Consider the following 144,179-nt stretch of genomic DNA (forward strand, 5'->3'; position numbering starts at 1 on the left):
CATCTGAAGACAAATTTATCAGATCCGCACTTACTGAAACACAGCCATCCTTTGAAATTCACACTTATCTGAATTTTGCAATGCAGTTCTCCAACTCAGCAGTGTTTGTAAAAATGCACATATTAGGGGAAAGTGTGTATAAAAATAAATATATTAGTGAAAATAACATACCAAAATGCATTATATTAGGAGAAATTGAACATTAGTCAAAACTGCCTCCAAAAATATGTTTAGTAGGAGAAATTCTCATTAAAGTGCTGGAGAATTTTCAAGATTTTTTTAAAAAAGTGAATTTCTGCAGAAATGTGGAGAACTGAATTTAAGATTGGAAAAATGAGAAACCGAGAGAACCAAAATTGACAGATCTTTCCATTCCTAATTACAGCAGAGGTGGGAAACCTGTGGCTCTACAGATGTTGTTGGTCTCCAACCCCCACCAGCACCAGCCACCATGATTAATGGTCAGAGATTATGGGAGTTGTAGTCCAACATAATCTGGAAGGCCACAGGCAGTGGTGGCTGATGCCTATTGCAATTGGTACATCAGAAAGCAGGAAGCCTGACAGTTGGTAAAGCCAAAGCAAATGACAGAGCCAACTAATTTTAATTTTGTCCCCATCCTCCCACTTGAATTCTACAAAAGCAACACAGAATGAGGGGGAGGAAGCCTGGACTGATTGTATGAAGGCAGGCAGATGATGGCTGGCCGAGGGTGTACTGTGGTTGGTGAGGCAGTGCCCCATTTGCCCAAATGGACCAGCTTCCACTGGCCACAGGAGTTTGTTTTTTTAAGAGTGATTCAGGCTAGGAAAAATGTTCTGCTCACATAAAGCTTGCCTCCACATAACCTAATTCACTGGGGAAATTATGTGTTCATGGCGACTCAAACTGTTATCACTTAGCCATGTGCCACATTGCCTCTCCCAATTCTGTAAAAGGTTTTAATATCAGCAGTGGCTGTTTCTTAAAAGACCTTAAGGCTGCAATCCTATACATACTTCCTTCAGAGTACAACTTGTGGAACTCAGTGGGCCTTACCTCTGAGTAAACATACATAGGATTGTGCTGAAAAGGAACCAAAAGCTGTGGATGAGTTTATTGCTTGTCTCATGCCCCAGAATAAGTTATTCCTCCATACCTGAGTACTCTTTTCCCAACAACTTTTCAAGGCATGAGCTGTTTAGTTTGAACTGCTCAACAGTTAACAAACGACAGTCACACATATATAAGAGTCCCAACAAACCTGAGTTTCTTTTGTAAACCAGTAACTGTTATGTTTCTGTGACACAGCCAACCACAAACCATTTTTTTAGTCTTTAATTGTTCCCCAGAATAAATTTCCATGATACATTAAGTATCTACTTTTCCACAATGTTGTCCATGCTTGTTTGATTTTACTTTTGTTGTCATTCATAGTTTTTCCAATCTTGGGAAATTTAATTTTGTAATGTATGATATTTATGTATATCATCCAGCGGTTCTCACACTCTCATTCTGCATACATACCACACATTAAAGGCACATTTAAAGCACATGGCTTCCCCCAAAGAATCCTGGAAACTGTAGTTTACCACTCACAGAGCTACAGTTTCCAGCACTTTTAGCAAACTACAGTTCCCAGGATTCTAAAGAGGAACTCATGTGCTTTAGATGTGCTTTAAATGTATGGTGTGTACGCAGCTTCAGACTGTAATCCTCAACACACTTACTCCTTAGTAAGCCTCTTTGAGCAGACTGGGACTTTCTTCCAAGTAAACAGGTGTACAGGATTGGACTGTCAACCTATTAACAATGCATTTATCATTGTTTATAATCAGCAATGCATTTGTGCACAGTAGTGCTTATACAGAGGGCTGAGGAGTTCAGTTTAATTAAAGGAGCCCCTTATCTACAATACCTGTATTGCAATAAGGAAACTTTTTCTTCTTTTCCCCATTTCACATGGTTGTATCTTTATTAAGAAGAGTACAAAAAGTCAGCTTAGTCAGAGACCAAAGTCCATGTCATTGTCAGATTCTTCCGACTCTTTCTTCTCATCTTTTTTGCCCTCAACAGAAGTGGCACCACTAGCAGGTGCCCCTCCTTTGCCAGCTGGGGGTGAACCAGCCAGAGCACCACCATCAACTCCTATATTGAGACTAACCATGCCAATGTTGTCTAAAACTTTTGCAAGCAGACCAGAAAGTTTCAATGTCCTTTTTCAAGGAAACTGAAAGACACTTCTGTAGCTCCTGGGAAATATTCCCTATTATTACTTTGGTAAGTTGCATTGCTCTTTTGTATGGATGACAAGAGTATTTGTTTGGTCCCAAAGGTCAGAAGCAAGAGTAAGAACTGCAGTCTGGCCCTCTTCCAAACAACCAGCACACACTCTGTATAAATTAGGCCATTTTAAATGTCTTATGCTTGCAAACGGAAGTAAAAAATCCTTTGGATATAACTAAGATACTAAAGTAGGAACACAGACAAAGATGACAATGCACCTTTGTCATTGATTGGGAGGGGTTCTTACAGGAGCTGGAAAGAGGAAAGGACATCACTAGGTGTTCTGCCTTTTGAATTCACCCTGCACCTAGGACCCCTCATATCTTTCAGGAAATTGAGAAAGTAGATTGAACCAGCATTTAATGAAACCAAGGCCCAAGATGGATTGAATCCAAAGGTTCATCTGCATGGGAGCATTTCTTCATAGGAAATACACTGCATTTACCTTTGTAATAGATTTGCACCTTCCACAGTTCTTCCTCAAAGGTAGCTGCCAATTGCTTTTTCCCATTCACACAATTAGGCATTCCTCTGGGAAGGATTAGTCTTGCTGTTTCCTTGTGGCCCCGCCCTCTAATTATACATTACCACTCCCTCTGGTTGCTAAGGTGATCGAGCATGCACAGTCTATCTACCAGCTGCAGTAGGGTCCTTTAAAAAAAAACCAGAAGTGTAAGTATCTGTGTTTTCCCTGCCTATGGTTGGTAGGATACAGATGAAATACAAATCTTTGTTTGAGCAGTGTTATGCTTTTGTGCACAAATTAAGGGGGAAAGAAAATAAAGGCACCATTTGCAGTAATTTAAAAAAGGCCAGCAGAGTAGATGAAAGCAACTGAAGTTGCTTGTCAGCCTACAGGAAACAAAATGAAAGAAGGGAGGAGGAGATAGTGTTGAGGGTTGTTGCAGAAACATTCCCCATGGTAGGAAGGGGTTAACAATGTAAGGCCACACAGCTGTGGCTAATCAGTTGGCCGGGCATAAAGCCCACAAGCACTGAACAGTTTGTGTGGGGGGTAATAGGAGATAAGCAATGTTTGTTGGAGTGTTGGATAAAGGTTTTGTGTTTAGCAAATAACTCTGGGTTCGTGTTTCTTTTGCTGAAGGGCTTGTAGTTCTGCACTGTGTCCTGGGCAACAAAGGACAGCTGGCTACTTGGTCCAGGGCACAAGAACACAACAAGGGTTATGGGCCTAGCTTACTACAAGCTCTGAAGTATAGCGAGTTCCAGAGGAAGTAAGAAGCCAAGGAAACCAGGTCTGCGTTACCTACAGCTACACTGAGGCGAGATGGCAATGTCTGGAAGCTCGTCACTACCCTTGGAGAGACTGAACAACACCAACTATGCTTACTGACAAGTAAAGGCAGAAATGCTGCTTGTAAAGGAGGGAGTATGGCACACTGTGTCTCAGGACTGTCCCTCTAGACCCCCATCACCAGAGTGGGTGAGAGCAGAGGAAAAGGCAAGGGCTTTGCTCATATTATCTCTGGAAGACTCTCAATTAATTAATGTGAGAGGACTAACTAATGCAAAAGATGTTTGGACTGCCCTTAGACGAGCAAACACAAGAGATACAGCAGGCAGCAGAGTATTACTTGTGAGGAGGTTGTATCAAGCTCGTTATAAAGAGGGCAAGGCAATGCAAACACATATACAGACAATGCTGAGGTTATTTGCAGAGTTAGAGGACTTAAATGTGCACCACACGCCTCAACAAAAGGTGTACATAATTCTTTCAACTCTAAATGAGTCATGGGATACAATAATAAGTGCAATTGAAACCTTACCAGACCGAGAGCTGGATGTAAATTACTTGACTACAAAGCTGCTGCAGGAAGCTGAGCGGAGACAAGAGAGAAGCAAGCAAGGCAGCAGAGAAAAGAAGGAACAAACTGAAGCAGGTAGCAGGGCGTATGGGCGGAGACGATGTCACAAGTGTGGTTCCCCTTCCCACCTACGCAGACAGTGCCCAGTAGGAAAGACGGAGGAAAAGAACAGCAGACAGAGTTCTGGTCCATTTACAGTGCATATCGTGAGTGGAGGAAGAATGCAGAAGGAAGAACAAGACAGCACGTTGTGGGTCCTTGACTCAGGTTCAACAGCTTTTCTCTCCAAAAATGCTGAACTGTTCCAGAAGCTTACCCCTGCACAACAGCAGAACGTCTTCCTTGCAGATGGAAGCAGCAGGGAAGTTAAAGGGGTAGGGGCAGTGTATTTCAATTGTCTGAATACTTTAGTTACAAACGTACTGTATGTGCCAAGTTTGGAACACAATATCATGTCAGTAATGAGGTTAAATGACATGGGGTATAATGTATGTTTCAATAGCAGAAAGTGTGAAATCAGAAAAGAAAATATATGTGTAAAGGGTAAGGTGCACAAAGCATTATTCATGATTGAAAGCAAGGAAGTGAAAAAGGTTAATGTGATTGAAAACAAATATCCATATGAGCAATGTATTCACAATTACCATAGAAGGTTTGGGCATGTAAGTTTTGGAGCATTGGTGAAAACTCAAAAACACAGTGCAGACTTGCAATTTAAAAGCTGTCCTGAATATATAAGCTGTGAAATATGTAATGAATGGAAAGCCACAGCTGCTCCAATAAACAAAGAAAGGAAAACCAACACCCAAAGGCCATTTCAATTGCTACATATGGATTTGGCAGGACCATTTAAACAAACTAAGGGCCAAGCCAAATTTTACCTCGTCCTAGTGGACGACTTTACTAGGTACTCATTTGTTTATTTGTTAAAGAACAAAGCTGAGGCTGCTGAAAAGCTTAAACACCATATAACATGGTTGGAGGCAAAATATAAGACGAAAATAGCAGGAATTAGAACAGACAGTGAGGGGACGTATCTGTCTGAACAACTGCAGAGGTTTTTCTTTGCTAAAAGAATTAAGCATGACATAACAGCACCTCAGCAGAACAGAGTAGCCGTAAGAAAGAATGAGTATTTGCAGAATGCAGTGAAAGCAATGCTGGCTGACTCCACATTTACAAGAGAATATTGGGGTGAATGTATTATCTATGCAAATTATATTTTGAACCGTATGCATGACAATATTGTACAGCGCACCCCTTATGAAATGTTAAATGGACAAAAGCCCTGGCTAAAACAAATAATAAGGTTTGGGGCATCCTGCTGGGTAAATATACATAGGATTCAAAGGAATGGGAATCAGAGTCCCAGGGTTGTCAAGGGCTTTTATCTGGGATATGAGAACTCTTCCCATCACATTTGGCTAGCCACGGAACAACGTCTTGAGATAACAAAGAATGTTACATTACAGGAATGTGAATGGGAGTGTCAACCCCTCCATAAAGGAAATAAACCTTTATACCAGGAACTACCAGAAAGTGACATAGCCAGTCCCCAGGTATATTAAAAAAGGGATAGAGAAGTATTGTTAGACTGTGCAGAGGAAATTGAAGAAACAAACACTCCAGGCTATAAACAGGAGGAGATGCAGGACTCTGAACAGGAGACTCAGAGCAGTGAGGAAGAGCCAGAATACTGTAAACTAGAGGAGGTGGAGCACTCTGACCATGGAACACATAGTAGTGAGGAAGAGCAAGAAAGCTGTGAACCGGTGGAACCTCATGAAGGTAGTGAGAAAGGCCAGTCAGAGCCATGTCCTGAGCCAAGACTAGTTACAGAACCCCGAAGGTCACAAAGGTCCAATCTAGGCAAACCTCCAGAAAGATTTACTGTGGCACAAGTAAAGGTACAGGAACCCATACCACTAGCACACACCCCGACAAAGGAAGATGAATGGACAGCAGATGATTTCCAGGAATGGTATGCTATGCTGGATGGGGGTAGAGAATGGAGGGAGAGAATAGACGCAATGTATTGGTGTGAGGACTCTACATAAGAGGAAATGTATATGTATGTACCATGTATTGTAAAGTATTGTAAATCATGTATTGCAACATAGCCCTGCAACCCCGGAGAATGGGTGGGGGCTGTTGAGGGTTGTTGCAGAAACATTCCCCGTGGTAGGAAGGGGTTAACAATGTAAGGCCACACAGCTGCGGCTAATCAGTTGGCCAGGCATAAAGCCCACAAGCACTGAACAGTTTGTGGGGGGGGGGTAATAGGAGATAAGCAATGTTTGTTGGAGTGTTGGATAAAGGTTTTGTGTTTAGCAAACAACTCTGGGTTCGTGTTTCTTTTGCTGAAGGGCTTGTAGTTCCGCACTGTGTCCTGGGCAACAAAGGACAGCTGGCTAGTTGGTCCAGGGCACAAGAACACAACAGATAGTGGGTGTGCAGAGGGGAACACCCACCTAAAAGCATCAGAGCAAAGCATCTGCAAGCACTAGAGAAACAGAGTGAAGACGTCCCCCCCCCCCAATTTCATCATCAGTGGATTGAGTTAGTATGGATTTATAGGGTGAAAGCTTCATGATAGCTTCTGTTTGCTGGTAATGTTATGTGAACCATGCAAATTTAAAAGAGATGTGAATAGCACCAAACATACAGTAAACTACCGTGTAGATGAGCCCCAAGAGTTTTTATATAAATAAAAATAAATAAATAAATAAATAAATAAATAAATACTTGTTTTATGGATGCGATTTATGTAACTGTAATGTAATTGGATGAAATTTGCAGGCATCTTAAATGTATGCCAAATTACAGACAAATAGGTCCAGCCATTTTTGTGCTGGGCATCTTTGTTCCAACAGGGGAATAGCTGCAGCCACCATGGCTAGTGGTCAGGGATGATGGTCCCAGGCTATGGTCTGAAGGCACATGAGCCAGCACCCTGCTGAAGCTAAGCAGGGTCAGGTCTGGTCAGTGCCTGGATGGGAAACTGCTTAGGACCCACGTGTAAGCCGCCTTGGGTTTCTATCATGAAAAGAAAGGCGGGGTATAAATGTAATAAATAAATAAATAAACTGGCAAGGGTAACAGATTTAGAAGAATCCTGAATCCAGAACTGAAGCCAGGCTGCTTTGCAGAGTTTGGGAGCTGATCAAAACTGAAGTGGGATCTCTCTAAAGTGCCCTGAACCAAAGAGTTCTAAAGCGATTCTGGCCACTTCAGAGATTTGGATCTTTTTAAAAAATGCTGCAGTGTACTCTTGAAAGTTTTCACATCAAGACTGCTATATACTAAAATGCTAGGATGGTGGAGGAGCAGCTCTTTTGTGACTGACAGATCTAGCTTCCAAAGGGAATGGTTTTACCAGGACTCTTCAATTACAGTGCTTTGGGAAAGTGATAGTGAAAGAATGTATCATTTTGTTCTTGTCTGTTCTATACTCTTTGCTAGTTCTAATGATGCTTGCTTTGAAAATGCTGGAACTCATGGCTTTCTGCCTCTGTGGCACACTTCCACACACTTAGGACCCAGTTATCTAAAACAGTGTCTTCCCCAGTATCAACCATCTTAGACCCAACAATCAGGCCTTGTTGATACTGGTTGGCATAGACCCATGACAGGGGCTTTTCAGTGGTGGCTCCTGGTTGTGGAATGCCCTCCCCTGTGAAGTGTTCATGTCTCCATCACTATTAAGTTTCAGGAGGAATCTGAAAACTTTGCTGTTTACCCAGGCATTTTATGGCTGAAGGGGACTATTCCTGGCAACCTAAAGAAATCATGTTTTTATGTTGCATTTTAGACTATTTTAACTGTGCTTTACAATATTCTTAACTATGTTTTGGATTTTTTAGTATGTTTTTCTTTTTCTTGTTAAATTGTTTTGTTTATGTTTGCCATCCTGAGCTCATTTGGGATGAAAGCCAGAATATAAATACAAATAATAACCCACTCCTGTAAAATCAGCTACACACTGAGATTCTGTGATGTTTGGCGCAAGCTGAGCAAAAACAAGCCTGAAACTTTTTAAATTTTATTATATCTCCCTAGTTCCTGCCCCCATCCTTCTGGAACTTTGTAGATTACCTTCCTAGACGCATAAATACAATCCCATTTTCATAAAATTGTTGCCCACAAAACCACAGGGAGGGAAGCAAATCCCCTTTAGCTCTTCCCCCAAAATCAATTTTCAAGGCATCTATCACAAACAATCCTGGACCTATTTGTCTGTAATTAGGGCAATTTCTTACCTACTGGTACCTCTCTCATATATGCTATTTTCATACAAAATGTCCTTAAAACCATTGAGGTGATAAAATAAATAATTTTTAAACTACACACAAACTGTAAAGGCTACCCTTGCAGAAAAACTACTGAATCTAGGCTTCTGAAATTTGACAGGATTCAACTCCTTGTAAGTTTGCCATGCCTGCAAATTCCATTTTTCCAACATATAAAAAGTTATAGATGGTTCCCTGTTGGAACAAAGATGCCCAGCACAAAAATGGCTGAACCTATTTGTATGTAATTTGGCATATATTATTCATTGAGGTTAAGATGCCTGCACATTTCATCCAATTCTGTAAAAAAAAGAAAGAAGTTGTAGCCATTTTTCAATTTCTTCATAGTTGTGAATGGGGGAGACTCCAAATCAGGATTCAAATTTGATCCTGGAGCCAAATCGGACAGCCTCCAAAACACTTCAATTCAAATATTCTTTTTTCTGAAGCAGGATCTGAACTGAATCTTGTGGTTGGTGTACATTTCTGTAACTAATATAGTGCTTAAATTATGTGAGGAAGTATAAAGGCCTCATAATGAAAACCATAACCATCAGCCCCCTGATTTCTGCAAATAGTGGCCAAACAATGCTCCTTGGTAGCTATCTAAAAACAGATGTTGGGGGGCTGTCTCAAAAGGTAACGAGGCCAGGCCCTTCTGGCCATCATGCAATTCACTGAAGTACTATCTTAATGTCCATCATAGGTGGGGGACCTGTTATGACACAAGGAAGGAGGGTGCTACCCTGCCCCTTTCCCCCAGCAGCATCTTATAAGTCATAAGCTGTAAACGCTTGGTGAGCAATAGGTGGACCTAAAGAATCAGGCCAAGTTCAAGGTTCTAGTTTTGGTGTACAAAGCCCTATTCAGCTTGGGACCAGGATACCTGAAAGACCATCTTACCCCTTATATACCCAGTCGATCACTGCACTCTGCAGGTGAGGGCCTCCTGCAGATACCATCTTATCAGGAGGTTCATTCTGCACAATATAGGAAATGGACCTTTAGTGTGGCGGCACCTTCCCCGTGGAATTTCCTCCCCTTGAATATTAGGCAAGCACCATCTCTGCTATCTTTTCGGCGCCTTTTAAAGACTTTCCTCTTTCAACAAGCCTTTTAAGTTGAGACCTATCCCAGTCTGTGTCTGTGTTAGAATTGCTTGTTAATATGTGTTTTTTAAATATGTTTAACCCTTTTTTAAAAGATGTTTTTAAAGCTTTTTTAAAATGTTAACGTTTTGTTTTAATGTATTTTAAGGTCTGTTTTTATGATGTTTTAAAGTGTTTTTAGCGCTTCTGTTTGCTGCCCTTGGCTCCTGCTGGGAGGAAGGGCGGGATATAAATCAAATAAATAAATAAATAAATCAGGCATGTCCATCCACCTGTCTGTGCACTTATAAAGATGGCAGAACCTAGAAGCTTTGTGGCAATTTTATATTTTCTCCATCATTACTTGGGCTTATAAAAACTCAATGTTCAATATTATAGCCTTTTACACTTGAATCATCATTTTAAAATCATATTATAGTTTGGAGAGGTATAATTTTAAATATTATAATACACTGAATGTCTTTTTCTACAGGATTGACAAAAAGGCAAGTGATACCTGACAAATGCTGAATTTGATAACACAGTGGAGAAAGAGAAACAATAGGAGTTTGACCATAATTATGGCTATCCTCTTAGAAACTAAGAAATAACCTTGGGAGAGTCTAATCTAGCTAATGAGTTTTTAAACAAACATCGTATTGAAGAAAATGTTGTAATCCAGCCAAAGCTAGGCACTTTCAAGTCCTCTAGGTTTCAGATATGAATACATATATTCCTTGAAGAGTGCTTAGCATTGGCTGGATCATGCCTAAGATATCAAATTATAAATAAATTTGTAAGATACACAAAACTCTTTTTTTTTAAATAATTTTTATTCAAATTTTTCAAAAGACAAACAAAACAAAGTAAAAAAACATAACAATACAACAAAAAAAATAAAAATAAAATAGTTGACTTCCGATTTGTTGCAGATCAGCTATGAGTATATAATATACATCAAACTGTTGGGCTGGTGACCAGTAGGCATTACTGTCTCTAGTAGTTTTCCATGAAGCCTGCAAGTTTGAAGACGTAACTGTGGTTAAGGGGTGAGTTATGGCTAGGTCAGTCTGGGAACGGACAGTGAAGGTCGTTGCTATGGTAGCCATCTGATAACAGCTGGGAAAGTTGTAACAGAGTCTATGTGAGTTGTTGCTCTTCTGAATTATGCCTCTGAGCTGAGAGGCTGTCTTTTGTGTTTATCTATGGAGAGAGATGTACCAGAAGGGGGGTGACTGAAGAATCTCTACATGTATTTACTCTTAAGCCTCTGGCCTTAATGTCTTTCAATAAAGACTCTTACATGATTTAAATGCTCTGAAGAAGTCTTCTTGCTCAACTTAACTCCAACGTAATGTATGCTGTTTCACACAACAACGCACACAAGCCAACAGTGGTAGCAGAGGATGGTTACGCTCCACAGCGCATTACACCGGAAAAGTTGCTGGTCTGAACTGCAGACAGAGTTCCAGAGAGGGCAGCTTGATTGATTGAACCAGACGGAGGTGAGCAACATGGCTGTAAACCTGTCTGGGGGAGGCTTGCCGATGGAATGACTTAATGAGAAGAATTTTGCCAGCTGGAAGCCGAGGATGAGGGCTTTGCTGATAAAAGAGGATTTATGGGACGTGATTGAGGGAAAAAACCCCGGCGGTACCGACAGCGGCCTGGAAGCGTCGAGACCAGAGGGCGCAGGCGTTTATAATCTTGGCTCTATCGGATTCTCAACTGATGTGTGTGAGAGATGAGCCGTCGGCTAAAAAGATGTGGGACGCGTTGCAGGAATTGTCCCAGGAATGGCAGCGGAGGCAGGAGGCGCAGAGAGCCCAGCCGGTGGAGGCTGTCAGAAGCAAGGTGGAGAAATATGCCGAACCGGAGCAGGCTGTCGAAAGCAGACAGGAAAACAAGCAGGAGCAGCAGTGGCTGAAGTCTTGTTTTGCCTGTGGGGCCCGTGGGCATCTCCATAAAGATTGTGCAATCAAGCGAAACTCCAGGGACGGAGGCTTGAAGCAGGGAAGTGTGAACTTTGTTTGCAAACAGAAGTCTAAAGACTTGGAACAAATTAACTTTATTGTCGACAGCGGAGCAAGCCATATACTAATTAAAGACAGGAGCCTGTTTTACACATCTACAAATGAGCAGGACTTTGTTTTACTTGCTGATGGATCACGGAAATCTGTGCAAGCTAAAGGTCTGATTAAATTTGACAAGCTTGGAATTATGACAAACTGTTTGTTTGTTCCGGATTTGGCTCATAATATTTTATCAGTGGGCAAACTGGTGAGTTGTCAATTTTCAGTCTGGTTTGATAAAGGAAAATGTTGGGTGCAAAGAGGAGAAAATGTTGTCTGTCAGGGTTTCATGACACAAGGGCAGTTTAAAATGACCGTGGGTGTGAAGTGTGCTGATGCCTTGAGTTTAATGGGGCGGAAAGGGAATGACGGTCAGGGCTGTAAACAGACAGCCATAAAAGGCATGCCGTCGATATTCACTGCCCAGATGGAGGAAGTTCACAGAGAACTAGAAGAGCCAGCATCATTTCAAGCAATCAGGCTGATGCCTGAGGCAGAGTAGCACAAATGGCAGCAGGCCATGCAGGAAGAATTACAAGCCATGCAAAAGAATGGCACATGGACATTAGTAAAGTTACCCATGGGTAAAAAGGCCATAGGTTGCAAATGGGTGTTTAAGAAGAAGCAAGCAAGTTCTGGGGAAGTACAGAGGTACAGGGCACATTTGGTTGCCAAGGGATTCACCCAGCAGCATGGGACAGATTATGATGCTGTTTTCGCCCTGGTTGTGAAACATGAGTCCATTCGTGTGCTGCTGAAGCTGGCAGCGATGCAGAACATGAGTGTAAATCACTACGATATAGGGACGGCATTCCTACATGGTGATTTAAGAGAGGAGATATATATGGAACTGCCTCCAGGTTCTGTGTCAAAGGAAGGGTTCGTGTGTAAACTGCATAAATCAATATATGGACTGCGGCAAAGTGCACGCTGCTGGAATGAGAAATTGGACAGAGTGTTGCATGGAATGGGATTCCAAAGATGCAAGGCAGATCCATGTGTGTATATAAAGAGACAGGGGATGAAAACCACGTTCTGTGCAGTTTACGTTGATGACATCATGTATTTTTATCATGAGCAGCAAGAGGAACAAGAATTTAATGAGCAACTGGGCAGGCAGGTGGACACAAAGAATTTGGGGCCTGTCACACACTATTTAGGCACGGATATTGTGCGTGCAGAAGACGGAAGCATAACATTGAGTCAGGAAAGTAAAATAAATCAGATCATAGAAGAATGCAACATGACAGAATGCAATGTTGTGAAGACTCCAATGGTTGTGGCTTTCCAACAGAATGTGCAGGAGACGCCTTGTACAGATCCTGAGAAGTACAGGCGCATAATAGGGAAATTGCAATATTTGGTGAAGGTGTCTCGCCCAGACATATGTAATGCAGTCAGTATTTTAAGCCGGAAGGTAGAGCATCCTTCAGAGGCTGACTGGCAAGGGATTAAAAGGATAGTGCGTTATCTGAAAGGCACGAAGACAAAGAGTCTGGTTTTATCAGGAGCAAAGACAGGAGGTCTTGAATGTTTTGTGGATGCAGATCATGCAGGGGAGCTGAGCAGTCGTAAGTCAACCTCTGGCATAGTTGTGATGTGGCACGGGTCATGCATTGACTGGAGTAGCAAGAAACAAAATGTGGTTGCAACATCAAGTGCAGAAGCCGAGTATGTGGCCCTATCACAGGCCTGTAATGAGCTACAATGGTTCGCAATGCTCATGCAAGAGATAGGCATTGATATGCAATTTCTGATTACTGTATATGAAGACAATCAGACCTGCATTAAGATAGCCACATCAGAAGCTCATACCAAGAGAACAAAACATATTAGTGTCAGATACTTTCACGTAAGGGATTGTGTGCAGCAGGGGTTTGTTAACCTAAAATCTTGTGACACTAACAACATGGTGGCTGACATAATGACCAAGCCTTTGTGTGAGGAGAAATTTGGCAAACTGGTGACAAGGCTTGGAATGAACCAAAGTTTGAGTGAATAAAGTTCTGAAATGTACTGCTATGTACTGAGATATATTTTTGAACTGTACTGAACTGAAAATGCAATGCACTGAAATGTATTGCAAGAGGTATTGTAGAAATGTATGACTGTATGACTATGTATTATGGAGATATATTTCATGTGTATTTTGCAGTCTTAATGGAAAAAAGGGAAGCTGTTGGGCTGGTGACCAGTAGGCATTACTGTCTCTAGTAGTTTTCCATGAAGCCTGCAAGTTCGAAGACATAACTGTGGTTAAGGGGTGAGTTATGGCTATGCCAGTCTGGGAACGGACAGTGAAGGTCGTTGCTATGGTAGCCATCTGATAACAGCTGGGAAAGTTGTAACAGAGTCTATGTGAGTTGTTGCTCTTCTGAATTATGCCTCTGAGCTGAGAGGCTGTCTTTTGTGTTTATCTATGGAGAGAGATGTACCAGAAGGGGGGTGACTGAAGAATCTCTACATGTATTTACTCTTAAGCCTCTGGCCTTAATGTCTTTCAATAAAGACTCTTACATGATTTAAATGCTCTGAAGAAGTCTTCTTGCTCAACTTAACTCCAACGTAATGTATGCTGTTTCACACAACAACGCACACAAGCCAAATATATCCTCAACTTAATATATACATACAGGATCACTTTTCTCCATAGGCTATCTTAGTTAATCGTCAAATCCCAATATCATCATTTTATTTTGATCTTTCAACAAAAAGTCTAAGAGAGGCTTCCATTCCTTAAGAAATGTGTCTGTCGATTTTTCTCTAAGTAGACATGTCAATTTATCCATCTCTACTAAGTCCATTAATTTCAATAGCCATTCTTCCATTGTTGGTGTTGATTCCATTTTCCACTTTTGTGCATATAATAATCTTGCTGCCGTAATCATATATAATATTATTCTTCCATATTTTTTTTCTATTTGTTTATCCATAAAACCCAATAAAAAAAATTCTGGTTTTGACTGAATATTTATCTTTAGAATTTTTTGCATCATCCTACCTATCTGTGCCCAAAATGATTTTGCCTTTTTACACAGCCACCACATATGATAAAATGATCCTTCTTGTTGTTTACATTTCCAACAAACATTAGAAACATTACTATACATTTTTGACAACTTTTGTGGAGTCATGTACCAACGGTACATCATTTTATAGAAATTTTCTTTGAGATTATAGCATAATGTAAATCTCAAGCCTTTTTTCCACATATTTTCCCATTGATCCATTTGTATGTTATAACCAAATTTTTTTGCCCACTTTACCATACACTCTTTTACTTGTTCTTCTTCCATATCCATTTTCAGTAAGAGTTTATACATTTTCGCAATTGTATTTTCATCATTTGTACACAAACCTATTTCAAAATCAGATTTACTTATTTCAAACCCATGCATTTTCTTGTCCATTTTATATCTTTCTAACAATTGTAAATAGGCAAACCATTGAGAACTATATCCTTCCTTTATCAGTTGTTCTCTCTCTTTCATTATATATTCTCCATGTACATTTTCTAATAGTTCTTGATAAGTTAACCATTTCTCTTTTCCAGCCATTTCTCTTCTGTAAAACGCTTCTTGACTTGAGACACATAATGGTATTTTCGAATAGAACCTTGGTTTATATCTATTCCATATTTTCAACAGAGGACGTCTTATAAAATGCTTGTTAAAGTCTACATTTACTTTTACTTTGTCATACCATAGATATCCATGCCATCCCCACTTCAGGTTATGGCCCTCCAAATCCAATAGTCTTTTATTCCTCAATAAAATCCATTCCTTTATCCAGACTAAACAGCAGGCAGCAAAATAAAGTCTCAGATTTGGTAATCCCAGTCCTCCTCTTTCTTTGGCGTCTTGTAGTAATTTAAATTTAACTCTTGGTTTTTTTCCTTGCCATACAAATTTAGAGATATCTTTTTGCCATTGTTTAAAAGGTAAATCAGAGGATATTACAGGTATTGTTTGAAACAAAAACATCATTCTCGGTAATACATTCATTTTTATCACAGATATTCTTCCCATTAATGACAATTGTAGTTTATCCCATCTTAGCAGATCTTTCTTAATCTCTGTCCATAATTTTTCATAATTATTATGAAACAACTTTGAATTTTTATTTGTCATAATGATACCTAAATATTTCAACTTTTTCTCTATTGTAAAATCTGTCTTGTCCATTAACTCTTTCTGTTCCCTTAAAGTTAAATTTTTCACCAACATCTTTGTTTTTTGATTGTTGATCTTAAATCCTGCTAACGGTCCAAATTCTTTTAATTTGTCCATCAATAAATTAATTACTTCCAAAGGGTTTTCTAATACAATTATCAAATCATCAGCAAATGCTCTCAGTTTATATTCTTCTTTTTTTATCTGTAATCCCGAAATCCTTTTATCTTGCCTTATATCCGCTTAGAGATCTGCTTAGAGATCTAAGCAGCACTTCTAAAACCAGAATAAATAGAAGGGGAGATAATGGACATCCCTGTCTTGTACCCTTTTGTATTTCACATGAATCCGTTAAATCTCCATTAACAATTATCTGAGCCTTCTGAGATGTATAGATCGATCTAATCCATTTTATAAAATTGTCTCCAAAATCCATTTGCTCCAAAACCTTAAACATAAATTTCCAATTCAAATTATCAAATGCTTTCTCAGCATCTAAGAAAATCAAAGCTGCTTGTTTATCATTTCGTTGTTCTAAATATTCCAACACATTCAAGACATTCCTGACGTTATCACGTAATTGTCTTTTAGGTAAAAACCCCGATTGATCTTCCTGGATAAATTGTTGCAATATTATTTTCATTCTTTCTGCCAAGATCATTGTAAAAATTTTATAGTCATTATTCAATAGAGATATCGGCCGATAATTTTTTGTTTTAGTTAAATCTTGCTCCTCTTTAGGTATTGTTATGTTAGCATTTTTCCAACTATCCGGTATCTTTCCCTCTTGCAAAATAGAATTCATTGTATACTGTAAAGGTAGCAAGAGTTCTTCCTCCAAACATTTATAGTACATTGCAGATAACCCATCTGGTCCTGGCGCCTTTCCTGATTTAATTTTGTTTATAGCTTCAGATATCTCTCTTGACGTGATAGGGCCATTAATAGCTTGTCTCTGGAAGTCTGTAATTTTAGGCAAATTCTGTTTAGATATATACTCTTCTATTTTTTCAGATGGGATTTCCTGACACTTGTACAATGTTGAATAATATTGATGAAAAATCTTTTTGATTTTTACATTATCTGTCAGCATCTCATCTCCTTCTTGTATCTTTAAAATAATATTTTTTTGACGTTCTTTTCTTAATTTATATGCTAACCATTTCCCCGGTTTATTTGCAAATTCAAAAGTCCTTTGTTTAGCAAAATTTAGTTTCCTTTCAATTTCTCTAACTGTCAGCATTGATACTTGATTCTGTAACATTTTAATTTGATTTACAATAGAAGCTTTAGTTGGATTCTTTTTCAATTCTTCCTCTTTTTGTTTTATTTCTTCCAAAATTAATTGCATTTTCTGTTGTTTCTTTTTTTTAATTCAGAGTTACATTTAATAAAATATCCCCTCATAAATGCCTTACTTGTATCCCAAACAACATTTTCATTTGTTCCTTTATGTAAATTATGTTCAAAAAACTTTTAATTTCTTCTTACATTCTTGTACTACTTTGTCATTCTGTAATAAAGATTCATTTAGTCTCCATCTAAATCCAAGATTTTTTTTTTTATAAGTTAATATCACAGGATTGTGGTCCGAAAAAGTTTTTGGTAATATATCCATTTTAACAATATCTTTCACTAGATTTTTAGACATCCAAATCATATCAATCCTCGAGAATGTTTTATGTCTTTCTGAAAAATAAGTAAATTCCTTTGCATTATCATTTATATATCTCCAGGTATCCACCAATTCTAAATTTTCCATCAGTTCAAAGCAAATCTTCGGTAATTTACCCTGTGTCTCTTTAATATTTTTTTTCAGAAAGTCTATCAATTTTTGGTAAGATTACCCCATTCCAATCACCCATGGCACACCAATGATCATATGAAAACTCTGACAATTCTTCCATAAGTCCTGTGTAAAACCTTGTTTTATCTTCATTGGGGGCATAAATACCCACTATCAAAATTTTTATGCCCTGTAAAGTAATTTCAACCCCCACAAATCTACCACTGTCATCCAGTAATATCAATTTAGGAAGCAATTGTGGGTTAATGTAAAGAACAACTCCATTTTTTTTTTATCCAGCCGAAATAAATTCTTCACCCAAATTTTTACAAATCAAATATTTGGAATCTTTCTTCTTAATATGAGTTTCTTGTAAACAAATTATATCCAATTTTAATTTTTTCAAATAATGAAACACTTTCTCTTCTGCGCGGTGTTGGCTCCATTTATATTCCAAGTTAGATATTTGTAATCCATCTTTAAGCGTGTATTTTAAAATGTACCTGATGCTCCCTTTAATCCATCATCTTCCTTCCCCTCCTCTGCATGTTCCTGTTGACTTTGTTTCACAGGAATTGTATCCATATCTTTGAGTTTATCTTCTTCCATGTCTTTTGAAGCTTTTCTCAAGAAATCCCTTGCTTTTTGAACAGTATTCAATCGATATTTCTGTTGTCTGAATGTAAAAATCACTCCTTCTGGAACATCCCATCTAAATTGAATTTTGCATTGCTTAAGTTTTTCTGTAAAGAAAGCATATTCTTTTCTCTTACGTAAAAGTCTAATAGGAATTTCTTTTATCACCAGTATTTCCTTACCATCAATTTTAAAGGTATTGTTCAAGTGTTGTTGTAATACCATATCTCTGGTCGTCTTTTTTATAAAGTGAACAAGCACATCTCTTGGAATTTTTTTCATTGTTGCATATCTGGAATTAATTCTATAAACTTTATCTATTTCAAATTTCATCCGATCTTCATTCAAATCCAGAAATTTTACTAAAGCATTAACAATTTTATCTCTGATGTCTTCACCTGTTTCCTCAGGGATTGCACGGAATCTCAAACAATGTTCTTTATTTCTCATTTCAATCACAGCCATGTAGTCCAAATTTTTTTCTAATTCCACATTTAATATATCTGTTCTATTCTACAAGATTTGAACCTTTTCTTTAGTATTTTTTGCATCCTCCTTTATTTGTCCAATTGTCCCTTTAATCTCATCCACTTGTGTTTTAATATAGTCTTTTATATCTATCAATCCAGTTTTCATTTCCTGTTTTATATCACTAATCCCTTCCATTATTTTTTGAAACATATCTGGAGGTATAGCCCCTTCCTGTGGATCAATTGAACCTCTTCACTCCTGAGCCTTAGCTGCTTTTCTAGTTGTCATTCTAAAGAAGCCTTTAATTTCTGATATTAACCACTGTTCCAAAACCTAGAGGCAGTCTATTTCTTTTTTTTTCCTCCACCAACAAAAGAGTTAATATTCCAGGCCTGTTATTATAGTCCGGCCAGCACAGTTCTTATCTACGTCCAGGAATGCAAAACAATTCTGGTTCACAACACCAAGCGATTAGTAACATATACGAACAGCAGATTCGTCCAAAAAGAAATAATCCAAGGAGAAAAATAGTCCAAAATATATTTCCATCAAATAATAACTACCTCTCATCCGTTTTTAATCTTTAAAACTCCAAATTCAGGCCAGCTTTTTGTCGTAAAAAAAAAATATATAAATTGTTTACATTTTCTTTCTTCCTTAATTATACTTAAATGAGAAAAAGTATGACTCACCCCGTAATTTAAGCCAAATGATAAGATTTAGACAGAAGGAGGCTCGCTGGTTAAGAACGTTTTTAGGAAGAAAAAAAACGCTTCGCTTTTTTTCAGTACAGCATGTACATGAGCCAGCATGGCTTCTGCAAGGGAAAGTCCTGTCTCAGTAACCTATTAGAATTCTTTGAGAGTGTCAACAAGCATATAGATAGAGGTGATCCAGTGGACATAGTGTACTTAGACTTTCAAAAAGCGTTTGACAAGGTACCTCACCAAAGGCTTCTGAGGAAGCTTAGCAGTCATGGAATAAGAGGAGAGGTCCACTTGTGGATAAGGAATTGGTTAAGAAGCAGAAAGCAGAGAGTAGGAATAAATGGACAGTTCTCCCAATGGAGGGCTGTAGAAAGTGGAGTCCCTCAAGGATCGGTATTGGGACCTGTACTTTTCAACTTGTTCATTAATGACCTAGAATTAGAAGTGAGCAGTGAAGTGGCCAAGTTTGCTGACGACACTAAACTGTTCAGGGTTGTTAAAACAAAAAGGGATTGCGAAGAGCTCCAAAAAGACCTCTCCAAACTGAGTGAATGGGCGGAAAAATGGCAAATGCAATTCAATATAAACAAGTGTAAAATTATGCATATTGGAGCAAAAAATCTGAATTTCACATATACGCTCATGGGGTCTGAACTGGCGGTGACCGACCAGGAGAGAGACCTTGGGGTTGTAGTGGACAGCACGATGAAAATGTCGACCCAGTGTGCGGCAGCTGTGAAAAAGGCAAATTCTATGCTAGCAATAATTAGGAAAGGTATTGAAAATAAAACAGCCGATATCATAATGCCATTGTATAAATCTATGGTGCGGCCGCATTTGGAATACTGTGTACAGTTCTGGTCGCCTCATCTCAAAAAGGATATTATAGAGTTGGAAAAGGTTCAGAAGAGGGCAACCAGAATGATCAAGGGGATGGAGCGACTCCCTTACGAGGAAAGGTTGCAGCATTTGGGGCTTTTTAGTTTAGAGAAAAGGCGGGTCAGAGAAGACATGATAGAAGTGTATAAAATTATGCATGGCATTGAGAAAGTGGATAGAGAAAAGTTCTTCTCCCTCTCTCATAATACTAGAACTCGTGGACATTCAAAGAAGCTGAATGTTGGAAGATTCAGGACAGACAAAAGGAAGTACTTCTTTACTCAGCGCATAAACTATGGAATTTGCTCCCACAAGATGCAGTAATGGCCACCAGCTTGGATGGCTTTAAAAGAAGATTAGACAAATTCATGGAGACAGGGCTATCAATGGCTACTAGCCATGATGGCTGTGCTCTGCCACCCTAGTCAGAGGCAGCATGCTTCTGAAAACCAGTTGCCGGAAGCCTCAGGAGGGGAGAGTGTTCTTGCACTCGGGTCCTGCTTGCGAGCTTCCCCCAGGCACCTGGTTGGCCACTGTGAGAACAGGATGCTGGACTAGATGGGCCACTGGCCTGATCCAGCAGGCTCTTCTTATGTTCTTATGGAAGTCCTGACTCCGTCTTCAGCCGATCGGTATGCCTTCTTATCTCAGGGAATTCCTGATCAATTCCAGCAGCCGACAGCTCAACGAAGTCCTGTGGAAAATCTGATCGGTTCACCTATACCTTGGAGAACATTTAAGCCAGTCAAAGTTTCCTCTTGGCTGGCTTTTAAACTGAAATAAGCTTCCTCTGAGGCAGAGATCCCTCAGAGACAATCACCAGCTGGGCACTCACTTCCGGGAAGTCAAGATACACAAAACTCTTAATTACAATAAAGAAACAGCAGGGGAAATCTAATGGAAATAAAGATGAATAATGTGATGTTACAGAAACTTGTGGTATGGGAGAAAAGAAATTAGTAAAATTTGGCCAGATTCAGCGCGATATCTACCATAGTGTGAGTTGGTATCAACTTGTGCAATATGGTTTCTCCTTCCTTCCCCCATTGCCCTCTGCACCCACCAACATCTCATCTGGAGAGTTGGGGGATCCTCCAGAGCAAATTTTGGGAGGATGTGGGGAGCTGAAGTGGGGAGAACAGAAAGTGGATGTCTTGCTGTGGTAGAAGACAGATAACATTGGATGTTGCCCTCACCTTGTTCTGTCAATTCAACACAATGATGAGAAAACCCACAACTGATGAAATTCTTCTATGCAACTCTTTAAGCCAGGATGGGGAAACCTTTCCATTTTCCATTGCAGTGGTGAACACACCCAAAGGCAAAACTGGGTGAAGCAATGGATGTACATTGCACCTTTGTACAATAGGCTAGTTTCTACACACACCCCTCTCTATCCTCCATCCAAGCAAGCAAGAGGCATTATCAGTTAGAGTTCAAGGACACATTACAGCCCCTCAAAAACACTCGAGGGCCGGGAGACGGTGTGGTTGCGGAGAGTCCTGAGGGCCACAGAGACAGGCTTTGAGGGCCACATGTGGTCCCCAGGCCTGAGATTCCCCATCCCCCTTTTAAATTATGTGGCCCTCTCAGAGTATGGACCTGGCAAATGAGATAATTTATGAAATCAGGAATTACGTATTTGGGTTCCTTACTTCATGGCCCAAGTCTGTCCAAAAATGCACATAGAATTCCATGTTGCTTTAGTTACCTACTACAACTCTATATCGTGTTAAGTATCCATGATGGGGACACGTAGTAAGAGTGATACACTTTTTCTTAATCAGTTATTAAAATACCATCATTCATAGTGCTTTTTCCCTTTACAAACTAATCAAATCATATAAGCAAGACCATGAGAAGAACTGAATGTGTTTCACTCTTCTTTGCTTCCGTAGATACACATGAAGAATGACAAAGCAAAGAATTGGTTAAGAGTCTAAAGGTGGTGTCAAGAATGCCTGGTTTCTAAAATGCTTCTGTGGCAAGGAATTGCTGGGGGGGGGACGACATCTTGCCTGAACTGGGCCTCTGAGAGGCTATGAGACAGACAGTTCTCACAGTTGAACTCAATTAAGCAATAAGCAAGAACACCTGCGTATCAGCCGAGATTGGTACTTCAAGGCCATAGGCGTGCGTGACTGTTAGGGCATGAAAGCTCCAGAAGATTTCATTATCAGAAAGCCCCCTGACTGGTTAATTAATTCCTGGCTGTTGCTGGGCTTTTCCCTGTAAAAATAGAACCAAGACCTTAGGTCTTCATTCCTCAACGTTCTTTGGTGCTACCTGATGTTGAGGTTCCATCTTCCATCTGCTATCCAGACTATACATCTCTGGGGAGATGTGGAACCATGATGTTACTCTGCTGGTTTATCAATCTTTGTGAGTATAGATTAGGCTAGACAGCTTTGTGATTTTTATTTGTGATTTGAATTCTCTCTGTATTTTATCTAGCCCTTGGGTGTGTTTGGTTTAAGAAACTATTTTACTGCCATACTATTTGCATTTATATTTTATTCTAATGAAGCTACCTCTTACTTATCAGTGTGTGTTCATTTCAGGGGAAATTGGCTCTGAAACCAGCACCTTGGCCAATTAGCCATGGACTACCATATATTTAGGTATTTTGCCTAAGGCTCCAAGGCAAAGACTGCATCTTTGGCTCTTGTCTTCTGGTATCCTTGGCAGGTCTATTTCTGGCATTTTGGGTTTCCCCTTGGCCCAGAGTGGGTGACCAGGTTTAAAGGGTGGTGACAGTCTACCTACCTTGCAGGGTTGTGGTTGGTTTACGCAGCCCTGGTAAGAAAGGCACAGGTTGTGGCTGGCCAGGATCAATTGCCCTGAACTTGGGAATTGAGTTCTGGTGGGAACTGGCAGCAGTTCTTGACAGGTGGTAGAACAGCTGGTGCCAGGTGAGGGAATCACTTTTATTTATTTGCATAATTTATATCCCACACCTTCAATAACAAAAATTAATGTTCCCAGGGCGGCTGAGTAGAAAACAAATGAAGTACAGTGTAATAGTAATAATAAAATAAAGCTACTGCTTTTAAAAAAATAAATAAATCTGTAAGGAGTCCATTAGTATAGTAAGAAGCAGTCTGGGCTGTAAACTTTCTGCTTAATGCACCAGAGGGTAGCTTTTAATGTAAGAGAACCCCACCCTGAAGTGGCACAGTCCACACTATCACCTTAAGATTCAACCACATTATTGTGCTGTATATGTAGACCAGGCCTCAGGCTTTTCCCTTTATTGTGTTTGTATAGTACTTTGTTCAATAGGATTCACAATGCCTAGCAGGCATCTACAGTTCACATGACTATAACACACACAATGAACAAGAAGAGAAGCAAATAACTATTGGATATCAGTATATACACAGATTGTTCCATCCTCAAAATTGTTCAGCTACTACAGAAAGTTTGAGAAAGGGAAAGATGTCAAAAAGATCACCTTATTTTTGTGTTCTGTTATTATCTACAGATTCATAATAGTTCATATTTTAAAAACATTGTTATTAAAATATGCTATGCATATTGGGGACAAATCCTTAAATGTACATTTTCTAACATGGAATAACCTCTATAAGCATAGTGTGTGTACACACAAACACATGACTGATTCAGTTTAATCTCAACCCATTTGCTCTCATGAACCATCATGATTCTCCTGCTTGTATCATTGGTAGTTCTTTCAATGCGCTGGCCAATCTCTAGAAAGGGGAAATAGTGTGAGCCCTTGTTCCTAAGCATCCTGTCCCACTTGTGAAAGCCAAATCAACTCCCTGGTTCTCTGAGATACCAATGACAATGAAATTGTATGAGGGTGGGGAATGAATAAGAAGAAGTAGAGGAAAACTCGTTACAGTATCAACAACACTGTGACACTATGCCTCAATCAATACAGACTAAAGGCCATCTTGGGGCCTATTCCAAGGTAGCGATGATGACAAAGTCTTGGCTCTTCCATCACCATTTCATTTACACTGAGTTGGCCAAACAAGCTATTCTGTGTAGTGAGACTCCTTTTCAATTTAGGTCTTCATATTATGGAGGGGGACTCACATCTATTCCAACTTGGACTCCACATGGAATTCAGAGCCATATACCTTTGACAGCTACTCATCTGTTATGGGTATTTTTCAGCTTGTTGATCCTCAGAATGTGGATAGGAATCTTAAAAGGGAGACTTTATCCATGTGTGTGTGTGATCCTTGCCCATTTTGTCTAATTAAGGCAGCAAAGGAGGCTTGGCCAAGTTGACAGAAATGGTAATTAAGGACTCTCTGAGAAAGGAGGTTATAAGAGCTAGCATAAATGACATCAGTGGTTATATGTTTACTTTTTTTTTAAGTCCTCACAAGCTCCCAGCATTCTGGGGAATTACAAGCCAAAGTCAAATATTCCATTCTAGGGCAAGATCTCAAACATGTGGTGGTGACCCAATCTGAGGTTTTTGGTTTTTTTTAATGTAATTGATTATCTAGATCTGTTTCAGTCTGGTTTCTGTCTTGATCTGGGAACTGAAATGACCATGGTGGACAATCTGTGCTCTGAGCCAGGAAGGGCTCCGAACACGAGGAGGATCTTGCTTAAGAACCCCCATTGCTCCTCCCTCATCATACCCCAGAACACCCCATTTTGGGGCTTCCACTGGCCCTCCATCTGCCAGGCTGGGTGTCCCCAGCGGCGCCATGGCTCAGCTGTGGCAGAGGGCTGCTGCCAGCACAGCCCAGTACAGTGAGGAGCCTGCCGGTACAGCCAAGGATCCACAGCATCCAACTCACCCCAGCCCAGCAGAAAGATGAGTTGGATTGCGCCTTAAGCCATGAAGCTCACTGGGTGACCTTGGCCAATCATCGTCTCTCACCCTTGCCTACTTTCACAGGCCTGTTTGGAAGATAAAATCTGGGGTGAGAAAGATGTCGACTTCCCTGAGCTCCTTGAGAAGGAGGGTAGGACATAAGTGTAAATTTAAATTAATTTTAAATAATAATTTAAAAATTAAAACAGTACTTTTTTCCATTTCACTGACACAATATGCCACTTCAATTTTGCTATTTGGAAACTGGATTAAATAGAACAAGCCAGCTAAGTATTAGAATATATTTGTTCACCTTTGGGAGTGGTTAACTATTTTGGTGTAGGCAACTATGTTAACTAACTAAACACGTATAAACCCTTACATATGCCTGGATTAATACAAATATTCCCACTGCTTTCATTAATATAACTTAGCGCATTAATTAGGTATGGTTGTATAAGGTAAACAAAAAAATTACAACTTATGGAGTCTTGGATTTCTATTGCAAACCATTTGTTAAAAATGAATACATTGCCAAAGAAAATCTGGTATGACTTAGATTTGTTAAGGCAAAAGGTTAAAAAAAAAAAAAAAGTAAACCCAGAGACCATTCCTTTATTCATGCAACAACAGGGAAGCAGCAGGGACATTTAGGTTTCACAAATATTTTATGGGTAGTGGGTTCAGGACTGATATCCTCAATCACCAGCCCTTTTTTTACATGGGTAGAGAATCTTAAAATATTTTGTGAACACCTGTGAAAGGGGGCTGTAGCTCAGTATCAGATTGCATGTTTCTCATACATTGGGCCTTGTGATTTACCCATTTTCTCAAGTTAAAACTTGCAACTTAGCAAAGTTTGGAAAGATCAAGGAAGGCACAGCTTTTATGTCCTGTTAGTATCTTGAAAAAAATTGTAAACCTATCACAATATAAAATGTATCATTTTTTAAAAAATCATTGGAAATTTGCTGTACAATATATTTTCTATTTCTTCAAAGATGGAATATTAAGAGGAATCCTTAACACACTTGCAATTTCAATTAAGCAAATTTAGGAATAAGTATATTTAGGATCATAGCATTAATTTGCTTTCCCGAATCCATTTTGATAGTTTAACTAATAGAACACGGGGTTGTCAAATGTATGTTACAGCATCTTTAGCTTACAAGCTCAAAAGGAGTCACTGCCTTATTTTAATTTTTGAAATACAGTATATGCAAGGGGGAGTATATTATGGTGTGGGAGACCAGGTTCATTTCCCTACTCATCCTCAGGATGGCTCTGAGCAAACCACCTCTCCACCCAATCTACCATATGGGCTTTTGTGAAGATGACGAAAGATATATTGAAGCGTGACATAAGACACTAGGCAATGGAAGGTATTAAATAAATAATCTGAACAAAATATCCAAAACTCAGGAAAATGATGTGGCATGTGAGTTTTCCTAGTTCTACTAAGGAATTAATTATGTGGGGACAGAAGACTCCATGAGCAGAGCAGTCTTAGATTCTCTTCCAACCACTGTTACAAAGAAGTACTAAAGGTTAGAAGATCATCAAAATTTTGGGGACAAACAGGAGTTAATCACAACACAACCACTTTGACATTATCTGAATATATTTGTGACAAATTGGTTGTGACAACTAGCTGACAAAAGCACAAGTTGCTGCCATGCATATCACAAGCTGGGTGAATTTTCTCACACAGCTCATGGTGCACCTTCTGGCATGAATAGTGTTCCTCACAGACATATCTAATTAATTGCAGGGAAGATTCTTTTGAATTAGCTCTTCCAAAATAGTTACACGAATCAGGCCTAGCTTCCATTAATCTCAGTAAGATTTATTCCACATATGTGTGTGTTTTACTGCCATACCAAGTACAAAATATTCCTGATATGTTAAGGAGCATACAAAGTAAGTAAAAAATACAGATACTTGAAGACTTTGCTAGTATTAGTTATTCAGAAATCTAACTCCAATTCTAACTCCCATTATATTCCACATGGTGAGCAATGGCCAAGTTATTTCTGTATGGGCAAAAACTGCACTGTATTGGAGAATTCAGAACAAAATGTTGCAAAGTATAAAGTGAGTCCATTTTATTAAACTGACAGTGGACCAAAGGCATAAATTTTGCCAGAATTCTTTTTCTAAGAGGAAACAGAATATTTGTTTTTTAATTATGTTACGAAACATGTGACTATGGGTATTTACAGAACACACACACACACAAAAATATGTATATGAAGAGAAACCTAACAGTTATTAGTCATGCATACACAAGGTATAGCTTTTGTATACACATAAACAGACAAGTGTATTTGAATAAAGACGTGCTTTCAACAACTTGTTTCTATATTAAATCCATGTTTATTGCTTAAGTTGTATCACAGTGGAGATTAAGTTATCCTTAATCATCCGGTCAGTGCTTGTGTACCTTCTTCAATACATTAAAACCAACTCATTCATACACTCTACGTCCTGTCACTCTCCCACCATTCATTGCCTCTTTGTGTTCCTTTAGTTGCCACATATTGATAGGATTGTAAAAAGATAAAGCTAACAGTTTACTGATAATACCACTTTCTTCAAGTATCTGGAAAGCAGTACAATTTCCTGTACTGAATACAGTATTATGAACACATTTGCAGTGCTATTTTATGGCTACAAGATAGAGGCTCCTGATGGGATGATAATGAAATAGCATGTCATTGTGTACGAAGATGATTTTAGCATTCTGTTTGTTTTTTCAGAACAACACTCAATAGAGACTTCCCCCCCTACTGCTGTTGGACATGGAATTTCAAACTGCAAATAAATAAAATGGACACTCACAACATGTGTAGTGCAAATTCCAAGTAAACAGAATGACATGGAAGTTATTAAACTCATAGTTGCCAACACTGGTTCAATAGGACAGTCCTGATCTTTGCTCAATGCCCTGTATTCCCATTCTCTGTTTAAAACCAGAAAAGTCTGGTATCAGCTACAGTGATTGAAAGTGTTGAGCAGTGGGACAGCTATGGACATGGGTACAGACAAACATTCCAACTAGTTTTCTAGGTTTAATGCATGATATCAAACCTCTACAAAGACAGCAGTAACTGACCAAAAGGATAGCCTCCATTTTATTCAGAGAATTGATGTTGGCAACTATGTAACATGGATTGTGTGGCCCAGACCAGCATAAAGAACAGATAGAACTACTGAAAGTGAACCTCAGAACCACTGTGGTTTTGAGCTGGGAGTGGCAAACTTAATTGAAATAATCTAATAGCAAAGACATTCAACTTTATAACAAACCCCAAAGGTGGTTTGATTCTGCATTGGTTCAAGGGACATGGCAAAACCTTTTCCAAAGAGCTTGGGGCAGATTTTCTTTTCTCTGCTTCATTTATTTTCTTAAAACTATCTATTCTATCCATACAGCCCTTATAATTATTGGAATAAAACACCCTTACAATGGCATACATTAATGGATATGGGAAAAAATAAAGAATGAACATAAAATATACATAAATATAAAATTACAGCTTACGGTACTCTTGTGCAATTTCCTTTTCTCTAAAGAAATGGAAGAGAAAGGAAGAGTTAAGTAGCATATCAAAAGAATAGGTTTTTTAATCATATTCTTCAGTGCCTTTTAAGAATATGATTTTTATGGCTCCATAATGATTCTGCAGTTAGTTTACTGCTATGTACCAAACACTAGGAAAGATTACTTTCATTAACATCATTGACAGGTAGCATATTGAACCTTAGATAAATCAAACAAAGTTCTCTCTGGAAAGATATGAATGAGTATATGAATAAAGGAAGAACCAGTGTCAAGTGAAACTTTCCTTATCTGGGACGCACACACACAGATTCACAAATGGAGAAGTCATAAATATACTTATTGAATTACTTCAGAGAATTAAGGCTTCTAAAAAACTTCAGTGCCAGAATAATCTTTCTGCATCAGTATTAAGAATAAAATACAGTTTGCATTTTAGCTTGTGCTTCATTTTTCTAAAGATTTTCCTTAGTTCTGCAGAATTTAATTGCATAAGATTACATACTGTAGGGGAGCGTTAGAACTGTTTATTATTTTAATTTAAGTAGGTGTTAGACTAAGTTACAGCTAAAAAATTCAATTATAGAACTGATTCGCTGCTAATGTACATTGGATAATTGGCTCATTTCACCTTTTTTTCATGTTTAATGTGGCCATTTCTTCTATACTTGCCATTTGGTATCCCATTTTGGTAATGTCCATTAATGGTTGCATGTTCATCAGTGGACCAAAGATGTTTGCTTTGCTTGCAGATAAATTTTGCTATCCTGGCCAAAATATAGCACAGTAAGGCAGTACCAATCAGTACAACAACAGCAATATCCAATAAAAAATACTGATATAAAGAGACTGTGTAAACAGCAGCACGTAGATGCTGTGCTCCATTGTGACGAAGGATGTAATTAATCCAGTAGACTGTTCGATCAACAGGATGACATGGTTGGTCTTTATGAATTTCAGACAGCTTCTGGGCCTGTTGTCTGTAGCTGTGGAATAGGAAGACAACAGAAAATTCGCATATTGGGTTTATACAAGTCCAGCAATTAACTGCTTCATCATCTTCAGATACTACATTTTGCAAATGAGGCTATGGAACAAATTTATTTTATTGTTACATTTCTGTATTGCCCTTCATCCCAAATAAGCCAGGGCAACATATAAGAAAAACAGAGCAACAAAATACATCCAGTAAATAAAGCACAACCATAAATATATATTAACTAATATAACCTTTAAAACACAATAATAACTTGCATACAGCTACTACAACTACTTTATAAAATTCTTTAAATTTAGCAAAAGAAAAGGGGAGTGGGTTATGAGACAATCTTACCTGGGATCATTAACAACTTTCACCAGTGCATTATATAATTCATCCTCAGTAATGGTTTTCCAGTTTAGTAATATCCCCATGCCTTTGGCCTGCACTCGGGTCATAGTGTCATAATGGTCTCCAAAAAGAGGAATTCCCACCACAGGTACACCATGATACATAGTTTCAAAAATGCTGTTGAGGCCACCATGACTAAGGAAGGCCTTAATCTTAGAGTGACCTAAAGCAGCAAGAGATGAGGTGCAGGGAAGAAAATATTTCAAGTTAACTGCAACGTATCATAAAATATAGTAAGGTAGTAAAAACAGGCATTTACATAAACTTGGCAATGGAATAAGAGGACTTTCCCAACTCTCTTGGGAATCTTCTACTTTTTCCTTGCAGATGACAAGCATGTGACATTGCTGTTGGCATAGCTGGGAAACAGGGAAACAAACAATTGCTTGCCAAGTCTTTTATCCTCCCATTTTCAAGATACACATGAGATCAAAGATCTCTCTTCATGTTTCACAGTGCTGGCAACAATAAATCGACAGCTTCATTTTCCTAACAAATCAGTGTATATATACTTCACATAGAGGCAATCTTCCTTAAATGTTACCTATAATGTTGCTGATGTACCACTAATCACATCAGTATTACCATGATAATGCAAAGAAAACAATATTCACAATCAAACCCACATATTCTTCAATGCATATTTTACATTTTATACAAAAATTGGAAATATCTTTATAAAACACTTCTGAGTTATCAAAATCCTGTTCTTAATAACACATAATCTAGCAATCCAATTCATAATACAGTAAGATACAATGTGACTTTTTTGTTTAAGAACATATAAAACTAAACACCACTTTAAATTCTACTCACCTAACAAGTCATTTTGTGGTAACCATTCTATGAGTTTTGTATTGTTACCCAAGTTCCTAGGTTTCTTTCCTGAGTACCTAAACACATCAGAAAAACCAGTTTCAACATTCAGGTTTATACATTAATTTGTTGTAGGCACCGGTAAAGAACTGCGGCTCTTTGCAAGCCTTGAAGATCAACTGGTTGCTGGTGCTTCCAGAGAGCTGTGTGTGGTGCTTTGAGCTATCAACTGATTATCAGGGGTTCACAGCATCACTTGGAGGTCTCCTCAAGCACTGATAATCTACTGATCCCATCTGTCAAACTTGGCCCACAGGAAGGGGGGTTTAATTCCCCACCCCTTTGTTAAGGCAAGGTCAGAAACAAGGTTAGAAAACCAGATGTATCAAATGAAGTACACTTGTGATTAGGGATGGGATCCATTGGCTGGTGCTGCTTCGAAAGCATTCTGTTGTCCTAACAGGCAGTATTGATTAGAGTTTGTTCTTTGTCTGCTATCTGCTGCTTTTACTGTTCTGATTTTTTCCTCCCCCCAAATATTGATATTAATATCAACTGTTTTCAAAATATTTTCTTTCAAAATGTCAATATTTGTGAAATAAAATATCAATATTTGTGAAACAAAATATTGATAAAGGAAAGGAAAGCAGCTTTGCTGCTGCCTTCTCCTCTGCTGTGACTGAGGTTGGTTAGTTTCTTCGGTAGTAGAGAATGGCTGTTTTCCTTTTGGAAAGGAAAGGAAAAAAGCAGCTTTCAGGGTCCACTACCACCATTTCCTCCTCAACAAGCCCTGTCCTTAACATGTGAAAGACTTGGCTTGCTTCCTTCCACTTGGAACATGGATTAATTAAGTGGAAGGGAGTGAGAGAGAGGCAAACAGACAGAGTCAGGGGAAAGCTGCTGAAGTTCAGAGCAAACAGGCTCACTCCGCAAAGATGGAGAATATGTCGACCACTGAATAATCTGGTGCTAAATCTGAATTCAGCGGAATTCTCACCCATCCCTACTGGTGATGGATTTAAAAAGAATAAGTAAGTTTCTAAAAAGTAAAACGCAATACATAAAACATCAGATGGCTTTTCAGTTCAAGAAAGCTAGTGCAATGTGAAGCACTGACAATACGTAAGACTGCTACAATCCAAATTAAACAATTCCATAATATTTAAATGTAGGGATGTGCTAAAAGTCCACCTAATTCAGATTTGGTACTGATTTTTTCATTAAGTCACTTATTGGCCATAGATCGGGTTTTTATGTAGCAATTTTCTATGGCTATTTTCAAAAATGGTTTCTTTAAAAAACTGCCTCTAAATTCTCAATATTAAGTACAATAATTTTATTGATATTTCCTTTCATTTAATGATTTCCATTAAAATATCAAAATTAGTATCAATTTTTTTGCAAGGGAAAAATGAATTAGTAAAAGCAGCGGCAAGCAGACAAAGAACAGACTTGACGGAATGCTTCAAATCAGCACTGGCCAATAGTTCCTATTCCTATTTGTAAGACAAATAATCTCTTTTTGTTCTCCCTTGAATACCTTAAGAAAGACCAATAATTTTCTTGGCCTACACTTCTTTCCCACCTGTTGCAAAGTGCAAGTTAAAGTTCTGCTGGCAGGTAGTAGACAAGGGTGGATGAAAGCACTCCTGGAATAGATGGTGCCACAGATGCATATTTTTTGCTACCTCTGTTGCACTCTTCTGGCCAAGACTTGGGTATCCAAGCATGCTTTAAACCTATTGCAAATAGCTACTGTGCCATCATACTTACCTCCAAATAACTCGTTGAGGAAGTCTAGCCAAAGCATGGGCCAATTTAAGTGCTATGTCTTCTGATAAATATTTGACTCCAGCTCCAAATGAAACAAGGACAAAGCCATTTTCATTAGCACCATCCACCCACGTTTGAAGCTCCTGAGGAAATAAAAAGCTTGCTGTCACGGCTAGCAAACACAATACCTCTAATGGAAATACTCCCTTATCATCAAACAACGGAAAAATCCACATGATAAAAGATGTTTTGTTCAACAAACTTTACAAATGTTTACAGACATTATTTTGTTTGTAAAAATACACACATACAATCCAGCCCTTCTATTTTCTACAACTATGAAAAATGCCATTTTATAAGGAGGGCAGAAATTGTGCCACAAATACCTCAGCTGTGTGGGGGTGGTACTTCAAACTCCAAGCAATTGAGGATAGACTACCTTTTCCCCTTTTCTCCCCATCTTTTCCCCAGCTGGAAGAGGAAGCTGCACATTTTCCAGGGAAAGGAGACAGGCTGGCAGTGTGCAAAGAAGGTAGGGGTGGGGATAGATATGTTTGGCTGAAGATGCAGCTGTGGCATATACACGAGTGCAGCTTTTAAGTTTTGCAGTGTTGGCCATCCTTGTGAGTTGATGTAGCACAGCAGTGAAACGCCCAAGCCAAGACCCAGAAGGCCCTGGTATAATGATTGTCATTCTAGCCATGCATTTAGTTGGAGGCCTTAGGCAAGTTAGTCTTTCATCTCTAGCCTGCATTATGGGGACAATAAAAATTTACTTAGGAGATTGTCCCTAAAGATTTCTAGTATTTTTGAGCAGAAAGTTTTTTAAATGGTACAAATATAATCCAACATGTTACAATTGCTAGAAAAATATGAAGACAGGGCATGTTCACATTTAACTGGCAAACTCAAACTTTACCTCATATACTCCAGTACAATGCCAGCCAAATTATACATGGGAGATCCAATGCCTCAGTACACACTTGAAACTACCTTGGGGGTATTTCCAGTACAGCAAGCAACTTATTTAAATACCTGGAGAATGTAACTTTATTTATTACCACTCATTAACAAACATTAATGCATACTACTAAACTTCTCTAGGCAGCCTGGCTTTAGCCATTTTAGTATTTATAAAAAATACACAATATCAGACAGATATGGTATTGTACTTACATTACTATGTGATCTTTGTTCTCTTTGGTTTTTCTAATTAGCTATTCTTTGCAGGCTTAAATGCAAAATACACAGCTGTGACTACAGTGCAAGGCCCCAGCTGGCAGTAACCAGTGGTGCCTAATACTGAGCTTTGTTGCTAATAAACAAAGCACACAAACGCAAACATAACTTGGTTTTAATATCTGAAAACTCCCTCCCCATTCAGCTGTTGGAGTCAAACATGCAGAAGCGTCAGCACCCATTTCCCCAATACTTTTGTGGGTATCATTTACAGTAAAGGTATTGATGATGTGCACTAAAATCAAGCCATAAATATGTAAATTTAGAAAATAAACTGAAAGATACCTACCTTATTATTAGGTAAAATTAAGTTTATTAATGTTTTCTTTGAAAATATTATAAAATGCTACATTTTAAAAGCATTTTATATCATGTATGGCTTCCTGAAAAGCACAAAGGAGATCCCACGAATGTGCATTTGTTAAAACAATGAATTTTATATCCAACTATTCCATAAATAAACAAAATATCAAAACTGTAAAATCACTTTGAGAATGTAGGCCAAGTCTAACTTATATCTGTTAATATCCATTTGCATAAGCAAAGGAGTATCAAAATACCTCACAGGATTCCAACATTGTGGCCACATGTTGCTGCCAAAATTTTAATTCTATGTGCTCTGAAAATCAGGATTGTAACTAGTAGTTGACTGCTTCTTCTGTTACAAATCTTAGAAACACCTGATGGTCAAGAATGATTTCTAAATTTCCACTTCCAAACAGAAAACTCATAATCAGGAAAATATATCAGAAAATGGAACATAAATAATCCTAGCGTTACCTAGTAATAGTCTCATAGCTCCTAATAATGCAGCATAATGCATATTTTAATAGTGAGCAAAATTCCTTCAGACCAAATGTGATTGGGAATAAACAAAGCTTTCCCTCACCTAGAGGTGGAAATAGCTAATTTTTCAAGCTAATCCAGTTATGGAAATCTCATTTCCCACAAGTCCCCAAACCCTTTCCCTTTTAAATTACTCTTATCAGGAGACACAAAAGTAGTGTCAGAGATAAGATGAAAAGGGAAATCAGATCATTCCCTCCATTCCCTCTGGTGAACCACTGCCATGATATGAAGTAAGGCCCCAGTGGCTTTGTGAGCATGCTAGCAACACACGAGAGGGAATTAAGGGGAAATATCCAATCTCATTCCCTTATATAAGAAATCATTACATATATCTTCCTAATCATCACTGCTGCTCCTGTTGATACACCCAGGAAGTGTAATTTAATAGAAAACAGGGGAAGGGTTTGGGAAATCGAAGTCACTGGGTGAGTGAACTGAGAATTTTCTTAATCTGACCTGGAAAATAATTTTGAAGGTCCTAAAGCTCATCTCTCCTTTGGGATAGGCTGTTACAAGCCTCTGCAACTCATATCAGAGTTCGACCTTTGCCAGCACCTCTATTAAAAGTTTCCCCACATTTTGCTTTCAATCCGAGTATTTCACCTCCTTCAGCCATATCCTAGCATCAATGTGGGATATCGCCAATTTTAAGAAAAGCCTTCATGGATTGCATCAAAAATGCAATCAAGACATCTTTGAAAAAGGAGAAAGTGCTTGTTTTAAAAATTGTGTATGGGTGGCTTTCCACATTGCTAGCTTTAGCTGACACTGGGAACAATGCATGAATATACATCTTAAGAACATAAGAAGAGCCTGCTGGATCAGGCCAGTGGCCCATCCAGTCCATATCCTGTTCTCACAGTGGCCAACCAGATGCCCATAAAAAGCTCACAAGAATGGTCTGGAGATGTGGGGGTGAATGTCACCCCATTGTCATGGTCAGACAACTTCCTGGTGAAATTTAGACTTATGGCTCCAATCCTCCCCTGCAGGGGTGGTGGACAGATTAAGATGGTCCACCCCTGGAGACTAATGGAATCCACTGGATACCTGGATGCCCTAGGGGAGTTCCCAAGAGATAGAGCAGATGATTCTGTTGATGCCATGATGTCACACTGTGGCACGAGACGCGTCAGGTCTTAACATGGTTGCCCCTGAGCTCCCTCTCCAGCATTGTGGAGCCCAGTTTGTACCTTGGTACACCAGTGAACTAACAGCAATGAAACAGGCTGGACGATGGCTACAGCACAAGTGGCAAAAGACATGCTGTGAGGCTGATTGGGCACGAGTAAATCTTCATAACCACGCCTACTATGCAGTGGTGAGGGTGGTGAAGAAGGTCCACTTCTCTGCTTCTGTTGCATCCTCAAGTAGTTGTCCTGTGGAATCTTTCCATACTGTCAGGGGTCTGTTGACATCAATTCCAGGAAAAGGAGTTTTAGACCTTCAGATGCTCATCGTGAATTGTTTGCAAGGCACATTGAGAGTAAAATTGATCACCTTCGTAGCAATCTTGATACCCCATCTATATCTACTGTAGTCCCCAATGAGGTCCCAGTGCAATGTCTGCTGCAACTTCTTGGGATTGGTTTCAGTTAATGCTGCCTGATGATGCGGACAAGGTGCTTGCAACAATGCAACCAGCAATGTGTCCTCTCAATCCTCATCTTCTTGGCTTATTAAAGTTTGGCAATGGGGTATGCCTGAGTGGATTCAGGGTGTGCTCAACGCGTCTTTGTGGGATGGAGTGGTCGCAGCTGTCATAAAAGAGGCAGTGATCTGACTGCTCCTGAAAAAGCCCACCCTAGACCCATTGGTTTGTGACAACTACTGCCTGGTTGCAAAAAAACCCTTTTTAGAGAAGGCGATCAAGAGGGTTGTGGCACAGGAATTGCAAGTATTCTTGGATGAAACAGATTATCTTGACCTATTCCATTTTGGGTTCAGGCCTGGTTATGGGACTGAATCAGCCTTGGTCACCGTAATGGATGACCTTTATCAGGAAAAGGACAGCGGGAGTGCAACCCTGTTATTCTTACTTGATCTCTCAGTGGCTTCTGATACTATTGACCATGGTAACCTTCTGAGCCAATTCAGTGAGATAAGTATCGGAGGCACTGTTTTACAGTGATTCTGATCCTAACTCCAGGGTCATTTTCAGATAGTAGCTTTGGGCAATTGTCTTTTGGCCCCCTGGCATTTGTGCTGTGGGGTGCCACAGGGTATCAACTTGTCCCCACTGCTTGTTAACATCTATATGAAACCTTTGGGAGTAATCTTCAGGAGATTTGAGATGAGGTGTCAGCAGGATGCTGATGATACCCAGCTCTATTTCTCTCTAACATCTGAATCAGGAGAGGCCGTACAAGTGCCTGGACTTGGTGGTGGACTGGATGTCTGAATCCTAGCAAGACAGGGAGGCTGTGGATTGATGGTTCCCTTGTTCAAATAATTGGTCAGTTGCCTGCTTTGGATGGGGTCATACTCTCTCTGAAAGAGCAAATTCGTAGTCTGGGGGTGCTCCTGGATCCATCCTTGTCGTTCGCGGTCCAGGTGACCTCAGTGGCTAGGAGTACCTTTTACCAATTTTGGCTGGTAAGACAGCTGCAGCCATTTCTGGACTGGTATAGCCTGACCGCTGTTGTCCATGCACTGGTAACCTTCAGGCTGGATTACTGTAATGCGCTCTATGTGGGGCTGCCCTTGAGGTTGGTCCGGAAGCTGCAGCTGGTGCGAAATGAGGCAGCGTGACTGCTCACTGGGGCAGGGTATCGCCAACATGTCACCTTGCTGCTGAAAGAATTGCATTGGCTGCCCATTAGCTACTGGGTCAAGTTCAAGGTTCTGGTTTTGGTGTACAAAATCCTATACAGCTTGGGACCTGGATTCCTGAAAGACTGTCTTATCCCTTATATACCCAGTCAATCACTGCGCTCTGCAGGTGAGGGCCTCCTGCAGATACCATCTCATCTGGAGGTCCATTCTGCACAACATAGGAAGCGGACCTTTAGTGTTGTGGCACCAACCCTTTGGAATTCTCTCCCTTTAAATATTAGAGAGGCACCATATCTTTTCGGTGCCTACTGAAGACCTTCCTCTTTCAACAAGCCTTTTAAGTAGAAACCTTATCCCAGTCTGTATCTGTATTGGAATTGCTTTTTAAGATGTTTTTAAAGCTTCTTTTTTTAAAATATGTTTTTAAAGATGTTTTGTTTTAATATATTTTCAAGTCTGTTTTTAAGTTGTTTTAGAGTGTTTATAGCATTTTGTTTGCCATCCTGGGCTCCTTCTGGGAGGAAGGGCGAGTTATTAATTTAATAAATAAATAAATAAATAAGCCGGACCTGAGTACAAAGGCACTCTCCCCTCCTATGGCTTCCAGCCTCAAGGTGCAATACAGAATTTGTAGGAAAATGGCTGCTTTGATATCCTCCAATTACAGATGTTAGCTATTCATTTTTAGACCTCATCCCATGCACTTACTATGCCTGTCAGAAGCAACTCTCAGTGCCGTATAGGGGGCTGCCTACAGCAATTCACAGTGCTTTCAGAGGAGAAGGGGAAAATGGTACGGGTGTCTAGTGAGTTGGCCTATTCCTTCTTGCTCCCTGCACTTGCTACTGGCAGGGATCACGCTCACTGTCAGGCCACCATTGCTGGAGGCAATAAGGCAAGAAGGGTAAGGCAGCACAGCCTCCTCCCTGCTAGCCTCTGAGCAGTATTGTGTCACAAAGCTTCATTCACTGTAGATGTTATGGCAGCCTTTCCCAACCAGTGTGCCTCCAGATGTTGTTGGACCACAATTCCCATCTTTCCTGACCATTGGCAATGCTGGCTGAGGCTGATGGGAGTTGTGGTCCAACAACATCTGGAGGCACACTGGTTGGGAAAGGCTGTGTTATGGTGACAAACTATAAGAAAAAAAATATCTGCATAGCCAAATTCTAAACACAAGTTAGTGAAATTAGATCCAAAGATTTCTTTACAAATATCTTAAAACATCTAGCCAATTTTATAATGGCCATTTCCAAATTTCACATCATTACTTCAAATGATAAAATAAATACAGACAAGTAGTATGAATTAGGTCCAGTCTATATCAATCACTCATTATACGGTGAAACTAATTCCAAAAACAATCCGAGTTTTATTGCCCCCTGGCAATAAAAATCCCTACATGTAGAAGGCGAGTCTAGAAACCTTCTCTGTGATATTCAATTTTCTATATGCAAGGAGTTTCATATTTGGGGAAGCATTCAGTCACATCTACTATCTAAAACTGGTAAGTCTTAGCGCAAAAGAAAGGACTTACTACCAATATGAATATATATATTTGAATTTTCATTCAAAGCAGTGTGTTTAGTACAATTAGAATCCCTTCCCTAAAAGCTGTAGGGCAGACTTAAGGACAAGAAAGACTGAATTACTGATTCTTAAACTATGATTCATAATACAATAAAATTATAATTATGTTTGTAAAATATAAACCAATAAAACTGAAATCCACATGAATTTTAAACAATATTGCTCAACATTACATATTGTTCTACCTAAGCTGCACTGTGCTAAATGAAATGTCTTGTGCAGTTTGGTGCAGAAGAGAGACCTTGGGTCTTCTGCAGGAATGAACAGAAGGGCTGTAGATCTGTAGTAGAGTGCATGCTTTGCTCACAAAAGATGCCTGGTTAAATCCTCAGCATCTCCAGGCAGGAAAGGCCCGTTTGGAAACTCTGAAGACACTGCCAGTTAGCATACAAAATATCAAGCAAGACAGAATAATGGCTGACTCAATATAAGGCAGCTTCCTTTGTACCTGTGACCATGTTCAACCTAAGGACTTCTGGTGAATTTCCAGCAGACAACCTAGTCCTTGCACATTGCCTGGATTTTTTCTAAATAAATAAGTAAAACTGATTATTCAACAAGAAACTTTCTACATTCTTTAGCAAGAATGCAAATTTGGACATAACAATCAATGGTTTAGTGCTACATGAACAAGTATCAAGTTTACACAGTCCCCACTCCCCTCTCTTCCTTTGGCATGACTATAAGGAGAACAGCATTTGCTTCCATTTTTGGCCATCCATAGTTTATTATGTATAAATTGGGATAACTGTGGTTAGTTTTAACTGCTGTTTGTTTGAATAAGCCAACTTTGAACTGTGGATGACAATATTTGCTTGTTCAGACAAACCACAGTTAAAACTAACCCCATTTTATCACAGTTCAGACAAACTGATTATTTGAAAATGTAAACTCTTCTGATCTCCTTGTGGTAACACTGGAGGAGCAAAAGGGACTGAAGCGCAGGTTTGTACATGCAACACTAAATTATGATTTAGCATTATGTCTGACTGAGGTCACTATCACTTAACACAGATCAGTTGTGCCTTAACTATTAAGAAATTCTGATATATATTCCTGCTTTGTAAATTTGACAATCATCAATGAACCACAGGGAGTTTAAAGAAGAAGAGCAACAGCAACAACAACAACATGTTGGATAGCCTAATTCCTGTCCAATGATTTCTGCTCTGACTACAAAGCCCTTACCTCCTTGTTCTTAGATACGAATTCAAAGTTAAACCAACCAACATGGTATTAAGTTCTAATCTGAATCATCTGGAGAGAAAATACACCTTTAGCTATTGGGTTTTTGCTGAACTGGTATATGAACTGATTTTAAAGATTTTAAAGCCAGAACAGTAATGAACGAAATGAATAAAGTAATTAAAAAAATTATAAGCATGTCAATGAGAATTATGTTTGAAAAACAAACAAAAAATGCTTGTATCATCCGTTAGAATTCATAAGCACAAATAAATGGTTTCTGCAATATTTTTTGTTCTACATGTTTCCTAAAGATCCTTTTATAGACATGCCAAACATGGTTGAATACTATTGCATGTGGAAGAAAGGAATGGAGAGGATTATGGCAACTGTTTTCAAATAGGAAAAGCAAAAAAGCCTAATCTATACTACACACAATTCTTAAAAAAGTTACAAAGACAGGCTTTCCCCACTTTTACTATGGTTATTTAAGTGCAGTGGTTAAGGTGTCGGACTACGACCTGGGAGACCAGGGTTCAAATCCCCACATAGCCTTGAAGCTCACTGGGTGACCTTGGGCCAGTCACTGCCTCTCAGCCTCATGAAAACCCTATTCATAGGGTGGCCATAAGTCGGAATCGACTTGAAGGCAGTACATTTACACTATTTACTGTTGAATAAACACAGAAAAGTCAATTTCCAAACATTTTTACAAGTTTAATTACAGTGATTAAAGGAAAATAGGCCTCTAGATAGATTTAGCTGCATAAAACTTATACCTTTAATTATTTATGCAAAAATGTCTGAAACGTGCTTACTATTAAGTTGAAAACATTATAAACACAAAATTATCTGGAAGACTGGGGTTCCAAATTACCCAATCTTTCTTACACAGTGGTAGTGCTCAATTACCAGTCCATAGAGGTCCACAAATTTTGGCTTTGCTTACCTGCCAAACCCATTATTTGTGGCCACTACTACAACCTTCCAGAAGTCCTGTGGCATTTGCAGAGGACTCGGGGAATGGGAAAATATTTGCCTTTATGCTGGGTTTTTGCAGAATGTACAAGTGGCAACTCACTGCTACAATCACCTGTAAACGCACAAACACAAAGGAAGAGGAAGCACCTTTTTTTTCTTACCCTATTCTCCACAGAGGAAAGAAGTGTTCCTTCCAGATAGCTTTTTGTGAGAGACAGCAACAGCAACACACTGCTGGTACTTTCTCCAAATGCCTCTCCTCTTCTGCAAGTGCAGATATGACCACTAGAAGGGGGAGGAGCAGTAACAACTGGGAAGCAATATTCTATTCCTCAATTTCTGATTTCCAGACTTTGAGCAAGCTCAATCGTCTGAACTATTTGTAAGTTTTTGGTTCATATCATTTTCTCCCTTGCAAGTCACCTCTGGACATGAGTGCATACGCACATTAAGGGTTGGATTCAATGAAGTCCTACTCAGAATAGATCCATTAAAATTAATGAATCTAAGTTAGTCATGTCTATTAAATTCATTGGGCTTACTCTGAGTAGGATTAGCAATGAATACCATCCTAAGTCACAGAAAAATGGGGAGAAAGATAACTGGAGGCATTTTATTAGGATTCCATTCCATTTAAAAATGCATATATGCATTCATACACATTGGTAACATGTAAGAAAAAAAATGTTGAAAACTGTGACAACTACACTCAATTTCTAAGACAAGTAGGACCGAACAAAGAAAATCATGTACAGAACATATGTGAGCAGTTCTGCAAATTATGTCAACTGAACAAAAGTAACATTTTATGCATATACATAAAGATCTATTATTTGAACAAAATATTTCATACCAAAATATCCTACTAAAAATGAGGAAGTTGATGTTAAGGATGATGTTGTGCAAACTGATACTTCTTCTATGACAAAGCCACCAGAGGAACGACAAGACCTGCTGGGAGCAAGGACAGAACCTTTACTGCCATCACTGAGAGGATTTTAGCTTCCACCTCTGTTTAGTTTCCCTGTATATAGCCATTTAAATACAACAGTGAAAGCAGGGATGGGAAACTTGTGGCCCTCCAGCTGTTGCTGGGCTACAGCTTCCACTATCCCTGACCACTGGTAATGCTGCAGGAGGCTGATGAGAGCTCGAGTTCAAACAACATCTGGAGGGTCACAGGTTCCACACACCCCATTTAAAGGATGATGCCAAAAGCACAGGCTGTTTGTGAATGTCCACTGAAAAGGGACTTTAAGCTACAATGAAATAAAGTTCAAAGAGACATCAAATCACCATTGCTTCTGCACAGCTGCTCTCTTCCTGCCTTGTTATTACTTGAAGCTTTTACAGAATCAGCTCAGTGCACTTAGATCCACCCACCAGTTATGTCAAAATGTGTCTTTTTGTTTTCTGCCAAAATAGCCATGCATACTTATCCTAAGCAAATTAACTCAGAAATAACTGTCACTGGGTTCAATGTTTACACCCATGAAAATAAAGACAGCATCATATTTTCATACCTAAAATTTGGATCCTCCATGGCGCAGAGTGGTAAGCGGCGGTAACGCAGCCGAAAGCTCTGCTCACGGCCGGAGTTCGATTCCAACGGAAGGAGGAAGTCGAATCTCCGGTAAAAGGGGTCGAGGTCCACTCAGCCTTCCATCCATTAGTGGTTGTTAAAATGAGTACCCGGCATATGCTGGGGGGTAAAGAAAGGCCGGGGAAGGAACTGGCAATCCCACCCCATATATACGGTCTGCCTAGTAAAACGTTGCAAGACGTCACCCTAAGAGTTGGAAATGACTCGCTCTATAAGTGCGGGGACACCTTTACCTTTAAAATTTGGGCAGCTGCATTTTCCTCTCATTCTCAATGCCTCTTTTGTACTTTTCTTGAACACCACCTTTACCTGCAACATTTCTACCCAAACGAGAGTAAACATGCTTCTTTCTTTAATCTGCCACTGTTCTTCGGCTGCTCTTCATATTGTCAGATTTCAGGATGGAGATCCATTTGTCAACTTTAAAGTCTGCTATTCGACTACCCTGGAAATCTGGGATAGAGTGGGCTATAAATTTTATGCAGAAGCAGGTTGCACAGAGCTGCAGCCTTAAAATAACTTTGCTCTTCTTAGAAAAGGGGCTGAAAATCATGCAGTTGCAGCAATCACCTGGTTGCCTATAGTAAGTAAAACTTGCTTCCAGGAAACAAAGTACAGTAGGGCCCCACTCATATGGCGGGTTACGTTACAGACCCCCCGCTGCAAAGCGAAAACTGCTGTAAAGCGGAACTCATTGAATAGAATGGCGTGCGATGCCCAAAAACCACCATAAAAGTGGAACAAGTGCTGTATGAGTAGGGCTTTAGTCTAATTGCGTCTAATTGAGACCGCTGTATTAGCGAATCGCCGTAAAGCAAAGTGCCTTAAAGCGGGGCCCTACTGTAAACTATACATACAAAGTAAGCTCTTCTGACCAACCTCCGTTCTCAATCTCGCAGCACAGCACTACATTTTGCTTTCTCCATCTTTCGGCATTAAGGCCTGAAAAGGGGGAACACTGAGAAATGCAGCAATTATGCAATAGCATTGGCAAGTGGAGGATCAAGTAGCATGGTATCTTCTTTTACTCCCTGCTTCCCAATACTCCAAGTGTTGCCCAGGACAGTGTCCTCTTTCCCTGAACACCCAGTAAAATTCCAGGAAACCAGATACTCAGGGAAGGGGGTTTCCAGTTCTCATATGAGATGTGGTGGTGCTGCAGTTGCTTTCTGATGATGTGTTCTCACATCCCAGTAGCTAAGCAAATCATAAGTACTGAGATAACAGGATGAGCAAGAACTAGCTACAAGAGAAGTGTTCCTGTCTACTGCGGGTTCCACAGATTGTACTAGCATTAAAATTGCATTAAAATAGCATTAAAGCTGATTTTAATAAACTCAGAACAATGATAAGTAAGGTCCCATGGCAAGTGACCCTGATGAGAATAGGAATCTAAGATGGGTGGGAATTTCTAAAAAAGGAAATTCTAAAGGCACAATTGCAAACAATTCCAAGGACAAAAAGCGGAAGACAGCAAAAGAAGCCAAATGATAACAGATGACAAAGAAAAGGCAGAAGTGATCAATTTCTACTTTGGCTCAGTCTTCTCTCAAAAGAGGGTCTGTGACTCTCCTAGCAAACATGAAGTTGAAGGGACAGGATTGCAGTTTGATAGACAAATAGTTAAGGAATACCTTTCATGAGGGCCCGTTGAACTGCATTCTAAAGTATTGAAGAAACTGGCTGAAGAATTCTCAGAATCAATGTCTATTATCTTTGTGATATTGTGGAGGATGGGTGAAGTGGCGGATGACTGGAAGAGGGTTAATACTGTTCCTATCTTCAAAAGGGCAAAAAAGTGGAACCTGGAAGCTACCAGTGAGTGTGTCACCAATCCCTGGGAACATTCTGGAGCAGATTATAAAGCAGTCAATCTGTAAGCACCTTGAAAACAATGCAGTGATTACTAGAAGCCAACATGGATTTGTCAAAAATAAATCCTGCCAGATTAATCTTATCTCATTTTTTGATCAAGAAAACTCCCTAGTAGACTATGGGAATGCTGCATACATAATATATCTCGACTTCAGCAAAACTTTTGATAAAGTGCCCCATGATATTCTGATTAGCTAGCTAGCTAAATGTGGGCTACAAAATCATACTCAGAGAGTGCTTATCAATGGTTCCTTCTCAAAGTGGGGGACTGTAATGAGCGGGCTACCGCAGGGCTCAGTCCTGGGCCCAGTGCTCTTCAACATTTTTATTAATGACCTGGATGAGGAGGTGCAGGGTCCTTCATATCAAATTTGCAGATGATGCAAAACTGGGAAGGATAGCTTGTACCCTGGAAGACAGAAACAAAATTCAAAGGGATCTTTGAAAGTGAAAGTCACTCAAAGTGATGAAATTTAATAGAGATAAGTGCAAAGTTCTACACCTGAGGAAAAAGAAACCAAATGCACAGGTATAAGATGGGGAATACTTGGCTCAGCAGTACTACATGCGAGAAGGATCTTGGGATTATTGTTGATCACACAAGCTTAATATGAACCAACAGTGCAATGTAGCTGCAAAAAAGGAAAATGCTATTTTAGGTTGCATTAACAGAAATATAGTTTCCAAATCACATGAAGTACTAGTTCCCCTCCATGCGACACTGGTTAGGCCTCATCTTGAGTATCGCATCCAGTTCTGGACACCACACCGTAAGAAAGATAGACAAACGAACAGGTTCAGAGGAGGGCAACAAGGATGATCAGAGAACTGGATACAAAGTCCTATGAGGAGATACTAAAAGAACTAGGCATGTTTAGCTTTGACAGGAGAAAAATGAAGGGAGATATGAAAGGTTGTTAACAAAGGAAGACCAGGATTTTGGCTGTACATCAAGAAAAATTTCCTAACTGTTAGATCAGTACAACAATGGAACCAATTACCTAAGGAGGTGGTGGGTTCTCCAACATTGGAGGCATTCAAGAGGCAGCTGGACAGCTTGGATTCCTACAATGAGCAGGGGGTTGGACACGACATCCTTATAGGGCCCTTCGAACTCTACTATTCTATGAAATTTAAATCAGGATTCCCAAGCAATAAAGAGTTCACATAATCACAAAACCTAGTACTTTCCTAAATATCAGCATTCCCAAAAATGCAATTTCCCAAAGAGACAATCAAAGCAGAACACACAGAGGACAACCACTACCAACACCTGAAGCATGAGAGAGGAGAAGACCAGCAGCTACCATACAGATGGGATAGGAAAAGGAGGACCGTATACATGGAATAGAGGGGAGGCATGCTGAAGTGTAGGCTAAAATAAGAAAACAAGAAAGAGGAGTGTATATATAATGACCAGAACAGGGGTGGATAGCTCCTTTAAAATGTTTTTTTGCAAGGCTGAACCAACTTAAATTAGCTCTCCAACTCTTCTAGGAATTCTAAAGACTGACTTTCACATTTTAGTATGATTTACATCTAAAAGACAATTAAGAAAGTTCTTCAGCTTGTTTCCTCTGGCTGAAGCTTTCCCATACTTTAAAACAATATACACTGGGTGACAACTAAAAAGTCTATTGATGCAAAGTGACTGAGATCTTTACAGCACCTTCCATTGTATATCATCTTTAAAGATGTCAAATCTTTTATTTAAAAAACCAAACACAAAAAAACCTTAAGCCCATGTGGGAGCATGCAAACCCTGTGTAACTTAAAGTAACTTTCTGGACTGTGACATTGAAATCACTACTCTGCCATGGACTCACTGCATACCCCAGCTAGAGAATCTGAACCCTGCTGTTTTTCTGTGTGGCCCACCAAGCATTTCCCCACTGCCCAGCCAATGAGCTATCAGCTCAGTATCAGGGAAAAGAACTCTGTTCCTGCATTGCTAAGCAGATCAGGGAGAGCACTCTTGTGCACATCAGGGATGCTGGGTGGGGAGGCTTTACTCTTCTCCACACTGGCACTCCCAATCTGTCTGCCTGTGCATTCATGTGTATCTATGCAACCCTTGAACCACCATGCACCACAATTTGCAGTCCTCGGGGCCAATTAGGTTGCCCACATCTGCTGCATACCCTTAGGCAAGAGATACCATACTTAGATGTCAGCTGGTTTCTCATTTAGAAAATAAGAACCACAACCTGCCTCACAGTATTGCAACTATGTTATTTGCTACAATTCTATAGATAGGCGAGTATCACAGGACATGTTTATCAAATGTTTAGGATCAAATAACCTTCAAACTAACTAAAATTCATTCCTAAAAAAACAGAAAACAGTATGTCCATTGTATATACTTGAAGTATTCAAAATGCTTACTCAAGAATTTACATTTAAAAGCAAGTGTGACAAGCAACTGCTTGAACACTGCATATCAGCATAGAATGTGAGGCTTCATTTCCAGAAAGGTAACACCTTACACCTCTTTTAATTTTTTCTCAAATCTTTTAATTAACATGAAAATGGAAAAAGCGATGAACATGGTTACATTCACTACTAGTAACACATCCTATCCTCAATGTTAAAGATCATGATCTTATCTCATGATACTACTGGACCTACAGCCAGGCCAAGTGGAAAAACACACACTGCACTATAAAATAATAATAAAAGAAAACCTTATTACTTATGAACGAACAGTTTGTGCTGTTTGTACTATTTCAATTGTGTTTAGGAAATTAAAATGAGAAAGTTTAAGCCTTGCAGAGAACCACATAAATCGTATAAAATGAGAAAGTTTAAGCCTTGCAGAGAACCATATAACTAGATACTATTACTTCACTGGGGCACAATACTAAATGTTTAACAACTGAAACTATCTCTAATCCAGGTGTAGCTAACTTGTGGCCTGAATTCAGCCTCCCAAGCTCCCAACAATTTGGTTGCCACATCAGGGTTGTTTTTTTTTTAATTTAAAGAAAACTGCCAAGTAGCAGGTGGTGCTGTTGAGCCCCAACAGTGATCTGATGAGCAGGGGGAGGGGTGACACTAACCCTCCCCCAAAGTTGCATTCATGTGAGCCATTCTTGTATCAAAGTACTGTCTCTGTTAGTTCTGAAATCTTGCCTCTTTTCACAGCATCACAGATAGAAATCAGGATAGGAAGGAGGCAAGTTGTCCATGCAAGAGCATTGACTTAAGAAACCACCATGAACATCTTCCAGATAAACAGACTGTTGCTTAGCTTTTTCTTAATTTAAAGCTGTTGGCTGCAACCTAAAATCAATGGAAGATGCACAGACCTAATTAAAAATGACAGTACAATTACTTGCAAGTCTGTGGTTTTAAATCCTGCTCAGCACATAAAATGGGTTGCTGTGTGTCTGTGGGTTAGTGTGTGCTCTATGTGTGATATTTGCATGTGCACACCACGTATCTCTTGGAGTGCTGGCTTCCTTTGAATGTGGCCCTCAGGTTGAAAGGGGTTAGCAACCTTTGCTCTAGTCCTAGAAATAACAGAATGTAGGAAAAACTATTACAAAATGCACCAGTCCTGTAATCTTGAGAATAAGCTGCAGAAAAATATTAGTATGATCAGTAATTTTAAAAACTGAATAAAAACAGAAGTAGTACAAAATCATACATAAAAGTAAAAACAACTCGGCAAACCTTACTTCGGGTAGAGGACTGGCTGGTTTGGTAAGAATTCCTCCCACATAAACAACATTTGGAAGCGTGGGTCTTGGAAACTCTAGTGCAACATCAGTACACAGCATCCACAGGCTAGATTCATGAACCAATTCATACATGGATCTTGCTGGCTGTACATTGTACTTCTGCATTATCCTTTCGTATTTTGGCAGAACCAAAACGCTGACTCCAAATCTTGAAACTAGATAAACAAACGTGTTCTTAAGCCGCTCTAACAAGTTCATATGATCTGTGAGAAGCGAATTAAATTCTGGAACATATGATAAAGGTGCTGGAGCACCTACTTCTGCTGGATACCAAAGGCCAGTGGAAAAAACAGCATATTTAGTACCTAAAAGATGAGCAATAACAAATCCACACATTTCATTAGGATCCACTAGCAGCAGGTCAAATTTTTCCTGTTTCAGGGCATGCAGGAGCTTCTTGTTGCCCACAATCATGTCACAGTTCTTGGAATAATGATCCAGAATGTCAAAAAGTTCCAGGGCTGTTAATCTCCCAGAAAAGATACTCCTCATTTTGGATTGAAGAAACTCATCTGAGGTGGTGGTATTAAAGATCCCTGGGTAACGCTGCAGTTTATAGTGATTAGATGGAGGAATATCTCTGCCCTCAGACAGGAGGAAAACTGTCTGGTGGCCTTGCTCGTGCAAGGCTGAGGCCAGGGTCTTGAAAATATACAGATGGCTTTCAAACATAATTGGCGGCACAATAACGATTTTGGCAGCCCTTGAGATTCCAACAGTACTCCAAAGAAGAATGAAAAATGGAATGTAAGACTTCATAGCTGAAATGACAAACAAAAAAAATATGTCAACAAATCCCAAACGTCATTCAAAATAAAATAAAAAATACTGCCCAATAACAATGCAAAGTGTCTCACATTTTAAACTCTAGCATCAAGTTGTCCAAAGTGGTTTTACTAGCAAGCCCAGAAACAAGCTGCTTAGCTAGTTACACATTTAATGAAAAACAACTCTCCCCTAGTCAACTGCAGTACAACTTTTCCTGTACTGTAGCACTTCATGCTGCAAATGTGGCACTATATGAATGTACTTCGAACACACAGGTACAAAATCACTGCACAAAAAAGCAGGTCATGAAAAGACTAGACTAAACCGTTATTCATGCTGCTTCTTTTTTAAAAATGTGCAAGAAGTTTGCTCCCAAATGAAGGAACATTCATACATAAAGTAGGTGTGTTTTAGGACTCAGAAGTATCAGCACGCTGTATATTAGTTCTATTGTCTGGATGTTTCAGTCTATAAATGTAGATGTGTTGTCTACAGTTACTAACTTTCAATGAACAACTATCACTATGCCTTTAACAGACAGATGGGCAGACATTAGTAGTGGATATTTATCTCCATGGCGTGAAATGCCTGAGCTACCATTAAAGGCAGAGAAGCAGGCCAGGCTATTCTGTCTCCAGCAGCTGGCAATTCTTATTACATCACATAAACATTATACCCTGGACTAGGGATGGGACAGAGTTCTGGCTACCCCAATGGGGGCAGATGCGTTTCCAGAGAAGACCCCAAACCTGCTGATTTTTGGCAGGTTCCACGCCCGTTCCAGAATTGCATCTGCCTACTATGCCTGGAGGCCTCTAGACCACTCAAGTAATGTTGCTTGCTTGGCATGATGAAAGTCTCAACAGATGAAGTAAGCCCAAGGACTCCTCTGGTATGTTCCAAGGCTACCTGGATGCTAAGTGCAGTGAAGGCCTTCTGATGAATTAGGCCTCCCCCTCTTCTCCAAAGCCTGTGAGAAGGAGATGGCTAATTTCACTGCCCTCTGGGTACACCGGAGAACTACAAGCTATGCAAGGCTCCCTTTCTGTGCCAAATTGTGGAATCCATTCCGGATGCCTCCCTCCCCTCTGAAATGCTGGAGAAGCATAGTTAATTCATTTCATTTTCCATCACAACTTTGCTGGGGTCTGCACCACACAAAGCCACAAGGAACCATCAAGAGGAAAGCATTTCCACCTGCCTTGCCCCACCCCTCTGCCTGGGCCTTATCAGGAGGAGCTGCAGGCTAAGACATGCTGCTGCAGGGATGAGACTGTGCTGGGACCATCAAGGGGCAAGCATTTCCACCTGTCTTGCCCCACCCCTCTGCCTGGGCCTTATCAGGAAGAGCTGCAGACTGAGACGTGCAGCTGCAGGGATGAGACTGCTGGGACCATCAAGGGGCAAGCATTTCTATCTGTCTTGCCCCACCCCTCTGCCTGGGCCTTATCAGGAGGAGCTGCAGACTGAGACATGCTGCTGCAGGGATGGGACTGTGCTGGGACCATCAAGGGGCATGCTTTTCCACCTGCTTTGCCCCCCACCCCTGCTCTTAGTGACATTTTTCTGGGGACTGCCCTTTACCAGGAAGATTAATGCTTTTGGTTTGCTGCTCCTGTTTTTTTAGAGATGTTAGGACTTTGTTAGTTTGATTTTTTTTGTTGTAAATTGTATTGTTTTTATTTGCATTTTGTATTTGTATTTTTATTTGTGTGTAAGCCGCCTTGGGGGCCTATTTGGCCGAAAGGCGGCCTAGAAATAAAACATAACATAACATAACATTTCAAAAGTCATTTCATAAGACACTAATCACTGAACCATCAGTCATTTATACCTATGTATATGATTTAACAGGGCCTGCTCAATCTTATTCGATACTAACAACAACCTGCGAAAGATAAATAGGTAATTACAGAAAGTGTGGGTAGTCGACATTTATCAATGAAATTGCCTAAATGCAACACAAAAGAATGAGTTTGCAAACCGCACAGATGTATGAGTTTTCATTCATCTATATGGTAGCAAAATGCTACCTGCAGCTGCTGCAGTGAAAAACAGTGTAAACACAAGACTCATAGCAAAAGAGAATAGAGGCTATTTCAATAGACCATGGATCCTGATAGAAAACAACATAAACATATTTTTGAATGGGCAAACTGTAGAAAATTGTTTAAATTAAAACTCAGTGTATTAATAAACTTGTATGCATTTTTAATATAACAAATTCCCATTTAACACATTGTTCAACAATCCAAACTGCATTAGCAACTACTGCCGCTATAAATACAAAGTTAAAAAAAATGGGCTCTGAGCCATGTCATATTTTTCGTTTACCCTAGTTCAAGTACTATGAAAAATAGTATGTGAAAGAATATTGGATAAAGTTGTTTTCACATGGCTGCTATTTTAAGGCTTTTCTTCCAACAAGGACTTGGACTATGATTTTGTTTTATTACAACAAACCAGAACCAGCACACCCTCAAAAGATAGACAAGTGCGTCCTTCTTAACACTCAAGTTCCACCCATTAAGATGTGCACTATCCAGTTACAACTGCCCCTCTGTTTAATCAACCAAAGCTTTAATTAAAATATCAATTACACCTTGCAGCCTCACTTTTTATTCATAAAATGAACATAAGTACAAATTCGTAGAAAGCTTAAGTAGATCAACAAGTTGAACTTTGTACACAAGCAACCAATTGTCACATATTTCCCAATAAGTCCCTTATCTTTTTAATTGGCCATCATATCTTCTATAATTGTGCTTTCTCTCACTCAAAAGGAACTCTAAAAGGTAGAAAATATGACATGTGGTTACAATGCAAATAAGCAGCAACCCTTTCTTTTTGCATGTCAATAAAAATAGATAGGAAGGAAGTTATGGGCTTCACTTGAAATACCATACTATTAATTCATTAAACTGAGTGTAATAAAACCTATTCATAGGGTAGCCATAAGTCAGGATCGACTTGAAGGCAGTACACAATGTAGCATACGTCACATCCCAGACCATGGACAGCAGACAGCACTGGAACTAAAATATCTCAGTTCTTTTAATTACAACACTACATATACTTTTCTACTGAGACCTTCTCAAGGGTGCCATAGGAGGTATTGATGGGCACCCTGGCACCCACATGCACCACATTGGCTACCCCTCTGCTAAGGTCATGCTTGAGGATATTAATCATAATCATCATATGACAATGACCCCAGAGACAGTGGGAGCCAGTTCTGTTTGTAGGCTGTGCATCCCCAAAACATATGTGAGTTCAGACAGTCATTTGAGTTGGCAGCACCACAACTACGAAACTACGTTAAAAGGGGTACACAGAACCCAGCCTGCAACTAATATCACCATAGCCCCTCCCGGCTTTTCTCCTCCCAACAACATCAATTCCAGCTTTGAAAGTTCAGCTGAGGAGAAATTGCTTGGGAAGAAAAGCTGCTGAAAATAAGCCATGGGCAGAGAGGGGATTCTGCACTCCTTACCCATGCACCCCCTTTAGTTTTAAGATTCAACTTCTCTCCTATATGTCAGGACTGTCCCATGTTTTTATAATAATGCAACATCAGCTGTTACATCTAGCTTACCCCTCAATTCTTCCGAATGAGAGGTTCAAGTAAATCAGCACTGCAAAGCTACAGCTTTTATTTTTTACACCCATAAGCTCAATTCTCATAACCAATAGACAATGGACAATTAAATACATTACAGTGTTTACAACCTCTCTCTTTGGGATATCTTGTACCAACATTACCCTCAATGTGATGACATATTTGAAAACTCCTTCCTGAGCTCAGAAAGTACCTAGAACATTTATTTATTTATTTATTTCATTAAACTTATAGACCGCCCCATAGCCGAAGCTCTCTGGGCGGTTCACAAGACAAGAAATAGCAAAATACAAGACATGTATCAATATAAAACATATAAAAAGTTAAAAATTATTAAAAATTAAAACAATGTCAGCGTATACTAAACATAATTAATTAAAAATTAATCCCCAATAAGAAAAACATCCCCCATAAGAAAGGCTGCAACCCTTGGCACACTTCAGTGGATATAAGGCCCACTGAACCCAGTGCAACTTACTTTCAAGTAAAACACATACGATTGAACTGCATTTCTGCTAATAATGGAATATACATATTCTCAACAGAATAATCTATCAAACTGGGGTAGATAAGGGAATTAATCTCTCAGAATCAAAAGTAAGAATATTCAGAAATAGAAAAACACTCTTAAACATATTACCTCGCATCTTTCTTTGTTCAGGTCACTTCACTGGTCCCCAAGCAGTTTAAGTCTCTTCAGCAAGAAGAAAAAGGCATGTCTAAATAGAGACTATTCAAACCAATTAGCAGCACTTTAGTGCCACCAGCTCAGCAATCTTTACAGCCTCAGTTTCTCTCATCATGTTACCAGGAGGGTTTAAAAGTTACTTGTTACATCATAAGAGATACCAAAGCAGGGCAGGAATCTTAGCACATGTTCTGCTTAATCAATATGACTTTAATCTCAGGAAACCTATACTCACATCCTAATTAGCAGTTAATTAGTTATCTTACGAGTTTAGTGACTCTACTTCATTGTCAAGCAGTGAAGACTGTGGCACAGAAACATCCCTGAAGCAAACTGACATCAGAGACAATAAGACAATTATAGCTATCATAGGTACTACCCGCTCACACAAAAAGCACAACACACACCAGTAACTGTTTACTTTCTCTTCTACTTGTTTTTACTTTCCTTTGCTTGCCAAGTAAAGTTCTTGATAGTTCCCCAGAAAGACCCCTGTTTGACCCAAACAGCCAGCTAAAATACCAAGTTCCCTCAATCAAGAGACTATCCCGTTTGTGCTGGAATTTCAGTTAGAATGTGGTGGTTTGAAATCAAGAAAGCCATTTCTGAATAGTTCCAGCCAATAGGCTTCAGTTATGCAATCAGGTCAGAGAAAGGTGAAGATGATTAGCCAAATATGTCATTTGTGATGCTCGTCGGCCTTTATGAACTCAGAAAGTTATTTCAAATTGTCCTGCAAGAAAGGTACTCATGAAGTTATCATGTTTGCCCTCAAAGGAAATAAAATAGATAGAACAATTAAGTTTTAGAAGAGCAACTTCAGTTCGTAAAATAAATTACACAGAGCTTTTCATAAAGGAAAAGTAAAGGGTCCCTTATTCCTGGCTATATATATAGCAATCTAGGTTACAAATTCAGTATATAACAGATAGTTAACCTAATTATGTAAGGCATTTAATGTTTGCAACTTATTGAACAGTGGAGGTTACAGCTTCATTCTAATATGCCAGGAACCTAAGGTCTCAATTTAATCCATTCTCCTTGCTTTCAACCAGAAATGAACTTGTAGCATTGAGCATGTTGTCTAAAGTTGCTATATAGGACAGAACCTGGCAGATTAGGGGAGACAGTTATGCTGGAACACACAGTATATGATCATGGAAACGGGGGCTCTTTCCTGCTGTCTGCACCCTCTGCCTCTACATATTAAACTGATCTACACATGTACAATTTGTACACACACAGACTCTGTACAGAGTATCAGACTTTGGGCTGAGGGCACTGAACATGACTCAAAAAACCCTTCCCTGTATTCAGTGGTCATCCGAATATAGCGTTTGAGAAATTAGCAAAAATATTTACATTTGTAGAATGTTCTGCTCCATACATAACTGTAAATAAGTCTTCTGCTGTAACTGATTAAAAATTCTATGCAGTTCAATAAAAAAGTGAACCTTCTGAATTTAACATTTCTGGTTGAAATGCCTGGAGTTTTACATACTGTCCCTGCCCACAATGAAAACATATACTGTCCGCTCCACGAGCTAGAGGGAGCCCAAGCTGACAAAGCTTCAAGGCCCCAGCTGACAAAGCGTCAAGGCCCCAGCTGACAAAGGGTCAAGGTGAGTTAAGCAGCAGAGTGAGTTCAGCAGCAGGGCGAGGAGGCCAGCCTCCCCCCCACTCTGCCTGTCTGTTCCCTGACCTCAACTAAACCGCAGTTTCCAACCCATTGACGTAATAAACCTTAAACAAAACTATGCAGGTAAGAAGCCAGCAGGGGTGTGGGGGCTTTCCAGTGTTTTGCACCGCCTGCAGCATGTACGACTATCTGCCTGTTGGACAGAAGTCGTGGGTGTGCTCTCGGTGCAATGAGCTCCTGGCTCTCCGGGAACGACTTCATTTCCTTGAGGCCAAGGTGGCGGACCTGGAAAAGCTGAGAGAGGCAGAGAGGTGTGTGGAGGAGACCTTCAGGGACGTTATAGCTGTGTCCAACTCCAAGGATGATAGCTCTTCTGCTATCATGGAGAATGATGGTCTCAGGGAAGGAGAGCATCCAGCCGAGGAAGAGGGAAATGATCCCTTAGAAGGGACCTATTCCTTGGGGGATGAGCAGCTATCCTCTCGTGCCGAGGATATATCTCCAGGGCATGGAGGGATCCTTGTAGTAGGTGATTCGATCATTAGGAACATAGACAGTGGGGTGTGTGATGGGCATGCAGACCGCAAGGTGTTTTGCCTGCCTGGTGTGAAGGTTGCGGATATCGCAAGTCGTTTAGATAGTTTGGTAGACAGTGCTGGGGAGGAGTCAGTGGTCGTGGTGCACGTTGGCACCAATGACATGGGGAAATGCAGCCGTGAGGTCCTGGAAGCAAAATTTAGGTTGCTAGGTAGGATGCTGAAAGCCAGGACCTCCAAGGTGGCTTTCTCTGAAATGCTACCGGTTCCACGCGCAGGACCAGCCAGACAGGCCCAGCTTTGCAGTCTCAATGCGTGGATGAGATGATGGTGTCGGGTGGAAGGGTTTGGATTTGTTAGGCACTGGGGAACATTTTGGGGCAAGCCGGGCCGATACAAAAGGGACGGGCTCCACTTGAGCCAGAATGGAACCAGACTGCTGGCACTTAAAATTAAAAAGGTGGCAGAGCAGCTTTTAAACTGACTGAGGGGGGAAACCCGACAGGAGCTGAGGAAGGTCCGGTTTGGAATAAACCTCCCCCCTGGGATAAATACCAAAAAAATGATGAAATTTTAAAGGGGGTAGGCCTAGAAGTAGGCATTGTGAGAGCAGGGGCACAGGATATAAATTCAGAAGGGCAAAATTACCACAGGCCAGACCACAAGTGCCAAAAACACTTGAAGAGAGACACTGCTTACAAGTGCCTGTACGCTAATGCTAGGAGCCTCCGAACCAAGATGGGAGAACTGGAGTGCTTGGTCTTAGAGAAGAGCATTGACATAGTGAGCATAACTGAGATATGGTGGAATGGAGAAAACCAGTGGGATACGGTTATCCCTGGATATAAACTATATCGGAAGGACGTACTGGTGGCGGAGTCGCTCTATACATGAAAGAAGGCATTGAATCCAGCAAGCTCGAAACCCCCAAAGAGGCGGACTCCTCCACAGAATCGTTGTGGGTGGTGATACCATGCCCCAGGAGGGATTTAATACTGGAAACGATCTATCGTCCCCCTGATCAAAATGCTCAGGGAGACCTGGAGATGAGATATGAAATTGAGGAAGCATCCAAACTAGGAAATGTGGTAGTAATGGGTGACTTCAACTACCCGGACATAGACTGGCTGCATATGTGTTCCAGTCATGACAAAGAAGCAAAGTTTCTAGATATTCTAAATGACTATTCCCTAGACCAGTTGGTCATGGAACCGACCAGAGGGACGGCAACCCTGGACTTAATCCTCAGTGGCGACCGGGACCTGGTGCGAGATGTAAGTGTTGTTGAACCGATTGGGAGCAGTGACCATAGTGCTATTAAATTAAACATACATGTAAATGGCCAATTGCTAAGAAAATCCAACACAGTCACATCTGACTTCAAAAGAGGAAACTTCACAAAAATGAGGGGACTGGTAAAAAGAAAGCTGAAAAACAAAGTCCAGAGGGTCACATCACTCGAAAACGCTTGGAAGTTGTTTAAAAACACTATATTAGATGCTCAACTGGAGTGCATACCACAGATCAGAAAAGGTACCGCCAGGGCCAAGAAGATGCCAGCATGGTTAACGAGCAAAGTCAAGGAAGCTCTTAGAGGCAAAAAGTCTTCCTTCAGAAATGGAAGTCTTGTCCGAATGAAGAAAATAAAAAAGAACACAAACTCTGGCAAAAGAAATGCAAGAAGACAATAAGGGATGCTAAAAAAGAATTTGAGGAGCACATTGCTAAGAACATAAAAACCAACAACAAAAAATTCTATAAATACATGCAAAGCAGGAGACCATCTAAGGAGGCGATTGGACCCTTGGATGATAAGGGAGTCAAAGGTGTACTAAAGAATGATAAGGAGATTGCAGAGAAGCTAAATGAATTATTTGCATCTGTCTTCACAGTGGAAGATATAGGGCACATCCGTGAACCTGAACTAACATTTGCAGGAAGGGATTTTGAGGAACTGAGACAAATAGTGGTAACGAGAGAGGAAGTTCTAAGCTTAATGGACAATATAAAAACTGACAAATCACCAGGCCCGGATGGCATCCACCCGAGAGTTCTCAAAGAACTCAAATGTGAAATTGCTGATCTGCTAACTAAAATATGTAACTTGTCCCTTGGGTCCTCCTCCGTGCCTGAGGACTGGAAAGTGGCAAATGTAATGCCAATCTTCAAAAAGGGATCCAGAGGGGATCCCGGAAATTACAGGCCAGTTAGCTTAACTTCTGTCCCTGGAAAACTGGTAGAAAGTATTATTAAAGCTAGATTAACTAAGCACATAGAAGAACAAGCCTTGCTGAAGCAGAGCCAGCATGGCTTCTGCAAGGGAAAGTCCTGTCTCAGTAACCTATTAGAATTCTTTGAGAGTGTCAACAAGCATATAGATAGAGGTGATCCGGTGGACATAGTGTACTTAGACTTTCAAAAAGCGTTTGACAAGGTACCTCACCAAAGACTTCTGAGGAAGCTTAGCAGTTATGGAATAAGAGGAGAGGTCCTCTTGTGGATAAGGAATTGGTTAAGAAGCAGAAAGCAGAGAGTAGGAATAAACGGACAGTTCTCCCAATGGAGGGCTGTAGAAAGTGGAGTCCCTCAAGGATCGGTATTGGGACCTGTACTTTTCAACTTGCTCGTTAATGACCTAGAATTAGGAGTGAGCAGTGAAGTGGCCAAGTTTGCTGACGACACTAAATTGTTCAGGGTTGTTAAAACAAAAAGGGATTGCGAAGAGCTCCAAAAAGACCTCTCCAAACTGAGTGAATGGGCAGAAAAATGGCAAATGCAATTCAATATAAACAAGTGTAAAATTATGCATATTGGAGCAAAAAATCTGAATTTCACATATACGCTCATGGGGTCTGAACTGGCGGTGACTGACCAAGAGAGAGACCTCGGGGTTGTAGTGGACAGCACAATGAAAATGTCGACCCAGTGTGCGGCAGCTATGAAAAAGGCAAATTCCTTGCTAGGGATAATTAGGAAAGGTACTGAAAATAAAACAGCCGATATCATAATGCCATTGTACAAATCTACGGTGCGGCCGCATTTGGAATACTGTGTACAGTTCTGGTCGCCTCATCTCAAAAAGGATATTATAGAGTTGGAAAAGGTTCAGAAGAGGGCAACCAGAATGATCAAGGGGATGGAGCGACTCCCTTACGAGGAAAGGTTGCAGCATTTGGGGCTTTTTAGTTTAGAGAAAAGGCGGGTCAGAGAAGACATGATAGAAGTGTATAAAATTATGCATGGCATTGAGAAAGTGGATAGAGAAAAGTTCTTCTCCCTCTCTCATAATACTAGAACTCATGGACATTCAAAGAAGCTGAATGTTGGAAGATTCAGGCAGACAAAAGGAAGTTCTTCTTTACTCAGCGCATAGTTAAACTATGGAATTTGCTCCCACAAGATGCAGTAATGGCCACCAGCTTGGATGGCTTTAAAAGAAGATTAGACAAATTCATGGAGACAGGGCTATCAATGGCTACTAGCCATGATGGCTGTGCTCTGCCACCCTAGTCAGAGGCAGCATGCTTCTGAAAACCAGTTGCCGGAAGCCTCAGGAGGGGAGAGTGTTCTTGCACTCGGGTCCTGCTTGTGGGCTTCCCCCAGGCACCTGGTTGGCCACTGTGAGAACAGGATGCTAGACTAGATAGGCCACTGGCCTGATCCAGCAGGCTCTTCCTATGTTCTTATGTACTCTCCTTGTGATTTGTATACATGGAAAGGAAGCTACAAATGAAATTAATACATAAATATACTGGACTTCCGGCTGCTTCCGGGTAAGTCGCACTGTCTTCTCGTCTGATCTTATCCACGTTAAAAAAGACGTTTATATATACTCAGTGTCTCTATAGTTTTTATATAAACTTTTTGAGCACTCTATCAGGTCTTGGGTGAAACTCCCAAGTCAATCTAGTGTTTTTATAAGCTTTTACAACCGGGACACTATTAACTTTGCTAGTAGCCTCAAGCCGCCGCCATTATCCTGAACGTCTAAGACTGTTTTATTTCGTTTTACTACATAATTGGCTTATCTCTGACGCAAACGTTCTAATTGATTTATAACAGCTGAACTCCCTAACTCAAAACAAGAAGGCACTAGCAGCTTGCTGCTTTACTGTGTCCCAGCTATTTTATATTCTTTTTACTTCTCCTTGCAAATTTTAACTGCTCAAATTATTATTTATTTTTTTATTTTATTTTATTTTATTTTATTTATATACCGCCCTAAGCCCGAAGGCTCTCTGGGCGGTGTACAAAAAGATAAAAAACAAGCAATATATAAATACAATAAATACAATAAATCAAAAACAAAACAAACAACAATAAAAGAACCAAACAACATCCAAAAATACAAATAATGATAAAAATACCATTAAAACACACTTTAAAATGCCTGGGAGTATAAAAAGGTTTTCACCTGGCGCCGAAAAGATAGTAGCGTCGGCGCCAGGCGCACCTCATCGGGAAGGCTGTTCCACAGTTCGGGGGCCACCACAGAAAAGGCCCTGGTTCTAGTCACCACCCTCCGAGCTTCTCGATGGGATGGCACTCGGAGGAGGGCCTTAGATGTTGAGCGCAGTGTCCGGGTAGGTTCATATTGGGAGAGGCGGTCCACCAGGTATTGTGGTCCCATGCCGTGTAGGGCTTTATAGGTCAAAACCAGCACTTTGAATCTAGCCCGGAAACAAACAGGAAGCCAGTGCAGACGGGCCAGAACAGGTGTTATATGAGCGGACCTTCTGGTCCGCATCAGCAATCTGGCCGCTGCATTCTGGACTAGTTGTAGTTTCCGAACAGTCTTCAAGGGCAGCCCAACGTAGAGCGTATTGCAGTAGTCCAATCTAGAAGTTACCAGAGCATGAACAACTGAAGCGAGGTCATCACTGTCCAGATAGGGACGTAGCTGGGCTACCAATCGAAGATGGTAAAAAGCATTCCGTGCCACCGAGGCCACCTGGGCCTCCAGAGACAAGGAAGGATCGAAAAGAACTCCCAAGCTACGAACCTGTTCCTTCAAGGGGAGTGTAACCCCATCAAGAACAGGATGAACATCCACCATCTGGGCAGAGAAGGCACTCACCAACAGCGTCTCAGTCTTGTCTGGATTGAGCTTCAGTCTGTTAGCTCCCATCCAGTCCATTATCGCGGCCAAGCAACGGTTTAGCACGTTAACAGCCTCACCTGAAGAAGATGAAAAGGAGAAATAGAGCTGCGTGTCATCAGCGTACTGATGACAACGCACCCCAAAACTCCTGATGACCGCACCCAGAGGCTTCATGTAGATGTTAAAAAGCATGGGGGACAGTACCGATCCCTGCGGGACTCCACAATGGAGGGTCCAGGGTATCGAGCAATGTTCCCCAAGCACTACCTTCTGGTGGTGACCCACCAAGTAGGAGCGGAGCCACTGCCAAGCAGTACCCCCAACTCCCAACTCCGTGAGTCTTCCCAGAAGGATACCATGGGATGGTATCAAAAGCAGCTGAGAGATCAAGGAGAATCAACAGAGTCACACTCCCCCTGTCCCTCTCCCAACAAAGGTCATCATACAGGGCGACCAAGGCTGTTTCAGTGCCAAAACAGGGCCTGAAACCGGATTGAAATGGATCAAGATAATCAGTGTAATCCAAGAGCCCCTGGAGCTGGCCAGCAACCACCCGTTCTAGCACCTTGCCCAGGAACGGAACATTCGCCACTGGTCTATAATTGTTCAGGTTATCTGGGTCCAAAGAGGGTTTCTTCAGGAGCGGTCTCACAACCGCCTCTTTTAGGCAGTCAGGGACCACTCCCTCTCTCAGAGAGGCGTTTATTATCTCCTTGGCCCAGCCAGCGGTTCCGGTCCTGCCAGCTTTCACCAGCCAAGAGGGGCAAGGGTCCAGCACAGATGTGGTCGCCCGCACCAGTCCAAGGATCTTGTCAACATCCTCAAGCTGTACAGACTGAAACTCATCCAATAAACAAGGACAAGACCGTGTTCTGGATGCTTCATTAGATCCCACTGCCATAATATTGGAGTCTTAAGTCCCGGCGAATGCATGCGATCTTATCCTGGAAGTGCCTCGCGAACTCTTCACAGCGGGCTACAGATGAATCTATGATGTCCCGAGGGCCAGAATGTAAAAGCCCTCGTACGATTTTAAAAAGTTCCGCCGGGCAGGAGAGAGATGCCTTAATTGTGGCAGCAAAATATCTCTTTTTTGCTGCCCTCACCGCTACTATATACCGCTTAGAAGAGGCACTCACCAAGGCACAATTGCATTCGTCAGGAGTTCGCCTCCATCTGCACTCAAGCCTCCTCCTTTCTTGCTTCATCACTCTCAGCTCCACGGTATACCATGGAACTGTATGAGCTCTACATAGGAGGGGGCACATGGGAGCGATCGTGTCAACCGCCCGGGTCATCTCCGTATTCCACAATCCGACCAGGGCTTTGACAGGAGCGCCAGTCTTCTCAGTCGGGAAATCCCCCAGAGCCCTTTGGAAACCCTCAGGATCCATTAGTCTCCGGGGGCGGACCAATTTAATAGGTCCCCCACCCTTGCAGAGGGAAAGGGTCGCTGTGAGCCTAAACTTCAGCAAGCGGTGATCTGTCCATGACAATGGGGTAGATGAAAAACCCCCAACCACCAGATCATCATCTCCATGTCCAGTGGCGAAGATCAAATCAAGAGTATGTCCCGACACATGCGTTGGGCCAGTAACAACCTGAGACAGCCCCATGGTTGTCATGGAGGCCATGAAGTCCTGAGCCGCCCCAGATAGAGCAGTCTCGGCATGGATGTTGAAGGCCCCCAGTACCAATAGTCTAGGGGACCGCAGCAATACCTCCGAGACTACAACTGTCAGCTCAGTTAGGGAATTTGTTGGGCAGCAGGGTGGGCGGTACACCAACAAAATTCCCAGTCTGTCTCTCTGGCCCTGCACAAGGTGGAGACACTCCAAACCAGTCGACACCTGGACAGGGTGCTTGGTGAGTGAGAAAGAACTCCTATAGACCACAGCAACCCCACCTCCCCGTCCTTCGGTTCTACCATGATGCTGAACCGTATACCCAGGTGGGCAGAGCTGGGAAAGAGCAACTCCTCCCTGATCGCCCACCCAGGTTTCAGTTATGCACGCCAGGTCGGCCTCCTCCTCCACAATTAAATCATGAACAAGGGAGATCTTATGGTGAACCGACCTGGCATTTAACAACAGCACATGGAGATCCGAAGGCTGACTGATAGGACAACCAGCAGTCCTGGGGATGTGAGGAGAACCGGAACAGGTCACAGGCACTACTTGTCTGAGACGAGTTCCCCTTATCTGGCACGTTCTCCTCACAACGCCGTACCTCCCATTACCCGTCACTACGCTAATTGGGGCCCCCGAAAGTCTCCCCGGTCGATGTATAATACTCTCTCCCAGGCACATATTAAAACCAATAAAACACACAATACACACTCTCCCTCCGTAACTTCTCACGAACATCCCCCTGAGGGTTTCAGCATATTTAACAATGACTTCGAGGAACTCATCCCAGAATAGTGTCTCTGGAGAAGTTCCTACTTCTAAACGATTCATACAAAGTAAAATCTCCAACTTCTTCACACCTATGACTAACTTCTCTGCCTCATTGAAAAACTCTACACCAAATCTTCACTTACCTTTGCTGAGTTCTGCCCACCATGAATGGTCTGTGGATCGACAACTCTTTGCAAATGCCCGACCGAATCCTCCCATCTCCAAGAATCTTGAGGAGGAACTTCAAGATGCCGGCTTTTACAACTCGCTAAGCCTGCTCAATGAAAATGAACTGCCTCCATTATCCTTCTTCACAATTGATTTCTACCAGCCGTCCAATGACTCGCTACTGCCACCTTCTGTTCATAGAAAAGGAAATACTTTTGATGCAATGCCCCTGAATTCATCTAACCATCTAGCATTGCTTGACGAAATAAAACTTGTCAAAGATTACATTATAATAACAAATCAGCTGCTTAACACAGTTGTTCAGACTGTCCAATCACTCTTACCTTCCACTCCTTCCCAGAGCTCCACAAAAATGACTCCAGATGACATGAGTAAGAACCTGAAAAAACTAAACAATCAAGGCGACAAGCTAAATCCTCCAAGAAATCCAAAAACATTAAAAACCAAAAAGTCAACTTTTCTAATAAAATGAACTACAAACCGCTTTTTAAACTCCTTGAGCATCAAAAACCTAAACCAACGACCAACCGCCTTTGCAAAAAAAACCTGAAAAAGACAACACCCCTGGCCCTGGGGATCAGGGCCATCTAGTTCCTGCGTTCCCTCAACTGACAAACACTCCTGAAGTGGTCGAAATAAACAACTCTCAAGTTTCAGGTCACCGTGACTCTCCGCTGATGATTGAGTCCCAAACTTCCCTTCAACCGTGGAAATTACAACTACAACCAAATAAGTTGGTAATCTCTTACAAAGGCAGATTTAATGACACCAGACTGCCGTTTCCTAGTATTTCCTTCCTGGACACTTGCTTTAGCAAATCTATGGCGGCCCCTAGACGACAAAATTTCGTTAGGTCTATGAAAATTCTAGCGCAATCATCGCATGAATGGAGGTTGGTTATCACATACCACTCGAGAGATATGGCCAATCAGATCTTCCAAAAAAGGAATTCCCTATCCAAATTTGGCCTTACAGCTCAAAGATACTACATTAACACAGCACCTCCAACTTCTTTAATGGTCCCATGCCTCCAGTCCAGTTTTACAAACTCTTCAGTGTCTCTAGAAAACCCTAACAACACTGTTCCCTCTACAATCTCAAATGATTTTTCAATGCGATCGACTAGTTCTCAGAGGCTGGCCGCCCCAGAACATCTTAACGAGACTCCCTTCCAGGAATTGGATCCTGAAGAAAGCCAACTGGCTGAACTATATCTTACTCTACCAGAACCCGAAAGACTATCTCTCATCAACAGACTTCGACGTTTGATCTTCCGTCTTCAGTCGTCATCACAGCTCAATTCCCTGCCAGAAACCCCTGCTTCAAAGGTGGCCGATTACTCCTCTTACTGCAATAAAGGCATGGAAATCGTGGACGATAAATCTACTACCCATTCTCAGTTCGAACGCTACCCAAATATCAGTTCCTTGCGGCCCTCTGCCTCTACCAATCTAAGGAACCCCTCCTCAGTTCAAATAACCTCCTCAACTAAACATAAATCCTCCATAAAGAATGGAGCAATCTTCAATGATGCTAGTGGTTCACTCAACCTAATTGATGAACTTAATTGACAACCATATTTATCTCCTAACGACGTTTCTTTAGTCGACTCCATCCGACCCGATAATACAACCAATCCCTTGCAACTCATTTCCTGGAATATTGCAGGTTGGAACTCAAAGGTAACAGACCCTGAATGGTTTCCATACCTCTCCAGATTTGATATCATCGCCCTACAAGAGACCTGGGCTACTGATAAACCCTGCATAAACGGCTTCTCATCCTATGATCTTCCCGCCCTGCCCTCTTCGAGTGGTAGAGCGAAAGGAGGGTTGCTGTTTTTAATATCATCCTCCATCAATATTAAGATACACCCCCTACAGTCTCTTCCCCCATTTGCACTCTCCGTGCTTCTGGTAATAGGTGCCCTTTCAATCATTCTTGTTAACGTATATATTCCCCCCGCCAAGGATTATGCTTCCATAGACCATAATTGGGAATTATTTGATCACTGTATCTCCAATCTTGAGAACTCCCATCCCAATGCAAAAACGCTAATTATGGGAGATCTAAATGCAAGAATTGGTCCTAATAATAATGAACTACTCTCTTCGTCCCCTTGGAGAGGCGAAGAATGTGACCATACAGCCTTTTACTATGAAAGGAATTCGAAAGACACGGTCACTAACTACAGCGGAATTAATCTAGCCCGCTTCGTAGCCTCTCATCACATGACCATTTTAAATGGCCTTAAAAACATTGATGACTGTGCTGAATTTACATACATCTCTAACCACGGCTGAAGTACAATCGACTATGTCTTAATTTCCCAAAAATTGCTAAGTATAATTGATCGATTCTATATCGGAATAAAACTAAGTAGTGATCATCTCCCCCTGAATGTTATATGCATTATCCCTAGAGAGATTCGCCTGGCCCACAAATACAATCTCATTGAAAATTTTACTTCTTACTGTAAAAGACCTATCTGGACTCTTTCATTAGCTACAAACATAGGGAAATTTTTGACCGCACCGAGTACTATAGCTACTCATAAGAACATAAGAACATAAGAAGAGCCTGCTGGATCAGGCCAGTGGCCCATCTAGTCCAGCATCCTGTTCTCACAGTTGCCTACCAGGTGCCTGGGGGAAGCCCGCAAGCAGGACCCGAGTGCAAGAACACTCTCCCCTCCTGAGGCTTCCAGCAACTGGTTTTCAGAAGCATGCTGCCTCTGACTAGGGTGGCAGAGCACAGCCATCACAGCTAGTAGCCAATGATAGCCCTGTCCTCCATGAATTTGTCTAATCTTCTTTTAAAGCCATCCAAGCTGGTGGCCATTACTGCATCTTGTGGGAGCAAATTCCATAGTTTAACTATGCGCTGAGTAAAGAAGTACTTCCTTTTGTCTGTCCTGAATCTTCCAACATTCAGCTTCTTTGAATGTCCACGAGTTCTAGTATTATGAGAGAGGGAGAAGAACTTTTCTCTATCCACTTTCTCAATGCCATGCATAATTTTATACACTTCTATCATGTCTCCTCTGACCCGCCTTTTCTCTAAACTAAAAAGCCCCAAATGCTGCAACCTTTCCTCATAAGGGAGTCGCTCCATCCCCTTGATCATTCTGGTTGCCCGCTTCTGAACCTTTTCCAACTCTATAATATCCTTTTTGAGATGAGGCGACCAGAACTGTACACAGTATTCCAAATGCGGCCGCACCATAGATTTATACAACGGCATTATGATATCGGCTGTTTTATTTTCAATACCTTTCCTAATTATCCCTAGCATGGAATTTGCCTTTTTCACAGCTGCCGCACACTGGGTCGACATTTTCATCGTGCTGTCCACTACAACCCCGAGGTCTCTCTCCTGGTCAGTCACCGCCAGTTCAGACCCCATGAGCGTATGTGAAATTCAGATTTTTTGCTCCAATATGCATAATTTTACACTTGTTTATATTGAATTGCATTTGCCATTTTTCTGCCCATTCACTCAGTTTGGAGAGGTCTTTTTGGAGCTCTTCGCAATCCCTTTTTGTTTTAAAAACCCTGAACAATTTAGTGTCGTCAGCAAACTTGGCCACTTCACTGCTCACTCCTAATTCTAGGTCATTAATGAACAAGTTGAAAAGTACAGGTCCCAATACCAATCCTTGAGGGACTCCACTTTCTACAGCCCTCCATTGGGAGAACTGTCCGTTGATTCCTACTCTCTGCTTTCTGCTTCTTAACCAATCCGTTATCCACAAGAGGACCTCTCCTCTTATTCCATGACTGCTAAGCTTCCTCAGAAGCCTTTGGTGAGGTACCTTGTCAAACGCTTTTTGAAAGTCTAAGTACACTATGTCCACTGGATCACCTCTATCTATATGCTTGTTGACACTCTCAAAGAATTCTAATAGGTTACTGAGACAGGACTTTCCCTTCCAGAAGCCATGCTGGCTCTGCTTCAGCAAGGCTTGTTCTTCTATGTGCTTAGTTAATCTAGCTTTAATAATACTTTCTACCAGTTTTCCAGGGACAGAAGTTAAGCTAACTGGCCTGTAATTTCCGGGATCCCCTCTGGATCCCTTTTTGAAGATTGGCGTTACATTTGCCACTTTCCAGTCCTCAGGCACGGAGGAGGACCCAAGGGACAAGTTACATATTTTAGTTAGCAGATCAGCAATTTCACATTTGAGTTCTTTGAGAACTCTCGGGTGGATGCCATCCGGGCCCGGTGATTTGTCAGTTTTTATATTGTCCATTAAGCTTAGAACTTCCTCTCTCGTTACCACTATTTGTCTCAGTTCCTCAGAATCCCTTCCTGCAAATGTTAGTTCAGGTTCAGGGATCTGCCCTATATCTTCCACTGTGAAGACAGATGCAAAGAATTCATTTAGCTTCTCTGCAATCTCCTTATCGTTCTTTAGTACACCTTTGACTCCCTTATCATCCAAGGGTCCAATCGTCTCCCTAGATGGTCTCCTGCTTTGAATGTATTTATAGAATTTTTTGTTGTTGGTTTTTATGTTCTTAGCAATGTGCTCCTCAAATTCTTTTTTAGCATCCCTTATTGTCTTCTTGCATTTCTTTTGCCAGAGTTTGTGTTCTTTTTTATTTTCTTCATTCGGACAAGACTTCCATTTTTTGAAGGAAGACTTTTTGCCTCCAAGAGCTTCCTTGACTTTGCTCGTTAACCATGCTGGCATCTTCTTGGCCCTGGCGGTACCTTTTCTGATCTGCGGTATGCACTCCAGTTGAGCTTCTAATATAGTGTTTTTAAACAACTTCCAAGCATTTTCGAGTGATGTGACCCTCTGGACTTTGTTTTTCAGCTTTCTTTTTACCAATCCCCTCATTTTTGTGAAGTTTCCTCTTTTGAAGTCAAATGTGACCGTGTTGGATTTTCTTGCCAATTGGCCAGTTACATGTATGTTTAATTTAATAGCACTGTGGTCGCTGCTCCCAATCGGTTCAACAACACTTACATCTCGCACCAGGTCCCGGTCCCCACTGAGGATTAAGTCCAGGGTTGCCGTCCCTCTGGTCGGTTCCATGTCCAACTGGTCTAGGGAATAGTCATTTAGAATATCTAGAAACTTTGCTTCTTTGTCATGACTGGAACACATATGCCGCCAGTCTATGTCCGGGTAGTTGAAGTCACCCATTACTACCACATTTCCTAGTTTGGATGCTTCCTCAATTTCATATCTCATCTCAAGGTCTCCCTGAGCATTTTGATCAGGGGGACGATAGATCGTTCCCAGTATTAAGTCCCTCCTGGGGCATGGTATCACCACCCACAACGATTCTGTGGAGGAGTCTGCCTCTTTTGGGGTTTCGAGCTTGCTGGATTCAATGCCTTCTTTCACGTATAGAGCGACTCCGCCACCAATACGTCCTTCCCTGTCCTTCCGATATAGTTTTTATCCAGGGATAACCGTATCCCACTGGTTTTCTCCATTCCACCAGGTCTCCGTTATGCTCACTATATCAATGCTCTCCTCTAAGACCAAGCACTCCAATTCTCCCATCTTGGTTCGCAGGCTCCTAGCATTAGCGTACAGACACTTGTAAGCAGTGTCTCTCTTCAAGTGTCTTTGGCACTTGTGGTTAGGCCTGTGGTAATTTTGCTCTTCTGAATTTATATCCTGTGCCCCTGCTCTCACAATGCCTACTTCTAGGCCTACCCCTTTTAAAATTTCATCATTTCTTTGGTTTTTATCCCAGGGGGGAGGTTTATTCCGAACCGGACCTTTCTCAGCTCCTGTCGGGTTTCCCCCCTCAGTCAGTTTAAAAGCTGCTCTGCCACCTTTTTAATTTTAAGTGCCAGCAGTCTGGTTCCATTCTGGTTCAAGTGGAGCCCGTCCCTTTTGTACAGGCCCGGCTTGTCCCAAAATGTTCCCCAGTGCCTAACAAATCCAAACCCTTCCACCCGACACCATCGTCTCATCCACGCATTGAGACTGCGAAGCTGGGCCTGTCTGGCTGGTCCTGCGCGTGGAACCGGTAGCATTTCAGAGAAAGCCACCTTGGAGAACTCGTTCTCTGTTGATGAATTCAAATTCCTCCGATGAAATCCTCACTGTTTACGACTCTCTGTCTTCAGCGTTACGCTCTCTTTTATCCCTACGACCATAAACCGACAATTCTAAGAATTTTGATTGCCCTAAATGGTTTGACAAGGAGTGTCAAGCCTTAAAACTACGCCTAAGATCCATCTATCTAAATTACCGTCGTCAACATCTTACTTCCCTCCCCCCGGAGTACTATTTAACCAAGAGACTGTACAAGTCAACACTTGCCCGTAAAAAACAACAAGCACTCCAAGAGGAATGGAACAATCTCATTGTTGCATCAAGACAGAATAACTCGGAGAGATTCTGGTTTATTATTTCGAAGGCCTTTAGATCTCACCCCATAGCCGTGCACGCTATCTCTCCTCAGACATGGGAAAGTTATTTTTCCTCCTTGTATCAGATTAAACACCCAACCAATCCAATAAATTCTTTGTCCTTTGAACTTTCCCAGCTTCCGTATTGGCCGCCTGTCAATCAAACTGAAATAAGGGTTTTGATTGCGGACCTTAAGAAGGGTAAAGCACCAGGCCCAGATAACATCCCTGCTGAACTTCTCCAAGATAACCAGGATTGGTGGGCCCCCTATTAGCAAAGCTTTTTACCAACTTTAATAAATCGGGTCTTTTTCCAATATCGTGGCATGAAGCTACCATTATACCCATCTACAAAAAAGGAGACAGGCAAGACCCCTCAAATTACCGCCCGATTAGTCTGCTTTCCATTATTGGAAAGCTATATGCCTCACATTTGAAAACAAAACTTCAGTCATGGCTTGATGACCAAAACATTCTGGGCTTAGAGCAAGCTGGATTTCGGAAAGGTTGCTCCACTTTGAATCGTTGTATAATCTTGCAACACCTTGCTGAAAAATATAACAAACATAACAGTCCTGGTCTTCATGCTGCCTTTATAGATTTAAAGGCCGCATTTGACTCCATACCACGGGACAAACTTTGGCACAAATTAATTAATACCACTATCGATAAAAGACTCCTTTTCCTGATTTACAAATTACATCAGAACACATCCCTCCGAGTTTGCTGTGGTAAAGACGGTGGCCTGTCAAACCCCATACATACATTCACAGGGGTGAGACAAGGCTGCATTTTAGCACCTCTCCTTTTCAATTTATATCTAAATGATCTGGCAGTACAGTGTCTCTCCAATGATTTTCATATTCCTAAAATTGCCTCTACATCCTGCCCGTTACTATTATATGCAGATGACGCTGTGCTCCTTTCTTTTACGAAGATCGGCCTTACCCGTATGATAAAGGCGTTCATGTCCTATTGCAATGACAACCAACTAGTCATTAATTTCAAAAAGACTAAAATCCTAGTCTTTTCCAACAGCAAATCCCTCCCTGTTTGGTCGATAAATGGACATCAAATTGCACAAGTTGCCTACTACAGATATCTAGGCATAATTTTCCACGCCTCTCTGAGTTGGTCTACCCACATCCGAGCAGCAGTAACAAAAGCAAGGTGCTCCACAAAGAATTTACTCCGCTTTTTTCATTATAAAGGCGGCCACTTTGTCCCAGCCCTTATCAAACTATTCACATATAAGATCATTCCCCAACTTTTATACGGTGCCCCCATTTGGATTCACTCTTTAGGTCCTTCTGTTGAAACCACACTTTCCAGTTTCCTCCGCAGCCTTCTAGCTGTGCCCCAATGTGTTCCCTCAGCAGCATTAAGACTTGAATGCAGGCTGACCTCTTTGGACTGCCGAGCATGGATCATGACTTTCAACTTTTGGGCAAAAATTTCATTTAACTTTCCCCAAGGCCTTCTAGCCCCATTCTGGAATGACACCTATCCCTCTTCCCGGATCACAAATATAGAAGCCAAACTGCTGAAAATTGGCCTCTCCAAAGACTATTTGGCCTCCCAATCTCAAAACGATGTACTCCTACAGATCTGCTCTCGGCTTATAGATATTGATTACCAAAACTCAATCTCTAATGCATCCAAAACATGCTCCCCATTGGCCCTAAATTTATCTTTTGCATTTGGTAAACTCGCCCCTTATTTATATTTTCTTACTTTACCCAAATTACGTTTAGCCTTCACAAAAGCCAGATTCAACGCCTTAAACTCAGCGATAATGGAAGGGAGATTCCGACGAACCCCTTATGAGCAGCGTGTATGCCCTTGCGGTCATGAACAGATCGAAACCCTTTCCCATTCCATTTTGGATTGCCCGCTCTATTCACAAATCAGAACTAAATTCCTTAATCCTATCTTGTCAAACCAGAAATTTAAAAACTTTTCCCCCGAAGATATGATTGCTCTGCTCCTCACAGGCTCTGACAGAGATACTACCATACAAGTTTCAAAATTCGTATTTGCTGCCCAATCAATACGTGCCTCCTCCTAATGTTTGTATCATTTTTGTTCTGTATTATATGTTGATTTCTTTTATTCTGTTTTAATTTCTGGGTCCTTGACCGCAATAAACTACTACTACTACTACTACATAAATATACTGAAGATTTTAATATTTTTACAAATAACATTAGACCTAGTATTATAAAATTTACTCTTATGTGCTATTGTTAGGAATGCAAGTGATTTCAAATATTTTCTCATGAAATAAAAGATGAATATTTGCAACACCAGGGGCCTAAATTGTAAGTTACAGCTTCTACTATAGAGATGTTCTTACATGGTTTATGTACAGTCTCTCTCACACTTTTATAGGTAATAGCTCAGTAGAAAAGCGTATGCTTGCATGTAAAAGATCGCAGATTCAGGCACCATCATATCTAAGTAGGGATGGGAAAGGCTCCCATCTGAAATCCTGGGCAGCCAATGCTATTACTAAGTGCTCACCGTAACTAGCTAGATGGTTTAATGGTCCAATTTGGTATAATTCATCATAATCCAGAATGTAAAAATCAAACTTTACACAAACTTCACAATGAAGAAGAAAATTCATTGATTTGATACTAATAAAATCACTGTGAAATCATCTGGAGAAATCAGAAATATATTGCTAAATAATGCTCACAATAGCCTATAAACCTATGTAACACAACTTTATCAGTTATGCCATTTAAATATATAGCAAAAATCATTAGCATAGAATTAAACTTCCTATACTTTCTTCGTGAAAATTAAGCATAGGAAGAAGAGTTTTCCATGCCATTCTATTTTATCCAAGTGCAGTCAAGAGCATACAATAAATTAATATATGAATCTGCAGTAGGCTGACATTGTAGGTCACCCTTTATAATGAGAAAAAGCAAGGCAGTATTTTAACCATTAGGAAGCCTTCTCTTAATAATCATATAGATCAACATGCCACTTTGAATGTGAGTCAGGGTGAAATAACATTTTCTTTTTTATTTTTGGAAGTCTACGAGCCTGATTTCCCTCCTTTTCCCAAACAATAGTAAACTCAGCAAACAATGAAATTATATATTCCTATCTACCATCTTCATATATCTGATGAAGCCTATACCACAATAAGCTCTAAAGTTAAACATATATTTAGTTATTCCTAAATTTCCACAGCACTGTTTTAGAATACCTGATCTTTTGAAATTTTTCCAGAAAGAGACGTCTTTCCTAAATAAATCAAAAAGAGTTATCTCAAATATAGCTTCTTGTAGATTATTTTAGAAAGATCTGTACAAATACTCACAGTAAATAAAAAATAAGAACAACTCCATGTACCTGGTGAGAGTTTACATGATCGTACTTTTATTTTACACTAACATTGATTTTCCCCAATATGTGTATAAATATAAAAAATATCCTTTATTGCTACTTTCAAAGCATTTCAGCCAACACTCTTAAATAAACTAAGCACAGACTTGAATTCACTACTAGCCACCATTTCTTAAGAGCAGAACAAGCATAATCTGAAAGATGAATGGGAAACACATATCAGCATAATCATATTTTACCTGCTGAGGCCTGCAGTCTGCTACAAAGCAGCATTGCCAGAGGAACAGATTCCTAACAGAAAATCCCTCTGAGAGAATATCTGGTAGGGGAAAGGGAGACAAAGGAACCATCTAACATACACCTGTCAGCAAATATAAACCAGAAATAGTGAAGAAACTGAAAACAATCAGTTTGCAGTGAGGATTCCAGAGGAACAAAGACATACACAGGATAACCAGCACACTCCAGGGCTTCAGAGAGATTAAGGCCTACCTAAAGCCTTACACCTTACAGATTTCAATCTAGGGGAGACTGACAAATTGTCATATTAAAAAGAGAAAAACTACAGATAAAGGTATGAATGTTTCTTCTCCCTCTAGAGGGCTGGAGGACTTGCATCCCAGATTACTTAAGAAGCTAACAAATAAGAATTAACCTTATTGAGTTCATCTTTTTGCTGCTAATTTATACTGTTCATTGTAATCTGCATTTTCACTAGAATATTTCTCATGAAACATAGACAGATGGAAGCATTACAGGGTTGTGGTTAAAGTCTTTCCAGTCTTAATAAACAAAAGCAAGCATCAAGCTCTTCAATGTAATGCCTTATAATACAAACCAGTGGATAATATGAATGAAATGATTACATAATTTTAATTATGAATTTAAGTTGAGAAAACATCTTCTGAAGGTTAACCACAAACAACTCTACTTAAAAAATGATCAGAAGAAAGGCCATGCTGCTGGCATATACCTCGCATCAGGCACATTGCTAGCCAACTGCCAGACATCCATTAGCATGAACTGTTTGCATCAAGAGTCTACATATGAACAGTTCTAATCATGCAGGGCTCCCAATTGTGTACAAACCTACACATAAGAAGCTCCTCATGTGTAGGCCTGCTTGATGCACACAGTCCACAAAAAATGGAAGCAAGCTCAAAATATGTTTGATGCAAGGGGACATCAGCCTTGGGAAGCCTGAGGGAAGATACGATAGCACTGTTCAAGTACTTGAATGGTTGTCACACAGAGGAGGGCCAGGATCTCTTCTCAATCATCCCAGAGTACAGGACATGAAATAATGGGCTCAACTTACAGGAAGCGAGATTTCAGCTGAACATCAAGAAAAGCTTCCTAACTGTTAGAGCAGTACAACAATGGAACCAATCACCTAGGGTGAGTTCATCAGCACTGGAGGCATTCAAGAGACAGGTGGACAGGCCCCTGTTGGGTATGCTTCAATTTGGATTCCTCCATTGAGAAGGGGGTTGGCCCTGATGGCCTTATAGGCCCCTTCCAACTCTACAATTCTATGATTCTACTCCCAGCAGTGCAGCCCCACTCGTAGTAGTTATGTGAAATACGGGTATAAGACAGGAAATCACATAGAACAGGGGTTTTCAAACTGTGGTCCATGGACTACTATTGGTCCACAAGCTTCATTCAGGTGTTCTGCAGCATCTGTGGATTTGTGGTTAAATATGGAAAATGGCACATCCATCACATTGTATATCCATAATGATTTTTAGTTGTGTTTCTATTGTTTCTTTTATTTGTTATGTAGTATTTTACTGTATTACAATTTGAGTTCTATGGAATTACAATTGCTACAACAGGCAGATAAGTCATTAAGTGGGCCACCAGGACTCTAAGCAATTTTGAATGGTCTGTGGGGGGGAAAACTTGGGACCCATTGATCTAGAAGCATTACAGCAGAAATGAAGGATTTCTTTGTTCTGTTTCAGGCATCATCCCATGTCTAACTCATTGTGCAATCCTATACACATTAGTTGCACTTAAAATACTATGCATGTTTATTCTGAAGTAAATCCCAATAGGCTTAATCCCTAGTAAGTGTATTTAGAACTGCAGTTTGAATCACAAAACAAATCTTCAAGGCAACATATATTCAAAGTCAGATACTGCACACTGTTCTGTTCTATGTTGCAAATCAAGTCAGCAAAATAAAAGGTATTTTACATTCCAAGTGGTGGTTTCCTCTGTGTTTTGAAATTGCTTAGATAGGGTGACAAGATGTAAAGTCAGATATGACTTCCTTTAACAGCTTTGAAGAAAAGGAAATGTCCAACAGGTACACTTTGTGACAGAAGAGTGAAGCAAGCAGCAGTTTCCCGCTGCATGACTATTAACGGCATAGGAGCCCTGCCCTTCTTTGCAAATAGTACTTAGGCCATATTGTAAATCAGCAACATGTAAAATAAATACACCGTGTACAGTTAGAGTGAGGGATATCCAGGGAGCTAATCAGGAGGAAAATCATCAGCTCTCTCGAACAACAGTTGCATTCCCCTGCTCCTTCAGTTTATAAAAAGAAAATACATTTTGGGACAGTAAGGTAATTTCTGATTACTTTGCATGAATGGGAAAGTGTGTTAGAAGGAATTATTTAGATTTGTTCAACGATAGGAAACACATTATGAGGCAAGGCAGGCTCAGCGTAAAGTAAATGGAGACAGATTGCTGGCACAAAGTAAAAATTCACTAACGCCCTTGCAGTTTAAGAATGTACCGATAGCCAACAGATATTTCTATCAAACTTTAAAAAGCAGGGAAATTGGGCATCTATAGTATCTATATACTATCTATATACTATCTATATAGTATCTATATCTATATAGTATCTATATACTATCTATAGTAGCACAGTAGGAACAAGAACCTGGCTGGGAGTCCAGAGTCTGCGAGTTCAAATCCCCACTCGTGTCTCCTGGGTGTCAATGGCTAGCTAAAGATCATCTCCACAGTGAATGGCTCAGGGGTTATTGGCCCTGCCACCTGTGCAGCCGTGGGAAAGCTGCACAATCCCAAGGAAACCAGTTACCCCCAGCTGGCAGTTACAGACAAGGAAGGGGCTGACTTGTGCAGCTGTGGCAAACTGAGCAGGCCCTAGCCAGCTGGGGAGGACTAGCCTCAGAGGAGGCAATAGTAAAGCCCCTCTGAATATTGCTTACCATGAAATCCCTCTTCAGAGGGTCGCCATAAGCCGGGATCGACTTGAAGGCAATTCATTTCCATTTCACTGAATGCACCATGGCAGCAGGAGACCTGACCTCCTCTCTCAGATATTGTACTACCCTACAAATTTGTAAAACTGCAAACACAATTTGGGTTGGACTTTCACAATCCAATCCATTTCCTGTGTTTTGCTGTTGTTATGTGCCTTCAAGTCAATTCCGACATATGGCAACCCTATCAGTGTCCTCCAAGAGTATCTGTCGTGAACCACCCTGTTCAGATCTTGTAAGTTCAGGTCTGTGGCTTCCTTTACGGAATCAATCCATCTCTTGTTTGGCCTTCCTCTTTTTCTACTCCCTTCTGTTTTTCCCAGCATTATTGTCTTTTCTAGTGAATCATGTCTTCTCCTCATGTGTCCAAAGTATTATAACCTCAGTTTCATCATTTTAGCTTCTTGTGGCAGTTCTGGTTTAATTTGTTCTAACACCTAAATATTTGTCTTTTTCGCAGTCCATGGTATCCACAAAGCTCTCCTCCAACACCACATTTCAAATGAGTTTATTTTTCTCTTATCAGCTTTTTTCACTGTCCAGCTTTCACATCCATACATAGAGATCGGGAATACCATGGTCTGAATGATCTTGATTTTGGTGTTCCGTAACACATCTTTGCATTTGAGGACCTTTTCTAGTTCTCTCACAGCTACCCTCCCCAGTCCTAGCCTTCTGATTTCTTGACTATTGTCTCCATTTTGGTTAATGACTGTGCCGAGGTATTGATAATCCTTGACAAGTTCAATGTCCTCATTGTCAACTTTAAAGTTACATAAATCTTCTGCTGTAATTACTTTAGTCTTCATGATGTTCAGCTATAGTTCTGCTTTTGTGCTTTCCTCTTTAACTTTCATCAGCATTCGTTTCAAATCATTACTGGTTTCTGCTAGAAGTATGGTATCGTCTGCATATCTTAAATTATTTATATTTCTCCCTCCAATTTTCACACCTCCTTCATCTTGGTCCAATCCTGCTTTCCATATGATATGTTCTGCGTATAGATGAAACAAATAGGGTGATAAAATACATCCAGTCTCTAATTTACAATTTCTGGGCAAGGTGATTGAACGAGTGGTGGCTAAACAGTTACAGACACACTTGGATGAAGCAGATTATTTAGATCCATTCCAATCGGGTTTCAGGACTGGACATGGAACGGAAACAGCCTTGGTCGCCCTGGTGGATGATATGAGGAGGGCGTTGGATAGGGGAGAATTCACCTTCCTCGTCCTCCTGGATCTCTCAGCAGCTTTCGATACCGTTGACCACGGTATCCTGTTAGATCGCCTGGAGGGATTAGGAATAGGGGGCACTGTTTTGCGGTGGCTCCGTTCCTATCTCTCAGACAGGCACCAACGGGTGGCATTGGGGGATGAGGTTTCAGACCCTTGGCCTCAATTGTGGAGTGCCACAGGGCTCTATCCTCTCCCCCATGCTATTCAACATCTATGTAAAGCCGCTGGGGGCCATCATCAGGAGATTTGGGCTGCGGTGGCACCAATATGCGGATGACACTCAGCTCTATCTCTCATTTAAGTCCTCACCAGAGTTGGCAGTGGACACCATTTCCAGGTGCCTGGAATCCGTAAGTGAATGGATGGGAAGGAATAGGCTGAAGCTAAATCCCGACAAGACCGAGGTGTTGCTCGTGGGAGACAGGGGCAGGTTGGGGGATATAGACCTGGTGTTCAATGGGGTAAGATTGCCCCTAAAAGACCAGGTCTGCAGCCTCGGGGTCATTCTTGACTCCCAGCTGTCCATGGAGGCTCAGGTCTCGGCAGTGAGCCGGGCAGCTTGGTATCAATTACATCTGATAAGGAGACTGCAACCCTACCTTCCTGCCCATCTGCTCCCACGGGTGATACATGCCCTGGTCTTCTCCCGCTTAGACTACTGTAATGCGCTGTATGTGGGGTTACCCCTGAAAACGGTCCGGAAATTACAACTGATACAGAATGCGGCGGCACGTTTGATTAAGAACAGCCGTCGCCGTGATCATATCACTCCGGTGTTAGTAGATCTACACTGGCTACCAGTTGTTTACCGGGCCCAATTCAAGGTGTTGGTGCTGACCTTTAAAGCCCTATACGGTTTCGGCCCAGTTTATCTGAAGGAGCGCCTCCAGCATCACCAATTATGCCGCCTGACGAGATCAGCCACACAAGACCTTCTCTCAGTCCCACCAGTTAAGATAGCGAGGCTGGTACGGACCAGAGAGAGGCCCCTACCCTCTGGAATTCCCTTCCTTTTGATCTTCGCCATGCCCCTTCCCTGATAGGTTTCCGCCGGGCCTTGAAGACCTGGCTGTTCAGGCAGGCCTATGGGATCTCTGGGGTAGGTTGCTTTTAATATTGGTATATTAATTACTGTTTTGGTTTTCATTGGCTTTTATCGTATTTTACTATGTAAATGTACGTCGCCTAGAGTGACCGTTAATTCGGCCAGATAGGCGACTCAAAAATAAAATTTTATTATTATTATTATTATTATTATTATTATTATCCCAGTCTCACACCCTTTCCGACGGGGAACCAATCGGTTTCTCCATATTCTGTCCTTACAGTAGCCTCTTGTCCAGAGTATAGGTTGCGCATCAGGACAATCAGATGCTGTGGCACCCCCATTTCTTTTAAAGCATTCCATAGTTTTTCATGATCTACACAGTCAAAGGCTTTGCTGTAATCTATAAAGCACAGGGTAATTTCCTTCTGAAATTCCTTGGTCCATGCCATTATCCAACGTATGTTTGCGATGCGACCTCTGGTGCCTCTTCCCTTTCTAAATCCAGCTTGGACGTCTGGCATTTCGCTCTCCATATATGGTAAGAGCCTTTGTTGTAGAATCTTGAGCATTACTTTACTTGCATGGGATATTAAGGCAATAGTTCGATAATTACTGCATTCCCTGGGCTCCCCTTTCTTTGGAATTGGGATATGTATATGGAACGCTTCCAGTCTGTGGGCCATTGTTTATTTTTCCATATTTCTTGACAACTTTTTGTCAAAATTTGGACTGATTCAGTCTCAGTAGCTCATCTGTTCCTGGTGATTTGTTTCTTCCAAGTATTTTAAAATCAGCTTTTACCTCATTCTAAAATTGCTGGTTCTTCATCATATGGTTCCTCTGTGAATGAATCTGTCATCCTGGCATCTCTTTTATAGAGTTCTTCAGTGTATTGTTTCCATCTTCCTTTTATTTCATCTCGGTCAATCAGTGTGTTCCCCTGTTGATTATTCAACATCCCTAAACCTTGGTTTAAATTCCCTTTCATTTCTCTAATCTTTTGGAATAGGCTCTTGTTCTACCCTTTTTGTTGTCCTCTTCTATTTCTATACAATAAATATTGTAATAGTTCTCTTTGTCCCTACGTACTAGTCACTGTGTAGTTTCATTTAGGGCTCTAACTGTGTTTCTATCTCCCTTTGCGTTTGCTTTCCTTCTCTCTTTAACCATTTTAAGAGTTTCTTCAGTCATCCATTGGGGTCTTTCTCTCTTTTTAACAAGAGCTATTGTCTTTTTGCATTCTTCCCTGATAATGTCTCTTGCTTCACTCCATAGTTCTTCTGGTTCTCTGTCAACTAAGTTGAAAGCCTCAAATCTGTTCCTTATTTGATCTTTCTATTCTTCTGTTATTTAAATTGTATTTTGGCATTATGATTGCTTTGTTGGTCTTCTTTAGCTTTACTCTGATTTTCGATACAACCAGTTCATGATCTGTACCACACTCTGCTTCTGGTCCTGTTTTTGCAGCAATTACGGAACTTTTCCCTGTTCTGTTACCAATTATATAATCAATTTGATTCCTATATTGACTATCTGGTGATGTCCACATGTACAGTCGTCTTTTCAATTGCTCAAAAATGTGTCATTGGCTTCACAGAATCCAATAAGTCTTTCTCCTGCTTCATTTCTGTCTCCTAAGCCCCATTTCCCCACATTTCCTAGTTCTTCTTTGTTCCCTACTTCTGCATTCCAGTCCCCCATGATTATCAGAACATCTTGTTTTGGTGTGTGATCAACTTCCTCCTGTACTTCTGCATAAAATCTCTCCAATTCTTCTTCTGCATTTGCCGTTGGAGCATAGACTTGGATGATGGTTATGTTAATAGGTTTCCCATTTAATCTCATTGATATCACTCGCTCAGACCTTGCGTTGTAGCTCCTAATTGCTTTTGCTACATCACTTCTCACTATTAAAGCAACCCCGTTTCTTCTTGATTTCTCATTTCCTACATAAAATATTTTGTAGTTGCCTGATTGAAAATGTCCCATTCCCATCAATTTTAATTCAGTCACGCCAAGTATTGTAATGTTGATACGTTCCATTTCTTGCTTGACAATTTCTAACTTTCCCTGGTTCATGCTTCTCACATTCCACGTTCCTATTGTGTGTGTCGTACAACTCCGGACTCTCCTTTTGCATCTGTGCGCATCAGCCTCTGGGCTTCCTTTTGGCTTTGACCCAGCTGTGTCATTACTCACAGCACTACTCATACTTGTCCTTTGTTCTTCCCCAGTAGCTTGTTGAGTGCCTTCTGACCTGGGGGTCTAATCTTCCAGCACTATCTCATTGCATTTTGGATACTCTGTTCATAGGGCTTTCGTGGTAAGAGGTATTCAGAGGTGGTTTACCACTGCCTTCCTCTGAGTTTGGATGCATCTTCGTCTGGTGTCTCAGCTTTGACCATTCCGCCTTGGGTGCCCCTGCTAGGAGTCTAGCCTCTTGGTCTAGACTCCTGACGGTTTTGCCCTCAGCTTCTTCAAAACTCTCAACCCCCCTCACTCCATAGTTCTTCTGGTTCTCTGTCAACTAAGTTGAAAGCCTCAAATCTGTTCCTTATTTGATCTTTCTATTCTTCTGTTATTTAAATTGTATTTTGGCATTATGATTGCTTTGTTGGTCTTCTTTAGCTTTACTCTGATTTTCGATACAACCAGTTCATGATCTGTACCACACTCTGCTTCTGGTCCTGTTTTTGCAGCAATTACGGAACTTTTCCCTGTTCTGTTACCAATTATATAATCAATTTGATTCCTATATTGACTATCTGGTGATGTCCACATGTACAGTCGTCTTTTCAATTGCTCAAAAATGTGTCATTGGCTTCACAGAATCCAATAAGTCTTTCTCCTGCTTCATTTCTGTCTCCTAAGCCCCATTTCCCCACATTTCCTAGTTCTTCTTTGTTCCCTACTTCTGCATTCCAGTCCCCCATGATTATCAGAACATCTTGTTTTGGTGTGTGATCAACTTCCTCCTGTACTTCTGCATAAAATCTCTCCAATTCTTCTTCTGCATTTGCCGTTGGAGCATAGACTTGGATGATGGTTATGTTAATAGGTTTCCCATTTAATCTCATTGATATCACTCGCTCAGACCTTGCGTTGTAGCTCCTAATTGCTTTTGCTACATCACTTCTCACTATTAAAGCAACCCCGTTTCTTCTTGATTTCTCATTTCCTACATAAAATATTTTGTAGTTGCCTGATTGAAAATGTCCCATTCCCATCAATTTTAATTCAGTCACGCCAAGTATTGTAATGTTGATACGTTCCATTTCTTGCTTGACAATTTCTAACTTTCCCTGGTTCATGCTTCTCACATTCCACGTTCCTATTGTGTGTGTCGTACAACTCCGGACTCTCCTTTTGCATCTGTGCGCATCAGCCTCTGGGCTTCCTTTTGGCTTTGACCCAGCTGTGTCATTACTCACAGCACTACTCATACTTGTCCTTTGTTCTTCCCCAGTAGCTTGTTGAGTGCCTTCTGACCTGGGGGTCTAATCTTCCAGCACTATCTCATTGCATTTTGGATACTCTGTTCATAGGGCTTTCGTGGTAAGAGGTATTCAGAGGTGGTTTACCACTGCCTTCCTCTGAGTTTGGATGCATCTTCGTCTGGTGTCTCAGCTTTGACCATTCCGCCTTGGGTGCCCCTGCTAGGAGTCTAGCCTCTTGGTCTAGACTCCTGACGGTTTTGCCCTCAGCTTCTTCAAAACTCTCAACCCCCCTCACCATGTTAAGGTGTGCAACCTAAAGAGGGACTTCCTGTGTAGCTTGGACGAATTTGCTAACATGTGCCTCGGAGCATATGGTGAGTGGTGGCAACGTCTGTCATCTCCAAAGATGGAGAATTACATTTTTGTATGTTTGTTGGTGTTCTTCTTACTTTGCTTCTTTCCTGTGTTAATACTGTTTGTACAGAGAATCTAACCTAGAAAATTATATTTCTCTCATTATTCATACTATAAATCTGTGTCAAATTTATATTTATTAATTTCAAAGCTTTTTATTGGTCAATGTCATATGATGGTGAAGACAGCCTTTTGTGTTTCAAACTGGAGCTTATGTTCTATTTCTGTTTCAGGTACATGAACAGTTGAATCTGGAATTGCAGTTTGATGTAAAATCAGACTGATTACAATATGTTGCTACTTAAGCAATAAACCTAGCTATTGGGGGGGAAAACTTGGCCTGCCCAAATGCATGTTTTCAGCCCGCTATGCTTAATCTACGCCACTTAAGGAAAGGTGGGCATGGTCAATTAAAAACATTGAGCACACTTACAATTTTGCTAGAATATATTTCACCTCTCACTGTTTTATCTTGTGCAAACTGACACTCCTCATGTCCATTGGAAACTATTCTGTAGGACAGTGAGTGCCATTATGCCACAATTGTTTTTGGACCTTTTTTTTAGCGCTGCAAAGTGTTGCTGTACGTCACACATTCAACAAAACAGATGCAAAAGAAAATGATTTACTATAGGAAATTTCACTAATCCACTGTCTTAATATTGTTGCTTCCTCCTTGCTGAAACAAGATCAGCACAGCACATGTCTTGTTTCTGTTATCTGGGCTGATTGCAGGTGTTGCCATCACTCACCATATGCTCAAGCTACACAGGAAGTGTATTGGACTGTGAAAGACCAACCCAAATTGTGTTTGCATTTTGACAAATTTGTAGGGCAGTACAGTATCTCAGAGAGGTCAGGTCTCCTGCTCTCCTAATGCCTTCACTACAGATGTCCAATTTCCCTGCTTTTTAAAGTCAGATATATCTGTTGGCTATAGGTATGTTCTTAAACCGCAAGGGTTTTTTTGCCTATTAGTGAATTTCTCTGCTTTTTAATCTGGGAGGTAAGAAATGGGATCCAGTGCAAGTTTGCAGAGAATGGATTGCTCATTTGCATGCTTATTGAGTTCTATGGGATTTATTCCCCTGCAATCATGCTTGGGATAGGTGAAACTGACCACAAGGGATGGGGAGGGGAGGAGGAGGAAGGGTAGGGGAGGAAGGGCAAAGGGGGTAGGGGAGGAGGAAGGCAGGTTTGATCATTTGCATGCTTAAGATCAGTGGGATTTACTCCCGTGCAATCATGCTTAGCATATGTAAAACTGACCGGGGGGGAGGAAAAGATGGAGGAAGGGAGGGCTGGAGTGGGCAAGGGAGGAGTAAGAAGAAAGATGGAAGGGGAGGAAGAAGAAAGGCAGGTTTGATCATTTGCATGCTAGATAAAACTGACCATGGGGGAGGAAGAGGGGGCGGGGAGAGGGAAGGGATGGGAGCAGAGAATGGAAGGTCGGGGGGAGGAAGGAGGGAATTGGAAGGTGAGGGGGAGGAGCAAAAGGGAGGGGATAGGAGTAGGGAGGCAGGTTTGATCATTTTCATCTTATTGAGTTCAGTGGGATTTACTCCTGTGCAATCATGCTTAGGATAGGTGAAACTGACCTGGGGGAGGGACAGGGAAAGGAGAAGATTGGGTGGGTGGGCACTGGGCAGAGGAGAACCCCTTTCCTTTGGCAAAGAAAAACATTGTGAACAGTTACTGTTTTTCAGCATTTCCCCTACCTTTTTATTCTGCAGCAGGCACATGTAGCCTCTCACCCAAATTTAAACCAAAGCTGTCCCTCGCCACATCCACACCAGACCTTTATTTCACTTTAAATAGTCATGGTTTCTCCCAAAGAATCCAGGGAAGTGTAGTTAGTGAAGGGTGCTGAGAGGTGCTAAGAGATGCCCTGTCCCCCTCACAGAGCTTCAATCAGAGACCCTGACTGTTAAACCACTCTGACCACTGGAGCTCTGTCAGGGGAACTGGAGTCTCCTCTCAGCACCCTTCACAAACTACACTTCCCAGGATTCTTTTGGGGAAGTCAGGACTGTCTGAAGTGAAATAAAAGTCTGGTGTGGGTGTGGCCCACTGATTAGCCGCATCAGTCAGCTGTGAGTCTGGCTTTTAACTGATAGTTGGTTCTTACTGAGCATGTCCGGGCCTATCATTGACTTCAGTGCTAAATTTCTTAAATTAATTAAAAATCAACTAGGCATTTTTTTAACTTTTGAACTGCAGAAGATCACTACCTCCTCTCTTGTATCCAATCCACCAGTAGGCAATTTTCCTTGTGGCCACTGTAGTGTATGTAATAATAACAACAAGAATACACATTTTTCTAATATGCTTAAAAATAGAACATTCTATGTTAAAGAATTCTTTAACTGCAATACTCAAGGAGTCATTTATGGTATCACATGTCCATGTAACCTTTTCTATGTTGGTATGACCACTAGGAAAATCAGGATTAGGATATGTGAACATAAAAGCTGTATCAGAAATATGAGACGCAGTCCCCCTTTAGTCAATCATTTCATTGACCAGGGCCATACTGAATCAGAATTAAAATTTTGGATAATAGAAAAAGGTAAAGGAAGAGGCAAAATTCTGAATAATTTTTTGTTAAAGAGGGAGTTATTTTGGATCCACACCTTAAAAACCTTAAGTCCCCATGGTCTTAATGAAGAAATTAGTTGGCTACCCATTTTATAAAAATTTTATATATATTTATGTTAAAAAGCAATATATTCCTCTGACTTAGTTGCTAAGTAGCAATATATTTGTTGAGTGCAACATATCCAGCACTTTTCTTGGTTCTTTTCAATTAGTTTAGTTTGCAGTATCACTCAGTGTTATATGCCTTTAAGAATACATAACACAGATGTTTTGAAGTTCACTAATTTACAAAAGCCTCACAGCTTTTGGACCCTAATTTTGTATTAAAAGAGCATTGGCTCAGTTAACTTTTTCATGAAGACTAGTATCAAGCTACAGTGTTTAAAGAAGTGAATGTCATGTGAGTTTTTTGTTAAAAAATATTTTTCTTCTTATGTATCTTTATTGTTTGATAATTCTGTATTCTTGCATCTGTTTATTCTTGATATGTGTATATATTTTACAGATTTCTTTGGATATCGTTATATTCAATTTTTGTTGAAGTCATATTAGCAATTCCTTTAGTTATCACATTATATTCAATTTCTGTTCAAAGTTATATCAGTAGTATGTATATTTTATATTATATTTCCATCTTTCAAAAAAACATTTCATATTTTTATAAAAAAGACAAAAATATATTGTGTTATGTATTTGTTTAATTTCAGGCCATTGAAAAAGACAACTGTCGAAACGAGTCTGGCTGGACTTTTTTAACAAAAAATATATTTCTCTTTTCTCTATAAAAGAAACGGACCATTTGAACAAAATTTGTACACGTCAGATACATTCTTCATGATGTATACTGTTTTAGTTACATACTTTTGAAAATCATAGTATCATGTTTGTCATTGTTTGACTTTTGTATGTTATACCTTTTATATTCCTTTTTATTGTATTTTTATGTTTTATTAAATTTACACTGAGTATTCTCATAACTATATCAACCTTAATTTCTTAGTCCTACTTTTAATTAATTTCAACAAATTATGAGAACTCTGACAGAAAAAAGTCCAACAGGGGTCTGTTTTTTTCTATTACTTTTTACACTTCGAACTCTGGATTCTCTGTTTTGTGTATCACCATGGAAATTTACACGGTTGTTAAGTAAGTGTTTCTAAGTTCAGGACTGTAAGTTTTGTAAGGTTTTGTTTTGAATTGAGCTTATGGGAAGCATCAGAATGGCATGAGGGGTATTTTCAATTTAACACTGCGTAAACAGTATGGTTCCATACCTCCTCATGGGATGGTGCCATTTCAGTATAATCCCCTTGCATTTCATGTAAAGCTAGTTGCTGATACATCATTAGCTGGGCCTTTCTTTTCAAGACCCGAATAAGCATGCCAGATACACAGAATATGATACATGGTAAGCACATAAGGATAAGAAATATAATGCAGCCGATAACGAAGAGATGCTTCAGCCAGGCCCAGTTTGGCAGCCAGCTGGTAAGCCAATCCCAGCTTAGGCCCTTCCATTGCTGGTCACCCACATACGCCGTGATTTCTGCATGGTCTACCAATTGATTAATTACCTGTGACTCATCTCCAATTTCAACACAGCACTCACCGCTCGTGTTTAAGGTGGCGCAGAGCCCACCTGAACTGGCAAGGAGCAGGTCGAGGCCTTGCTGGTGAATAATTAACCTTTTTCGTATTTGCTCAGTTTCTTGTGTTAAGGTGCGTATTGCTTCACCAGTGGCATTAGTAACCACTTCAACTACAGCTTGTAACCTTAACAGGCCATTTGTCATGGACCTAGCTCCAACAATTCCAATAGAGCTCCATGTTAATGGTTTGTACCCATCAATCAAGTCTTGGGGGGTCCAGACTTCACTTCCCCAATTATGATTTCCGGCATGTAAAGCATGCCTTTTGTCTCGGGTATTGGTGTATAAAGGCCTGAAAATGTGCTGCCCCTTGGGTTTAACGTTGATATTAGGTATCAAGTACGCCACGTAACAGCTTCCTCTCCAATCGGGGGGCAAGCATGTATACGCAGTGGTTCCGCAAACAAACCAATGGTGTTTAAGTGCACATTTACCCAAGGGCCATATCTGTGAATGGTGGGCTTGCATAGTCCCATTCAAATGAGATTGGAAACCATGTTGCGGGACAAAATACCAGCTCATGAATAATGGCTCAGTATATATGGGGCCACTGGCATTGCATCTAGTTACTCCTGGGGCTGCAGGGGCACAGGTTTCTATTCCCTTTCCTGTCCGAGCTCTGGCGTACCAAGAGTCAGAGGCTATATACACTTCAGACCAAGCTTGGGGTTCTTCCCCTTTGTACCACCTAAGCATAGTGGTTTGGTCTGGTATGTTGGTAGTCCAGCCATTTGCGCGACATAAGGTTAACCCATACCACTGCCAATAATCATTAAGCCCTTTATGGCCACAATGACAAGGGGGGTTTCTCTGAAACGTGTACCTCATGCTTTGTGGTGTGCAATTGCATCTGGTCTTATTGATGTGGGTACTATTATAGTGCAAATTAAGGCAAGGGATTCCCCCAGGCCACTTTTGCCATGGGCCTCTCTTATGTGTGTAAAAACAAGAAGAATATCCCAACAGGGGCCCTGTGCCATCGTAATTTTCCCAACACCATAAGCCTTTCCTTTTCTTGACCTGCACTTGGTCCCCTCGTGGCCAAGTCTGGTTGTGTGCTGGGCGATCCACAGCCAACTCCAGTATGTTAAGCGGAAGAGGATATAGTGGAATTTGGCCGTGTTGCACCTGCAAGGGGGAGCACACCCAACAGCTAGTGAGCTTGAACTGGCTAACCACCTCCTGCACCAGCTTTAGGAAGGTGTTAGTTTGCATTAAGGACCCATTCCCGGTCAAGGGACGCGCCCATGCCGGAAGTAAAATGCAAAATAAAGCAACATAATAAAAAGCATACATGCTATAATAATGGCAATACATATATAGTATGGATTAACTATATTCTGAGCAGCGGGATCAATAACTAAGTTTGGGGCGTTCTGCGGAGACGTAACTTCAGGCCCAGACCCGGTACTGTCTGCGAAAGCCACCTTTCTTCAGGGGTCTTCTTCCGCCCCTCACCTGTTGGGGAATCCTTGGCTATTCCCGTCTCTGGCTCCTGCACCTCGATAGGTGCGGCTGCTTTCTTGACCCTGGTATGGTGGATCCACTTGGCTTTTCCGTCAATCTTTAGTGCTGCATCCGTGGTCAACAGCACCTGGACCGGTTGGCTCCACTCGGGCTGGAGCGTTTCCTTCTTCCACGTCCTGATCCGGACCCAATCTCCTGGCCTGAAGGGATGAATGGCGGCGTCCAGTGGCAATCTCTGGAACTCTTGGGAATATCTATAGAGTTTAGAAAGAACAGACTGCAGGGCAATAACATATTCTTTGATCACAGCATCTCCCACTATCTGGTTTATTTCAAGAGGCTGAGTCTTGACAGCTGCCAGCACTGGTGGTCTCCCAAATAAAACTTCAAATGGGGTTAACTTAGTCTGTCCCCTGGGAGTGCAACGAAAAATTGTCAATGCCATAGGCAGGGCATTTACCCAATTTTGTCCAGTCTCTTGGCAAAGCTTGGTTAGCGTGGCTTTCAAAGATCTGTTAGCCCTCTCTACTTGCCCAGCTGATTGTGGCCTCCATGCTGTATGAAGGCGCCATTGGAATCCGAGGGGCCTTTGGAGTTGTTGAACCACTTCCGAAACAAAGTGCGTCCCTCTGTCAGAGTCTATTGTCTCAGGTAGGGAATACCGGGGGGAAATTTCTTTCATCAGTATTTTAGCCACTACTGCTGCAGTAGCTCGCCTTGTAGGGTAGGCCTCTATCCATCCGGACAGCTGATCTACTATTACAAGGAGGTACTTGTATCCGTTCTTCCTAGGAAGTTCTGAAAAGTCAATCTGAAGTCTCTGAAACGGGTAATAGGCCCAAGGGCGGCCTCCCATTGGCGCGGGTGCAGTTGGCCCCTTTTGATTGGTGGCAGCACATATGGTACACTGCGCTGCTGCCCGTGCTGTTTCAACATAAAGTCCTGGTGCCATTATTTGTCTGACTAACAAATCTCCTAGGGCGCTTCCCCCTAGATGCGTGTTTTGATGTGCTGCCAACACAACTTGTCTTAGGAGGGGTCGTGGCACTATGATTTGCCCTGTTAGCAATTTCCACCACCCTTCTGGTGTCAGAGATGCTCCTTTGACTGCAGCATCCTCTGCTTCAGCAGGTGAATAATAAGGTTTTAGGACTTCTAAAGGGGTGAGCTGGAGAGCAACTGTGGCGCTTCTTTCAGAGAGAGCTGCTTTCTTTGCCGCTTGATCAGCCAAATTATTCCCCTCCCTTAGTTTTCTTTCCTTTTCTCTGCCGTGTGCCAGAATGTGTATTACAGCTACCTTTTGAGGGAGAGTGACAGCTCTTAAAAGTCTCTTTATAATGTCCAGGTGTTCAATAGTTTTTCCCACGCTATTTATGAAACCCCTCTCTTTCCATATCATTGCAAAGGCATGAATCACATTGAAACCATATTTGCTGTCCGTGTAAATATTGACCCTCTTCCCCTCAAACAGCGAAAGAGCTTTCTCGAGTGCAGTCAATTCAGCTTGCTGGGCGGAATAATTGTCTGGCAATCTTCCACTGGATAATGTTTGGTTTCCCTCTATTATAGCAAACCCGGTTCTCCTGCGGCCTTCCACTACTCTGCTACTGCCGTCAATAAAAACTTCATGGGCATCGGGAAGTGGCAAGTCAGAGAGGTCATTTCGGGGTTTCGTGGCAATCTCAAGGGCATGTTCACAATTGTGCAATAATTGTCCTGGTTGGGGCATCAGGGTTGCAGGGTTTAGCGTATTGCAGGTGCTAAGAGTGATTCCCTGCCTTCCAAGAAGCTGCTGTTCAAACATGGTTAAACGGCTAGGGCTTAAAACTTTGGCTGCATCAGCTCCCATTATTTTCCGTAAATCGTGCGGTCCCAGAACTTCAACTGGGCTTCCGATCATGATTTTGTCAGCCTTTTTGAGTAAGATGGAAGCAGCTGCCAAGATTCTTAAGCAAGCAGGCCATCCTTGAGCTACAGGGTCTAATTTCGAGGAATAATATCCTACAGGTCTCTGTTTGGGCCCCCACTTCTGTGTTAACACTCCAGCCGCTACTCCTTTGTTTTCTGAGATATAAAGGCAGTATGGCTTGTTGCCATCTGGCAATGCAAGCACAGGCGCTTGAGTTAACAAGGTTTTAAGCACTTGGAAGGCATGCTGTTGCTCTTTGGTCCAACGCCAAGTCTCTTTTATCTGTTCAGCTTCCAATGCTTTATAAAGAGGCTGCACTATTCTGGCGTATTCAGGAATCCATGGCCTGCAGAACCCAAATAGTCCTAATATTGTGCGTAATTCTTTTACGTTTCTGGGGGGGGGTCCAAGCTACAGATTGCTTCCTTTCGTTCAGGGGATAGCGTTCTGCCATGGTGGGATATCTTATACCCTAGGTATTTAACTTCACTTTGGCACCACTGTATTTTCTGGTGACTGGCACGATATCCTTTTTCGGCCAAGTGGTTAAGCAACGAAACAGAATCCTGCTCACAGGAAGGTTTATTTTGGCTACATATCAAAAGGTCATCAACGTAAACCAAAAGGACAGTCTCCTTTGGTCGCTGGTGCCATTCCTCTAGGTCCTTTCTCAAGGCCTTGGTGAATTCCGAAGGACTGCCCACATACCCTTGGGGCAAGACTTGCCAGGTCATTTGGGAAGCCTGCCCAGTTCGGGGGTTTTCCCAAGTAAAGGCAAACAAATCCTGGCTCTCAGGGTGTATAGGAATGCTGAAAAAGGCATCTTTTAGGTCTATCACAGTGAATACTGTTGCCTCAGTTGGAACTCCAGAGAGAAGTGTATGTGGGTTAGGAACTACAGGGACATCCTCTTGCACTTGCCTGTTAATAACGCGCAAGTCTTGCAAAAACCTGTATTTGCCTGGCTGGCCTGGCTTCTTGATTCCAAATATTGGAGTATTATGAGGGGATGTGGCTGGGCGTATCCATTCGTCCTTAAGGAACTGCTGGATGAGCACAGTAAGGCCTTCCCACACATCTTTCCTCAATGGAAATTGTTTAACAGGGGTGGGTTTTGCTCCTGGTTTTAGGCGGACCCTTACAGGCTCAGCAAATTTAGCTCTGGCTGGGTTCCCTTCCGCAGCCCACACTATAGGGTTTATGCTCTTATTTCTTCTTAGATCCTCATCGTTAGTATGAATGGGGCGTTCATCTCTCTGGTATAACACTGCCATCTGGTATGCAGCTTCCATTTCCTTAGGAATGGTGACAATAAGGCAATGTTCCTTAAACGAAATGGTGGCTTGTAGCTTTGCCAGGACATCTCTACCTAAAATGGGTAGAGGGCATTGCTCTGAAACAAGGAAGCGATGCTTAAAGGTTTGTCTTCCTACTTGTATTCCTATTGCTTTTGTTAGGGGTAATTTTTGTTTATTCCCCGTTACTCCTAAAATAGTTCTGTAATTGGGGCTCAAGTGGTGGGGTGCCGCCCCTGGAAGCATAGAATAGGTAGCTCCGGTATCAACAAGGGCTCTTACTTTTTGGTTAGCCACCATGATAGGAATAAGTGGCTCCCCCGGATCGCTACCTTGTACGCCCAACCACCTTCATTCAGAGTCATCCTCAGCAAAGGCCGGAAGAAGGGGGGCTATGGGTTTCTGTCTTTCTTCACCTTTGCAATCCTTGGCCCAGTGTCCTTTCTTGAGGCACTTGGCACACTGATCCTTGTCCAACCTTCTCCTGGGGCGCTGTCTTCTCCCTTCCTCTCCTCTTCCTCCCCTCTTGGTCCCGTCTCCTTGTAAGGCAGCAGCCATTACCGCACACTGTCTCTTGAACATGCGCTGCTCCTCTCTCTTCTCTCTCTCATCTCTATTCACAAACACTTTGTAAGCAATGTCCATCAATTGGCTCATGTTCATTCCCATGGTCCCCTCAACCTTTTGCAGTTTCTTCCTAATATCTTGGGCACTTTGCCCTATGAAGAGCGTCACTAAGAGTCTCTGGTTGTCAGCCGCAGCTGGATCAAGGGGGGTGTATTTCCGCATGGTGTCCTGCAGTCGCACAAGAAAGGAAGAAGGGTCTTCCTCTTTGCCTTGTCTAACCTCATACAATTTGGCCATGTTGGTGGGTTTAGGAATGGCGTTCCGCAGCCCATGAAGAATGAGGCGGCGATAATTTTCAAGTTCGGTACTGCCACCAGGTGAGGCATCCCAACCCAAGTCTCTCTCTGGCATTATGGCAGCCATGGGTGGCGCGCCTGCTCCTGCTGCTGCTCTCTCTGTCTCAGCAAGCCTGCGGGCCTGTCCCATAACTAAACTCTTTTCCTCAGAAGTTAGTAAAATGTTCATTAAGGTTTGGATATCTGCCCAGCTGGGATGGTGGCTAACAAATATAGATTGCCACAGATCATATGCTTTCCCAGGGTCTTCTCTCAAGGGGGGTGTTTGGTTTTTCCAATTGAACAAGTCAGAGGTTGTGAAAGGGACATAGACATAAGCTATACCTCCTTGCCCGTCAATGACTTCACGCATAGGGGCTTGAAGATAGCTATTGCCACTCCTATGTTCTCTGTGATCCTCTCTCTGGCTAGTAACGTCTTGTGCCACCTTTTCTAAAATCTGGATTCTCTTCTGCCTGTGGGCCTTTTCCTCAGGGGTGTTAGCCGGACTACTGCGGATTTCATGGGCATATTTATGGAGAACGGTTGGGCTTTGTCCTGTTAGACACAGGGAGCATTCTGGATTTGTATTGAAGGGGAGCACATCCAGGGCGGCTGGGCTTGGAATGCTTGCTTCCTGTGAGAGTAGCAAGGTTCTGCAAGTCTCTGGTGGCTGTGGAGGATCTGGTAGGGTTTTTATGGGAGCTTGAGGCAAAAAGGGATTGCTGGATTGCTGTGGAGTTGTTTCCACATAGCTTTGCTGTGTAGGTCCTGGTAAGCCTGGAAACGGGCTGAAAGGCCTATCCAGGTTTATAAGCTGTGGAGGCGGGCTAGTGGGTCCCGATCTGTCCTCACCCAGCGGTTGTCTATACGGTGGTGGTTGTCTGTATAATGGGGCACTGGGTGAAGACTCATCTTCTGCTTGTGGCAGCACTGGTTGGGCTGGCTTGGAGATGGGGCCTCTTTGCATCATGATTCTTATGACAATTGGGGAAGGTGGGTCTCGGTCTAGCTCTTGCCACATCAAGGCATACTGGATGGAATCATGCTGCTTCTGCTCTGTGAGCTCTTTCAAAACTTTAACTATTGCTTGGTAGTTAAAGGTGCCCTCTGGGGGCCACCCGGTCCCCAAAGTGGGCCACAATTTTTGGCAGTAGAATATTAACTTGTCTCTTTCTAGTGGATATTGAGTTTCTGCCTGTATGATGTCAAACCTATTGAGGACAAGCTGCAGTGGGGTGTCCTGTTGCCGACTCTTCCCTAGCCTCTTGTTCCTGACCTTGGAACCTGCTCCTCCCATCCCGGGGGCTCTAAAGAGGTCTATATAGGGCACAACAACAGTCACAGCTTTCGCTTCGTTCGTTTCCCGGCCTTTTCCCTCGCGGGAGAAAGGAAATGCGGTACTAGAACTCCACTCTCGCTTCGAGGTAATTACCACTGTGGATACGCCTCGTCTCAGTCACACCCACACACTCAGCACTCCCCTCCAAGGTTTGATTTATCCTCACCTGTCTTCTGGTGCGCTGCTTGACCCGCTTGCGCTGGCAATCAGAAGGTTCTGGTCTCGATTTACTGGAGGTCCGCTGACGATACTCTGCCGCCTCGGCCGGCCCGGCGCAGGCCCGGATGCAGGCCAAACAACTTGGGCCTGGAGCGCTCTCATCCAACTGTCTGCAGCCCCGTACGAGACAGCAGAGGTCGTCTGAGGCAGATACTCCTGGCTGGCTCGCCAGTTTTGTTACAAAAGGAGTCAAGCCTGAATGGAGGCCAGACTGATAGGAACTCTATATTCCCCAAGTTGCCAATAAGGAATAGAGACGAGACCAGGGTACCACAAATGTTTGCCTTTATTGAGCCTTTGCAAAGGGAGGGCCACCCTTAAGTGACTCTCCAGAATTGCTGACATCCATCATATTTATAGGCTATAGGTACGTCACATACATATCATTAGAAATGCATAGCTAATCAGAAATACATCATTATTTGATTTCTCAGCATCTGTCTACTCTGGTCCACTTCTGTGTTCTCCCTCCAAACTTCCTTTATCCTTGACCTTTGGTCCAGTAAGCTGGGAACAACATTTTTAATTGCAAAGAAAGCTGATAAGCGGAAAAACTCCCGTACTTTCTCATAAGGGAGGCAAGCATATGTTTCATTTTGATTTTATTCCACTATAATATTTTTAATTTTAACTCATTACAACAAACCCAAGTCAGTCACCTTCTGGCCTGCTTACACAGACCCATTTATAATGTTTATATAGCTATAGTTGGTGTGAAACCAGCAAAGAATTCATGAATAGTCACATGTGGTCTAAAACACAAAAGGTAGGAACAATGATCTCCTCCCTAAATAGCACCAGTGTCTTTCCTACACCATGGCCTTTCCCTTCACTCCCACACCACTTCTGCCACTTCACCCAAATCTCATTAATCTCATTTCTGCCATTTTAACTAAACCTCCTTTCTAAACACCTCTCCTTGACTTCCCCCCAGCTTTTGTCACCTGAAACCTATTCCCCCATTTCAACATCAACTGATTTTCCATTTAATTCCAAGGCCCTTTGCCAGTTCTATGCCACACTTTCCCCGTTTCTTTGTGGTGTATAGCTCGGGCAAAACGTTAACCTTCACTCAGATTCAGGAAAGGGAGATCCACCAGTGGACAAAAATGCTAGCCTGTACCCAAAGCACAGAAGCACGGCAGTGATGCCTTTAGGGCAGGACTTTGGGAAGAAGTTCAGAGACCCATCCAGTAGAATGCGCATGGGGGGCCCAATGCAGCAAAAATGGTTTATCATATTTTAAAATATTTGAAACGAATGCTGATGAAAGTTAAACAGGAAAGCACAAAAGCAGGACTACAGCTGAACGTCAAAAAGACTAAAGTAATGACAACAGAAGATTTATGCAACTTTACAGTTGACAATGAGGACATTGATCTTGTCAAGGATTATCAATATCTTGGCACAATCATTAACCAAAATGGAGACAACAGTCAAGAAATCAGAAGAAGGCTAGGACTGGGGAGGGCAGCTGTGACAGAACTAGAAAAGGTCCTCAACTGCAAAGATATATCACTGAACACTAAAGTCAGGATCATTCAGACCATGGTATTTCCGATCTCTATGTATGGATGTGAAAGCTGGACAGTGAAAAAAGCCGATAACAGAAAAATCAATGCATATGAAATGTGGTGTTGGAGAAGAGCTTTGCGGATACCATGGACTGCAAAAAAGACAAATAATTGGTTGTAAGAACAAATTAAACCAGAACTATTACTAGAAGCTAAAATGATGAAACTGAGGTTATAATACTTTGGACACATAATGAGAAGACATGATTCATTTGAAAAGATAATAATGCTTGGAAAAACAGAAGGAAGTAGAAAAAGAGGAAGGCCAAACAAGAGATGGATTGATTCCATAAAGGAAGCCACAGATCTGAACTTACAAGACCTGAACAGGGTGGTTCATGACAGATGCTCTTGGAGGTCAATGATTCATAGGGTTGCCATAAGTCGTAGTCGACTTGGAGGGACATAACAACAACAACATATTTAGATGGAACACAACCATCTAAAGAGACTGAGACAGGGAACCATAAGTCTATTAAGCTCAGAGTCTAAATTTTCCTGGCTGCACCACTGAAGCCTGGCTGAAAATTACCTTTTTGTGCTTATTTGCCAGCTCAGACCTAAGGATCAAGATGAAGCATGGCAGAAAATGTTTTCCTTATAGTACTAGCAGTCTCTGCAGCGTAGGAAGAACCTTACCCTCTTGGGGTACAGTACATTTTGTCACATAAGAAGATAGCATAGTACACAAAGAGGAAAAAATATCCTGCACATTATAGTGAGTGACATTTGCTAGTTCATATATAAAGATGCTTAGTGTCAGTCATAGACAAGGGGAAGATAACCTAGAAAGAGCAAAAGCTGAAATGTATATGCAATCCAAGATGCTATAATTAACAGAATAATTTGAACATATGACATTTCTGCACATCTCACCCAAAATGAACAATATGAACTCTACTGCATTAACAGCAGACAGCAAGCCAAGCCACATCTCAGAAAGAATGCTGGCTGTGGGTCTGACAACACATGCCTGTTTAGTAGTCCAACAATATACATTTTCTGCATAAAAATGTACTATCAACTCAAATATAACTTATGCATTGAATGTTATACAGCATACTCAGGACCAAACAATTTACAGTTACTCTTGTATATATTTTAGCAGCAGTAAATTACTTCGTGTGGACATGCAGAGATGGCTGCAGGGATGAGACTGTGCTGGGACCATCAAGGAGCAAGCATTTCCACCTGTCTTGCCCCACCCCTCTGCCTGGGCCATATCAGGAGGAGCTGCAGACTGAAACATGCTGCTGCAGGGATGGGACTGTGCTGGGACCATCAAGGGGCATGCTTTTCCACCTGCTTTGCCCCCCACCCCTGCTCTTAGTGACATTTTTCTGGGGACTGCCCTTTACCAGGAAGATTAATGCTTTTGGTTTGCTGCTCCTGTTTTTTTAGAGATGTTAGGACTTTGTTAGTTTGATTTTTTTTTTTTTTTGTAAATTGTATTGTTTTTATTTGGCATTTTGTATTTGTATTTTTATTTGTGTGTAAGCCGCCTTAGGGGCCTGTTTGGCCGAAAGGCGGCCTAGAAATAAAACGTAACATAACAGATGGATTCTGACTAAATAAGTTTTACTGAGTTCTCAATGAAATCAATCAGTTTTAAGTCATCGTTAAGTTGTCCCATTGATTTCAACTGGATGAAACCATAACACACAATTGCAGAGAGAAATAAAAGATTCTTAGGTCATTCTCTGACACACAAACCCCGCACACACTTTTAACACATTAAGCACAGCATTGAGTGGTCCTTGTAACTCATTTATAAAATTCCCACTGAAATCAATGAGCATCAAAGACTGGGACATGATTGATTTATTATAGCAGCTTGGTAAGCAATTCCAAAAATATGACTAGCCTGCTTTAAAAAAAAAAATACTAGCAGCTTGCACTGATGTGCTGGTTACAAAGGAGGGAAAGCCAAATGAAATGTTTTTATAAATTAAATATTTTTATAAACACGCAATAATGGTATGCTGCTCCCATTACAAAGTATTTTATTAGTGATACCATATGAGTAGTCAAAAATCTCAATAGTGAACAACAGAAATAGCAATCTGTTTTAGCAAAACTCACATATTGTTGTCAAAGTAGTTCAGTTTCTATAGCAGACGTGTGCCCATATATTTTTACTAATGGGGCAAACAGCAGCTGGGAATAAATGTTCATCAGGATAATTGTATCATGGAAACCAAGGGCTGTATTCAACTAAGTCCTACTCAGAGTTAGACCCATTAAAATTAATAAACCTAAGTTGGTCATGTCCATTAATTTTGATGGGTCCTACTCCGAGTAGAACTAGAAGACCACCCAGACTGACTCCCCCTCCCTACAGTTCAGATCCTCCCCCCCCAAAAAAAAGTCATGGCTGCTATTTGCAGAAACTTTAAAGAGAAAGAAACCATTCATGCACCCCTATTGTAAAGTGGATTTTGGCTTGAGTATTTACTGTCTTCAGAGTGTGACTGTTGTGAAGATAGATTGTCAAATATGGACACTATTCAAAAACCTTTTAGCGTGTTATTGGCTTACATTAACTAAGTTTTGCTAAGTTAAAGATGTGCATCCAAATGCAAATCTGAGTGTGGTTGCTATCTATCCAAACAGAATAGCTTTCAAGGGAATACACACATGAATATTTTATTATTTATTTATTAAGAATTTTTTCTATACCACCTTTCACATCAATCACAAAGCAGTGAACAGCAACTTTAAAAATGCAATACCAACATTAAAATTATATTATATAAAATACAGTTTCAATCCAGAGCAGAGTTAAGATCAGTAGCCAATTTCCTGGAAATTAAGCACTCATAATAGCCTGGCAGCACAGATGTATTTTTAATAGGCACCAAAGGGCCATTACTGTTAGCACTCTTCAAAGCTCGGGGAGAGATGGTACCACAGAGAAGGCACCACCACCAAAAAGGCACTTCCCTAATTGGTGTCAAATGAACTTCCACTTACTGCAAACACAATGAGGAGATCCTCATCAGTCATTCATAGCAATCAAATAGATTAGTAAGGGAGGAGGCATTCATCCACATTCTGGTGCAACTAAGTAAATGTAAATAGTTTTCTGAAGCACAACTAGAGCTGGATTTGGAGGATACTGATGTTTGAAATTTCACAGACCCAGCCCTAGTTGCATTTAAAAGGATATCTATTTATATAGAACTATTTTATTCATTTGTATTTATGGAGATCATGCTTAACTGCACATTGTACTGCAAACAATGCAGTGTGGATGGAAAGCATCCACAATTGATGCCCACAATTCCTGTTTCAGCAAACAATATATGCATGAACATCTGCTTCTGCATATGGATCTCTTTAGCGGGAGCTGATTGTATATGCCAATACACAATGTAAGAGAGCCAGTGTGGTGTAGTGGTTAGAGCAGCTGCTGCTGAACTTCATCTCCAATCACCCCTGGCTATTGGCCATGTTTGCTGGGGCTGATGGGAGTTGTAGTTCAGCAACATATGGAGGGCCAAAGGTTCCCCACGCCTGGGTTAGAGTGTCTGACTGAGGGAGCAATCTTAACCCCTTGAGTTTGATGTGGGGAGGTATTCAGGATGAAGTGCAACCCCCCTTCACCATCAGCTCCACTTCAGCTAAGGCCTGATTTCCACCTGAGACCAGCAAAACACAGCACAGGGCCCTAAAATGGGGCACAGCAGGGGAAGAACTGATCCATTGGATCCTATACTGGCACACTGTAAGATTAGGGGTCCAATTTCTCTACTGTGCCAGCCTAGAGCTGATGCAACAACCCCCTGCAAGGAAACGGCCCATCCCACCTTCCACCCTGACCAGGAGCCAGAAGGACTTCAGATGCAGCAGAGGCTCTGCCACTCTCATACCTCAGGGCCGGGTTAATATTGCTCTGCAGGAGTGCAAAGATGTGGTTTCCAATACCTAGTCAGCCACAAATTCACTGTCTGACATTGAGCCAGTCACTATTTCTCACCCCAACCACTCTAGAGGTGGTTGTGAAGGTAGCATAGAGGGTGGAGAACAGATTGGGCCACAAATGTTGTACATTAAAAATAAATAACTAAATTATGCCACTATTCCTACTTTGCCAAATTAATATACATTCCATTTTCCCCCAAAGTATAATCCAATAATTTCTAGCAACCATTACTGAAAGGAAGTCTATCAAGAAATCTGTAGTCCTTTTTTATGTGTGCAATACAGTTTTGACTAACTTAATTTTGTACTGTGTAGAAGCACAGGTTAGTGACACAAACATATTTTAATCAAACAAAAGGATTGCTTAAGCAGATTGTAGAGCTAGATGTTCTCTGTATTAAATTATTTATGTGGCTATTTACTTCATTCATTGTTATACCACATAGTTTTAGCTGTCTAATTATATTCAAACAAGCTTGAATGTTTCGCTTTGTGAAACAATAAAAATGATTATGTATCCGCCAACATTTTTCTACACAAAATTAGTTTTTAAACAATGATAAAAATAACAAGAGATATATTGTATTTGAAGACATTTTTGACATGTATGTACTTCAGGTTCACAGTTCCTATACAAATATAATGAACACCTTGCATGACTGGCAAGGATTTTAGTATTACAATTTGAGAAGGACAAAGAATGTGAAGAAACAGTAGCATTGGAAGGAAACAGATGGAGAGGAGGTGCTTACTGCAGTGGTGCAGCAGAAGATAATCAGCAAAGTCAATGATACCTGGAATTTTACTCCTTCTAAAACCACAGAGCTTTGCTACTTTCTAGCGTAGACTACATCTAATGGTACCTGTCCTACATTAATATTGTTCCCTGTTCCTTTTCAAAATATATAAATATAATTCCACTAGCATTTTGTCCATGGCCCAGCACATGAAGCAGCACATCTCTCTACAAGCCAATCATGTTCAGCCTAAAAATACACATCTGAGTTTGTGGCACTAAAATTATTTCAGACACAACTTCCATTCTACTCCTCTTAATCTGTTAGAGAAAACAAGGCAACAGCACCAGTTAGATTCTTATTTTCCTGGACCTTTCTGTACACATGCCCCCTCCAATGACAATGGTCTATAATTCCCCAATAGTACACTTTCAGCTCCTGCCTGCACTGCAGGTCCTCCGCCTGTCAGGTCCAAATAAGTCCCACCTTGCTTCAGAGGTACTCATCTTACTTGCATGCAAGCCTTCTTGTCCTGCTGCCCGAGAGAGGTCTATCTTCCTTTCTGCCTCTAGCTCCACTATCTATCCCAAGATATCCCAAGGTCTATGATCCCCTCCCTATCTGCTCATGGCAATAGAGTGAAGCTATTATAAGGGCCTCGAGGCTGACCATCCAGTCTCCCCACTCTTCAAAAAGATTTCCCTTTTTCTAAAGCTCCTTTTTGACCGAGACCCCTATTTTCCCTACAGGCTCTATTCTATACGCTGACTGAGTCTACTTTCGTTAAGCAACCTCTACTCACCAGCATCCCCTCACCAACGCTTTCCCCTCCGAGAGAAACTACTTTCATCTCTCTCACACACACACCAATTCATACGCGCACGCGCACTCTTCTTCATGCTCGACGAGGCCCACACACACGTACAGCCCCCCCCCCCGCAGCTTCTCCCACAGCTATCGTACTAGGGCTCTCGGGGCTCTTAACACCTTCCCATGGAGCTCTGGCTTGCGCCCTTGACCTATTCCTCAAACGCTCCAGCGTTCGGCTTGCCAGCCCCTCCCTCAAGAAAGTTACTCTGCCCCCTACAGGGCACCAAGCACCGTCCCGCCCGCAAAGTTCAAGTCAGTCAGTCAGTTACCAGGCAATATAAGGACGCGGACTGAGCGGAGAAAGAGGAAAAGAAGACCCACCCAACGGCTCACCTCAGAAAGAGTCCCCCAGACGCTCCTCCTCGACATCCTCCTCGCCGGTGACGTGTTTGTGTGGGAAGAGTCACTAGTGTCAGCGCACCTGTCCGAGCCACGTTAGGTGACCATTGTCATTTAGAAGAGCAGCGGGTGCACATATACACACGGGGAGGGGAGGGTTCGCGCGATCATACACACACATATACACACACACTCTGTGGCGAGCACAGTAAGCGGTCTGCCCCCCCACACCATCAACTAACCCCCTCAAAAAAAAAAAAACCCTCTCCTCGCCCACCCCAGCATGCACACTCCGCATCCATCCGTCGTTTCTAAGTTACCCACACACCCACAACTTTGACCAAAGATAGAGAATTATATTTGTGTATGTTTGCTGGTGTTCTTACTTTGATTCTTTCCTGTGTTATTAATGTTTCTACAGAGAATCTACACTAGAAAATTTTATTTCCCTCATTATTCATCCCAGAAATCTGTGTCAAAATTATTTTTATTAATTTCAAAGCCTTTTTATTGGTCAGTGTCATATGATGGTGAAGACAGCCTTTTGTGTTTCAAATTGGAGGTTATGTTCTATTTCTATTTTGGGTGCATTAACAGTGGAATTTGGACCTGCAGTTTGATGAAAAATCAGATTGATTCCAATATGTTGCTACTTCAGCAATGACTCTAGCTGTTGGAAAAAAGAGGATGCATATTTCCAGCCTGCTATGTTTAAACCACTTCATTTAAGGCAAGGTGGGCACAGTCAATTAAAAACATAGAGCACACCTAGCATTTTGCTAGAATATATTTCACCTACCACTGTTTTATCTTTTGCAAATTGACACACTCCTGAGGTCCACTGGAGACTATTCTGCAGAAGTCAGTGGCATTATTCTACAATTATGTTTGGAGTTCTTTTAGTATAAATTTTGCAAAGAGTTGCTGTACTTCACATATTCACAGAAATAGAAACAAAAGAAAATGATTTCCTATAGGAAACTTCACTAAAATTGCAAAGGAAATCAGACATATTCAAAGTGACCATCTGAACTATATCAACTGTCTTAATAATGTTGCTTCCTCCCTGCTAAAACAAGATCAGCACAGCACATGTCTTCTTTCTATTATTTGGGCTGATTGCAGGTGTTGCCACCACTCACCTTATGCTCAGAGGCACATTTTACCAAATTCTTCCAAGCTACACAGGAAGTGGATTGGACTGTGAAAGACCAACCCAAATGGTGTTTACATTTTGACCAATTTGTAGGGCAGTACAATATCTCAGAGAGGAGTTCAGGTCTCCTGCTCCCCTGGTGCATTCACTATAGCTGCCCAATTTCCCTGCTTTTTAAAGTTTGATAGAATAGCTGTGGGCTATAGGTATGTTCTTAAACCGCAAGGTTTTTTGCCTATTAGTGAATTTCCCTGCTTTTTAATCCAGGAGGTAAGAAATGGGATCCTGTCCAAGTTTGCTGAGAATGGATGGATCATTTGCATGCTTATTGAGTTCAATGGGATTTACTCCCCTGCAATGATGCTTAGGATAGGTGAAACTGACCACAGAGGATGGGGAGGGGAGGGGAGGGGAGGGGAGGGGAGGGGGGAAATGCAGAGAGGAGGACTGGGAGGGGAGCAGGCAGGATGGGGAGGGGAGGAGAAGGACAGGTTTGATCATTTGCATGTTTATTAAATTCAGTGCGATTTACTCCCATGCAATCATGCTTAGGATAGGTAAAACTGATGGGGGGGAGGGCTGGAGTGGGCAGGGGAGGAGAGGGGGAAAGCAGGCCTGATCATTTGCATGCTTATTTTCAGTGGGATTTACTCCTATGCAATCTTGGTTAGGATAGGAAACACTGACCATGGGGGAGGAGGAGGGGGAGTGGGAAGGAGCAGGTTGGAGGGGGGCAAAGGAAGGTGGAGGGGAGGGCAGGTTTGATCATTTGCATGCTTATAGAGTTCAATGGTATTTACTTCCGTGCAATCATGTTTAAGATAAGTAAAACTGACCATGGGGAGGAGGAGGGGGGAAGGGGGAGGAGGAAGGGGGAGGAGGAAGGGGGGAAGGGGGAGGAGGAAGGGGGGAAGGGGGAGGAGGAAGGGGGAAGGGGGGATTGGAAGGGGATGGGGAGTGAGGGCCAAAGGAAGGGTGACGGAAGGGGCAAGAGGAGGGGATAGGAGGAAGGAGAAGGGAGGGTGGGTTTGATCATTTGCATATTTTTTTAGTTCAGTGGGATTTATTTCTATGCAATCATGTTTGAAAATGAAAATGGACTGCCTTCAAGTCAATCCCCACCTATTGCAACCCTTTGAATAGGGTTTTCATGGTAAACGGTATTCAGAGGTCATTTCACCATTGCCTTCCTCTGAGGCTAAGAGGCAGTGACTGGCCCAAGGTCACCCAGTCAGCTTCATGGCTGTGTGGGGATTCGAACCCTGATCTCCCAGGTCATAGTCCAACACTGACCCAGGGAAGGGGCAGGGAGTGGGAGTGGAAGGAGATTGGGTGGGTGGGCACTGGGCAGAAGGGAAGCCCCTTTCCAAAAGGAAAACATTGTAAACAGAATCATTCTTTTTCAGCTTTTCCCCCACCTTTTTATTCTACAGCAGACACATGAAGCCTCCCACCCAAATTTAAACCAAAGCTTTCCCTGGCCACATCCACACCAGGCCTTTATTTCACTTTGGACACTTTGGACAGTCATGGCTTCTCTCAAAGAATCCTTGGAAGTGTAGTTAGTGAACAGTGCTGAGAGGTGCTAGGACGCGCCCTGTTCCCCCCCCCCCCCCCCGCAGACCGTCAATTAGAGTGGCTGACTGTTAAACCATTCTCTCAGGGGAATAGGAGTCTCTTAGCACCCTTCACAAACTACTATTTTCAATTTAACATTGCGGAATGTGAAAAATCCCCACTGGCTATAGTATACAGCCACTCTAGTGGCTGTATAATACACACGCTCACTCTGTGGCGAGGACAGTAAGCGGTCTGCCCCCCCCCACACACACACACCATCAACTAACCCGCTCAAAAAAAAAAAACCTCTCCTCGGCCATCCCAGCATGCACACTCCGCATCCATCCGTCGTTTCTAAGTTACCCGCACACCCACAACTTTGACTTGGCGCACCCATGAATCAAGCTTCTGGGCGAACTGTCTCCCCCCCCCTTCTACCGCACGCTTGGCTAAGCGCGAGCGAGTGGACGCGCATCCACCACTCTCCCCGCTTCGTAACCACGCATGCACCCGCCTCACCAACTTTCCCCGTGCCCTCAGCTCTTCCCAGCACTGCCTGATTCACCTTCACAGTAACCCCTTCGCGCACCCTCCCTCTTTGTCAGGGCCAAGAGGCAGCTGCGGGTCCCCTCTTACCTCCCTCCGGGAACTGCTCCCCTGGCTTTTTACCTCCGGACCTAAGGCGGGAATGTCTGCGGCGATATTTTCCCCTCGTTCTCTTTAAATTAAATGGGCGTTTTCTGCTCTTTGTCAAAGATGCGGCGGCCGTCCCAGAAGAGGTAGGTTCCCCTCGCTCCTCTTGGTCATTCCCTTTTTCAGCCGCTGCAACTGCTGCGGGACGCTGCTGTCTCTGGCTTGGAGGAGGAAGGAAGACGGCTCCAACTCAAAGCTCCCTCAACTTCTCATCACTTTTTCTGTCTTTCTTCTTCCTCCTCCTTCTGCTTCTGGTCGTCTCCTGGCTTCAGAGGTGGGTCCTCAACATCAGCTGTGCACATGGGCCACTCCTGACACTGAGATCTGTAGTAGGCACACTTTCCACCACAGCGACACGCTGCACCAGCAAAAAGGCCCTGAAGAGACGGGAAGGTCAGGTGGCTTTTGAGGCTCCGTCCAGGTCTCTCCAGGAGGAGATTCTTTCTCCCTCCTCCCACGCCGAAAGCCGCTCTCAGTAGCCCCCCGGGCACCTTCCGATCGCATGCACTGATCCAGGCTCCCAACACAGCAGGGATCTCTCCATGGGGCAGCCCATATCACCACCTCTCAGCAGGCGGGACCGAGTCTCCCTCCCTCCAAGCAGCCTGGCCACTTACAGAGAGGCGCCCTCGGACAGGAGGAGGTGTCATCTGAGCGGAGCGAGGAAAGGGACTCGGAAGAAAGGACAACACAAGCAGCACGCGGCTGCTTCCAGACGGGCTGACGTCTTCTCCGACTCCCGTGGCTACGACGCCAAAGAGGAGGGATTGGTCTGATTCATTGTTCCCAAGGTATTAGCTAAACTAGATTGCATCTCGCTGAACAGCGAGCAGCCCAAAGTCTTGGTGCAGCAGCACAAGCAAAAGGAAGCAGTGCTGCCCTGCATCCTCCTGACTCCCAGCTGGATTTGACCTCTCTACAGTGTCCAAAGTGAGAGACAATGGAGCCCTGTCCACTTCTTAGTAAACTCAGGGTGTTAGTTCTTCAACACCCCAAGTACTGTTTACTTTTCCTACCAAAGTTGGCTAGAATGCACGTTTGGATTTAGGATGGCTTTCTGCCCCACATTAACATTTGTTAATGTGCCTAATTGATATGTAAGATGCTCTCATCCAAGCTGATTTTAGTGTGTTGTGTGAAAAATACTCTCAGGCTTGAGAGCCAAGCAAAACAAAACAAAAATCTGTGTAGATCTTGCCAGATCATTATAGTAATCACAAATCCACTTTATGAGCATGTCTGACAGTTTTTCTATAGCGAATATCACATGCCTTGACACTGCAATGGCTGTTTGGAAGGAAGGAAGGTTAGTAAATTGAGCACATGGATCTGCCTTACCCTACCATCATCATCCCCCACTGACTTTGTCAAAAAGAAAGGATCTTGCATGTCCTTGCCTCACAATGCCCAATGATCCAGATAAGGGTGCAAGTAACTAATGCCTTCAGTCTTGTGATTATTATACACATAAATCTTCCTTTTATGCACTTTACCTCTATCTTTGACAGCTGCCTCATAAAGGTTCTGGTTCACAAGACATACATGAAAATGTTAGCAGCCCCCCCCCCCTTCTGTTAAATGAGCAGGTAGCTGGCTGTACTAACTTTCAGGTTTGTAGCCAGTAAGGGAAGTCAGGGTAATACTGATAGTAATGGGCAATCTGTGGTGTTGATTTGGTTGTTTTAAATGATGGAACTCCCACTCGTTTTGATTCATATACTGGTCATCTGTCTTGTTTGGATTTAGGAATTGTTTCTAGAGGTATTGCTGTTCTTTGCAGATGGAAGATTTTTCAGGAAAGTACTCTGGGGAGTGATCACTTCCCTGTGAAAATTATAAGGGGAAGGGATGTATTGATGGTATAAACTTGATCCCTTTGTGGAATTTTAAAAAGGCTGATTGGGTATTATTTCAGAACAAGTGTTTGGGCTTTCTCAACTCCTTAGTTGGAGTAGATGATGTTGAAGTATTTCATACTAATTTTATGACTGGCTTATTGTATGCTGCTTCTCAGGCTATTCCAAAGCATAGACCACTGCGAAGACTCCATCCTGTAGTGCCTTGGTGGACTGAGGACTGTAGTAAAGCAATCCATGCTTGTAATGCTGCTTTTTGAAAAGTTAGGTGTACTTTTTCTGGGGAAATTTTAATGGAATATAAACATTGCAAAGCCTTGGTTAAAAGGACACTTAGAAGTGCAAAGAGAGGTAGTGTTGGAATATATGGGGTTCAACTCCAACTTGGGTTGAGGCTGCATGGGGTTAAAAAGGGTAGCTAGAGAGGAGACCTCTTGGTTGTTAGGCTATACCTGTCCTTTGATCTCCTGCTGTCTCTTCCTTCCTGCTAGACTGATATGCAGAGGATGTTGATCCCGGTTCCTTCCCTCCTTCAAAATCTTCTTCTTTCTCTTGAGAGGGGAGCAGACATATTCCTTTGTCTCTCCCTCTCCTCCAAGCATGAGGGCAAGCACTGGGCTCAGTGTTTGCTTCTCCAACAGCTAATTAGCTAGATATAGGACTCTTTCCTATCAAGCATGTACTTCCAGAATAAAGTAGTTGTTTCTTATTTTAAAGCTTAAAGTCTCTGTCTGACTAATTTGCAGGGAAGGTATAATCTTTAGCAAGGATTCAAACACAAACACATAAGCTCGTTCAAAACTCTCCGTTCCCAGCATCACGACTCTCCGACAGGTAGTTGGCGATGTTTTTGTAGTAATCTTACTATGGACAAGCCGGTATCTTTGGTGTATCGCCAACTGAGGGCAATGAGTGGTATTCGTGGCCAGAGGAAAAGTGTTCCTGCTCTGGTCACTGACTCAGGAGTTTGTACTACTGATGTTGAGAAAGCTAACATTTTGTCAGAAGTATTTCAAAAGGTTTGTAGTATCAATAATTGGTCAAAGGCTTTTAAACTCCGGCGGGAGGGTTTTATTCAATGTAATAAGGATACTTTAAATGATTGGTCACCATATGATGATGATGCTTTGAATGTAGATTTTTCTCTTTGGGAATTGGAAACTGCAGTGAATAGAAGTAAGGATACTTCTCCTTGTTGCGCTGTGTACGTTTTTGTGTTGCTTAATTTCATTTAAAGCAGCATCACAGCAGAAGAGTAAGAGCAGATGTTGAAATGCGAGTGTGCCAGCGTGTGTGCGCGTTTACCTAAGAAAGCAGGCTTTTACCCTGCATCAGGATCACTGAGACTGGAGACTTGGTAAAATAAGAAAAGCTACTTTATTTATAGAAATACATAGTAGATAGAAAGGCAAACCTAGTTCTAACTAACTAACTAAGTTGGAGGCATAACGCCCAGGTGTGGGAGTTAGCCTCGTGGCTTGGAGAGAGCAGAGACAAAGGTATGTCTCCTCTCTCCCGGACAGTTGGAGAAGAAAAAATTGGAAAGGGCGGAAGGAGGAAGGGCAGGTAAGCTTCCCTAAAGATGTAACAGTCTAGCAACAGAAGGAAGTCAGTCAGAACATCACAAGTAAAGGTAAACAAGCCTATCCATCTGGAGGACCGTAGCTCTATCTCCCTTCTGGAGCACAAAAAAAAGAACAAAACAGGAGTTGCTCTTGCCCCACTTCCAGCACCCCTTCTCAATTACACATAGTGCAACATTCTCAACGAGTGTTTGGTTCAATCCACGAGATTCGTCTTGTCTCGCAGCTTGCAATGTCTGACTTTGCCCAACACCTTCGTGAGAGCGTCTGCAGTCATGTCTTCTGTTGGACAAATACTCCATCTTGAGTAGTCCTCTGCGGTAGGTGGGTGCTTCACGTCTTTGTACTTGGTGCATGAACTCACCCCTTCTGACTCCAAGAGTCTGTTGCATCCTTGCTTGCTTCCCAGTCCATTTTGGTTGGCGAGCTGGTTTTTCAGCACAGGTATCCCATTTCTACCACTACATCTGGCTTGGTAACAGTACTAATATACAAACTTTTCTTGAATTTCCTCTTGCAGCCTGCAGCTTTCCTTACTTGAGGAAGCTTGTTTGGTGTCCAAGTTTTGTTTTGGTGTAGAGATTCCAGCTCTTCCTTGGCTGGCTGCCTCCACCTCTCAGCTTCAGCTTTGGGTAAGGCTTCAATCTCTTTCCAGGTCTCTGGCTCTGGAAGTTCATCTCTCACGAGGTAAGCAAGTCTCTCTGGTGGTACACCTCTGTTGGTGCGTTCAGAGCATCTGGGTGATGGTGCTGCGGCTGCCCTTTCTGGCTCTGATGCCTGTTCTGGCTCTGATGCCTGTTCTGGCTCAGTCGCCTCTCCTGGCTCAGTCGCCTCTTCTGGCTCAGTCGCCTCTTCTGGCACAGATTCCTCACCTTCCTCGGCAGGTATATTGTTATACCTTTTGTGGTGGAAGAATAACTCAGCTTCTTCTTCCACTTCGCTGTCATCTGTTTGGTGTGGCGCCCCTTCTGGTTGGTGTGCGCACTTTCTTCCATCAAAATGGACAGCTCTGCATACTTCAACTTTGCCAGTTTTGGGATCTATTACTCTGTATCCCTTCTGTGTTGGAGAATATCCAATGAATATTACTTCCTGGCAGTGTTGTCAAGTTTGGATCTCTTTTCTTTTGGGATGCGCACAAAGGCCTTGCACCCAAATACATGAAGGTGAGACATACTTTATATCCTATCATGCCACAGTTCAAATGGTGTTTTGTTGGTTGCAGATACAGGAAGTCGGTTCTGCAGGTAAGTGGCAGTAACCGCAGCTTCTCCCCAGTACTGCTTTGGGTAACTGCGCATCTTCCAACAAGGAATTAATCATTTGTCCAAGAGTCCAGTTCATGTGTCCTGCAACCCCATTTTGCTCTGGGTTGGACACAACTGTAGTCTGGTGCTCTATGCCTTCCTCATGGAGAAAGTCTTGCATAGCCCTAGACACATATTCCCTGCATTGTCAGATCTTATGATCTGTGGCTTTCTGCCAAATTTGTTGGACACAATCCAAACATAGTCCTTCAGTTTTTGAAGTACTTGACTTTTCTCCTTTATGAGATATATTATAGTATATCTGGAGTAGTGATCTATAAAAGTCAGCATGTATAAATTTCTACCTTTGGGAGGGCACTTTCATTGGCCCACAAAGATCAGTGTGAATTAACTCTTGAAGCTTTTACGTTTTCCTCTCACTTTTCTTAGGAAATTTTGGTCTCACACTTTTGGTTTTAGTACAGCACTCGCAAATCTGTGTACAATTGCACTGTCTCATTCTAATGCCTCTTGCCAAATTCTCTTTTTCAAGAGCTGTGACTCTAGTTAAGCTGGCATGTCCCATCCTTCTATGCCAGATATGCCAGCATTCAAAATCACTGGTTTCCTTGACCACATTTGCATGCATAGTTTCCAAGTATTCTAAAATTAAAAGTCCATTTTTCAATTTTGCAGTGCAACTTATTACTCCTTTATCTACGACATGGCAAAATTCTCCACTCATACGAAGCTGACCTCCAAATTCCATAATCCAGGTAGCACTTATTAAATTGTCTTTAAAAACTGGAACATATAGACAGTTTTTAAGATCAATCTGTCTTTGCCCATCTGGGTTTTTGCACAGTAATTGTACTGTCCCTATTCCTTCACAGAAAATGTCTTGTCCAGACGCTGTAAGTGTCTTTTGCTTGGGACTTTTAAAACTTTTAAACAGGTTTCTGTCAATTATAATATGTGAGGTGGATCCTGAGTCAATTAAAAATCTGCTTTTACAATTACTCTTGCCTTCATGAGGCACATAGCTAAAAGTATCTGGTGTCGGCTTTCTTTGCCTTTGCCTTTAGCTTCCCTAAAGACGTAACAGTCTAGCGGCAGAAGAAAGTCAGTCAGAGCATCACAAGTAAAGGTAAACAAGTCTATCCATCTGGAGGACCCTAGCTCTATCTCCCTTCTGGAGCACAAACAAAAGAACAAAACAGGAGTTGCTCTTGCCCCACTTCCAACACTCCTGGGGAAGACAATATAGGATATGAAATGCTTCGACACTTACCTAGTGAGTGTTTGGTAGCACTTCTTACCTTTTATAATTTGGTGTGGAAAACTGGCATGTTACCTGAAGGATGGAAACATGGAATTGTCCCTATTGGTAAACCGGGGAAGATTCTGTCTAATCCTAATTCCTATAGGCCTATTGCTCTTACCTCTTGTATATGCAGGATTATGGAACGTATACTTACTGCTCGATTGGTGGCTTTTTTGGAGAGACATAACCTTTTTGACGCCTGTACAAAGTGGTTTTCATAGTGGTCAACATACTATGGAGCACATCATTCGATTGGAAACAGAAGTCTGGAAGAGTTTTTGCTCCAGAGAATTTTTAGTAGCTGTTTTTCTTGATATTGAAAAGGCTTACAATATGGTTTGGGAAAAGGGCTTGGTATATAAATTGTTTCAATTGGTTTGCGGGGAAGGATTTTTTGGTGGTTGCAAGATTTTTTGCAAGACCGGAAGCTGAAGGTCCGAGGCTCATTTGCTGGACAATAGAATTTCCCAGGGGAGTGTAGTTAGTCCTATCCTTTTTAACATTATGATAAATGATCTTCCTTCTGTTATTCCCGGTGGGGTTGCTGTTAGTTTGTATGCCGATGATTGTGCGTTATGGGTTCGCTGTAGATCAGGTTGCTGAATCTCACCTTAATGTGGCTTTGAGTAAAGTGGAAGATCGGGGTAATTCTTGGGGCTTTCGTTTCTCCTCGAGCAAAACTGTAGGTATGGTTTTTACTCGACAAAGGTTTTCTGTGCCCATAAATTTGCAGTTATATGGGGGTAGTATCCAAATAGTATCCAACTTTAAGTTTCTTGGAGTAATTTTTGATAGTAAATTAACATGGAAAGCCTACCTTGATTCTGTGCTTCGGAAAAGTAAAATTAGGTTAAATATGCTAAGGGCTATTTCTGAAAGTACATGGGGAGCAGATAGGAAGATTCTTTTTATGTTTTATCGTGCTTATATTCGACCTTTGCTGGATTATGGCTATCAGGCTTATGCATCAGCTTCTTCTGCTCTATTACAGCAACTTGAATTTGTTCAGTCTCAAGCTCTGAGAATAATTAATAGGGCTTTTGTTACTTCTCCCCATGCTGTCTTGCAAGGAGTTAGTGGAGAATGGCCATGTGATTTGCGGCGTGATTTCCTGGATATTACGTTTGTTTGTTTATTGTATTTATATACCTCTCCATAGCCGAAGCTCTCTGGGCAGTTTAGACTTCATTTTATCCTTGAATAATGAGACAAAGATATCAGAAAGTATACAGAACATTGAAGCAGCTACAGGATTTGGGGCAAGGTTGTAGAGGTTCAACATCTCATTTAAGTATCATAACCATAGTGATCTTTTAAGAGAGAGAGAAAAATTAATAGCAAAATAATTTACATCCCAAATTCAAAATGTTGCAATTGAATATCCAGTATGACTTTAAGATGCTAACATGTGGTTAATCCTTAGTATCTGCTGCTGGCTCTTCAGATGGTATAAAAGAGCCCAATAGCCACATTAAGGGAACACTGTTTACCACATAGTCAAGCAACTTATTCAGACTCCTGTGCTTTGATCACCTTCTGCTTGCTCTGAATGGGGATGCTGCCAGAGAGATCCTGGAAGGAAGCATGAAGGACATCAGTTCTATTTTGGAGCTGGCAGATGTGGTCCTGGATATTGTCTGGTAGTCCTTGGACACTAGAAACTAGGCTGGAGCAGGTGCCCGCAGATGCTCAGGGACCTTTTCCAACACAGCTGGTACTTGAGATTCCATTTGCTTTTATTTTGATACACCACGTGGTTATTCCTTGAATATAAAGCAGTTTGTAAATTTTGAAATAAAAACAACAACTACAATTTACTAATCTGCAGATCAGCCTTGAGTTAAAACTGCAGCCCATCTGGTGTCTTTAAGCCATTTTCATTGGGTGATGAAGTTTATGGTAAATTTAGTCAATTTCTGCACATTTTGGGAAATAATTTGAAATTAAAAATGTATGCAGCTACAATGTTTCATTCTTTTCTTATACCGAGTCCTTAAAGTTGGACATGGGTAATCGCCATCTCTGCACCACAGCCACATTAGGTATTTGAAGAAAACTCTCTTTTCCTCTTGTTGTGGGAGAAGTTACACACTTTTCAAGATGGGCCATTTTGTAGTTTATTTGATGAGTGCTGGGAATTTGGTGATCCCAGGAAGTTTTCGCTTCATACTCCCTATGTGGTTCAAGTTAGACGTTTGTTAAATAAATATAGCATAGTTAATAGTTTTATTCCAAGGAAAATTATTTCTAATTACTATAGTTGGTTATGGATTCCCCCTTTGGTGGATGTGCGCACTAGTAAGTTGGGGTCTAAGAAGACTGGGGTTTTGTGTCCTAAAAAATTAGTTTTAGATTATATATTTTTCTTGGTGGAGCCACTGTTGTATGATCTTTACTGAGGGTTCCCAGGATTCCTCTGATGAGTGCAGCTTATTGTGTCCCTTATTTTGGGATAGAAAAGGGTTTTCGGCTATCTAATTGGATTTCAATATTTACTACAGAGCTGGTGGCCATTCTTTTGGCTCTTGAGTGGATTAAGGATGTTAGACCAGAAAACGTCCTGATTTTATCAGACTCTCTTTCAGGCTTGCAGGCTATTCAGTCTGGTGGTGTATCCTGCAAAAATGTTATGATTAATGAAATATGGACTTTAAATACAGAATTTTGCTCTATGGGAATCTGCCTTGAGTTTTTTTGGATACCTGCCCATGTAGGGATACTGGGGAATGAACTGGCTGATTTAACTGCAAAGACTGCTTTGCAGCATTCAGCTATAGATGTTTCCTTGCCTTTGTTACAGAGAGAAGTCATTGTGCAGCTCGTTATAATCTTTTCAGTATTGGGCGACTGAGTACGGATATTTGTGATGTTTGTGGGGTGTATGAAACGATAGACCATATTTTATGGGATTGTCTACGATATAGATGAAAGGCAGGTCCTTATTAGTTTATTAGCTGATAAAGAAACTCTGGTGGGGGACTTGGGAGTCCTTCTCAGGAATTGTACTCTGAGGCCTTTATTATCTGCCATTTGGCAATTTATGCAAGAATGTAAATTGGCTGGTTTTCTGTGATTAGATTGTGTGTGTGTGTATGAGTGTTTCCCTTCTGTCGTCAGTAGGTGACGGTAATAGGGCCTTTTCGCCTTGCTTCACCGTAAAACTCCATAGGAAGAAGAAGTAGGGAAGTCAGGGTTCTGATTTATTGACCTCCAGGTAGTAGCAAGGCCAGAAAATTGTTTTTTCTGCTTATCTGAATATCTCATAAACTGAGGAAATATATCACTTTCAGTTTTTTTCTCTCATGTGCACGAGTCAAACAAGTTTCAATTTTCCTGGGCTTTTGAAGAGGGCAGTGTTTTGAAAACCTTCCCATTATGAAGTTTTAGGAGTAAAACCGGGGTACTTGGTTCAGCATCATGGCAGATCTGAGGGTCGGGGAGGTGGGGTCGCTGTCGTCTATAAGAGTTCCATCTCACTCACCAAGCACCATGTTCATGCAGTTACTGGCCTGGAGTGTTTGCACCTTGTGTTGGGCCAGACGGACAGGCTGGAAATCCTTTTGGTGTACCGCCCACCCTGCTGCCCAACGGCTTCCCTAACTGAGTTGGCGGAAGTGGTCTCGGATATATTGTTGAAATCCCCCAGACTATTAGTACTGGGGGATTTCAACATTCATGCCGAGACTACTTTGTCTGGCGCGGCTCAGGACTTCATGGCTTCCATGACAGCCATGGGGCTGTCTCAATATGTTAGTGGTCCAACGCATGTATCGGGGCACACTCTAGACCTTGTTTTTGCTACTGAACATGGGGATAGTGATCTGGATGTGGGGAGTCTTACAACACTCCCTTTGTCATGGACAGACCACTGCTTGCTGAAGTTTAGACTTTCAGTAACCTCTTCCCTCTGCAAGGGTGGGGGACCTATTAAATTGGTCCGCCCCCAGAGACTAATGGATCCTGAAGGTTTTCAAAGGGCTCTGGGGGATTTTCCGGCTGATAGGACTGGCGCTCCTGCTGAAGCCCTGGTTGCTCTGTGGAATACGGAGATGACCCGGGCTGTAAACACGATTGCTCCTGCACGCCCTCTCCTATGTAGAGCTCATACAGCTCCATGGTATACTCCGGAGCTGAGAGCGATGAAGCAAGATAGGAGGCAGCTTGAGCGGAAATGGAGGCGAACTCCCGACGGATACAATTATGCGCTGGTTAGTGCTTTGACTAAGCTTTATGTAGGAGCGGTGAAGGCAGCTAAAAAACATCATTTTGCTGCCACTATTAAATCACCTCTCTGCCGCCCAGCGGAGCTCTTTCGAGTAGTCCGGGGGCTTCTTCATTCAAACCCTCCGGACACGGTGGAATCATCGGAGGCCCGCTGCAATCAGTTCGCCGATCACTTCCAGAATAAGATCTCATGTATCCGTCGGGACCTAGACTCTCAAGTTATAGCAGTTGATCCTAGTGAGATGTCCGGAGCACAGTCTTGTCATGTTTTGTTGGATGAGCTCCAGTTGGTTCAGCTCGAGGACGTGGACAAGGTGCTTGGACAGGTACGTGCAACCACTTCAGTACTGGATCCTTGCCCCTCCTGGCTGATAAAAATTAGCAGGAATGGAACAGGTAGCTGGGCCAAGGAAGTGATAAATGCCTCTTTACGAGAGGGAGTGGTCCCAGGCTGTCTGAAAGAGGCAGTGGTGAGACCACTCCTGAAAAAGCCTTCCTTGGACCCAGACAATTTTAACAGCTACAGGCCAGTGGCGAATGTTCCATTCCTGGGCAAGGTCTTGGAATGAGTGGTTGCTGGCCAGCTCCAGACGCTATTGGATGAAACCGATTATCTAGATCCATTTCAATCCGGTTTTAGGCCCGGTTTTGGCACTGAGACAGCCTTGGTCGCCCTGTACGATGACCTATGTCAGGAGAGAGACAGAGGGAATGTAACTCTGTTGATTCTCCTTGATCTCTCAGCGGCTTTTGATACCATCGACCATGGTATCCTTCTGGAGAGGCTCGCGGAGTTGGGAGTTGGAGGTACTGCTTGGCAGTGGTTCCGCTCCTACTTGGCGGGTCGTCTCCAGAAGGTAGTGCTTGGGGAACATTGCTCAACACCACGGGTTCTCCAATATGGGGTCCCGCAGGGGTCAGTTTTGTCCACCTGCTTTTTAATATCTATATGAAGCCATTGGGAGAGGTCATCAGGAGTTTTGGAGTGCGTTGTCATCAGTATGCTGATGACACGCAGCTCTACTTCTCCTTTTCATCTTCTTCAGGTGAGGCTGTCGATGTGCTGAACCGTTGCCTGGCCGCGACAATGGACTGGATGAGAGTTAACAAACTGAAGCTCAATCCAGACAAGACTGAGATGCTGTTGGTGGACGGGTTCTCTGATCGGATGGTGGATATATACCCTGTCCTGGACGGGGTTACACTCCCCTAAAGGAGCGGGTTTGTAGTCTGGGAGTCTTTTTAGACTTCCCTTTCACTTGAGGCTCAAGTAGCCTCGGTGGCTAGGAATGCGTTTTACCAACTTCGGTTGGTAGCCCAGCTACGTCCCTATTTGAGTAAAGATGACCTTACATCAGTGGTACATGCTCTGGTAACCTCACGTTTGGATTACTGTAATGCACTTTACGTAGGGCAACCTTTGAAGACAGTTCGGAAGCTACAGCTAGTGCAAAATGCGGCGGCCAGATTGCTGACAAGGACCAAGCGGTCCGAGCATATAACACCTGTTCTGGCCAGCTTGCACTGGTTGCCAATATGTTTCTGGGCCAGATTCAAAGTGTTGGTATTGACCTATAAAGCCTTATATGGTGTGGGACCACGATACCTGGTGGAACGCCTCTTCCGATATGAACCGGCCCATACACTACGTTCTGCTACGAAGGCCCTCCTCTGGGTTCCAACTCATAGGGAGGCCCGGAGGGTGGTGACAAGATCTAGGGCCTTCTCAGTGGTGGCCCCCGAACTATGGAACAGTCTCCCCGAGGAAGTACGCCTGGCGCCGACTTTGCTCTCTTTTCGGCGCCAGGTCAAAACCTTCCTATTCTCTGAAGCATTTTAAGCTAAATTGATTTACTTTAAAAATGTTATTGTATTTGAATTTTGACTGTATTACTAGTATTATTCTGTTATTTATTGTATTTTTATGCTATTTTTATGTTCACCACCCAGAGAGCTATCGCTAGTCGGGCAGTATATAAATCTAATAAATAAATAAATAAATAAATAAAATCCCATGGAATTCAATAGGACTTAATTTTGAGTAGCCGTGGTTAGGATTGTGCTGTAAATGAATAGGGCTTTTGAGTGAACATACCAAAAGACTGTGTTTGTGTTGTAAATCTTTCTCTCACCCTCCAATCCTATTTTTTTAAGCAATTAGGCAGGGCTTACTTAGGTATCACTGCTTTTATTATGTAGGGAACTAATACTGATTTAATTGTTTTTTAAAATGTTCTGCAATGACCAACTGGTTTTGACAATAAACTATTATATGGGGTGTATGTATTTTTACATCTCCTCTGTGTGTGTGTGTGTGTGTGTGTGTGTGTGTATGTGTATGGAGTCTTTCCAACACCCCTGTGAAGCAGAGTGGCCGACTGGAAGCCAAGGCAGCTCACAATAAGAAATAAATCCCTTTAAAATCCAGTAACAAAAAAACCAAGTATAAGCAGTTGCAAAACAGCTTGAAGTGGCACGATTCTGAATTTTGGGTTGGGTGAGTGAAGTTCCTTATCACTTGAGCTTGCAGTTCTGTGCACGCTTCCCTGTTTGAGTAAGCTCCATTGAATACATTGGGACTTGTAAACATGCATAGGATTGCGCTATAAATATCTTTACAGGTTGTGTAAATAAACATCTTTTACAGTCATGCTTATATAAATATTTCTTCATGCTATGTCCCAGTAAGTATCTGATTTCACACTATCATACATGATTATTTCCTCTACATTTTAAGTGTGCCCTTCTTCCTTGTAGTGGGCATGGTTCCCCCTCTGTTGTTTTCATCCTGAGGGGCAGATTAGGCTGAGAGATGGTGAATAGCCCATGGTCACCCAGTAAAGCCTTATAGCTAATTTCCATTTTAAATAATTAATTAAAACAATTTACATGCAGGCAAAGTTTATTAAGTAGATCTACACAATACATTTAAAGCACATCCAACTCATATTTAAAGCACATTACTTCCCTTAAAAGAATCCTGGGAAGTGTAGGTTCTCCCTCACAGTTATAGTTCCCACCACCCTTAACCAAAAACAGATCCCATGATTCTGTGGTGTAATTCATGTCTTCAAATGTATATTGAATGTGCTTTAAATGAATGGTGTGGATCTGCCCTAGGTATGATGTGCGTTCATTCGTGAATTGGATAGAACAAATTTAACAGATCCTTTTTTAAACAGGGGAAGGGCTAAAGCTCATTGGTAGGGCATATGCTTTGCATGTAAAGGTCCAAAATTCAATTTCTGTGAAAGACTATTGCCTGTAATCCTGGACAGCCAATGCTAGTTCATGTCATCAGTACTGAGCTAGATGATACCAAATGGCCTGAGTCGGTATAAGGCAGATTCCTTTGTTCCTAAAAATGGAAAGAGACACAAGGGCCACAGTAACTCCAAAATCTATTTATGTATTTTATTTACAGCATTTATATACTGTTTTATTGTAAAAAATCTCAGGTTTACAAAAGGAATTAAAGCAATGAAATTATTGGCAAAAATAGTTAAAGACAGGTATTTAAAAACATTCAAAATAATAAAACCAGCAATGAGTTAAAAACAGATAAAATAGCTAGGCAAGCTTACCCAGGCATGTCAAAAACAAGAATGTTTTTAGCAGGTGCTGAAAAGAGTACAATGAAGGTCTAATGTCAATAGGCAGGGAGTTCCAAAGCGTAGGTGCTGCCACACTAAAGGACTGATTTCTTACAAGACCAGAACAAGTACTATGTGGCACCCATAACATGGAAAGCACACCTTGAACTTGGTCTGGTAGCACATCGGCAACCAGTACAGATTTCCAAGCAGAGGTATTACATGCTGATAGCGTCTCACTCATATCCGCAGTCTTGCCACAGCATTCTGCACTAACTGCAGCCCCCAAGTCAGGTTGTGCTGCATGGGGATTTCTGTGACCATGGCTGACTGGCTGCCAGGAGTTTTTTTAGCTTTGGTTAGGAATCCTGACTGGTTGTGGGAAGCTGAGTTTTCTGCCTTATCATAGGAATCTTGTTGTGGTTGGTATGGTATTGCATTTAGGAAATCATCCCTGTCTTTTTCTTTTTCTATTTGCATTTCATTTACCTTTAACCTGACTCCTTTACATCCATAGAAGCAACAACAGTGGTTCCATATGCTCAGCTCAACCCCCTTAAACCCACTGATGTTGGCCTTGTTGGTTGTGTGGCAGTTTGTTTCCTGCCCAATAGTGGTAAAAGAGAATTCACATACTGGGAAGTGTGGCAGCAATCGTTGTTGTTCCCAAGCTGCTGCCTGTGAAGGTAAACCAAACCAGGTGTGTTTTCTCTCTGTCAAATATTAACTGGAATTGAGTTGGCTGTCAAAGTGAGTTTACAGCAGCCCACAGGGCAGACAGAAAAGGGTAGAGAATCTTCTTACTCTTAGTCATTTCTCAGACCTCTTTCTGAAGTCAAGGGTCAAATCTCTAAAGATGTTTGGAGCAGCCATGTTAAAAGGGAGGGGCAGGGCATTCCAGGCAGGGTGTTGCCAACCCTTCTTGGATATGGATATCTTTGCAGAGGATCCCTAGTCAAGCTTTACTAACAGCACAATCCAAACTATATCTACTCAGAAATAAGTCCTGTTGAGTTCTATGGGGCTTTATCCCCATAAAAATGCAGCCTTCAGGAGCATCCATGTTTACTCCTGAGTGCTTTCATCTAACATCTCCACAACACTAGGCTTCTTTCTTCCTACAATGGCCTTCTGGTGCCTGGCCTGGCCTGGCCTGAGGACACTTACACTTATCTTGCCTGAAGCAAGTAGGCTAGATTAAATGTTCCCTACCCAGGGTCCATCTTTTAGCTAAGATTTCTATCTTAATTTCTAATCATGTTTCAATCCAAAATGTTTTTGTTTGAATTGTATGTTCCAAGCAACTGTGGTTGATGCTTAATGTATCATGCTTAATGACATCACTCGGGCCCACCCCTGAAATCTCAGGATTTGGGATGCTTCTGACCTGGCAACTCTATTCCCATCCATAGTTGCAGTGACAAGGAAAAGAAACAAGGATCAAAATTAAATACATATTTAAGTAAAAAAAATTCTTCTCATATATTATCAGAACAGATAGATAATACTCTTAATACTCTTAATCTGGTTGCTATTGCTTCACACAGTAAAGAAATTACAATTTCTCCTTTTTTCAGCAATTAATAGGGTGCAACAAAAACAAGACAAAACAGTGAGCTCAAAGTCCCTTAGGTTTGCTGCCGTTTTCTTGCGCAGGAAACAAAATCTTCTTTCTTTGTTGCTTGGCTCCTAAAAACAATCAAAGCAGGCATGTGAATAACATAGAGTTTGCTGGCCTTCCCATCCCCTCTGGAGCAGCTTTCTCTTCTTGAGTTGGGTTTCTCTGCTAGAATCTTCTCTTTCCATATACAGTATAATTCAAGTTGATACTTAACAATACTGATCTATATATATATAAATATAGGCAGATACATATTTTACAATATCACAATGTTATGACTTTAATAGTAAAATCTATATTATTCTCAATAAAAGAATATCTAGCCATTCCCACAAATCATCTTTGACCCCTAATTAATAATTTGGTCCCAATACATACCTAAAAACAAACAAAGCAGGCTTGCGAATAACACAGAGTTTGTTGACCTTCCCATCCCCTCTGGAGCAGCTTCCTCTTCAGCTGGGCTAGTCAGCTGGAATCTTCTCAGAGAAGCCAGCCCACTCTGAAAAGTACTTACTGAGCATGCTCCAATAGTTGGTTCTAGAAAATGAGGGGGAGGGTAATAGCCACACGTAATGCCAGGAAATACAGGCATGCTGTATTTACCATTCTTTTTTAACAATGCTGTATACAAGCTATATACTGGTGAGTTGAAGTTTAGTATTTTGGGGAGTAAAGTAAAGTAAGTAAAATTTAATTTTTGTGTCGCCTATCTGGCCGAAGCCACTCTAGGCGACGTACACCTTGAAATTCGATAAAATACAATATAAATACAGAATACAATACAATGCAGTCAACAATATCCATTCTAAATAGCAGCAGTATAGAACAATGTAGGGCAATCAATAAACAATTTTAAACAATCATGGAAAAATTAGCCCACCCCGGAGATCCCAAAGGCCTGTCCAAAGAGCCAGGTTTTTAATGCTCGGCAGAATGTATCCAGGGAAGGGGCACGGCGAAGATCAAAAGGGAGGGAGTTCCAGAGAGTGCGGGCCGCCACTGAGAATGCCCTCTCTCTAGTCCCCGACAACCTAGCTGTTTTCGTTGGTGGGACTGAGAGAAGGCCCTGCGTGGCTGATCTAGTCAGGCAGCTTAGTTGGTGGTACTGGAGGTGCTCCTTCAGGTAAACTGGGCCGAGACCGTATAGGGATTTAAAGGTTAACACCAACACCTTGAATTGGGCCCGGAAAACAACTGGAGGCCAATGTAGGTGAAATAACACTGGCGTGATGTGATCATGGCGGCGGCTGTTTGTAAGCAAACGAGCCGCCACATTCTGCACCAGTTATAGTTTCCGGACCGTTTTCAAGGGTAACCCCATGTAGGGCGCATTGCAGTAGTCTAATCGAGAGGTGACCAGGGCGTGTACCACCAGTGGGAGCTGATGAATAGGGAGGTAGGGTTGCAGCCTCCGTATGAGGTGTAGTTGATACCAAGCTGCCCGGCTCACTGCCGAAATCTGAGCCTCCATGGTCAGCTTGGAATCAAGAACAACCCCGAGGCTGCGGACCTGATCTTTCAGGGGTAATCTCACCCCATTAAGCTTCAGGTCAACAACACCCAACCTTCCCCTGTCACCCACAAGTAGCACCTCGGTCTTATCAGGATTGAGCTTCAGCCAGTTCCTTCCCATCCACCCACTCACGGATTCCAGGCACTTGGACAAGGTCTCCACAGCCAACTCCAGTGAGGATTTAAAAGAGAGATAGAGCTGCGTGTCATCAGCATATTGGTGACACCGCAGCCCAAAACTCCTGATGATGGCTCCCAGCGGTTTTACATAGATGTTGAATAGCATGGGAGAGAGGATAGAACCCTGTGGTACTCCACAAATGAGAGGCCAAGGGTCTGAAACCTCATCTCCCAATGCTACCTGTTGATGCCTGTCAGAGAGAAAGGAACGGAACCACTGTAAAACAGTGCCTCCTATTCCCAATCCCTCCAGGCGATCTAACAGGATACCGTGGTCGACGGTATCAAAAGCCACTGAGAGATCTAGGAGGACAAGAAAGGTGAATTCTCCCCTATCTAATGCCCTCCTCATATCATCTACCAGAGCGACCAAGGCTGTTTCAGTACCATGTCCAGTCCTGAAACCCAATTGGTATGGATCCAATTTTGAGGAGGGCCCTCTGTCTCTAGATACTTTTTATAAAGGCTGATTAGAAGGAAGGCATCTGGGCCTCCATTTAGTTGTCCTACGTAAGTTGGATTTCTGCCTGCTCATGGTAGATGTGAAGCTGCCTTATATTGAATAAGATCATTGAGACATATAGCTCAGTATTTTTTTCACTGACTACCAGCAGCTCTCCTAGGCTTCAGGCAGGAGCCTTTTCCAGCTCTACTTGAAGATGGCAGGGATTGAACCTGGGATTTTGATTGCTCCATGAAAGGAATTCCAAGAGATGGATTCACTCTAAGTCAGCCACCATCTGAAACTTGCAGTCATACTCTGTGTTGGTAGTACACAAAGATGAATCATTCACACCCAGAAGATCAGCTCCACTTTACTCCATTCGCTAAGGGATAAGGAATGACACAAGCCCAATTTTCTCCCAGGATCCCTGTGATCTACATGTGATGTACCCGGGGCTCAACACTTCCTGCCTGCCTGGGAAGGCCCTTCATTATTGGTGCTCAGGGAAGTAGTACACAGAAGCATTTTCAGTAGAAAAGTGAGGGAGCACATCACCTAGCTTATTGCATCCAAGTAAACCACCACCACCATCAAACTAGCAACTTTGTATTGGGGCCAAGGCCTAAGGCAACCATGCATGGTGCAGCTGCCTTGGATCCAATACAACATCAGAACCCTTAAATGGGAAGACACCGGGTCAATTCTTGACTACTGTTGTGGAATTTACGACTAGGTTCTTTTTGGAGGAGATTTAATAATGAAGCCAAAACCTGGTTTAAGGTTATTTATTCAGCAAAGCGCTTAGCTGGAGCAAAGTACATCTCAACTAAAATGGTGGTTAGATACAGACATATATATACCCCCACATTCGTCATGGCCATGGCAACTATTTCATCCAGTTATTCTATGGTACTGTGATGTTCTGCCCCCTGTAGCAGCCGTCCTCCTCTATGCATTCCTGCGATATCAGTATCCTTCGCACATGTTCAGTTTACTACAGCAGTACTATTTACTATTGTCTATGTGACCCCCCTGCTTACAGGGAATAGTGGTCAGAATCCTCCTCACTACCATGTGACATTCAAAGATTGTGATGTTTGTTTCTGCTGAGATCCTCTCTTTGGAGGGTTCTGCAGTAACTGCTGTAAACAGTTGTTCCTCCCACTCTATTATGAGGAAAGTGGGCTTGGACATCTCTTTGCTGTCTGCTTCATTCCTCTACTGACTGAGAACAGAAAGTTGGATTTGCTATGAAGTATTCTTCTGGTCAGCAGGTAGTGGAGCAGAGAGGCCCACCCACACTATATTGGAACAACCAGATCATAGAGAGTAGTCTGTGGATTTCTTTTCCCATAGTAGTTCTCAAGAACACTGTTGGACTCATATTTCCTGTCCCTCCATATTTTTCTTCTTTATCTATTGTTGATAAATGTTACCCGTTAATGATATTTGTTTATAAGTAATTTCTACATTGAAGTCAAATATACTAGAAGTTTCTTCCTTTCCAAGAAGGATGCAACATTTTTTCTGATTGACTCTGTCTTCTTCCTGAAGAGGAGTTAATCCTTTGCTGTCTGCTCCATTCACTATTGATAGGGAGAACATATTTCACTGTGCTTCCAACTTTCCATTCTCGCTTGCAAAACGTATAAGCATGCCCCATCATGTGTGAAGAATGTGCGTGTGTTGAATTAGTTGTCTGTCTCTTTTTAAAAATTGGAAATAGAAGTCTGATCTACTCATGGCTGCTCTGTCCTTCACACTTGGTGGGTCATGCATGCATATTTTGTACTCAAATAAGTACAAAAAGTAAAGTGAAAATATACACTTAGACTTCTAGCTTTCCAATAGGGATGGAGTCTGGTGTCTGTTTGAATTCTGACAATCCGGCTTTCACTACTGATCCACCATTTTTTTGTTCACAATTGCTTGCACAATCGCAAATAATTTAAAAATAATGTAATTGCTAACAAAAATGTTTATGCTGCAGGCACTTGTTCCACTGGGTTAAGAATGCATCAGCTTAAAGGAAAGCTGATTACAAAGACAATAACGTAAAGTTTGGTGTGGATTTTTTTTTTGAAAAGCATGCCAATGACAACCATGACCTGACACAAGAAATCAGTGCCAGTCTGAAAACAAGGCTGATTGCCAGATTATGTCAAAATCCGGTTATAAATACAATTTAGTCAATATTCTTCCCCATCCCTACTTTCCAATGATGTTCATGATCCAAAATGACAAAGCAAGAGAAATGATGGCAATGTTTCCTTCTAAAACAAAAATATCTGTGATGAGCCTCTTACTAGTAAATGCAGAATATATTCGGTGATAACTAATAATTATGTATTTCCCCAAAATATCAAGAGTCAATATGGTTTATATTTTCTGTGCTTACCTGGAAAACAACAGGAACTGAAATAAGTGTTCTTCACAACAAAAAGCCAACTTCTTTTAAAACATCCTAGTTTTGAACATTCCAATATCTGATCTTCCACTATCCTGTATTAAAATCTGGCCCATTGGTGGCATTGAATAATAATGAATGATGAGAAGAAGCATTAAAATAGGCTTTTCGATTAAAGCTTGTTTCGTGCATCAAAGTTTACATAACTTTTCAAGGAATGTTAATCATACCCAATTTAATGGAGATTGTTTTCGGAATATATGCATAAAAACCTTGATTCTTGGTATCAGTTTATGTTTTGAGCACCACAAGTGAATTGTGCTTTGTGCAAGATTTATGACACAAAAGCTGCAATTTAGGTCAATAAGAAAACAGTCACCACATCTTCTCTGGTTTTATTCTTGATTAAATTACCAGTGCTTCATTTATTGTTGTTACTATTTTTTCCTGATTTGCTTGTTTTAAAAAAACTCTGCAGTCCTGTGAGTTTAACTGTGTTAGCATTTAGGAAGATATATTTGCTGGGAATGGAGAATTCGTGATTACTTAGATGAGTGTTTAGGCTTACTTCACCTGTGATTTGATCACTTGCATTTTCTTTCTGTGATCAAATTTGATGTTCTCCAGATCAGCTGTGGTGCTGGAGGAGGGGAGATTTAACCCATCCTGTACCTCTGGTACTAGCTTTGGGAATAGTCAGTTCAAATGAGGAAAATGCAGTGCTTGGAAGGTTCCTTTTAGAATAACTAGTTCTAGGTCAAGTTTTTCCTGTCCAAAAAGGAACAAGTTCCCATTCAAGATTGTCTTTTTATAAAATAAGCTAGTTCCATTCAAGTTCATCCAAACATTTTAGTTTGTAAAAAATTCATCCTGGGCAAAAAAGAAATCAGCATTCAGAATGTTACAAGCTGCTGTGCTGCTGATGTACAGGGTCCAAAAGTAAACCAGGGGCCACAAACAAGTAATAAGATGTCTGAAAAAGAGAATTTAAATAGGTGAAACTTTGCCTATAATTGTATTTCCATACTAGAAAAGGCCAACCCTGTTTAATTTCTGCCAGGCACATAGCAGTTAAAGGCACAAGGCATCATTCACTTTGTTCCTGTACTTCTTGCTGCAAGGTGCTTCTGTTGAAAGAGTGCAAATCTCTTCAGCTGGGAAGATACAGGAAATGCCTCACATTCCTTCCTTCTGATTGCTTAGCAACAGTGATAGGCAGTGCAATCCAATACATGCCTACACAGAAATAAGCTCCATTGGGTTCAATGAGATTCACTCCCAGGTAAGTGTGTATTGGATTGGATTGTGTGAGTGATATGATTCCATCTGATCAGCCCAACTCAAGAGGAAGCTGCTTCAGTGGGGGTGGGAAGGCCAACAAACTCTGTTATTCACAGGCCTGCTTTGATTGTTTTTAGGAGCCAAGCAACAAAGAAAAAAGATTTTGTTTCCTGCACAAGAAAACAGCAGCAAACCTAAAGGACTGTGAGCAGGGCCATCTCCAGGCATGTGGGGGCCCTTGGGCATCAGCTTGCCCTGGCCCCCCGGTGGGTGGGTGTGTGTCACATGTGAGGCAATAATTCACCTTCTGGTGGATCACAGCCCAATAGCTAATCTTGGTGATTCGAATTTTTTACTCAAGGAGCAGCTTGCTATTCGACCACATCTAACTATATCTTGACAAAATAAGACTCTACGTAATCCTAAACTTACTCTCATATCTTGGAATAACATGGGTTGGAGGAGTAAGAGCTGTGACCCTGCATGTATGGACTACATAGGCAAACATGATATTATTTTTCTACAGGAAACCTGGTCAACAGATCCGGTGGAGTTGAATGGCTTCTCCACCTATTCGTTGGAGGCTACTCCAAGTAACAACAGTGGCAGGCCCAAAGGTGGGCTATCAGTGCTGGTTGCCACTACCCTACGTGCTTCAGTTAACAGCTTAACCTTTCTATCTGAGCTTGCCATGGCGCTTCTGCTAGTATTAAATCAAGCGCGATTTATTCTCATAAATATTTATCTCCCTCCTCAATGGCAAAAATCCAGGGTGAAAACTAATAGCCGCAAACTTGAGCTTTTTATCTCCCATCTGACAATAACATTTCCTGATGCAATATTGATATTAGCAGGAGACTTCAACGCCAGGATTGGAAGAAGCGACAGAGCTCTATATGTTCATTATCATGAAATTCCGCCACCGATTGATGAGGCGGCTAGGTTGCCGGAAAGACAGTCTAAGGATCCAGGCTGCAATTTTGCAGGTTATTGCCTCCTCAATATGCTTCATGGTCTTAATTTGACTATGTTGAATGGATCGATAGAGGGTGACAGGTGTGGTGAGTACACCTTTTTTTTCGGGGTCAGGTGCATCAACAATAGATTTTGTGATAGTATCATCTGACTTTTTAAAATCTGTGGTCAGCTGTCAGGTTGTGAACCGTACGGAGAGCGACCATCTCCCGGTAATCAAAAATTTTCTTTGCAACAACCAGTGCCACACGGCTGAATGGTGCCCAGGTCCGGACATCTCCCTAACAAACAAATTCATCCAGGCCAAATGGTCGCACAGCCTGGAGCTGAAAGTTAAAGGAATTCTATATTCAGACAAAAATATTAACCTTTGACAAACTATCATAGCAGAAACACGGGGAATAAATATACTAGCATTTTATCATGAACTGTCTACAGAACTACAAAAGAATATTAATCTTAACTATAATTTGCCAACTAAATCTGGCTGCGCAAAATCTTATTCCAACTCTTGGTTTGATCAAGAGTGTCACGCTATGAAAATCATTTTGGTGGAGAAGTACAAAAGATACAGAAAGTTAGATCTTACAGTAATTCCTCAGGAATACACGGCCTTGAAGAAAAATTATAAAGTGTTGATCAAAAGGAAGAAGAGCCTAGCTCAAGCAAACCTATGGAAAACTTTAATATTGGCTTCAAGAACCAAAGATGTAACCTCCTTCTGGCGCCTCGTCAATAGAGGTTGGCCTAACCAATCTTTGAGACCTGAATATCACATTCCCGTACAAACTTGGGAGTCATACTTCTTCAGTATTCATACAAGAGCACAGGAATGTGAACCTCTCTCCCTGAATCATTTGAATGACTTACCTGACTGGCCCCCGGTCTCACCCAAAGAAGTAACCGCTTTAATAGCAAGATTGAAAGAGGGCAAGGCACCTGGTCCTGACAATTTACCGCCCAAAACATTTAAGCGAAATATTGAATGGTGGGCCCCTGTCTTAGCCGCACTTTTTATGGTAATAGACTGTACGGCTAAAATCCCAGAAGATTGGGGTCTAGCCGTCGTAATTCCAATCTATAAAAGAGGACTACAATCCGACCCCACTAATTACCAGCCAATCAGCCTGCTGAACATAATCAGCAAACTTTACACTTTACATCTTCTTGACAAACTACAGACTTGGTTGGCCCAGGAGAACATTCTGGCGGATGAACAAGCGGGGTTCAGAGGGGAACACTCCACAATAGACCGTTTACTAGTAATACAACATCTGGTGGAGAAATATTCAGGAAAAAAAGGGAGAGCTCTATATGTGGCTTTCATAGATTTTGAAAATGCTTTTGACCCAGAAACAAATTATGGGAAAAATTTGAGTCAACTAATATAGACAGGCGCCTTCTAACGCTGATATGCTTGCTCCATGAAAACACCAGACTTCAGGTTAGATGTGATAATATAGGCCATCTGACCAAATTAATTCCTACTTATGAGGGAGTCAAGCAGGGATGTGTTTTAGCCCCCGCCCTATTCAATTTTTACATAAACACCTTGGTTGGCTCCCTGGCACGGACTGCATCACAACCACCGACTCTCGCCAACAGAATGTTATCGGTACTACTTTACGCAGATAATGCAGTTCTGTTATCACTGACCTGCAGCGGACTACGTCGCCTGCTGCGGGCATTGGCAGAATATTGTGCCAAAGACCACCTAATTATCAATCATGCTAAAACAAAAGTACTAGTGTTTACTAAAAGTAAGGTGAGACACAACTGGCAGCTGAATGGTCTGAAAATTGAACGGGTCTCATCCTTTCGATACCTGGGGGTGACTTTTCACGCCTCAGGTTCATGGCATTTCCATGTAAAGAATACTATCTCGGTTGCTCGGAGGACCTCTAAAGCACTGCTATCATTCTTTTACAACAAGGGTGGACAACGCACCTCCTCTTCCATCCAAGTGTTTGTGGCGAAAGTCATATCACAAATGCTATATGGCTCGCAGATGTTAACTTTCCCAAAAACAGTTCCATTTGAACCCATACAGACAAAATTTCTGAGGGCCATTTTCGAGATTACATCATGTGTCTCAAACAACATTGTAAGATTGGAAGCTGGTCTTCCCTCTATTGAAGCACAAATTTGGAAACTTAAAATAAAGTTATGGTTAAAACTTCAATTTCTTCCTGTAGGCCTGGCCCCACTAGTACTTTCTGATACCTTTCAATCGTCTTGGCACAAATCATTGATGAAGAAACTGGCATCCCTCGGCTTTTCGTCTCCTATTATCTCCAAGTTAGGATACTCTAAAACATGGACAGCTCTCTCCCAACACATAATGGACATAGAATTGCAAACTCATTTAACTGTGCCACCTACCAAGTTTGACGTTATCACCACATTCAGGGGCTTTACCCCTGCTCAATATCTCAGCAACCTTTCTAGACTCAGATATAGAAAAGCGTTTACCATGGCGAGATTCAACGTGATACCGTCAGCCCTCCTTGAGTTTAGGTTTCATGGAGTTCCATGCGTAGAAAGGCTGTATCCGTGTGGGATTGGAGAAATTGAAACAATAACTCATGTACTTTTATATTGCACCTTTTATCAAGAGATCCGTACTTTTAATATTATCCCTATTATCCAATTGATCCCTGGTCGTGACTCTTTATTTTATACAAGATATTTATTGCAGGATCCCCATCCACAAATCACATACATAGTTGCTAAATTTTGTGCCATGGCCATTATAATCCGTAGAACATTGTTAAGTCAAAAGTCCACATAAAAGAACTCTGACAATGATTTTAACTTGTATAAAGAAACGGTTTTAAGTGTATGATTTTGCATTGGCCATTGGCTGTAATAAACATTGATTGATTGATTGAGGTATGTGTGTGTGCGCGCGCACGCAGCACCCTATGCCCCCCATGTCCCCCCTACCTGTCTAGTCTTTACCATTGCCCTTAGTGAAGATGGCGGCCACGGTTTCCCTAAGGGAAATGAAGCCTCCGCCGCTATCTTTGTTGATGGCACAAGTGTGTGCTACTCACTAAGATGGCGGCAGCAGCTTCAGTACCTTAGGGAAGCTGTAGCCGCCATCTTCATTAAGGGCAATGCTAAAAAGCCAGCTGACAGGTAAGTGGGGGGCATGGGGGCAAGGATAATGGAAGGGGAGCGGAGGGCCCCTTAGGGGCCCCTCAGGGGCTCCTGTAGCTCCTGGGCCCTCGGGCCAGTGCCCAACCTGGCCGCCCTTCAGAACTGGCCCTGACTGTGAGCTCACTGTTTTGTCTTGTTTTTATTGCACCCTGTTAATTGCTGGAAAAAATGAGAAATTGTAATTTCTTTACTGCGTGAAGCAATAGCAACCAGATTGTTAGGAGTATTAAGAGTATTATTTATATGTTCTGATAATATATGAGAACTATTTTTTTTAGTTCAATATATATTTATTTTTGATCCTTCTTGTTTCTTTTCCTTGTCACTGCAACTATGGATGGGAATAGAGTTGCCAGGTCAGAAGCATCCCAAATCCTGAGATTTCAGGGGCTTGCCTGAGTGATGTCATTAAGCATGATACGTTAAGCATCAACCACAGTTTCTTGGAGCATACAATTCAAACAAAAACATTTTGGATTGAAACATGATTAGAAATTAAGATAGAAATCTTAGCTAAAAGATGGACCCTGGGTAGGGAACATTTAATCTAGCCTACTTGCTTCTGGCAAGAAAGGTTTAAGTGCCCCCAGGCCAGGCCAATCAGCAGAATGCCATTGTAGGAAAAAAGGAGCCTAGTGTTGTCTATTTCACTTCCCTGCTGTCTCAACATCAGATTTTCAATGCTGATGCATGCAACAGTCCATTTCTTGGGTACAGAGGGGGTAATTCTAGCTGTGTTTTCTTCTGCACATGGAAGCTGTCTTCTTGTATTTAATCAGTCATCTGGTTAATTTGCCCCTAGCAGATGCCGAGGCTTTGCATGCTGCTGCAAACCATCTCAATGTGAATTATGCGCCTGGTCAGATAACCAATTTGCTTTGATCAGGGAGTCTCCAAGTGTAGAGGAGGGAGAGCAGTCCTCATGAGCAGCAGAATTATGTTATCCAACATATACTTGAGCCTTGCAAGATTCTGGCAACTTCTGAAGCCAAGCCGCTAGAAACTGGTTTCTCAGTACATCCTAAATACCTAGAACAAAACATTTCCATGTAAGAGGAACTCTGAAAATGAATATAGGCCATTATATGCAATAATAGAGGTGTGTAAAGGTGTGCAATCATCACAAATGATTTCCTACATGTGTTTTCACATAGTAAATGTTGGAGACCTGTGCAAGTGTCCTCTCCTTCAAATTATTTTTCAAATGGATGCTCACTGCTGTGATGATATAGAAAATCAGTAGCTGGTGTATTATCAACTTGCGTGGTCTTAGGCAATGTACACAAGCTACCTTCTTTCCAGGATGCTGTGACTACATTATATGAAATTTGGAGTAAGTATATTATTACATTTTATTTGAACAAAAACTGAGACTGGAGTAGAGACCCAGATCCGTCTGGATTTCCATGATTTATAAATGTAGACAAGAGAATCCACCTTTTAAGCATCTCATAAGAACCTTTTTCTTTCATTTTAAACACCAAACAAAAAGAAAGCTGCTTTATACTGAGTCAGAACATTCATCCTTCTAGTTCAACATTGAGTGGCAGCAGGTCTCCAAGGTTTCTGAGAAGACTTTTTCCCAGCCCCACTTGGAGGGAAACTGGGACTTTTTGTATGCACAGGATGTTGATGTATCCTGAGTGATGTCATGCAAGACCTAGAGATGGATTCATAAGAATTGCCTCTATTTTAAGTGGAGATCCCACACACAATTCACAAGACACAATAGACTTCCACGTATCATAGCCATTTCTCTTCATTAAAAAAAAAATCAGTAACAATGGCTCTTTGCTGGTATGCCTGCAAGGGAGATCATAGCAAATAATGGCAGCAATTCTGAACATTACAGAAACATGAACATTTAATTTGCAAAACACAAATAGCCTTATCCTATCCATGTTTGCCAAGCAAGCCCCACTGAATTCAATGGATCTTATTCCGCAGTACCCAGGCGGGTAGTCTTGTTAGTTTGCTGTAGTTTGTATTGCCTTAAAGACTATTATAATAAATGTATTAATAAATGTATTATATTTATTTATGTTATAACATATAAATTTATTATGGCATAAGCTTCCATGCATGTGATGAATTCTAGCCCAGAGAGGACCTCAAAAATCCAGAGTCTCCGGGTGAAAACCAGAGATTTGGCAACCCTAGATGGGAATCAAGCTGTCAGAAAAGTTTGAACCTGCCTACTTCTCCTATTTAATGTAGGGATACTTGTGGGTTACATAAAATTGGCGCCTGAACAGGGACAGTGCCATCCATAGTTGTAAACAGTAATTAATTTAGAAAAAAATATCCCAGTTATAAGGAATTTTTCTGCAGGAACAATCTGTTTAAAATATTGCTCTAGATATGGAACTATTTAAACAGTATAAGTTTGATCCAGACCGCTCTGTTACGTTGAGTGAGATTCATCCTACTGTTATTGATGAGGAATTGTTGCATGTTTTAGGAGAGTATGGGGCTGTTGCTGAATGTAAAAGAACACAAGGCAGCCAGCGAGGCATTGATATCTTTGAGTACAGTAAAGTGTGTGCAGCTAAAATGATAAGAAAAGATTGCAAACAACTTAAATTTAATGGTAAATGGAGTGTGTTTCTAGTTGGCACAAGGAAGATCCTTTCTGACAATTATGATAACTCCTTAACAGAAGGAAACCCAGTGATGAACAAGCAGCTGACAATTCACCTACACTCCCTTCAGTCCGGAAAAGATTTTATTCCCCTGATTCAGCAATACATTCTACACCTAATTTCATCATCCCCTAAGGGATATCTAAAGTAATAGTAGAACATAATAAAGTCTAATAAGGCCACTGCTGCCTGCATTCTTCAAACTGAAATGTTTTTCTGGTCTGTCACCAAGATCTTCTAGTGAGGTAGATTTTGATACGTCACTTCAAATACAAAAGTTACTAGGTTATCCAGAAATAGCTTCCAAAAGAAAAAAAAAGAAGTTAATTGAAAGTTTAGCACCCCCAGCTTTGAACAAAGCTTTAAATGCAGGTCAAAATGCCACAGCAGAGGAATGTTTCAGGCAGCTAGAAACGATATATAGCTCTGTTTGCAGTAATGATGAATGCTATGCTCAGTTTTTAGAGACTTTTCAGAAATCTGCAGAAAAGCCCTCTGAGTATCTGAGGAGATACAACAACTGCTGGGGAAAAGTGATGGAGAAGACCTTGATGCTGGAAAACCTAGAGGTGCAGCTCATCAAGCAATTCATTCGTGGGTGTTGGGATGAGACCCTGATTATGCAGCTTCATCTGCATGATAATCTAGATACTACTAACGCTTCTAAGATGCCATATTCAGAGCTTCTATACAAAGTCAGACAATATGAAGAGGAGAAAGAACTGAAAGAGCAAAGAAAGCTGAAACAGTTAGGCATTTTCTTTGTCTATAAGCTCCTGTTCTGGGAGCTGAAGGTGTCTGCCCTGCGATGCAGCATAGGGGTCTGGGGATGTGCGGCCCGGGGAAGGGCGTGTGTTCGCCCTCGGGTGCCTTGAGGGTTGTGAGCCTGATGCAGTTTGAGAAGACAAATCTCTAGTCAGATCCATTAAAAGGGCATCCTTAAGCTGTTCTTTTAATTGCTGAATTGAATGTGCTGAAAGCTGCAGCTGAATAGGGCGAGCTTGAGTGTGAGATGGATAAAGCCTGTGCCCACCAGCATCATGAATTTGTTGGACAGTGATTGGCTCCTCCAAAAACCCTGTGAAGGCCTCGGGCGAGGAGTTGTTAGAAAAAATAGCATCTAAGGAAGGGTGAGACTGGCCACCTTCCCCATCAGACAGGGGTTCCAGGTCCCTCTGGTCCCTTGAGTGGTGGTAGGAATCTTGACCTTCTCTACAGGTTCCCTTATGTGGAACAGGAATCCTGCCTTCTGCAGCCACCCTGCCCGCCAAAACCTGAGCCTCAGCCACCTCGTGCCTGACGGTAGAGGGGCGGGCCACCACTGTTTCAGAATGATCCCCCGAAGAATGAGCCTGCTCTGATCCCAGGATGGGACTGAGTTCTGGCACTGCGCCTGTCGCTGGCTTGCGGGGAAGCACTTTCAACCCCTTTGAGAGGTGCTTTGTTTTGTGTGTGGCTTTCCCCATAGTGGGCACACACTGCGGGACTTACGGGGTTAATGAAAATATTAATGGAAGGCTCCCGCTGGTAATGATTGACAATGCTGTCTAATAAGCGGCTAGGTAAAGCAGAAATATTAGAAGCTGTTGCCGCTGACCTGCTATGGCGTCTGTGCATCTGCCCCTCCCCGCTATGAAGCAGGGAAAACGAACCCACTTGAAAGGTAGTGCGAAAATCCGAGGCATGGGCCTGAGTTCCAAGCTCTGGTGAAATTCGCCTCTAAGGCTAATGCTGCCGACCCTATGAGTTGCTGACTAGGAGGAACGGTAGCAAATTCGGCTGGGGAGGGAGCCTGAAGAGGCCAACGGCCCCAGGAGCCGTGGGGAGGGGCTGAATGCTCCTCGCCACCGAGAAAAAACCGGAGGAAAGACACAAGGAGCTTTTTTGTTTTTTTGTTTTTAAACTTTAAACTTTAAACAGCAGGGGAAGACAAAACATATACTGAGGGCAAGAAACAGCAGAAACCAACAGGTAAGACTTAAAAGACAAACAATACAAGCCTGAACCGACGGAGACAGAGAGGAATCAACCAGATTCGGTGAAGGCAAAAGAGAAAAAAAAAACTGCGGACGGAGCAGGCACAGACTGGGAACGGACCTACAGTAAAACGTCAGCAGTACTCTTTTGCCTTCAACCACTAGGTGGAGCTGGTTACCCCCACCTGATATCATCTTTCCATGCACAGGAGAAAGGTATTTCTATCTGTTGGTTTCTTATACATTGTGGTATAGAGATGGTTATTTTCTTTCCTGACGACCAAATCTAGAAAATTTATTTCTGTTTTGTCATATTGATGATCAAACTGAATATTAGGATCTTTATTATTTATCCATTCTATGAATTTTTCTAATGATTCAGGTGAACCTTTCCAAATACAAAATATATCTTCAAATATATATACACAACAACTACGATGTTGGTGGAGATTTATAGATGACATCTATAAACTTCCATCGCAGAGAATACATTGTAATCTCACTTATGATTATATATCCAATAAATTACAAGGTAGTATCAAAAGAAATTGGCACATAATACAACATATTCCTGGGTGCCAAGACTTGCCACTTTTCTCTTATAAAAGAACTAGAAATTTAAAAGATCTGCTAGTGAATAGTAACTTCAAGAAACATACACCTCTTCTTACTTGTAATCTCCCTGGAACATGCCCACCAGTAGGACATCATCCTTGTGGATACTGTTCTTTTTGTAAATACACCTTTAAGGTCCAACATTTTATTAACCCAATTGATCAAAAGAAATACATAATACATCACTTTTCAAACTGCAATACTGCAAATTTAATCTATGCAATACAATGTGGATGCTTAAAAATGTATGTAGGACAAACATCAAGAAAAATTAAAATACGGATAGGAGAATATCTGAATAATATAAAAAACAAAAAACCAGGAGCACCTTTGGTATCTCATTGCCTGCAATGTTCTGAATATATAAAAATAGGTTTACAATTTTGGGTTTTACAACAAATACAAGGATCATTTCCCAGTTCTCTTTTATACAAAAAAGAAATAGGATGGATCTTAAGACTCAAGACAGTGATACCTAATGGTCTAAATGAAGAATGTTCATTTCTTCCTTTGTTGTAAAGGTTTTCTCAAGTCCAAAAAATTTTTTACTCATAAGAACATAAGAAGAGCCTGCTGGATCAGGCCAGTGGCCCATCTAGTCCAGCATCCTGTTCTCACAGTGGCCAACCAGGTGCCTGGGGGAAGCCCGCAAGCAGGACCCGAGTGCAAGAACACTCTCCCCTCCTGAGGCTTCCGGCAACTGGTTTTCAGAAGCATGCTGCCTCTGACTAGGGTGGCAGAGCACAGCCATCATGGCTAGTAGCCATTGATAGCCCTGTCCTCCATGAATTTGTCTAATCTTCTTTTAAAGCCATCCAAGCTGGTGGCCATTACTGCATCTTGTGGGAGCAAATTCCATAGTTTAACTATGCGCTGAGTAAAGAAGTACTTCCTTTTGTCTGTCCTGAATCTTCCAACATTCAGCTTCTTTGAATGTCCACGAGTTCTAGTATTATGAAAGAGGGAGAAGAACTTTTCTCTATCCACTTTCTCAATGCCATGCATCATTTTATACACTTCTATCATGTCTCCTCTGACCCGCCTTTTCTCTAAACTAAAAAGCCCCAAATGCTGCAACCTTTCCTCGTAAGGGAGTCGCTCCATCCCCTTGATCATTCTGGTTGCCCTCTTCTGAACCTTTTCCAACTCTATAATATCCTTTTTGAGATGAGGCGACCAGAACTGTACACAGTATTCCAAATGCGGCCGCACCATAGATTTATACAACGGCATTATGATATCGGCTGTTTTATTTTCAATACCTTTCCTAACTATCCCTAGCATGGAATTTGCCTTTTTCACAGCTGCCGCACACTGGGTTGACATTTTCATCGTGCTGTCCACTACAACCCCGAGGTCTCTCTCCTGGTCGGTCACCGCCAGTTCAGACCCCATGAGCGTATATGTGAAATTCAGATTTTTTGCTCCAATATGCATAATTTTACACTTGTTTATATTGAATTGCATTTGCCATTTTTCCGCCCATTCACTCAGTTTGGAGGGGTCTTTTTGAAGCTCTTCGCAATCCCTTTTTGTTTTAACAACCCTGAACAATTTAGTGTCATCAGCAAACTTGGCCACTTCACTGCTCACTCCTAATTCTAGGTCATTAATGAACAAGTTGAAAAGTACAGGTCCCAATACCAATCCTTGAGGGACTCCACTTTCTACAGCCCTCCATTGGGAGAACTGTCCGTTTATTCCTACTCTCTGCTTTCTGCTTCTTAACCAATTCCTTATCCACAAGAGGACCTCTCCTCTTATTCCATGACTGCTAAGCTTCCTCAGAAGCCTTTGGTGAGGTACCTTGTCAAACGCTTTTTGAAAGTCTAAGTACACTATGTCCACTGGATCACCTCTATCTATATGCTTGTTGACACTCTCAAAGAATTCTAATAGGTTACTGAGACAGGACTTTCCCTTGCAGAAACCATGCTGGCTCTGCTTCAGCAAGGCTTGTTCTTCTATGTGCTTAGTTAATCTAGCTTTAATAATACTTTCTACCAGTTTTCCAGGGACAGAAGTTAAGCTAACTGGCCTGTAATTTCCGGGATCCCCTCTGGATCCCTTTTTGAAGATTGGCGTTACATTTGCCACTTTCCAGTCCTCAGGCACGGAGGAGGACCCAAGGGACAAGTTACATATTTTAGTTAGCAGATCAGCAATTTCACCTTTGAGTTCTTTGAGAACTCTCGGGTGGATGCCATCCGGGCCCAGTGATTTGTCAGTTTTTATATTGTCCATTAAGCTTAGAACTTCCTCTCTCGTTACCACTATTTGTCTCAGTTCCTCAGAATCCCTTCCTGCAAATGTTAGTTCAGGTTCACGGATCTGCCCTATATCTTCCACTGTGAAGACAGATGCAAAGAATTCATTTAGCTTCTCTGCAATCTCCTTATCGTTCTTTAGTACACCTTTGACTCCCTTATCATCCAAGGGTCCAATTGTCTCCCTAGATGGTCTCCTGCTTTGAATGTATTTATAGAATTTTTTGTTGTTGGTTTTTATGTTCTTAGCAATGTGCTCCTCAAATTCTTTTTTAGCATCCCTTATTGTCTTCTTGCATTTCTTTTGCCAGAGTTTGTGTTCTTTTTTATTTTCTTCATTCGGACAAGACTTCCATTTTCTGAAGGAAGACTTTTTGCCTCTAAGAGCTTCCTTGACTTTGCTCGTTAACCATGCTGGCATCTTCTTGGCCCTGGCGGTACCTTTTCTGATCTGTGGTATGCACTCCAGTTGAGCTTCTAATATAGTGTTTTTAAACAACTTCCAAGCATTTTCGAGTGATGTGACCCTCTGGACTTTGTTTTTCAGCTTTCTTTTTACCAATCCCCTCATTTTTGTGAAGTTTCCTCTTTTGAAGTCAAATGTGACCGTGTTGGATTTTCTTGGCAATTGGCCAGTTACATGTATGTTTAATTTAATAGCACTGTGGTCACTGCTCCCAATCGGTTCAACAACACTTACATCTCGCACCAGGTCCCGGTCCCCACTGAGGATTAAGTCCATGGTTGCCGTCCCTCTGGTCGGTTCCATGACCAACTGATCTAGGGAATAGTCATTTAGAATATCTAGAAACTTTGCTTCTTTGTCATGACTGGAACACATATGCCGCCAGTCTATGTCCGGGTAGTTGAAGTCACCCATTACTACCACATTTCCTAGTTTGGATGCTTCCTCAATTTCATATCTCATCTCAAGGTCTCCCTGAGCATTTTGATCAGGGGGACGATAGATCGTTCCCAGTATTAAGTCCCTCCTGGGGCACGGTATCAGCACCCACAACAATTCTGTGGAGGAGTCTGCCTCTTTTGGGGTTTCGAGCTTGCTGGATTCAATGCCTTCTTTCACGTATAGAGCGACTCCGCCACCAATACGTCCTTCCCTGTCCTTCCGATATAGTTTATATCCAGGGATAACCGTATCCCACTGGTTTTCTCCATTCCACCAGGTCTCGGTTATGCTCATAAGTATTCTACAGGTGTTTTCTATTATACTTCTAAAAGGTTAAGAAAATTATCCTTCTGGTCATATGGTAGTTCAATGAAAAAAAGATTTAAAGGGTTTTTACTGATTTGAAATAGTCATAAAGATATTGAAGCCATCCATAGTGAAAGTGAGAAGTACTCTATTGAATAAAGCATTTCAACAACTTAAATGTAAGTGTTTCTGATAATAAAAAATCTTTTAGATACTGTATAGAAAGATAAGGTATCTTATATGGATTTGTTTACCTAGATATGTATATAGTCTATAGGTAAACAAAATGATATTTTTAAAGAGTTGTTTATAACAACAAAAAATTATTTGTGCATATATAAAGATTATAAGTGTATCAAATGAAGAATGTTTTTTCAAGATATTTTAACGAAAATTTATACCTACATATGTCTGTCAAAATGATGTTCTTTATATTTGATTTGTAGCCCCTGATGAAAGCCTAGTTATAAGGCTGAAACGCGTTGGGTATTTTAAGAAGAATTTTTTTTTCTTTTAAAGAAAATAAACAAATAAATCTATACAGTTTGGAACTTCCCTCCTTGACATTCTGGGGACATCCCCTCTCTTTTTTTGATATTAATGAATGTCCACACCCTGTATATATTTTGGTTAGACTCTATGGCCTTATAGGCACCTTCCAAGTCTATGATTCTGTGCATCCTAGAGTATTGAAGGAACTGGCTGAAGAACTCTCGGAACTACTGTCTATTATCTTTGCAAAATTGTGGAGAATGGGTGGCCATCTTCAAAAAAGGCAAAAAGGAGGAACCTGGGAACCACAGACCAATCAGCCTGACATAGATCCCTGGGGAAATTCTAGAGCAGATTATAAAGTGGTCAGTCTGTAAGCACCTTGACTATAATGCAGTGATTACTAGAAGCCAACGTAGATTTGTCAAAAACAAATCCTGCAAAGCTAATCTTATCTCATTCTTTGATTGAGTAACCTCCCTGGTAGACTGTGGGAATGCTGTGGACATAATATATCTCGACTTCAGCAAAGCTTTTGACAAAGTGCCCCATGATATTCTGATTAGCAAGCTAGCTAAATGTGGGCTGGATGGAACAACCATCAGGTGGATCCACAGTTGGCTACAGAATAGTACTCAAAGAGTGCTTATCAAAGGTTCCTTCTCGATCTAGGGGGGACGTAATAAGTAGGGTACCACAGGGCTTGGATGAGGAGGTGCAGGGAATGTTTATCAAATTTGCAGATGATACAAAATTGTGAGGGATACCTAATACAAAATTCAAAGTGATCTTGATAGGCTGGAGCATTGGGTTGAAAACAACTGAATGAAATTTAATAGAGATGAGTGCAAAGTTCTACATTTAGGAAAAAGAAACCAAATGCACAGTTATAAGATGGGGGTTACTTGGCTCAGCAGTACTACATGTGAGAAGTATCTTGGGATTGTTGTTGACCACAAGCAATGAGCCAACAGTGTGATGTGGCTGTAAAACCAAATCGCATGAAGTATTGGTCCTTCTCTATTTGGCACTGGTTAGGCCTCATCTTGAGTACTGCGTCCAGTTCTGGACACCACAGAAACTGGAACTGTTTCAGAGGAGGGCAAAAAGTATGATCAAGAGACTGGAAACAAAGCCCTATGAGAAGAGACTTGTCAGCTCTGCACCGAGTCAGCAGTGGGGGTTGGAAATTCCTGGGTCGTTAGCAGGGAAGGGAAGTCCTTAGCCGGCAGACTGGTTGTAAATCTGCCAGGCCAACGAGGAGGGAACCTGATAAGGGCCAGGCCTGTCTGAAGCTTACTTGCCAAGTCACAAGTCCAGAAGCGAGGTCAGTAGAGGTCCGGGATCAATTGCCAAGGGGTCAGTCAAAGAGATGCTGCAGGGAAACTGGGAATACACGAAGCCACGCCTGACGTTGCAGTCAGCCACAAGCTGCAGCCAAGGTGTGCCTTATAAAGAGCAGGGTTGACAGCAGGTGTGAGCCCTCAGCATTTGGGCCTTAAGGGGACAGGCCTGCCTCTCTTCTGCCTGACCTTCTACTGTCTACGTTCTGCAGGTGAGAGGGGAGTATCCTGTTCACTGTCTGCGTCTGGCTGCAGGGCCTCCGCTGTATCTGGGGTGCTCTGCAGCTGAGGGAAAGAAGGAGCTGGATTCTCAGGAGTCTCTTCCGTGTCTCCTTCTGGGTCTGCTGCTCCTGGGTCTGCTGCTGTTACTCCCGAGTCATCCTCATCGGAGGAGTCCTCTGAGGGGGCCATGACAAGACTGGGCATGTTTAGCCTTGAGATGAGAAGACTGAGGGGAGATATGAGTACTGTTCAAGTGCTTGAAAGGGTGTCACACAGAGGAGGGCCAGGATCTCTTCTTGATCATCCCAGAGTGCAGGACACAAAATAATGGGCTCAAGTTACAGGAAGCCAGTTTTCAGCTGAATGTCAGAGGAAAAAGCCTAACTGTTAGAGCAGCATGACAATGGAACCAATTACCATTGTTGGACTCTCCAACACCGGAGGCCTTCAAGAGGCAACTGGACAGCTATCTGCCGGGTATGCTTTTATTTGGATTCCTGCATTGAACAGGGATTGGACTCGATGGCCTCTCCCAACTCAAATGTGAAACTGCACATGCTCAGAGTATTTTCTTTCTATTTATCAAGTTTGACAAAATGTTTTTGTTTGTGTTTTGCTGAGAGTTGTGAAACTCCACATGCTCAGGGTATTATTATTTTTTGTAGTCCACAAAAGCTTGTGACAATAACTTTGCAGAAGATTTATTTTATTCCTGTTGGACTTCTGCTCTGTAGGTGTCATGCCTTGCAGGACCAGGCCCCCAGGTACTCAGCCAGCTGTTGCTGATATGATCCGCCTGTCCCTTCCCTGGAAGAGATACATAAACTGGCTGGCTAAGGTGGTTCCTGCTTTGCAAATTGCCTGGTTTTTTGCGGGTCTTGAGTCATGTCCCTGGGAGAGAGGACTCAAAGCCAAGTCAGGAGACTTGAGGGGGCCCCAATTAGTGTAGTGATAGAGAGAGGGAGAGGGAGATATGGCGTTGTGAGGAAGACTTGCAAGGTAAGGGGAACGTGGCCTAGACAGTTGCTGAGATTAAAAGCAGCCAAAAGCTTAAACAGCCCCGCCCCTCGCTCAGGAAGGAAGCCTGAGAGAATACTAAAGAGTTAAGCCCCAGCTGATAGCCATCAGCCTCAAGTAACACATCATTAGCTGGCAGCAGTAGCTGGGAGGAACCAGCCACACATATAAAGTCAGAGCACCCTAGCGAGGGAGCCTGCTCCACGAGCTAGAGGGAGCCCCAGCTGACGAAGCGTCAAGGCCCCAGCTGACGAAGCGTCAAGGCCCCAGCTGACGAAGCGTCAAGGCCCCAGCTGACGAAGCGTCAAGGCCCCAGCTGACGAAGCGTCAAGGCCCCAGCTGACGAAGCGTCAAGGCCCCAGCTGACGAAGCGTCAAGGCCCCAGCTGACGAAGCGTCAAGGCCCCAGCTGACGAAGCGTCAAGGCCCCAGCTGACGAAGCGTCAAGGCCCCAGCTGACGAAGCGTCAAGGCGAGTTAAGCAGCAGAGCGAAAAGAGGGTAAGTAGCTCCCATTTATTCCATTATTTAATTGAAGTAAAACAGCTCAGAGCAATAACTAATAAGGGCAGCCCAAGGTCACCCTGAGCTGGGAGCCAAATCCTGAAAGAACCTATATCTTAGGAGACAGATCCTAGGAGAAGGAAGCGTATAGAAAGCTAGTGTTCAACACCACCCTAGCAGGAAAGCTTCAGGGGACACTGTAAACAAGGCTAAATTCCAGTCAGAGAGAAGGGGGAAAAGGAAACTCCACCGATACATACAGGGAGAGAGTCAGATCAGTCCTTGCTAAAAAGGGCAGCTTCAGCCTTCCTGAAACACAACCACAAGCTCTGTTTGCCTAGGTTAAAGAAAGGTCAGGCTGTTCTAGGTGGGAAAACAACAAACACAAAAGACTTGCCTGGAAGGCGCAGCCCCTTGCTGAGATTAAAAGCAGCCAAAAGCTTAAACAGCCCCGCCCCTCGCTCAGGAAGGAAGCCTGAGAGAATACTAAAGAGTTAAGCCCCAGCTGATAGCCATCAGCCTCAAGTAACACATCATTGGCTGGCAGCAGTAGCTGGGAGGAACCAGCCACACATATAAAGTCAGAGCACCCTAGCAAGGGAGCCTGCTCCACGAGCTAGAGGGAGCCCCAGCTGACGAAGCGTCAAGGCGAGTTAAGCAGCAGAGCGAGTTAAGCAGCAGGGCGAGTTAGGCAGCAGGGCGAGTTAGGCAGCAGGGCGAGTTAGGCAGCAGGGCGAGTTAGGCAGCAGGGCGAGTTAGGCAGCAGGGCGAGTTAGGCAGCAGGGCGAGTTAGGCAGCAGGGCGAGTTAGGCAGCAGGGCAAAGAGGCCAGGGCCCCCCACTCTGCCCATCTGTTCCCTGACCTCAACTAAACCGCAGTCTCCAACCCATTGACGTAATAAACCTTAAACAAAACTATGCAGGTAAGAAGCCAGCAGGGGTGTGGGGGCTTTCCAGTGTTTTGCACCGCCTGCAGCATGTACGACTATCTGCCTGTTGGACAGAAGTCGTGGGTGTGCTCTCGGTGCAATGAGCTCCTGGCTCTCCGGGAATGACTTCATTTCCTTGAGGCCAAGGTGGTGGACCTGGAAAAGCTGAGAGAGGCAGAGAGGTGTGTGGAGGAGGCCTTCAGGGACGTTATAGCTGTGTCCCACTCCAACGATGATAGCTCTCCTGCTATCATGGAGAACGATGGTCTCGGGGAAGGAGAGCATCCAGCTGAGGAAGAGGGAAATGATCCCTTAGAAGGGACCCATTCCTTGGGGGATGAGCAGCTATCCTCTCGTGCCGAGGATATATCTCCAGGGGGTGGAGGGATCCTTGTAGTGGGTGATTCGATCATTAGGAACATAGACAGTGGGGTGTGTGATGGGCGTGTAGACCGCAAGGTGTTTTGCCTGCCTGGTGCGAAGGTTGCGGATATCACCCGTCGTTTAGATAGTTTGGTAGACAGTGCTGGGAAGGAGTCAGTGGTCGTGGTGCACGTTGGCACCAACGACATGGGGAAATGCAGCCGTGAGGTCCTGGAAGCAAAATTTAGGTTGCTAGGTAGGATGCTGAAAGCCAGGACCTCCGAGGTGGCTTTCTCTGAAATGCTACCGGTTCCACGCGCAGGACCAGCCAGACAGGCCCAGCTTCGCAGTCTCAATGCGTGGATGAGACGATGGTGTCGGGTGGAAGGGTTTGGATTTGTTAGGCACTGGGGAACATTTTGGGACAAGCCGGGCCTGTACAAAAGGGACGGGCTCCACTTGAACCAGAATGGAACCAGACTGCTGGCACTTAAAATTAAAAAGGTGGC

The 144,179-nt window shown here is 41.9% G+C and overlaps 1 protein-coding gene and 1 long non-coding RNA gene across 12 annotated transcripts in view; one reads left to right on the forward strand and one right to left on the reverse strand.

Moving 5' to 3' along the window:
• Positions 1 to 27,075: 27,075 nt before the first annotated feature.
• Positions 27,076 to 105,426, reverse strand: UGT8 (UDP glycosyltransferase 8). Of its 9 annotated transcripts, XM_061585279.1 has the most exons (8): positions 100,863 to 101,111; positions 63,639 to 63,703; positions 63,270 to 63,485; positions 48,314 to 49,137; positions 32,537 to 32,679; positions 30,764 to 30,840; positions 29,891 to 30,110; positions 27,076 to 29,543 (listed from the first exon to the last, which is right to left on the reverse strand). In XM_061585279.1, the coding sequence occupies exons 3-8, from the start codon at positions 63,343 to 63,345 to the stop codon at positions 29,180 to 29,182; spliced, it is 1,704 nt and encodes a 567-aa protein (XP_061441263.1). In that variant the 5' UTR covers positions 63,346 to 63,485; positions 63,639 to 63,703; positions 100,863 to 101,111; the 3' UTR covers positions 27,076 to 29,179. The 9 variants fall into 9 exon arrangements, with proteins under 9 accessions (XP_061441263.1, XP_061441262.1, XP_061441265.1 ...); XM_061585278.1 differs by lacking the exons at positions 63,639 to 63,703; positions 100,863 to 101,111 and adding an exon at positions 104,622 to 105,353; XM_061585281.1 differs by lacking the exons at positions 63,270 to 63,485; positions 63,639 to 63,703 and adding an exon at positions 53,404 to 53,457.
• Positions 105,427 to 134,331: 28,905 nt separating this feature from the next.
• Positions 134,332 to 144,179, forward strand: part of LOC133364527 (uncharacterized) — a 17,886-nt gene continuing 8,038 nt past the window's right edge. For 2 of the 3 annotated variants that reach the window (XR_009757968.1, XR_009757969.1), the window contains exons 1-2: positions 134,332 to 134,704; positions 140,852 to 142,376. This is a non-coding gene — a long non-coding RNA (uncharacterized LOC133364527). Of the gene's footprint in view, positions 134,926 to 140,851; positions 142,377 to 144,179 lie in introns of all 3 variants that reach the window. The other variant, XR_009757970.1, reaches the window with a different exon arrangement.

The sequence above is a fragment of the Rhineura floridana genome, chromosome 9 (assembly GCF_030035675.1).
Source record: "Rhineura floridana isolate rRhiFlo1 chromosome 9, rRhiFlo1.hap2, whole genome shotgun sequence".
NCBI lineage: Eukaryota > Metazoa > Chordata > Lepidosauria > Squamata > Rhineuridae > Rhineura > Rhineura floridana.

Excerpts from the sequence above, each read along its gene's own strand:
- UGT8 (XM_061585277.1), bottom strand. The coding sequence starts at position 88,008 with ATGTATTGCCATTATTATAGCATGTATGCTTTTTATTATGTTGCTTTA.